Here is a 144,179-nt window from a genome sequence, read left to right on the forward strand (position 1 = left end):
TAGATTTAACGCCAGCACAGGGTGGCGCACCCTACCTCTTTCCACCTTCACGCACCAGCCAGGAGGCGACGCGTGTGCGCGCTCCTCCCCTAGGCGGGAGCGCGGCCCAAGCGCCTGCAGACTGCGCCTGCGCAGCCCCTCTCACACCCACCGCCCCCCCCCCCCCGCACCTCCTTCCCCCTTCGCCCCGCCCCGTTCCCACTTCTGCTGCCGCTAGGGGTAGCGACGGCGGCTGCTGCTTCCCGGGAGCGTGGTTTCTTTGAGGGCTCGGGAACCCTACAGCGTGGGGACGTGGGGAGGCTAGAGGGTGAGAAAGCCGGCGGGAGAGGAGGGCGGCGCTGGAGGAGGGCGGCGCGTGGCTGACTCATCCCTCTTGAAGATCATACTGGCAGAGACACACACTCGCCCGCCCCGCCCGCCCGCGCCGCTCCACCTTAGCCGGGAGGCGCCCGCCCGCACCGCCCGCCCGCCCTCTGCGGGCGCTGTCCGGGCCCCGCTGTCTCAGAGAAAGTTTTTGCCATCGGAGGGGCCGGAGCCGCAGCGGGCCTTTTGGAAGGGAAGGGGGACGGAACAGAAGGCGAGAGCCGCTCGGGCCCGCGGAGTGCATGGTGCCCGGCGCCTCGGCTGCCTGGCAGGAGGACCTCGGGGCGGGGTCGAGCTGAGCCCAGCTCCTTCTTCTCCCCTCAGCCGCCCCAGAAACCGCCCTCTCGGACGGCCGCGGGGGTTCCCGCTCCTCAGCTCGCCATGTCTCGGCTGCTGCCGCTGCTGAGGAGCCGGACCGCGCGCAGCCTGAGGCCGGGCCCGGCCGCTGCCGCCGCCGCCGCCGCCGCCGCTGCCGCCGCCGCGCCCCGCCCGCCGTCCTGGTGCTGCTGCGGGCGGGGGCTGCTAGGGCTCGCGTCCCCCGGAGGCTTCCCGGGCGGCCCCCGGCGGCTGGGCACGCACCCCAAGAAGGAGCCCATGGAGGCGCTGAACACGGCGCAGGGCGCGCGCGACTTCATCTACAGCCTGCACTCCACGGAGAGGAGCTGCCTGCTCAAAGAGCTGCACCGCTTCGAGTCCATTGCCATTGCCCAAGGTAAGGGGGGACCGGTGGTGGGGAGCCCGGAGACTCTGGCGCCCTCCTCTTCCCGCCAGCCTACCTGGAGCCCTCCCCGGCTCAGGATCTTGGACCCCCGCTGCCGCCCCCCTTCCGCCCCCCTCGCTTGTCTGGCCCCACGCCTGGGACGGCTGGGGGCGGGGAGACTTTCCGCCGCCCGAATTTCCCCCAGGCAGGTAGGACGGGCGCGGGTCGTGCCAGGCAGCCGAGGCCAGCGCCTGGCTACTTCCTCCCCAGCCTCAGAGTCCGGAGCTTCGGCCTAAAATGCCAGTTAACACTGTTGGGATTGTGTTTTGATTTGCCCTGTGCCTCCCCTCCCCAACCCTCCTGTCCCTTAGCCCTTGCTGCTTTCTTGCGAGCGTGCACCTGCATGCTGTGCCTGCTCCCAGAAAGTGCTACAAACCCGCCTGGCAGGAAGAAACTTTTTGAACGGTTATGAAATGAAGATGTATGGGTGGGTAGCCAAAAGAAGGCGTGTAGCTTCAAAAGTCAGGGATGCTCTCAGCTGCTTGTTTCCGCACACCTCTGGTTGCGTTCATTTCAGCAGCCAAAGGAAACATTTTCCCCAGAAATGGAAAGATAGATTCAAGTTAAACTCCAGTTTTGGTTTTTCCCAGAGGTTGAAAGAATGAAATAAGGAGGTGTATTTTTTGGAAATCTGCGGCTCTGCAGTAGAAGTCAGACTTGTGCTCAAAAATAATTTGGAACGATGAAAGCAAAACAATTTTTAAGCTGGCATGTTAAAATAGGGTATTTCTAAAAGAAGTCCAGAATGGGGTAGGTCAGAATTTGAGTCTAGGTGAAAAGCCTAAAAGTTCAGAAAATAAAAAGGATGAAAGGAGCAGACGACTAAAGTGGATGTCTTAAAATATTTCTGCCACTTAAATACAGTTATGTAAACAAAACACATTGCTTCAGTTTGTATTACATTCTGATGTGTTTGAAAGTTTTAAAAAAGTTTACTTCCCCCTCTAAACTTGGTAGGTACATAAACATCTCATAGATTCCAAAGTGTAGAGCACATTGATTTAGATCCTGGCATTTGATTTGCCAGACTTGAAAGTATATCTTTAGCTGATGTGCAGGAATGGAGGAAAGAATTATCTACCTCATGTAAGCATGACGTTATCTGTACTACTTCAGAAACTTGTTTTAGTTGTGGGTTTTAATCACATTTTTTCCCTCTCGGTTCAGGGAATTGTGGACCAATTTACAGTGGTCGATTGATTCCAGACATTGTTTACCCACAGTGCTTTTACAGGAAAATGTAACATCAGATTAATTCCATTATTCAATATGTAATCATGATGTTATATGGAATCATAAACACTAGCACATTTATAATCTATGTGTGCGCTCAGTATGCAGTTCAAAAATAGTCAATTCTGAAAATATGCTTTGAAAATCATATAGTCGGTCATGTACTAGAACATTAACTTTTGAACCTTTCTCCACTGGCACGACTATTTGAACACACATTTTACCTTTTCCAAGTAATTTCTTGGAAATTCTACATTGTCAACAAGTTACAAGATTGGAAGGCCCTATGAGTATAGTTTCATGGCAGTTCTTGAAAATCATGTCCTGCAAGGTGACTGAAGAATTTTTTTCTCATACATTATTATTTTTGTACATGCCAGCAGTATTGCAGTAGCAATGCTACATTTCCTAATAAAGATAATATTTTTAAATTTAACATGGTTTTAAGTATTCTGAAAAGGACCTAAACACTTTAGTCAATGGAGATCGTTAGCATCAATTAAAGTTAGTTATGTTACTAATATGAGAGAGAAATTAGTAATTTAAATTGTTTTCTTTGCTCAGGAGAAACAGTCAATGATATTTGAAACAATGGTTAGTCAGATGCTTATCTCTCTTGTTTATAAGCTAAAGAACATCAAAGTTTAAATCAGCTATTTTTGCTGATGTTGATGACAAAATGATTGTCCTATGAATCAAATGACACAGATGCTGCTGCTTTGTTAGTATAGTCTTGGTGTTCACTTATTTTCAGTATCAATACATGGAGTTATTATGGAGATAACTAGGATCATCACTTAGGAAATTACCTTATTCATTAATCATTTAAGGTAAAAGGGATTTTATTATGTTGGGAATGCATACAGCTCATTCCATTGCTGAAATCAACATTTTTTTTTTCCAGTCAGATAAATGGAAAACTCCCGTGTTTTCTCTTATTGTTGCTTTTCAAATAATGTTTTCAAGTACTCAACCAATGTATTAAATTTGTATGAACTAAGTGCACTTTCTAACAAAATTAATTCCATTAAAAGAGCTATTTCTTGCCATACGAAATCTTATGTGTCTTTAGAAAAGGTGCTTGTATAAACTAATGAAGTGTTTTGGATTTGGTATGGAAATGTTACTGAAAAAATATCATCCATGCTTTGATATGGCAGTGGAATGTGCTGTTGAAATTTGGCACATTTGCCCTTATCTTTCTTATATGTTTATCAGTAGGCATGTGATATAATCTGTGATGAGGTAAAGCTTTGGAATCAGTTTGTAATAGATAAGGCAGACCTTGTGGGATGTCTTATCATAGTTAAATAGAATATTGTGATTTTTAAAATTACAAACTGATTCTTCCCCAATTTTAAAAAAAGTTGAGGTTGCGCCTTGAATTTACCTGCTCAGCCTGATCGCTTTTCTTCCAGAAACAGACCATATTCTGCTGATAGAGCATTATTCATGTTTTTACAAGCAGTACTGGCAAGCTGACATTATTACAGTTGCCTTTCAATGTTAGCCAAAAATTTTAAAACAAATTTTCTTCCCAATTTTTGTAATTAATATTTCCATTTATAATTATTTTTGAAAGCTTTTAAAATATCGCAATTTGGTATTGAAAGATTGACAGTGCTCATTGTATTAGTTATCCATTGTGGTATAACAAATTATCCTAAAACACAGTGGCTTAAAACAAGCATGTATTAGCTCCTAATTTCTGAGGCTCACAAATCCTGTAGCATCTTAGTTGAGTATTTCTGGCCCAGGATCTTATGAAGTTGAAATGAAGCTCTCAGCTGGGGTGGCATCATCTGAAGTCTTGACTGGGGCTGGAGGATCCATTTCCAAGAAGTCTCACTCACATGGCTGTTGACTGGATGTCTCAATTCCCTCCCCTGTGGTCCTTCACAGGGCTGCCTGAGTATTCTCAGAGTTTCCTCTAGAGCAAGTGATGAGAGAGCAAGAGAGAGCGAGTGTGTTTGCAAGACAGCACCTGTGAGCACCTAAGCTGGAAGCCACAGACTTTTATAACGCAGTCTTAAAAGTGATAGTCCATCTCTTTTGTCCTGACACATTGTGGGAGAGTACTACACAAGATGTGAATACGAGGGAGTGGGAATCATTGGGGGTACATCTTGGAGGCTGGCTTCCACACTTTAAGGTGGTGTAATTAACGCTCATCAGAGAGTTACACAGGGAGACAAGAACTGGTGTTGGAGAGGTACAATGAGAGATATGTTTTGAAAAAAAGAGCCTCTTAGGGAATATTTTTGTTATAATATGTATACTTAAGATATTTTAAAAATGAGATTCTTTTTACATATAGCAAATAAAATATGTATTGTGGTGAACAGAGCAGTTTTTCTATCAATGTTATATCTTAATTAGCTTGCATTTTTTGGTTCCTCTGTATGAGTGGTAATTGTGTGCTTTTGACATTTTTTACCATTTAGCTACATCTGTATACATTAACCAAATAATTCTAAACTTTAATCTTGTAGTCCCCCAGTTTTTGTGATTGTTTAAGGTAGGGTGAAGAGCTTTGTTTTGAGAACTTGCCATATAGCATAAGAGGACTTTGACAAAATGAAAGACTGGAAGATAAAGAGCTTATACTAAATTGAATATCTAGAACACTTAAAAATAAATTAGGATTTCTTATGGAATCCCTGTTCACTAGAGATCTTGGACCTTTAACAAGATTATCCTCATTTTTTTTCAGCCCATTGCTCAGGATTATGTGAGAAAATAGAAATTCTTTATTTTTTATTTTTTTATTTTTTGAGACAGAGTCTCACTCTGTTGCCCAGGGTGGAGTGCAGTGGTGCAATCTCGGCCCAGTGCACCTGCGTCTCCCGGGTTCAAGCTGGGATTGCAGACGTGCACCACTGCGCCTGGCTAAGTTTTGTATTATTAGTGGAGGTGAGGTTTCACCATCTTGGCCAGGTTCGTCTTGAACTCCTGACCTCAGGTGACTCGCTCAGCTTAGCCTTCCAAAGTGCCGGGATTACAGTCGTGAGCACCGTGCCTCGCCGAAAATATAAATTATTTTAAGCTGTTAGCCTCTGGAATGGATTGAGAATAGTTTGCTTTTGTCCAATAAGAAAAAGGGCGAGAAAAACATTTTATACTCCAAATTAAGATACGTGAATAAAGATATTTCAGTGCCTTTGTTGAGATAGTAAAAAGGAAAAAGGGAAGTATAGCTCCACCTAGGCCCGGCAAGAGGGGAAGAACAAGGACGTGGATAAGAAGTATGAATTGAGGCAAGAGGAGTGAGAGATCTCTGATGAGCCATGGGCTTCTATAAGTTGAGTTAGGCTCAGTTAAATGAAGCTTTGCTACAATCAGTTATTTGACCAGTATGGAAAGAACCTAATTACAGTAGTATATTCCAGCAAACTTAATTCTGAGTTCTTTAGAGTTACTGGGTATGTTGGATTGGTCTTATTACCAGGGATTACTGCCAGTAGAAGACGGATAATCAAGTAAAGTTTTTTTTTTTTCCATTATAAAAGGCATATATGCTATTTAACAATGTTTAATCATCACTTACATATAACTGATGTCCAGAGTTATATGTGACTTCAAATAACAACCCTTCTATTATATCTCATGATTTTGTGGATCAAGAATATAGGCAGTTGCAGGTAGAGAGTTCATAGGGAATAAAAAAAATAAAAGAAAAAAGGATATAGGCAGGGCTCAGCTGGATGCTGTTTCTTATGGCCTTTATGGAGGTCATTACATAAAGTTTGGCTGGCTGATGGTCTGGTCAGAAGGTCCAACATCGGTTTATTTACATGTCTGGCACTTTGGTAGAGATGACTGGAGGGCTGGACTCAACTGGAACTGTTGACCCAAGGAGATGGATATGGCCTCATCAGCATGACAGTATTAGCATGGTTGTAATACTTAGGTCAGGGCTCCTAGAGAAAATGTTCCAAGGGGGCTGGGTCGAAGCTGTAAGACTTTGTATTCGTTTTCTTTCTTTTTTTTGAGACGGAGTCTCGTGCTGTCACTCAGTCTGGAGTGCAGTGGTGTGATCTCGGTCCACTGCAACCTCTGCCTCCTGGGTTCAAGTGATTCTTTTGCTTCAGCCTCCCGAGTAGCTGGGACTACAGGTGCACGCCACCATGCTTGGCTAATTTTTGTATTTTTAGTAGAGATGGGGTTTCGCCATGTTGGCCAGGCTGGTCTAGAACTCCTGACCTCAGGTAATCTGCCCGCCTTGGCCTCCCAAAGTGCTAGGATTACAGGCGTGAGTCACCACGCCCGGCGTGTATTAGTTTTCTATTGCTGCTGTAACACCACAAATACAGTGGCATAAAACAACGTACTCTTGTAGAGTTCTCCAAGTTCAAAGTCCAAAATAAGTCTTAAGGGACTAAAATCAAAGTGTCAGCGAGGTTCTGTCCTTCTAGAGAGTCCAGGGGAGAGTATGCTCTTTGCTTCTTTCATCTTTTGGGATTCCTTAGTTCCTGGACACATCACTAAAACCTCTGCTCCCTCATTGACCTTTTTGCCTCCCTATTATAAGAACCCTCATGATTATATTTAGGTTTTACCTGGATAATCCAGGATAATCTCACTCTCTCAAAATCCTTAATTTAATTACATTTGCAAAATTCTTTTTGCCATATAATGTAACATATTTACAGGTTAGGGAATTAGAATGTGGGTATCTTTGGGGGCCATTATTCATCCTACCACAGACTTGTTATGACCCAGCTTTCGAAGTTCCAGAACATTATTTCTGCTGCATGTAATTGGTCAAGCAAATCACTAAAACCAGTTCAGATTCAAGGGAAGGGAAATTAAAAGGAGGACAGAAAGGCGATTCCTTATGCATCAGACTCTTCACCTCTCTATTAAATAAACTTTTGGGTAATTGTTTTCCTTGATTGTGTTGTCTCTTCACTTCTCAGTTCTTGACTAAATTCTAAATATTAGAAATTTGGGAAATACGGCTTCCAGGTAAGTCAAACACTTATATCTATAGTTTAATTTACCAGTATTAATTTGCTGTTTTTCACCTTAATAGTCATTTATTGCCTATTTTTTGTGACAAAAAATTTGTGGATAGGAAAATTGAAGTAATATAAAGTCAGCAATTTATAGGGTCACCCAGAGGGTCAGGTGGAACTACAGATCATGATCTTGAAAGTTTGGGATGATGTGATATTTTGCCATTATTAGTGGAGATTGTTTTCATTTTTCTAAAAATAGTGATGAGATTGCATAACCACACTCTTGTCTGGTTTCCTTTGGTGTGTTTGGGTATAAAATAACTTGAACAAATAGGGACTAAATCCTTGAGTGTAGATTTTATTAGCATCTTACCCAAGTCATCTGAATTAGTTAGTATGTAGCTTTATAGGACTCTAGCCTTACCTTTGACTCACAGGTTTATGTCTGCTTTAAGTAAAGGAAAACACATAAAAACAAGTAGTTATATATTAAAATTACCTCAGACAGACAATAAGAGGTAAGAGTAAATAAGAGGTTCTTGTAGATAAAAGACTGTAGGTAACAAAATCATTTCTCCTAAGCTCTGAGACATTTACTTTGATTGCTTTTGATGATAAAATATTTGAACATGTTGCATTTTTTATCTGCCTTAGTAAAAATATAATGAGCATAATTTAGCTTCTACCAGATGTCGGAGTCCTTATATACTATATTTTAATACAATAAGTTTCTTTGGGGCTACTTCTATTTGTAGACATGCTAGTCATTACACCAAATGCCTCCAGAACACTGCTGTTTCAGTTGGCATGCTTTGTAGACTGCGTCACAGTGGTAGTGAAATGTGTTGGGCTTAGTCTGCCCCTCCCTCCTCCTCAGTGCTCTCAGACTTTTCTACTCTGTTCTCATTCATTCCTTGTAGTTATGGTAAACTCTTTACTGCTGTGTAAGGAGGTCTGCTTTCATGGCATCCTGTTATTGTTTCTAAAGTCTGCTTTTACTTCTACCAATTGTCACTCTTCCATTGTGTTTAATTTTCTTCTTTTTCTTTTCTGTCTCTTTTTGCTTCCTCCCTCTGCTTTTCAGTAGGGTTTAATCCTGAGAGACATTTTAAGGATCACTGTTCTCTTTGTGTTTTCAGCTAACTAGTTGCATCTATCACATTATTCTTGATTTTTGACTCTTTAGCTCTTGCACTAAAGATCTTTCTTTTGATAATATCCCTCATAATAGGTTTTATAGTAGATTCTACTGCAAAGGCTATGGTTGCACAACAAAATCCTTTAAATTTTCTTACTAAAGTTGTACTAGATAATAGAATTGCTTTAGATTACCTACTGGCTAAATGGGGAAGAATCTGTGCAGTTGTTGACACTTCTTGTTGTATGTGGATGAATATATCAGTTATTATGGAGATTCAGTTGTAGGGGATTAATGAACAGGCTGCTTGGCTGAAAATGCACCAGAATTAAGCAGTTAACTGTGGAAATGACTTAAAATTGTCATGGTTAAAGACACAGTTGACAAGAAAATTTGGTTATTTCTGTGACTTACAATAATTAATTTAAATAATCACCATAATTAGGACTGATAACATACCAAGACACTCCAGAATTTTAGGAGGCTCATGCAATTTTGGAATATGTATTAGTAACATATCCATAAACTATAACTCAAAGAATGTTAAACATCATTTCTTATTTGACAATGACTCCCATGTAATTTAACTTACCAGATAAGCTTGTTTATTATCTCTCTTTTGGATGCTGCAAGGACCCTCTGTGTAACGTACCAGAGTTAGTTTGAGGTCAAAAGACTTAACTTTGAATTTGAAATTTGATTTTGGAAGTGCATCAAATTTGTCAAAGATTTAAAGCACTTAATCAAAATAGGATCAAAGATCACTGTAAAATAATTGTCATACTTTTAGCCAAAGTGGTAATTAAAAGGTTTTTAAAAGCAAAACCCTTTATTCTTTGATAGAGGAGGGACTCCGTTTTCCACACAATCAGAAATCCTAGGAAAGATAGCATGAGATGGAATCTGTTTCTCCTCTCCCCTCTTTCTTTTTTTGCAGTTTACTTAAAAGTAAACAAGCATATTTGCTCCCTCTTCTTAATACTACACAAAATTCTTGTTCAAAAGAGAAAACCAAATTTTACTACTTTTTTTTTTTTATACTTTAAGTTCTAGGATACATGTGCACAACATACAGATTTGTTACATATGTATACATGTGCCATGTTGGTGTGCTGCACCCATTAACTCGTCATTTACATTAGGTATATCTCCTAATGCTATCCCTTCCCCCTCCCCCCACCCCACGACAGGCCCTGGTGTATGATGTTCCCCATCCTGTGTCCAAGTGTTCTTACTGTTCAGTTCCCACCTATGAGTGAGAACATGCTGTGTTTGGTTTTCTGTCCTTGTGATAGTTTGCTCAGAATGATGGTTTCCAGTTTCATCCATGTCCCTACAAAGGACATGAACTCTTCCTTTTTTATGGCTGCATAGCATTCCATGGTGTATATATGCCACATTTTCTTAATCCAGTCTATCGTTGATGGGCATTTGGGTTGGTTCCAAGTCTTTGCTATTGTGAATAGTGCCGCAGTAAACATGTGTGCGTGTGTCTTTATAGCAGCATGATTTATAGTCCTTTGGGTATATCCCCAGTAATGGGATGGCTAGGTCAAATGGTAGTTCTAGTTCTAGATCCTTGAGGAATCGCCACACTGTCTTCCACAATGGTTGAACTACTTTACAGTCCCACCAACAGTGTAAAAGTGTTCCTATTTTTCTGCATCCTCTCCAGCATTTGTTTCCTGACTTTTTAATGATCGCCATTCTAACTGGTGTGAGATGGTATCTCATTGTGGCTTTGATTTGCATTTCTCTGATGACCAGTGATGATGAGCCTTTTTTCGTGTGTCTGTTGGCTGCATAAATGTCTTCTTTTGAGAAATGTCTGTTCATATCCTTTGCCCACTTTTTGATGGGTTTGTTTGATTTTTAAGTTCTTTGTAGATTCTGGATATTAGACCTTGGTCAGATGAGTAGATTGCAAAAACTTTCTCCCGTTCTGTAGGTTGCCTCTTCACTCTGATGATAATTTCTTTTGCTGTGCAGAAGCTCTTTAGTTTAATTAGATCCCATTTCTCAATTTTGGCTTTGCCCTTGCTTTTGGTGTTTTAGACATGAAGTCCTTGCCCATGCCTATGTCCTGAATGATATTGCCTAGGTTTTGTTCTAGGGTTTTTATGGCTTTCGGTCTAACATTTAAGTCTTTAATCCATCTTGAGTTAATTTTTGTATAAGGTCTAAGGAAGGGATCCAGTTTCAGCTTTCTACATATGGCTAGCCAGTTTTCCTAGCACCATTAAATAGGGAATCCTTTCCCCATTTCTTGTTTTTGTCAGGTTTGTCAAAGATCAGATGGTTGTAGATGTGTGGTATTATTTCTGACGGCTCTCTTCTGTTCCATTGGTCTATATCTCTGTTTTGGTACCAGTACCATGCTGTTTTTATTACTGTAGTCTTATAGTATAGTTTGAAGTCAGGTAGGGCGACACCTCCAGCTTTGTTCTTTTGGCTTAGGATTGTCTTGGCAATGCAACCTCTTTTTTGGTTCCATATGAACTTTAAAGTAGTTTTTTTCCAATTCCATGAAAAAAGTCATTGGTAGCTTGATGGGGTGGCATTGAATCTATAAATTACCTTGGACAGTGTGGCCATTTTCATGATATTGATTCTTCCTGTCCATGAGCGTGGAATATTCTTCCATTTGTTTGTGTCCTCTTTCATTTCGTTGAGCAGTGGTTTGTAGTTCTCCTTGAAGAGGTCCTTCACATCCCTTGTAAGTTGGATTCCTAGGTATTTTATTCTCTTTGAAGCAATTGTGAATGGGAGTTCACTCATGACTTGGCTCTCTGTTTGTCTGTTATTGGTGTATAGGAATGCTTGTGATTTTTGCACATTGATTTTGTATCCTGAGACTTTGCTGAAGTTGCTTATCAGCTTAAGGAAATTTTGTGCTGAGACGATGGGGTTTTCTAGATATATAATCATGTCATCTGCAAATAGGGACAATTTGACTTCCTCTTTTCCTAATTGAATACCCTTTATTTCTTTCTCCTGCCTGATTGCCCTGGCCAGAACTTCCAACACTGTGTTGAATAGGAGGGTTGAGAGAGGGCATCCCTGTCTTGTGCCAGTTTTCAAAGGGAATGCTTCCAGTTTTTGCCCATTCAGTCTGATATTGGCTGTGGGTTTGTCATAAATAGCTGTTATTATTTTGAGGTATGTCCCATCAATACCTAATTTATTGAGAGTTTTTAGCATGAAAAGTTGTTGAATTTTGTCGAACGCCTTTTCTGCATCTATTGAGATAATCAAGTGGTATTTCTCTTTGGTTCTGTTTATATGCTGGATTGCGTTTATTGATTTGCGTATGTTGAACCAGCCTTGCATCCCAGGATGAAGCCCACTTGATCATAGTGGATAAACTTTTTGATGTACTGCTGGATTCAGTTTGCCAGTATTTTATTGAGGATTTTTGCATCGATGTTCATCAGGGATGATGGTCTAAAATTCTCTTTTTTTGTTGTGTCTCTGCCAGGCTTTGGTATCAGGATGATGCTGGCCTCATAAAATGAGTTAGGAAGGATTCCCTCTTTTTCTATTGATTGGAATAGTTTCAGAAGGAATGGTACCAGCTCCTTTTTGTACCTCTGGGGTACAATTTGACTGTGAATCCATCTGTTCCTGGACTTTTTTTGGTTGATAGGCTATTAATTTTTGCCTCAATTTCAGAGTCTGTTATTGGTCTATTCAGGGATTCAACTTCTTCCTAGTTTAGTCTTGGGAGGGTGTATGTGTCCAGGAATTTATACATTTCTTCTGGATTTTCTAGTTTATTTGCATAGAGATGTTTATAGTATTCTTTGATGGTAGTTTGTATATCTGTGGGATCGGTGGTGATACCCCCTTTATCATTTTTGATTGTGTCTATTTCATTCTTCTCTCTTTTCTTCTTTATTAGCCTTGCTAACCAGCTCCTGGATTTGTTGATGTTTTGAAGGTTTTTTTGTGTCTCTATCTCCTTCAGTTCTGCTCTGATCTTAGTTATTTCTTGCCTTCTGCTAGCTTTTGAATGTGTTTGTTCCTGCTTCTCTAGTTCTTTTAATTGTGATGTTAGGGTGTCAATTTTAGATCTTTCCTGCTTTCTTTTCTGGACATTTAGTGCTATAAATTTCCCTCTACACACTGCTTTAAATGTGCCCCAGAGATTCTGGTATGTTGTATCTTTGTTCTCATTGGTTTCAAAGAACATCTCTATTTCTGCCTTCATTTCGTTATGTACCCAGTACTTATTCAGGAGCAGGTTGTTCAGTTTCCATGTAGTTGAGCGGTTTTGAGTGAGTTTGTTAATCCTGAGTTCTAGTTTGATTGCACTGTGGTCTGAGAGACAGTTTGTTATATTATAATTTCTGTTCTTGTACATTTGCTGAGGAATGCTTTACTTCCAATTATGTGGTCAATTTTGGAATAAGTGCAATGTGATGCTGAGAAGAATGTATATTCTATTGATTTGGGGTGGAGAGTTCTGTAGATGTCTATTAGGTCTGCTTGGTGCAGAGCTGAGTTCAATTCCTGGATATCCTTGTTAACTTTCTGTCTCGTGGATCTGTCTGATGTTGACAGTGGGGTGTTAAAGTCTCCCATTATTATTCTGTGGGAGTCTAAGTCTTTTTGTAAATCTCTAAGGACTTGCTTTATGAATCTGGGTGCTCCTGTATTGGGTGCATATATATTTAGGATAGTTAGCTCTTCTTGTTGAATTGATCCATTTATCATTATGTAATGGTCTTCTTTGTCTCTTCTGATCTTTGTTGATTTAAAGTCTGTTTTATCAAAGACTAGGATTGCAACCCCTGCTTTTTTTTTTTGTTTTCCATTTTCTTGGTAGATCTTCCTCCATCCCTTTATTTTGAGCCTGTGTGCATCTCTGCATGTGAGATGGGTCTCCTGAATACAGCACACTGATGGGTCTTGACTCTTTATCCAGTTTGCCAGTCTGTGTCTTTTAATTGGAGCATTTAGCCCATTTACATTTCAGGTTAATATTGTTATGTGTGAATTCGATCCTGTCATTATGATGTTAGCTGGTTATTTTGCTCGTTAGTTGAGGCAGTTTCTTCCTAGCACTGATGGTCTTTACATTTTGGTATGTTTTTGCAGTGGCTGGTACTGGTTGTTCCTTTCCATGTTTAGTGCTTCCTTCAGGAGCTCTTGTAAGGCAGGCCTGGTGGTGACAAACTCTTAGCATTTGCTTGTCTATAAAGGATTTTATTTCTCCTTCACTTATGAAGCTTAGTTTGGCTGGGTGTGAAATTCTGGGTTGAAAATTCTTTTCTTTAAGAATGTTGAATATTGGCCCCCACTCTCTTCTGGCTTGTAGAGTTTCTGCCGAGAGATCTGTTGTTACTCTGATGAGCTTCCTTTTGTGGGTAACCCGACCTTTCTCTCTGGCTGCCCTTAACAATTTTTCCATCATTTCAACTTTGGTGAATCTGACAGTTATGTGTCTTGGAGTTGCTTTTCTCAAGGAGTATCTTTGTGGCATTCTCTGTATTTCCTGAATTTGAATGTTGGCCTGCCTTGCTAGGTTGTGGAGGTTCTCCTGGATAATACCCTGAAGAATGTTTTCCAACTTGGTTCCATTCTCCCTGTCACTTTCAGGTACACCCATCAGATGTAGATTTGATCTTTTCGCATAATCCCATATTTCTTGGAAGCTTTGTTCTTTCTTTTTACTCTTTTTTCTATAAACTTCTGGCTTCATTTCATTCATTTGATCTTCAACCACTGATACCCTTTCTTCCAGTTGATCAAATCGGCTACTGAAGCTTGTGCATGCATCATGTAGTTCTCATGCCATGGTTTTCAGCTCCATCAGGTCATTTAAGGACTTCTCTATGGTGTTTATTCTAGTTGGCCATTCATCTAATCTTTTTTCAAGGTTTTTAGCTTCTTTGTGATGAGTTTGAACATTCTCCTTTAGCTCGGAGAAGTTTGTTATTACTGATTGTCTGAAGCCTTCTTCTCTCCACTTGTCAAAGTCTTTCTCCATCCAGCTTTGTTCCATTGCTGGCGAGGAGCTATGTTCCTTTGGAGGAGAAGAGGCGCTCTGATTTTTGGAATTTTCAGCTTTTCTCCTCTGGTTTCTCCCCATCTTTGTGGTTTTATCTACCTTTGGTCTTTGATGATGATGACTTACAGATGGGGTTTTGGTGTGGATGTCCTTTCTGTTTGTTAGTTTTCCTTCTAACAGTCAGGACCCTCAGCTGCAGGTCTGTTGGAGTTTGCTGGAGGTCCACTTCAGACCGTGTTTGCCTGGGTATCACCAGCCGAGGCTGCAGACCAGCAAATATTGCAGAATGGCAAATGTTGCTGCCTGATCGTTCCTCTGGAGGGTTCATCTCAGAGGGGCCCCTGGCCGTATGAGGTGTTAGTTGGCCCCTCCTGGGAGGTGCCTGCCAGTTAGGCTACTCCGGCATCAGGGACCCACTTGAGGAGGCAGTCTGTCCGTTCTCAGATCTCAAACTCTGTGCTGGGAGAACCACTACTCTCTTCAAAGCTGTCAGACAGGGACATTTAAGTCTGTAGAAGTTTCTGTTGCCTTTTGTTCAGCTATGCCCTGGCCCCAGAGTTGGAGTCTACAGAGGCAGGACGGCCTCCTTGAACTGAGGTGGGCTCCACCCAGTTCAAGCTTCCTGGCTGCTTTGTTTAGGTACTCAAGCCTCAGCAATGGTGGGCACCCCTCCCTCAGCCTCGCTGTTGCCTTGCAGTTTGATCTCAGATTGCTGTGCTAGCAATGAGCAAGGCTCTGTGGGCATGGGACCCTCCGAGCCAGGCGCAGTATATAATCTACTGGTGTGCCATTTGCTAAGACTGTTGGAAAAGTGCAGTATTAGGGTGGGAGTGATCCAATTTTCCAGGTGCCGTCTGTCACAGCTTCCCTTGGCTAGGAAAGGGAATTCTCTGACCCCTTGAGCTTCTGGTTGAGGCGATGCCTCGCCCTGCTTCGGCTTACACTCCGTGGGCTGCACCCACTGTTCTGTGCCCACTGTCCAACAAGCCCCAGTGAGATGAACCCAGTACCTTAGCTGGAAATGCAAAAATCACCCATCTTCTGCGTTGCTCATGCTGGGAGCTGTAGACTGGAGCTGTTCCTATTCAGTCATCTTGGAACCTCACTCCAAATTTTGCTTTTGTATTAGTGTATTACCAATTCTAAAACTAAAGCTAATTTTAATAAAAGCTTATAAACAAATTGGATTTTCATAAACCTTTTATAATCTCTTAGCATTTTTTCCTTCTTTTTTTTTTTTTTTTTTTTAAGACAAGAGTCTTGCACTATCACCAAGGCTCGAGTGCAATGGCATGATCTTGGCTCACTGCAACCTCCGCCTCCTGGGCTCAAGCGATTCTCATGACTAAGCCTCCTGAGTTGCTGGTACTACAGGCATACACTACCACGCCTGGCTGATTTTTGTATTTTTAGTAGAGACAGGGTTTCACTATGTTGGCCTGGCTGGTCTTGAGCTCCTGACCTCAAGTGATCCACCCATTTCTGCCTCCCAAAGTGCTGAGATTACAGGCATGAGCCACTGCACCCAGCCAATGTTTTCTATTTTTCTTTTTCCAGTTTGCTATATTAATTTAATTTTATCTATATCTTAAAAAAAATTCCTTCATTTTGAAACAACCGTTAAATATCTTCTAAGCTAGATAGATGAAATTATTTTTTCTCAGCAAATACACATTTTCATGCTTTTTACAACTTTCCTTATCAAAAACATATCTTGACCTGGTGCTGTGGCTCACGCCTGTAATCCCAACAGTTTGGGAGGCCAAGGCGGGTGGATCACCTGAGGTCAGGAGTTTGAGACCAGCCTGGACAACATGGTGAAACCCTATCTCTACTAAAAGTACAAAAAATTAGCTGAGCATGGTGGCAGATGCCTGTAATCCTAGCTGCTTGGGAAGCTGAGGCAGGAGAATCACTTGAACCAGGGAGGCAGAGGTTGCAGTGAGCCGATATCCTGCCATTTCACTCCAGCCTGGTCAACAAGAGCGAAACTCCATCTGAAAAAAACCCTCCAAAAAACCAACCAAAAAAAATCTTGCTTTTTTAAATTTCTTGTTTTTTATTTTTTTGAGACAGAGTCTTGCTCTGTTGCCCAGGCTGGAGTGCAGTGGTGCAACCTCTGCTCACTGCAACCTCTGCCTCCTAGGTTCAAGCAATTCTCCTGCCTTAGCCTCCTGAGTAGCTGGGATTACAGGTGCATGCCACCATGCCTGGCTAATTTTTGTATTTTTTTTAGTAGAGATGGGGTTTCACTTTGTTGGCCAGACTGGTCTCGAACTCCTGACTTCAAGTGGTTCGCCTGCCTCTGCCTCCCAAAGTGCTGGGACTACAGGCATGAGCCACTGTGCCCAGCCTACAGTTTTAACTCTTAGTAGCCTTAATGTCTAGCGAAAACCTGTGAAGTAATCTTGAACTGTTTCATATCAGTATTTGTAAATGAAAACCATTTTGCATTTTTTTAGAAAGATGTTTTCTCAATTTTTTTGTTTATTAACAGATCTAAGTATATTTAGCCTTTCTGTGCCGTATAAATGAATTATATATAACTGACAATTCGGAAGCCAATCCTATTTAATTTTACTCACAATTTAAAAACTAGTTTTATTTATCAAATATTAACACATCTACAGACACACAGACAGAAGCAGATCTTACAGCTTTCATAAATCTCATTTGTTGGCTTTTAAATAATTTTTTTCCCCCATTCTACTACCAGTCTTCCAATTATCTGTTTCATTGCCCTACTCAGTTGTTAGCTGGGCAACCCTCAATTCGCATTTTTAAAGGGATGGCTCTTAGATGAAACAAGGTAGAAAATTTATATCTCAAAGCACAGAGCTGAGATTTCAGGCCTAAATAATTAATTGTGTAATCATTTGCCCAAACCAAGGAAGGAAGTTGTTGGTAAAGGCCCGGCTAAGGCAAGATAGCCAGGAAGAGCACCTTAAACAAAGGTTAGATTTGTTTTGTAAATTCAAACCAATGGTAAGAGTTTCTAGTGACTCGGTTCTCCCTCTCTTCCTGGTGCACCGAGGCAGACGACACCCTTACAAATGGATATATATGTATTTTTTCTTTGAGACAAAGTCTCCCTCTGTCACCCAGGCTGGAGTGCAGTGGTGAGATCTCGGCTCACCGCAACCTTGCCTCCTGGGTTCAAGCGATTCTCCTACCTCAGCATCCTGAGTAGCTGGGACTACAGGCGCGCACCACCATGCCCGGCTAATATTTTGTATTTTTAGTGGAGACTGAGTTTCACCATGTTAACCAGGATGGTCTTGATCTCCTTACCTCATGATCTGCCTGCCTCGGCCTCCCAAAGTGCTGGGATTACAGGTGTGAGCCACCGCGCCTGGCCGAGATTTTTTTTTATAGATGTAAATTTATTTTACAAAAGAGTTTCAAAATAGCCAGCTAAATGCCAGAAACGTATGTCTTGAAGACTTATTTAGTTGAATAGGCAGTCTTTTTAACTTAACTACTGTTTCCTAGCTAAAATTATTGAGTTCAGGTTGAAGGCCATTAAGGAAAAGGACAAAAAAAGCATTCTTGGTGCCTAGACTCAGTATGATAGCTCTGAAAAAGAAGCAAGGCTACTTTACCTGAGGTCCTAACTTTTATAAACACTTTATCCAGGATAGCTTTCTTTTAGCCTTTAGTGTAGTATAATAACTAAGCCAAAAGGTTAGCAGATTTAATTTTTACCAATTTGTTGTTTAAGCTTTTTATTTGCCTTTTATAGTCTTTTTCCTTTCCTGTTTTTTTTTTTTTTTTTTGAAACAGAGTCTCGCTCTGTTGTCCAGACTGTAGTGCAGTGGTGTGATCTCAGCTCACTGCAGCTTCTGCCTCCTAGGTTCAAGCCTCCCTCGTGCTTCAGCCTTTCGAGTAGCTGGGATCACAGGCATGCACTACCATGCCTGGCTAATTTTTATATTTTTAGTATAGATCAGGGTTCACCATGTTGGCCAGGCTGGTCTTGAATTTCTGGCTTCAAGGGATCTGCCCACCATGGTCTCCCAGTGTGCTGGCATTACAGGCATGAGACACCATGCCTACTCTCTTTTTATAGTCTTTAAAAAGAGGCAGTAAAAATGTTGAAATCTTTTTTAGAAAGTTCTGCACATCAGTAGGCATCCTTAGATGAGACTAATTGAGGAGTCCTCACTTTCAAATGTATGGAATTACTTTTAGTAAGATTTTGCTATCTCTTTAAGTGTTTGCTGCTTCCAGGGCTTAATATTTATACATGTAGAGGTAGGCATAGCCAGAAGGTGGAGTACTCAGTTCTTCAGAAATTAAGGATCTCATCTATTTGGCTTTGGCTCTTAGATCACCTCGATCAGTTTAACCAATGATTTTTCCCTACCTCAGGGTGAAAGAAAAGGAAACAAATGGGGTAGAACACAAAAATTCCTGTGGATTTCCAAAAGCCAAAGCTTGCATCCCCGGCAGTATTGCCATTTACTACTAGTTTCTGTCTGACCCAGTCAGACGTCTGAGGCCTCTCTAACTGAATCCAGACCAGTTAATGATTAGATCCAATTCTGTCCTGGACCCAGTCTAGTTTCTGTCACAACTTCCAAATTCAGTTCAGATAAAAAAAAATTGCTGAAACTCAAATATCTCAAAACATACATCCATGGAGCTTTGGAACCCTAGAGAGAACTTACGCATAATCCCCATTCACTGAGAGAGAGCAGTAGACACAATGGATCTTGTGGATACCTCACTAGTAAATAAATGAATATGTATGTATTTATATATATATACTCTATATTATTTATAGTTCTGTGTGACTCTCTCTATATAAAGATTCTTTACAATTTCTTCAATACTAAGCTAATACCACAGGGCATGTTCTAGTTTTCTCACTTTCTGTATTTCTAACTCCATTCTCTGATGGAGAAATGCCTAGCTCCTATTATTTTTAATATATTTATTTATTTTTCATCGCTGCTCCTGTCACCAAAATCTCATCACCACTACTGCCCACATATTCCTATACAGATGCCCTCCTCACACCAACTTTGGCCCTGACACCCTGAGCCATAGTCCCTTCCCCTTCCATGTGGGAAGCCTTTCTCAACCAACTGGGTTCTTTTTTTTTTTTTTTTTCTCCTTTCTTTTTCTTTCTTTTTTTTTTTTTTGAGACAGAGTCTCCCTCTGTCACCCAGGCTGGAGTACAATGGCATGGTCTCAGCTCACTGCAACCTCTGCTCTCTGGGTTCAAGCAACTCTCCTGCCTCATCTTCCCTAGTAGCTGGGATTACAGGTGTGCACTACCATGCCTAGCTAATTTTTGTATTTTTAATAGAGACGGGGTTTTGCCATATTGGCCAGGCTGGTCTCAAACTCCTGACCTCAAATGATCTGCCCGTCTTGGCCTCTTAAAATGTTGGGATTACAGGCGTGAGCCACTGCACCAGGCCCAACTGGGTTCTGACACCTTGTACCAGACCGACCTCCCTGTGTGGATACACCTCATACTGCTTGAGCTCTAAAAGCCTGTTCTAGGCTACTGTGGCTTCCCCTGCCTCCTACACAGATGCCTGCCTCACTCATTTCTTCCTCATGGCTTTTGGACAGAACTTTTTGGGAAAGGAAAGAGAAATCCCACCTCCCTCACTTACTTAAATCCTGCAATACTGTAAGGCCAAATCCTACCTCTTCTTGGAGTCTGTCTCCCACTTCTTAGGGAAATAATTTCTCCATTCTGGAAACTTACACTGTATTTTTATTTTATTTTATTATTATTTATTATTATTATTATTTTTGAGATGAAGTCTTGCTCTTGTTGCCCTGGCTGGAGTGCAATGGCAAGATCTCGGCTCACTACAAGCTCCACCTCCCAGGTTCAAGCCATTTTCTTACCTCCCGAGTAGCTGGGACTACAGGCACCTGCCACCACGCCTGGCTAAGTTTTGTATCTTTTTTTTAGTAGAGGTGGGGTTTCACAATGTTGGCCAGGCTGGTGTCAAACTCCTGACCGCAGGCCATCCGCCCGCCTCGGCCTCCCAAAGTGCTGGGGTTACAGGCGTGAGTCACCACGCCCAGCCGACTTACACTCTATTTTTTTGTTCTCTAATCATCTCATGTCTGTTTGTACCTTCTGCTGACTCCATGTCATACTTTGCGATCAGGGGCTATTTTCTGTAATTTTTTTTCCCTTTAATAACTTTTAAAAGTTTTTTTAAGTGATAAATGCAAAGGCAGATACAAAAAACCCTACTAGTTGAAATATGATGGGTTTTTTGTTTCTAAATACAAAATTTAATCATTGAACTCTCCTTTATTATAGATTAGCTACTCTTTGATAGTCGAATGATAGTACAAGGAATTTAAAACATTTGACTTCTAAGAAAGAGAATCTTGTTCCTTCGATTTTACATTCATTTGTATAGGCAGAAAAAATGTATATTAAATTGTAATGCCCTATTATTTCTCTGGATTTATGCAAATTTCATTAAATAATTCATGTTTTATTATTATAGGCAATCCCTACTTAATATAATTTCTATATGCATGAATCTCAGTAACCATGTTTTAGTCAAATAACACCAGTTCCCAACAACTGAGTTCAAATTTCATTTAGTACAGTATAACTTCCAGTAATTGCATAAAGTATAAACTTTGCTGCTAGCTCCTCAGTCCATAAACCACTCTGTAAAAACATATGTACATCATGATCATGATCAATCACATTGCTATTTTTAATAGTCTGTTGGTGATTGGTTACTATATATCTGTCATTCAGTTCACACACAGACAGCAAAGCATGTAGGTGTGTTTCCTCCTTGTCTCCTAGTGATAACGTGATGTTTTACAAAGATGGATAATCAAAAGGAAATTGACCAAAAAAAGATGGAAGTGCAGCCAAGAAACAAAAGTGAAAATGCTCAAGTGAAATTCCAGTGAAGTGTAAGTGGAGTATAGAAGAAATAGCTGACTGTGGGAATGTTGACACTACTATTGAACTGCTGCCATTTAAGAGACTCCAGATGTACATCCAGAGGAGGTTAGGGAGGGTGAACTTATAGATATAAATGAAGAAAGTGAGGAGGTTGTGGTAAAAAGATGAATCCCCTTTCAGGGGAAGTGATCCTGGCAGAAAGTTCACATTAAAGGAACCCTTGGAGATATTTCATGACGTTGAAAATATAAAGGATAAAATGTTATAAACTAATCCAGATTTAGAAAAGTATGTACAGTTTATCAAGGTATAGAAAGATGCTCGCTGCATATTGTAAGTTATATGATGAGAAGTTATATGAGAAGACTAGTACTGTTAAGCCTACTTCTCATAAGTTTTTTTCAAAGAAAGAACACACTTTATCAGTGTTTCTAATGTTTTAAAGTATACTAAATAAACATTAGTTTTACTATTTTCAAAATTGTCCTTTACATTTATACCTGTCAATAGGAGAGTTTTTCATGTTTTGACAAAAAAATTTGAAAGGTCACAGAGTAATTACAACTTTTCCCATTGGTTACTAAGACTGCTTTGCACAGCTTAAGCTTGCATTATCAGTTACATGACCCCACATTACTGTGCAAAGCAAAGACTGCCTGTATCCTAGCATGTGGCACTTCTAAGTTTTATATATATTTTAAAGTTTATATATATTATTTATTTTGTTGCTTGAATATATTTTGATTTTAAAATACTTTTAGCATGCAGATATCCCAAACCTGAGATTGCCATTGTGAAGCGTGCGAAGGAAGTATCCTCAGCAGAGACCCCTGATAGTTTTGGTATAGTACAATCTTACAGTGTTGATTGCAAGTAGTGAAGCATCTATTTGGTGGAACTTCTTGCTTGTTTGAAATAGAATGCCTAATTTTTCTGTTTTTGCATTAGTGTTTTTGAGTGTCTGTATGATGGCACAATAACTGCATGCTCAACTAACTGAAGGATTAAATTTATAACTTTAACAAAAGGCAAAATGTTTATATTTAATTATATTTAAATAAAATATTTAAAAATTGTTGAAATAACCATAGCAGGTAAAACATAAGCAGCAAAGTCTGTGAATTTCTTTAGGACGAATGAGTAGGAAAAAAGGGCCACACACAGGGAAACCTTCAGAATATATTGCAAAGAGAGACTATATTTTAGATTCAGCCACCATTCAGCTTGATCTCTAACTCAGGTTACATGCTACGGTGATGGTGGAAGTGTGTGTGTGTGTGTGTGTGTGTGTGTGAGAGAGAGAGAGAGGGAGAGAGAGAGTGTGTAGGGGTATGTTATGAAAGAGGGAGTGGTGAGAGAGAGAGAAAGATTAAAACAAATATCTCTCTGTTCCTGTTTTATTTATTTCTGATTACTATTTGATTTAGATACTTTGCCTACGAAGTATAACACAGTGTATGAAAGGGAGTCTGAAATATTTTGTGGACCAATTGAAATTTTGTAGGGAGAAGAGTTAAATAAAACTCAGACTGTGTATAGGATGTCAGGCAAAAACAGCAAAAACTAAGCTGTAAGAACTTTAGAGAAATATAGGCGCATAGTGTGTTTACACACACACACACACACACACACACACACAGACATTGATGTATTAGTATGTTGTCTGCAAAAATACCCCAGTATACTCTTACTTTGCCACCTCCAATATTAAAAATTTTAAATCTGAGTTTGCATGTAGAAGTTAAACATTTAATGCAAATATATTTTGAAGAATAAAATGTTAATTTTGAAATATTCTGAAGATATTTTAATTAGCCCTCAAATACTTATTTGATACTTATTCAAATTTATTCAAATAAAACTCTTATTCTATTAAGAATAAGATACTTGTAGATTATGGCACACAGTATCACTAGGAGATCAGGTGCTGCTGAACAATAACTGATAGTAGGACTTACCTGTCAGTGCTCTTGCCTTTTGAAACTCAGTATTTGGTTATATCCCTACTTAGAGTAGTATGCTTCTTTATGAATGTTTAGGTGGTACCTCTCATGAAAGGATCACGAGGACCTGAACTCATTTTTTGTAACATAAAACTAAGACCCCGAAGGCTTGTAACCTGCTGAAGATTTAGTGACTAATTATGTATCAGAGTAGGTATTTGTGTTAGGGCTTTTGGGTTTTTAGTTCAGTTCTGTTTTTCACTCTAATACATTTCTTCAGTGTTAGCAGTGAATTAGCCCTAGTCTATGGTATCCAGTTGCTTTGGAACCATGTAATAGTTTCCAGTGGTTCTGAAACCATCCAGCAGAAACCACCTAATACTTCCATTCAAAAAACATTTTATTTGGTAACTATAATGTATCATTTGATTTTCTCCTGTTTAACTTCATGGTTTTTTTTTTAAATGTATCTGAAGGGAATTACATTTTATGAGAGGGGAAAAAAGCAGTTTGGAAAGGATATTAGTATTTTAGCTAATTGTAGTTTTATTGCAAGTACTAATGAATAACCAGTGTTTTGACGATGTTTTATATATGCACATACGATTGATTCTTGGTTCTTCCGTGTTTTTCTATTGAGAATTTATTAACTGAATGAGAAGTAGAATGGGAAAATGAGAATCTGAGTTCTGGACCTAGCTGTGTGTCTTTGAGTAAGTCACTTAACGTCTCTGGGCCTAAGTGGCTACATCTTCAAAGTGGAGAATGAAGTCAGTATTTCACAGTGAGTGTGCTTCTGGTATTTGGGCTGGCTAATTCTTCATTATGAAGGACTCTGTTGCGCATTGTAGGAAGTTTAGAATCCTTAATGCTGGTGGTAACATTTCCCAGTCATTATCATATCCCAAACAACCCTGCATATGTAAACCTCTTCTGGGGGGAGGGACCACTTCATATTGAGAACTACTGGCAAGTGGTCTCTAAGAATTCTTTCAGCTTCAACATTCTGTGAAAGAATTCTTATTTGGGGCATGATTGAAAGGGAAGAAGGTAATATATCATACAACAAAAAACCTCTGCTGCTTCTTAGATATGAAACGATTTTATTTTAAAAGGAATATATTTTGCATATCTGTGTAGCCCTCCTCACAGATCTACCATTTATGATGTTCCAAAATAAATTATTTTATTCCAGCTTACCCTAGGCTTTTTCTCTACAGTATTATCCATAGCTATATGATTTTTTAAACTAAAAGTTGTATAGTACCATCTCTATATCTAATAAGTAAAAGCAACAAGATTATTTTTTAAGTTGTACTATTGTTTTAACATCTTAGCCTTTAAAAAAGGAATATCATTGTATATAGTAATTATTTTCTTTATCTTTCATAGGCATAAAAGAAGGGAAGGAATATAATTTCTGTGTTTAGAAATATATATAGTTGTTGAAGTACGCAAGTTATTTGTGTAAAACCACAGATCAGTAGTATATCTGATTATCCTAAAAAAAAAAAAAAAAAAAAAAAACTACCAGGAAATGCAATAAGAAAAATAAATTATTGGCCAGGCACAGTGGCTCGTGCCTGTAATCCCAGCACTTTGGGAGGCCAAGGTGGGTGGATCACCTAAGGTCAGGAGTTTTAGACCAGCCTGACCAACACGGATAAACCCCGTCTCTACTAAAAATACAAAATTAGCCAGGTGTGGTGGCGCATGCCTCTAATCCCAGCTACTTGGGAGGCTGAGGCAGGAGAATCGCTTGAACCCGGGAGGTGGAGGTTTCGGTGAGCCAAGATCACGCCATTGCACTCTAGCCTGGGCAACAAGAGTGAAACTCCATCTCAAAAAAAAAAAAGAAAAATTATTGTACCTCTAGTACTTACTATTACTTTAGTCAGAGTTAAATAGTTAATAGGGATGGTGCATTAATATGGTTGATAAAGGTGATGATTGAGTACTATAGTTATCTTCGTGATTGCTTATGGCCAACTCCTGTCCTCAACTGTTATACCACTGGCCTCCACCAGTCTGAAATTCATTAGTTACTTCTAGGTAACAGGTTGCAGTGAAGTCCCAGGTCGCATGGTAAGTTCCCTGGAAGGTTAACAACGTGACAGTTTTAGTTCTTTTATTTACTTATTGATTTAATTAAAAATATCAATAGTCTTTGGGGGTGCAAGTAGTTTGTAGTTACCTGGATGAATTGTGTAGTGATGAGGTCTGGGCTTTTGGTGTACCTATCACCTGAACAGTGTATGTTGTACCCAATAGGTAGTTTTTTGTCTCTCCCCTTTCTCTTGCCTCTTCCATACTAAGTCTCCAATTTCCATTACAGTATTAGTTTTTATAAGACATAAGTAGAAATTTCTTTTCTACGTAATGTATATGTTGCAGTAATTACTTTTAAATGCTAAATAAAATTACAAGATTACACTCAAATGCCTTTATGGGTTTTATGTAAGACATATATATGTAGAAATAATTAAAAAGTCCTTTTACAATTAAAATTTCTGTTTAAAGAGACAGGTTAATTAAAATCTACTAAATTAAAAGTTAAGCTTTGCTATTTCTGAAGAGCTTAACTTTAGAAAGCTTAACATTCATTTTTCAATTTTGAATGTCAGGTTTTGTAAGTATATAACTTGACCATATTAATTTGTTTCTTTTTTAAAAAAAAAACACTGCCGTGTTGCTTTATAAACCGCTTTTGGTGCATGTTAGACTTGTTGGCATTTGATTTGCTTAAATTATTTTGCTTACAGCATGGTTTGCATTTTAAGTTTGTATTCTTTAATATGTTGTATTTTTATTGTAAATTTTACCTTACCCATTTGAACTTTTGGTTCTATTAAAGGACTAAGCAGTTATTCATAATGTTCAGAATTATGGGTAACTGAGACTCTTGGTCCCCAAATTGTTGCTGAAACTCACTAGTTTAATATCTATTATTTTCATAAATCTTCTAATTAGGCCAGACTGTGATTTGTGTTGCCATGTCTACTTCCTGTACTTTTTTGGGAAAGATATTGGGGTGAGTTTGGAATAAATATTAGGTGGTCAAAGATCAGAAACTGCATAATTAGACACTTAAAGAATACTGAGTTATTTGTAATAAAGGAATAGTATATGCATTAAACCGTTCCTTTTCTGTCATCTCAGGGTGAAGCTGCTTTGATACTTTTCTTATTAAGTTTATTATAAATGATTTGGATTTTTCCTTTCATTTATGATTTTATATTGCTTTTTACATACATGATAATAGGCTGAAATATCACATTAAGAATCATGATTTCCATGAAAGCATAATAAAAAAAAAATAGACTAGGAAATAAGACTGTTTGTTTTTCAGATTTTCTTTTATTTCAAGTATGGATTTACGCACCTTTTAAAGTGTGTGCTATAGTTTGGCTCTGTGTCCTCACCCAAATCTTATCTCACATTGTAATCCCCACGTGTCGAGGGAGGGACCTGGTAGGAAGTGATTGGATCATGGGGGCGGTTTCCCCCATGCTGTTCTCATAATAGTGAGGAAGTTCTCACGAGATCTGATGGTTTTAAAAGTGGCAGTTTTCCCTGCATGCCATGTCTCTCCTGCTGCCATGTAAGATATGCCTTGCGTTCATCTTCTGCCATGATTGTAAGTTTCCTGAAGGCTTCCCAGCCATGCGGAGCTGCGAGTCAATTAAACCTCCTTTCTTGACAGGGCACGGTAGCTCATGCCTGTAATCTCCAGCACTGTGGGAGGCTGAGGTAGGTGGATCACCAGGTCAGGAGTTCCAGACCAGCCTGACCAACATGGTGAAACCCCATTTCTGCTAAAAAATGTACAAAAATTAGCTAGGCGTGGTGGCATGCGCCTGTAATCCCAACTACTCAGGAGGCTGAGGCAGGAGAATCACTTAAACCCGGGAGGTGGAGGTTGCAGTGAGCCGAGATTGCACCATTGCACTCCAGCCCAGGTGACAGAGCAAGACTCTGTCTCAAAATAAATAAATAAATAAATAACCTCCTGTCTTTATAAATTACCTAGTCTCTGGTAGTAGCTTCATAGCAGTGTAACAATGGATTAATACAGTAATTAAATTTAATGGAACATTCAACATGAAAATGACAAATTATAGTTTCTATTAAATAATAGAACTCACTCTATATGCCATTAGCCCTGTTTCTGTGTTTCAGCATCACCATTGTTGTAAACATGTTTTGTAATTTTATGATGGAGGCTAAAATGTAGAAACTATAGGTGTTGCACATTTCTTTTACTAAAGTCTATTGATTTTCAATTTAGGATGTACCTCTTAGTAGTGTTAAAAGATAATCTTTAGAGAAATTAAAGTTAGCAGAATTCATTTGAACAAAGAGACAACTCATGAGTTGGGCAGCTCCCTGAACCGTTACTGGTGACAAACCGGCACAGGTTTAGAGAGTTCCTCCCAGCAACACATGGGCAGGCAGTATTTATAGACAGATGGAAGTGCTATGCAGAAACAGCTTTTTGTTTACAAGTTGGTGTTTTCATTATTTGGACATGTCTGAGCAGTATGCAGCCTGTCATTGGCTGAAAGGTCAGCTCCTATGATAGGCCAAAGCTCAGCTACTTGTTACAAGAAGATACTCTTGAGATAGATTGCAGTTTGTTTACATATGAAATTAGATTGCAGTTTGCTACATATAGAGGCAGCTCTAGGCCAAATTTAATTTAACAATTTCCCCCTTTTGATCAGTGTCTCAATTTCGAGAGTTGACCAAAAGTTTGGGCATTGACACCATTCTTTGTCACCATCATAACAGACTTGTTTGGTCTCTATGGAATTCACAATTGTTAGTGTCAGGTAAGCTGAACGTTTATGTTCTTTTCATGTTTTTATTATTCTAACCATAGCGAGGCCATTTGACGTGCATTGGATGGCTATGCATGAGCATTTAATACTCTTGAGAGGATATGGTGCACCAGGGAGACTATTATCATGGCTATCAGGAGGGTAATACTGAGAGACTGAAGTATACTTCTTAACAGGAGCTCCTGTCAGTTGAACCAATCAAAATCAAATATACTTGTTTTAGCAAAGTAGCTTACTTACTGATTTCTGGCAACTGAGTTTCTATCATACCAGATGTATTTATGCAAGTGCAGCAGGAGGTGTTAGCTATTGCATACAGTCTTCTTTGTTCAGACAGCAGAGTCCAAAGCAATGATACTGTCTGAAGCAATTTTAGCAAGATAATTTGAAGAAGTTTGCTGGGCAGCTATAGCCCTTGCAGTAGAATCAGCTGCATGAGCTAATGTTTGAGACAAATTTCTAATCATAACCTCATTTACATTTATGCCAAGCCAGGGAAGGAGTATTTTACCAACAAATAAAAATAAAAATGTCCGTTTAGAGTGATTTGCACCTGCTGACAAATTCCCCTTTATTTTATAGTGCAAATTAAGAGGTATAGACCAGTGTTCACTTTCCAGTTTGTTATGGAGTGACACTGATACCATTAGAATCCGTAAACCACATTGGTTCCTTATTTTCCACTTATTGATACATGTAGTTATGTACATATATGATTGATCATAAAATCCTCCACAGATAAAAATATATCTTGGAGGTGCTCAACAGGCAGTCCCTTATGGAATGCTTTGTACATTAGAGGTCACTATTAGAGAAGCACTAGCAATATTTGTCTAAGGCTCCATTATTGAATCATTGCAAGGTTGGAGGCTACTGACAAGGAATTAGGGTTACACATTTGCCTACGAACTGTCAAATCGTCTTCCTTTGGTTTTCTTATACAATTTCTGGCCTAATTTAACTGCAAAACCCTCACTATAGGTTTTGCCTACTGTTAGTAGCATGACATATCTGACATTCAATTGCAGAAGCTGTTGGCTATGAAATCTTAATCATCACATTATCTTGCCACTATATAAACAGAAAAGGAACGGAGGCCAAAGAGGAAAAAAGGCACAGGTTTCATAGTGACAGAGAAGTCTTGATCTGTAATCTTCGGAAAGCTGTTCACATCCAAGATGCCATCTGCTTCTGGGTAAAATAAAAAGCTTTCCTGGTCAGCCTTACCTTGAGGTCTCTGATTGGTATACAGTCTCAAGAGTCTACAGAGGCCCTCTTAAGTTCAGAGATGTGGATCAAAGACTCGAGACCCTGAAATTTTACTACGGAGAACAACTTGGTATTGTTTCTTCCAACAGAATTCAGGGGTATTCTTTCTATGGTGTCTTTTTCAAAAGACCTAAGCTCCTGGTTGTAGATAGTGAAAGGTCTGATTGTCATCAGTTGGTGGGTCATGGAGGGCTTCTTTTACCTGATGATAATATACTTTGGCATCTTGCATTTAAACCTTTCAATATTGAATCATGTCAATATTATAAGAGTGGTAGATACATGAGGTTCTAATATAAGAGTTTAATAATATAAGAGTGGTAGATACATGAAGTTCTATTATCAGGGACATAGGCCTTCCAGTAACTGTTGTATAAGGTATCAGTCTATGTTTTCTAGTGGAGTGGATCTGATTGCCATCAATTGGTAATACCTTTGACCAAGGCCATCAAGTCAATTCAGTTAGCTTTGTTTAATGCCATTGTGTTTGTAATACCTTATTCAATTGTTTTACAACTTGTCCGTTGAAATGAGCTTTATTTAATGCCATTGTGTTTGTAATACCTTATTGTTTTACAACTTGTCCATTGAAATGAGTACCTGTATTACTGGAGATTTCTCCAGAAATACCCTATAAAGGAAACATATTTTCTAATAACCTTTTAGTTGCTCTTATAGCATTGGCCTTATGTATAATCAGAGAGCTTCTATATAATCATAAAACCTATGTTAAATGTGGTAATTGAATGAAATTCATCTGTAAGTGTTCAAATGATTCATTAGGTGCTAGAAATGTATTACCTGAGGGTTTTTATTATCTTACCAGAATTATGGGTTTGCCAAACCAAACATTAGTTATAAACCACTTTAGCAATCTTAGAACAGTCACTCAAACAGTTTTTCCCCATAATTTGGATCGTTTTATCTCTTCTATGATGAGTCATGGAGTACAGAGCTTTTAATAATGGAAGCTTTCAGGAGTCAGGAATGACCAGGCAGCTGTCCAGGCTTTCCATGAGCCCATGCTTAACATCGGATTTATATCCTTTTAAATAATAATTTTATTTCTCTAATTCAGGTGCATAGCACTTGTTTATTATATAAGTTATCATAGGTAGTTTGACTTGGAATATTATCTCATAGAGTTCATTCAAATTGCATATCTTTACAATTTCAGTACTGGCTGACCTACTGTGAAAATCTGCCAAGGCATTTCCTTAGTATTTAATTAATTCTTGTTCTACTTTATGTTAGGTTAGCAGCTTTATGAACCAATGAGTTTCTTCCTTAGAGTTCTTGGACTCAGTTCAATGGTATGATCTTAAAGTTATCAGAAGCTTGTACTTCTCAGAGTTCTTTACATGAATCTCCTTGAAGACGTAACCCTTTAGGCTTATGGTTGCTCAGGAAAGTACAAGAGTAAATAATTAACCAAATATGAATGATAAAACTTAAAATGGCCATGATTAAATATTTGATGAGAGTTCATTACAGTGATGATGCAGTTGACAGGAAAATTTAATGATTTCTGTTGCATATAGCATTTGAATATAATAACTAGGATGATGACTGATTGCTTTATACCAGAACTATCAGATTGCTATGAATTTCATACAGTTTCTGAAACACATCAATACAAAAGAAACTAAAAGTTTAGCATTACTTATTTGGCAATACTTTTCATATAATTTAATATGTCAAATAAGCCCAGTTAGTTTAATATCTGTCTTTTTATATGAGGAAAAACATTTTTTTTAATGCTTCTCCTTATATAGGAGACGTTTCAAGGGCTTGCCCGGAAAATCAAAGATGAGGTCAAGAAAAATACTAAGAATCTAATTTTGGGAAATGTGTCAAAAATATCAAATGTTTAAAATACGTGATTAAAATAGTGTCACAGGTCACTGTGAACAGTAGTCATTCATTTAACAAAAGTGAAAATTACAAGACTTCAAAGGTAAATACAGAAAGTTACATAGTTGTAGAGAGAACCCTTAGCTCTAAATTTTAATAGAGAAGATTTTGTTTTCTTAAGTGGTCAGACACCTAATAAAAGCAACATGGACCGCAGGAAATTACTTTGGTAAAACACAGAATCTTTGTTTCCTGGATCAATTACCTAAATGGTAAAGAAAAACTTTTCACAATTTCCTATTAAAAGTAGACCAGTAGTCCAAGAAATTCTTACTGTTTTAATATAGGGGACCAAATTCTAGTTTTGTATTAGTATACTTTTGATATTAATGCTCAGTTTTTAGAAAAACTTGTAAATAATTCCCTTCTAATCTTAGCTGGCTTTGTCACACATAAAATTCTTTTTCCAAGATTCATCCTTTGCAAACCTACAACTTTCTTCTGCATTTAGATTTTGTTTTATACTTTTCCTGTTTTCATCTTGGGACGACCATTCATTCTACTTTCAAACAAAAATTACGTTTTCCCTTAATGAAGCAAAACATCCTCATACTTTATAGCTTTTGCTTACCAAAATCATGTATTATTCTTTTATACTTTATATAAAATTATTTCTCTTATTTCTAGTAATTTTAGTAATTTATGTATTAATTAGAATTCTGAACTCTTAATGACCTTAATTTCCAAAGGACACTAGGAAGCAAGTAATTGTGAACTATTTGTCACGCCAGCCATCTGAAGATTTGCAAATCTATGAATCATAATATCTGGAAGCATGTACTTTCTCATAGCACAGTTTGTCAGTGTGGGGCAGAGCATGTTTACTAATGGCCCCAAGTATCTTTAGTCTCTGTAATAAGAAACTGTAGAAGCAGCAAAATGTTATCTATATTCTTTGGATTTTTGGCTAGGCCTATTGTTTGTGCACATTATTCTCAGCCTCAAGTTTCCATTCTTGATGATAAGAATGTTAAAACCTTCTGGTACAGGGAAGGCATCGTTCACATGGGACTTTTATCTTACCTCTATTTAACTCACTCGTTTTTAATAATTATTCTTGGATTGCTTAGCAAGATGGGACATCAAACAGCTAGTCATCATCTTAAATTACTTTTCTTGCTGATGAATTTTGTAATGTAGAGATAACATAAGTTTATTTTACCAGTAAACCTAGGTAGGAAAAGTCATGTATCTGTGTTAATTTTAATGTTAACAACTGTGAAGATATGTCTGTTTTAATCAAACCAATAATATTCTTATTTGCCAAAGATTACCCAAGTTATGTGAACTTCAAAAATCATTTGGGTCATTTCCTATTTTTCTGAGCAAATACTTCATTTATATAAGTGCTTATTTTTCTTCAAGTCAATTAAATAGCATTCTTATACAATTTGACGATATAAGAAAGTAGAAAATATCACACATATGTAAATATACATCATAGATGCAGACATACATAAACATATAAACAGAAACAGATCTTACACCTTTCATTTAAAACTTTTAGCCATGTTCCACGTACAATAATACAACAATCATGAATGATTATTAAAGAATACCTGGATCCAAATTGTTTTTCTGGCCAGCGGAGTAATATTTCCTGCCCAGATAGCTACAGCTTTTGAATGATATTTGTGAAAAAGACTTTAAGATGTTTTTACTTGCCTTCTGTAAAGAACCTTTTAAAGAGGACATCTTTGATTTATCTTTTAAATGCCTCTGCTTGCCAGTTAAAGAATGCATCCCATTGCTTTTGTGACATTGGGATCCTTTCTTTTCTGGTACACCTCACAAGTGAGCAATTTAATCTAGGTTATAACTTCCCTATTGCGGTCACTGTAATTCTAAGTTGTCCTCAGTAAGATTAAGGACTTTTTTTTGTTTGTTTGTTTGTTTTTTCCAAAAACACACAGGTTCTGGCCTGTAATTCTTTATAAAGTTAGCCAGTGTCCCAGAAGGTGGAGTCCCAGACTCTTTAGATTTAGGGGAAACTACTTTGAAAAGGTACCTACCTGAGTCCAACAACTGGATCCAATCCAGTCCAATCCTGAACCCCATCTAGTAAAAAATGCTCAAATAAAGTCAGCAAGCTCAAAACTCAAATTCATGCTGCTCTAATCAGAGGGATCAATGTGCACAATGGGCTCTGGTTCTTTGCATGGACACTTGGTGCTCCTGGAGGTATACTTCAGATCTCACTTTTGATGCCAAACTGCTGAAAGAAAAACATTAGACAGATTAATTAGAGCAAAGTTTATTTGAGCAAAGAAATAACTCATGAATTGGGCAGCACTCTGAACCTTAAACGGTTCAGAGAGCTTCATCCAGCAATGTGGGCATACAGTATTTATAAATAGAAAAAGGAAATTATATACAGAAATAGCTTTTTTGCTTACACCTTGTATCTGCCTTATTTGGACATGTGTGAGCAGTTTGCACCCTGTAATTGGCTCAAAGCTCAGCTGCTATGATTGGCCAAGATTCATCTACTTGTTGCAAGAATGAATATATATGTATGTGTGTGTGTGTGTATATATATGTATATATGTGTGTGTGTATATATATACACACACATACATATACGTGTGTGTATATATACACATATGTATACTTATAATTTTTTTTTTTGAGATGGAGTCTTGCTCTGTTGCCCAGGCTGGAGTGCAGTGGCGCGATCTCGGCTCACTGCTGCAAGCTCTGCCTCCGAGGTTCAAGTGATTCTCCTGCCTCAGCCTCCTGAGTAGCTGGGACTACAGGCGCCCGCCACTATGCCCAGATAATTTTTGTATTTTTAGTGGGCATGGGGTTTCACCATATTGGCCAGGCTGGTCTGGAACTCCTGACCTCGTGATCTGCCCACCTTGGCCTCCAAAAGTGCTGGGATTACAGGAGTGAGCTGCTGGGCCTGGCCAAGAATATATTCTTAAGGTGGGTTGCAGTTGGTTTACATACTGTATCAGCTTACAGTTCACTATGTACTCAGGCAGCTTTAGGCCAAATTTAATTTAACAGTAGCATAACTTATTTAAAAAAGAAATGTATCAGGTGTAGTTTATCCTAAAAAGTATTTTAGATGCATTTGTTAATATTGGACTGAAGGTTTTTTAATAAAGAAGTTATTTTTAAAGGGAAGTGTAATAAAGAGGAAATATATAGGTTAAATCTTATAATGAACATTCAAACTTGTCCTGTTTTATGTATTGGAATCTTGTTGTCAATTAAAATAAGTTTGAAATCATTGCTTGGAACTTTCTTTTAAGGATTTTGTCTCAATGACATTTTGCCTGCGTTCTGAAAACATGAAAATGTGAGTGTAACATTAAAAAAATAAAAATGCAGTGAGATGGGGGTAACTTGACATACTTTTTCTGTGATGAGTTTTGCAGAAATTAAAAAAAAAGCCCTTACATATATTCTCTCTTGCTGTTGCTCTTTCTCGCTCTCTTTGGTTCAGTAATGCCACTTATAAGAATCTATTCTAAGGAATTTTCAGAGGAGTGCAAAATGATTTAGGTACAAGTTACTGTTATTTGAAAGTATGAAAAATAGCAAATATCTAACAATAGGCTATTAATGAAATGACTATATCATGATGAAATAAGTGTTCACAAATAAAATTATTTTCTTAAAAAATTTAAAGATGTGGGAAATATTCATTATTTAATGCTTTGTGGAAAAGGCAGAATACAGTTTTGTGTATGTATCTTTAAACGAAAAAGATCAAAGGGCAATACATCAAAACATTTATTTCTGATAAACTGTGGATGCTTTTAAGTTTCTTTTCGCTTTTCTGAATCTCATTAACCATATATAATTATATAACCTTTATAATTAAAAATAAACCAAATAAATTTACTGTTTTAGATGTTATTTTCTAATTTTTACCTCAAAATTCCTTTTAATAAAAAACTCAATATCCTCATCCTTTTAATATATGCAACTATGAATATGAGTATGTAATACTTTTATATAAAAATGGCTTATTTAATGTAAAATATTTGCAGTCAAACCCTTATTATAACAATCAGTTTTGACTAAAAAGCGGAGTCAAAGGAAAAGGCTTTGTTGACTTCTTAAAACTCTACTTCCTCATGAACAGATTGGAGACTCTCATTTCAAACAATTTTCATTTGACTTACAACAACATAAATCAGCAGTTTATAGTAACTGTCTTATCTTATTTAACCTTTAGCAAAGACTTTAAAATGTGAAACCTAAAGGAAAGAAATTTATATGTAAATATTATCTCATGGATTCTTGTAGATAATTTTTCTATCCTATTTATTTCTACACATGGAATCCTATTAAGAGCAACTTTTCCTTCATTGGGAGGTGTCTAAGAAAGGGGACATGTAAGGAAGTTTGGATGTTGGTTATTTTTGCCACTGTTATGAATAAACTCTTATACTTAGGAAAGCAGAATATTTATTATGCCATTAAAGGCTTTTTGTTCTGTGTTCATGAGGAATAGTCATCTGGTTTTCTCTTCTTTGTAAATGTCTTGTTTAGGCTTTGTTTTTAATGTTATTCTGTCCTTATTAAATGAGTTGAAAGTATTTCCTCATCTGTTTTTTGGAAGAGCTTTTGAGTTTGTAGGATTGATGTTTTTTCTTTAAATGTTTTAACAGAATTCATCAATGCAACTATCTAGGTTTGGAAGGGGTGTGTGTGTGTGTGTGTTTATGTATAAAGTTTTTTGGTAACAAATCAGTTTTGTTACAGCTAGTCAGATTTTTGTTTGCTTAGTCTGCTAGTTTGGATAGGTTGCATTTTTCAAGGAATCTGTCCATTTCACCTATGTTGTTGAATTTTGGGTATAATGTTTTTCATAAATCTCCTATCTTTTTAATATCTGTGGGATCTGTAATGATGCCCCCTATTTCATTCCTGATATGAGTAATTCTTATTCTCTTTTTGCCTATCAGTATAGCTAGGGTCTTATTAATTTTGTTGATCTTTTCAAAGAACCAATTTTGACTCTTTCCTTTATTGTTTGTTTTCTGTTTCATTGCTTCTTTCTACTACTTAGTTTATGTTTACTTTGTAGCTTCTTAAGATAGAACTGTAGATTATTTATTTTAGACATTTATTCTTTTTAATGTAAGTATTTCAAACTGTAAATTTCCCCTCAAGCATTCATTTAGCTGCATTCTACAAATTTTTATATATTGCATTTTCATTGTTACTCAGTTTGAAATATTTTCTAATTTCCTTTTTGATTTCCTCTTTGGTCCATGTATTTAGAAGATGTTTAATTTCCAAATTTGTTTTTTCATATATCTTATTGTTACTGATTCCATTATAGTGAGAGAACATATTTATGATTTTAATCAAATTTATTAACACGTTTTGTGGATCAGCATATGTCCTATTTTGAGGAATGTGCTAACTGCACTTGAAAGTCATAAGTGTTCTACAGTTGTTAGGTATTGTTTTGTATAAATATCAATTAGATTAACGTAGTTGGTAGTGTTCAAGTTTATATCTTACTGATATTTTTGCCTAGTTTTCTGTCAATTACTAAGAAAAAGGCTTTTATATCTCCAAGTGTGATTATGGAAGTGCTTGTTTTGCCCTTTAATTCTGTTAGATTCAGCATTGCGCATTATGAAATTCTGTTATTAGGCATAAACATGCAGTTGTTATGCCTTCTGATACATTGACCCTTTTGTCATTTTGAAATGTCCCTGTTTTATTTCTGGTAATACTCTTTGTCGTTAAGTCTACCTCATCTGATATTAATACAACCGCTCCAGCCTTTATAAGCCTACTGTTTGTGTAGCATATTTTTTGCCATCCATTTACTTTTGACCTATAAAACTGTAATCCTTGGGATATCATATAGTTGGGCCTCACTTTTTTTATTTGTTTTTATAGTCTCTGCATTTAGTTGGAGTGTTTAGTCCATTAAAATTGAATGTAATTATTGATTTGGTTGGATATAAGTTTACTATTTTACTATTTGTTTTCTGTTTGACCCTCTGCTTTTTGTTTCTGTTTTTCTTTCCTGCATTCTTTTTGCTTTATTGAACATTCCTTCAAATTCTCCTTCAAGTTATTTAGTAGGTTCTTAACTATGTTCTGTTTGTATTTTGTCTGTATGTGTAGTTACTCTAGGGATTACACCATGTATTCTTAACTTTTTGCCGACTCTTATAGCTAATATTGGACCATTTTATTTTCATCATATAAATGTTGCAACTAAAGTACCAAATCAGTCCATTTACTGCCCCGTTCATCCTTAATGTTATGATGTTGTATGTATTCATCTACATATTTTATAAACACTGTAAGACAGTGTTATAATTTTAGCATTAGATAGGCATGTCTATTTAAATTAAATTACTAGGAAAAAGTAATCTTTTATATTTACCCAGACATTTACCATTTCTGATGCTCTTTATTCCTTCCTCAAGAATTTACTTTTCAACTGCTATTTCCCTTCAGACTAAAGAATTTCTCTTGTACTTTCTGTATTGCAGGTTGACTGTTAACACATTCTTATAGCTTCAGTTATCTGAAATGCATTTTGCCTTCATTCTTAAATGGTACATTTTTGGATGTAGAATACTGGACTGACACCCATTTTCTTTCTGCATACTTAAGTCATTGTTTTTTTTGTGTTTAACATGTCATTTATTTCTCACTGCTTTCAAGATTTTTTCCTTTATGATTGTTTTCCCTCATATTTATTCCACTAGAAGTTCACTGAACTTCTTGAATGTTTTGAAACTTTTGTCTTGCACTAAATTTGGGAAATTTGTAGCCATTATTTATTCAAAGAGTTTTTGTTCCTAGTTTCTCTACTTGCCTTCTAATTATAATTATACATATATTAGCATATATTAGCCCTTTTAATATTTAGCCCTCTGTCCCTGAGACTCAGGTTTATTATTTTTTCAATCCTTTTAGTCTCTGTTGTTCAGACTGACTCATTTTTATTGATCTGACATCATTTTCACTAACTCTTCTGTCACCTTGATTCTGCTTGTAAGCCTATCCAGGTTAATTTTTTTTAAATCTTTAATTCTTTTTTTTTTTTTTGAGACGGAGTCTTGCTGTGTTGCCTAGGCTAAAGTGTAGTGGCGTGATCTTGACTCACTGCAACCTCCACCTCCTGGGTTCAAGCAATTCTCCTGCCTCAGCCTCCTGAGTAGCTGGGATTACAGGTGCCCCCCACCATGCCTGGCTAATTTTTGTATTTTTAGTAGAGACGGGGTTTCACCACGTTGGTCAGGCTGGTCTCAAACTCCTGACCTTGTGATCCACCCACCTCGGCCTCCTGAAGTGCTGGGATTACAGGCATGAACCACCGTGCCTGGCCCCAGTTAATTTTATAATTTCAAATAATGTATTTTTCAGTTCTAGAACTTCTTATTGGTTCTTTTTTTGATATTTTCTTCTGTTTCTCTGATGAGATTTCTTGTCTTATTCATTTAAGTGTATTTCTATTTACATCTTTGAATACAATTTTAATTGCTCCTTTAAAGTTTTTGTCTGCTAATTCTAACATTTGAGTGACTTTGGGATTGGTCTCTATTGTCGTCTGAAAATGAGTCACATTTTTCTTTTTCCTTGTTTGTGAAGTAATTTTGTATGTATCCTAGTTATTGCTGTAATTACTACATTGTAGAGACTCTGGATTCCGTTTTATTCATCTGAAAAGCATTGATTTTTGTTTGTTTTAGCAGGCATTTAATGGTTAGGTTCAAACTGCAAACTCTCGTGGGCTGCCCTCAAATCTTTACTTATTTTGCCCTTAGCTGGTATTTTTGGAGTTTTCCCTGCACATATGTGGTTCCACAAGTCAGCTGTAGACTTGAACTGAATGTATGCACAGAATTTAGGACTCTTCCTTTCTGACTCTATCCTTTCCAGGATTCCTCCCTCACTTTCTAGTTGTTTGGTTACCTGGCACCTCATCATCTGGTTCTTCAGACAGATAGACTGAGGAATTTTCATCAGAGCTTTAGTTGCTCTGCATGTTGTGGCTGGAGCCTGCCCACAGGCTGAAAGCTGCAGCAAACACGTAACTAACTCACTTAGTGTCATCTCTTTTTCTGTGTTGATTCCCCTCTAGGATCAACCTGGTTTTGATAATCTTCCAGTGCTTTCAGGTAGTTAATTTGTTGTACTTTTGTTTGTAGCTTGTAGTTGTTTCATGCAGGAGAATTCCTCTGATAAGAGGTTACTCAGCCATTATGGAAAGTAATGTGGCAAATGTGGTATGTTGAAGTACAAGCTTAATAGTTATCTTATTGTTTTAAAATATCCAGAAAAGGAAGAGAGTATGATGTATATAATACACACAGACACACACACACACACACACACACACACACACACACACACGGAAAGAACTGTTTTAACTCCATAGTTCACTTAATAAAACATTGGAGCAGAACACATTTCCAATGTAAGTGTAGATAGTTTATTATATGTCAAAAGAAAATTCTTAAGTTTGTAAAAAACATATGTATATGGAAATAAACCTGGGATTTATTGTGACTATTTTCAGGGATGTTATACTAGCAGTAATTACATTTTAAAACCTAATCAGATGACTGAAATCTTGGACTGATTTACAAGTTCTGTTGTGTATTTTATAGGTAATTTTTTTTTTTTTTTTTTTTTTTTTTTGCTTCTGATGTATGTTTTGATTTGATTCAGTTACCATAAGACAGAATAATTTCTGATTTTAAAAAAATTTGGGCTGGGCATGGTGGCTCATGCCTGTAATCCTAGCACTTTGGGAGGCCCACGTGGTTGGATCACCTGAGGTCAGCTCGAGACCAGCCTGGCCAACATGGTGAAACCTCATCTCTACTAAAAATACAAAATTAGCCGGGTGTGGTGGCGCACACCTGTAGTCCCAGCTACTCGGGAGGCTGAAACAGGAGAATCGCTTGAATCCGGGAGGTGGAGACTGCAGTGAGCTGAGATCGTGTCACTGCACTTCAGTGTGGGCAAGACAGAGGGAGACTCTGTCTCAAAAAATAATAATAATAAAATAATTTGATGGATACTCCTAATAAGATTGTCGCTTTCTAGGAAATCTTTTCATGATTCCTCTTGTACTCCATAGGTTCTTTGTGAAGCAGGAGGCAGAATCTGTGTTTTGATTTTACTTTCCCCTCTGTGCCAGTAGTTTTCCTCCCTGCTGTATCTCCTTTATATTTCTTTCTCTTAACCTTTTTTTATTGCCTCTAGTTTTTAATTTTTTATGTGTAGTAGGAAAGAAAGATTAGGAATATTGATTACATTATTTGATTTTTTTTTTTATTACTACACATTTTTTACTTCCCTAGCCCTTTTCTTTGCTGTTGTAGAATATTTTTAATGTTTTACTCAATGAGTTGGGAATTTGAAGAAGTAAAAGCAAGGACTCCGTATACTCTCATTCTACTGTGGAGGTCCTGCTTGTTGAATTTTTAGGTATTTCAAGATGTTCCAGTCAACTGACAAGGGCTTCTCACAGTGTCAGCACTGTAATCATGATGAGACTAATGCAACTAACAATAGTTCTGGTATGTGAATAACCACTTTTGCATGTTAACTTCACCAGAAAATTCTCTGGAGTATAGCAGTATCCTGTATTCTTAGTTAGAAATTTGGCAAACCGCTTGGATGCTTTCAAAGGAGATTTTGAGTTAATCATGCTAATCAAAGAAGAAGAATATGTTTTAATCAGATGTGAAATTCTATAAGATTAGTATATATCTTCATTTCTTAATTCTTCTAAAAAAGGAAAAGTAAAGCTTAAGTTTGCTTTCTCAGAACCTTCTAAATAATATGAAAGTTAATTAAACTTGAGGTTTTAGTGTATTTCTTACTGTAAAGCTATTGTGGAACTTGTAAAATACCAGTCACTAATGTAGACCACATTTCCTTTTGTGTAGGTTATCAGTGGAGATTTATTTGATTTTTACTTTTTTATACTAAATTCCTTAGTTCTTTTGTTGTCATAAAATATAAATAAATATTTTTGAAGATGTATATCTAGTTTGTAATGTGTTTGTTTGGATAATCTGGTTGTACTAAATCTTTAGAGCGATCCACTATATGGGTTCTTCTCTATATGATAACAATTAATTCTGTCCAGTTGGTTGATCATAAAGAAGGTAGAATTTTCTACCCTTTTACCTTAGTTTACTTTTAAACAAATGGTGAGATGGTTATTGTTATGAGACTAGTTAGGCTGCTTCTTGTAATAATTGTTAATTTTTACATATAATGATGACACGTAAAGATACTCTCTGGCTTATACTTGGAAAAACTTTGTTACTTGTGATTCTGAATAACACCCTACTTTTAAAAGTTTTTTTTAATGTATAGAATACCCTATTATCCAGTGTATAGGTTCCAAAGTTAAAATATTCAGTTATATTATATATTAGTAAATATATTATATATTAATGTATAATACTATTAACATATTATAAAAGTTAAAATATTCAGTTATATCAACAGAGATTAAGGAACAGAATACAATTCACTGAAGTCATTGTTTTCATTCATTGCTTTAAAAATATTTTCTTCATTTTAAAGATGTCTAGATCTATTTGAATATTCATGTTTTCCACTATCAATGATGCTTGTTTGTGTATTTCTTAAGTCATCTAGGGTTGCCATCTTAAAGAAGAGTAGCTTTATTTCCAAAGTGTTTTTCTAGTGTAATTAATGCAAACAGACTCATTATCTAGATGCAAGGACTTTAAAGAAATCTGAAAAACAAAAAACAATGAACTTACCCAGGGCTAGAGTCCATGTTAGGCTTGTAACTAAGCTCAGTTTCATTTGCTGGCCTTTTGATTTAATCCATACCGATTAATATTTTCTGTATGGACAAGTTTGGTCCATTAACCTAAAGATAATTTATGAATAAACTCTGATGTTCTCCCACATTGTAAATCTGGTATTTTCTTCATTGTAATAAAAAATATCATGCTGTAGTAACTAATTCTTGCCCCATACCCTTTTTCTCCCCTTTAGAAAAATTGGAAGCTCAACCACCCACCCCAGGACAGCTGAGATATGGTAATGGTTCTATACTTGTTAAATATATGTTCATCTATCTTTTGGCCTTGAAATAACTGTATCATTCATTGATAGCACAGAAGAGTCAGTAAATTAAATCTTTCCAGATAGAATGGATTATCCTGTTCATTATACAAAGCACGAAGTTTATAAACTTGGCTAAGGATGTAACACAATATTGTAAAATGTCTAATATTGTTAAAAATATCTAATATTATTAAAATATTGTTGCCATTTAGAAATAGAATTATTTTTATGATAAAAGTTTTCTTAATTTCCAGGAAAAATGATGTATTTACTTTAGTTTGAATTTAAGTTGGGTAAATGCAGAACTAGAATTTGTAGACCCAAGGCTAGATAGAACTGTTCTCTGGTGGAGAAAATGCTTCTGGCTGGTTGTTTGTAAGAATGAAAAAAGTAAAGTTTATTTAAAACTGCCTGAAGAAGGACCTTATTACAATGCTGCTAGTGTTCTTTCTTTTCTCTATTGTGATAGGAATAAATATTCAAGAATAAATAAATGTTCAAGAATATACCAAAATAATGTAAAACAAGTTTGGATGTTATTATAAAGATGGAAGAAGTGAATTATTTAACAGTATAGTGAATTAGAGTAGGTTGTAAATTAAAGCTAAATATGAAACGTGATTTGCTAACAGCTGCCAATTTATAGAATAGTGTTTCTGAGAGTAAATTTGAAGAAGCCACAAATTGGTAGGAGATCATTCCATACTAGAGAGCAAATTTATATAATTTTTTAGAAAGCCTAATGGCCAGTTATTTTTTCTCTGACAGGTAGAATGTAATTTATATTAGAAATTAGTAACTTTCCTCAAATACCAAAACAATTTAAGAATTCTTTAAGACTTCTCTTCCCGGTTAATTTGTTATGGTTCTCCCACCTTAGATTCATACAATCTATAGTTTCTAATACTATATACTATTATCATTTTTTTGTAGGTGATATTGAAATTTACTGTTTATATGGCTGTGTTATCATACCTAAACCCCTTTAGGGCTGGGAACCAAGTCTTATTTATCTTTGTATCTCAGGTGCCCAGTGGAGTGCCCTGTACATGTTTATTGAACTTTTTGAAAAACTTTATTTTTTCCTTTTAGTTAAAATAAAATTTAATTTTTAGGACATAGTTATATAGGTATAAACACTAAAAACATATATCTTATAGTTCAAAGTGATTATTATAACAGAGTGCCTTGGTTTTACTGACCAAGTAAAAATTGCTAAGATAGCAATTACTGTAATCTTAATTTAATGGCCTTATCACCTAATTTTAAGATATTTGTAACTGGCCAATTTTAGAGATGCTGTTAAGTGAATCCCAAAATGCTAATTAATCCTAACCAGTTTCATCATTATTTTTCTGTACTTAAGTAGCTTTCTCTTCACTGTAAATGTTTTATTTAGTGAATTTTTAGAATTTCATTATACTCTTTTAACCTGTTAAATTTGTAATCTGTATTGGTTCTGGAAGCCGCTTTTCATAAAATTTTGAGTGTGCAGTAAATAACCAGATTTAGGCAATAAGTTAAAAAACTAAGGCTAGACTCTTTAATTGAAAAAAAAAAAAATCCCATTTTGTTAATGTTCCACTTGATTTTTACCACTTTTAGTAACTTAAGTAATATTCTTTGTAATTAAAAATGTCCTTGATCTTGGACATTCTTAAAAACAAGAAGAAATTTTAAATGACCTATTTTATACCTATTATTTACTGGTTTATATAATATAGTATAGCTATAATAATATTGAATATAATAGTATTCTTATACTGTATATAGTATTGTCCCGTGGTCTTGGTCATTTATAGAGGTTGAGGGTACAAGTGCTTTTTTTTGAGTGCTTATTAGCCTTCTCTGCTAGGTACAGAGCTCTATATAGTAATATCAAATTTTTATAACTTCTGGATTATATTTCAATTATACTTTCTGTGGCAATAACTGCATTAAAAGAAAAAAAGACTCTAAAAATTAGTAAACACATATAACCAGTTGGTTTAAGGGATTTTTTTTTGGATGTAGTATAAAACTCAGCATTTTAATGTTTGTTGAAAAAAGGTCTCAGTTGAACAGATATTCAGTATACCTTGGCAATTTTATAGCTTAATTAGAATAAAGTCTTTTACCTATTCCCAGCTTTTAATCTGTTTCACAGTCTGCCTTCAATTCTCTCAATCTGGAATTCTCTTCCTTTCCAGGTTAGTGGTCTTCAGCTTAATGAAATAATATTTTTTGAGCATCCACCATGCCCTTGATATTCTGCTGAAGATGTAAATATGAAAGAAATGAGAATAAATGTATAAGAATATGTAGGTATTAGTTCTTCCTACTTTTTTTTTTTTTTTTTTTAGATGGAGTCTTGCTCTGTCGCCAGGCTGGAGTGCAGTGGCACAATCTCGACTCACTGCGACCTCTGTTGCCTGGGTTCAGGTGATTCTCCTGCCTCAGCCTCCCAAGTAGCTGGGACTACAGGCATGCGCCACCACACTCAGCTAATTTTTGTATTTTTAGTAGTGATGGGGTTTCACCATGTTGGCCAGGATGGTCTTGATCTCTTGACCTCATGATCCGCCTGCCTCGGCCTCCCAAAATGCTGGGATTACTGGCGTGACCTAGTTACACTTCCAATATCTCAGATCATTGAATTTATATACCCAATAGATGAAGTAAGGTGTGTTTTTGGTAGAAAGAGGTGAAGTTACAGTTTGATTTAAATCAAATATTGATTGTTTATAATTTGCAATGGCATTTAGGAATATTGATGAATTTTGAGGGGAGAAAAAGACTTCACATAGATGAGGTAATAAAGATGAGATAATCACCTTTTTCTAACATTTCTTTAAAAAAATTAGCGAGTAAAAGCACCCAGATAGCTTTTCTGACATTTGATTTAGAACATTTTCATTATTTCTAATACAGAAATCAATTTTATAGTATCAGACTTTAGTCATAAGAGAAAAAGAGATTGATGTCAGTAGCAATCAGGTAAAACGTGGTACTCATATATGTTTACTAATTTGTTCTCTTAATTGTATGTATATATTTGTGTGTGTGTGTGTGTGTGTTACCAGCAAGAAAACACAAAAGCCTAACACAGTTATTTTTACATGTTTTATGTTTTTTCTGGTTTGTTTTGTTTTTTCCCAATATAGTTTCTACTTGTAGCAGTAGCAGCGTCTATTGGCTCTGGAAAATGAGAATCAAATTCTAGAGATTATCAAGTCTGTTTAGGATACTTTGATCATATCATCTGTTTTTGTTATTCTAAGTTAATAGAAATCTTAAAATATATTTTTCTGTTTTTGATGTTTTTCAGTATTCATCCACAATGCGATACCTTTCATAGGGTTTGGCTTTTTGGATAATGCAATTATGATTGTTGCTGTAAGTTCTTTCTCTCACTGCTTCTATTTTGAGTTCATAAATTAATGTGGTCTACATTTTCCTAATAATTTCTCTATTGTGGTTATAAAGTTTTAATATAATGAACAAGAATATTTTTTACTATATCTCATATTAGACTATAGCTCAATTTTAAGGCATTATATTTATTAATCATTAAGACTTTAGGTAAAGCATTTAGACAAATAGACTTGGTAGAGCATTTAGACAGAACATTTAAGGCCTATATTATCCTATTCTAATTTCAACATTCTTAATAAAGAAAAATAATATGTAAAATGTTCTGATGTTCTTTAGTGGTATTGGCAATTATCATCACATATATAGGTAACTATTTGATTTAGTTCCTTGTTCAATTTTCCAATGTGAAAATGTTTTAAAGCATGTTTTGATACATAGTCTAGCCTTCAGTCTAGCCATTGTTTAAAGTTTCAATTCCGTTAAGTGACTATATCTCCCTTTTGCCTTGTTCCATTGTAGTGTTAAAAAAAATTCCCCTTTGCTGTGTTATTTTAATGCAAGGGTGCTCCTTAAAAATGTTTAATCTCAGAGATGGCTGACTTACCTTCCTTACTACTATATAAGGCCTTTTGTTAATGGATATCAATATTGGGTTCATATTCTACAGTCAGAAATAGATCCATGATTAAAATGCAAGTCTTCAAAAACTGCCCAGTGCTCTGTTTTCAAGAACATACCAAGTATTAGCTACAGCTTATGAATTTGTCATAATGGGATTTTCATTACAATTAGATTTGATGTACATTAATTGTTTGAATAATCTAGCCAACTCAGATTTTAGTAGTTTCCAAGAAGGCAGTGTGGTTCTAAATAGTTGAATAAGTCTCTCACATTCACAGATACATAAATTGGCCAATTTTATTCTTATATAAGTATTATGAAAATGCCATAATCAGTCAAAAAACTATTCATTTTCTTATTTTGTCCAAGTAAAATAGATTGATCACAGTCCAGTTAATATGTCAGTTATCAACTTCTAATACATATTTTTAGAATACCTTATGTGAAATCATTCTTTTCAGATATTAGCATTAGATTGAAGGTAATAGATCTTCAATACATTTAGTGGGAGGAGAAAAAAATATCATGTACTTTGAATACCAGTTTATGAATTCCCAGTTGGGGTCTTTATTTAAACTCGTTTGAGAAAATCAAAGTGCCTCACAACTAGAAACTTTTCTCATTTAGGACTTAGAGAGTTTGCTGTCAGCTTCACTGACTCTAACTTTTAAAAACATTTTGTAAATGATAGCTAAAGTGTAGGAGACTATGAAAAAGTAGAATGACCTTAGGATTGTTGAATGTGAGGCAAATACATATGAGAGATGCAGGTTTTCTTTTTGGTGTTTTGGAGATCACGTGTACTACAAATGGACATAAATAGAAGATTTAGTTTCAAAGTAGGAATTTTAAAAGTAATTTATGTTGTATAGATTATAACATTTATGTAAACATGGTTTATTCAAGAATGGTTTTGTTTGCTATGTAGTCTAGCCTTATGTCCAGATTGATGGGAATCAGCTACCAAACCAAACACCCACATTCTAGAGTCAAATTATTGTAGTAATTTGTAGTTCACTATTTGGTGTTCCCCAGGTGTGTGCCTCATTATTAGTATAACTAAGAGTACACTATTTTTCCAGGCCTGAGTTGGCTGACTCCAAATTAGTAATACTTGTTATTCTGTTTATATTGAAATCCAGTTTCAGGGGCTTATCAACCATTTTGTTTATTTTTTCTTAATTTTTTTCCCCAGCACATCTAGAACACAGAAAATCAGTTTTTTATTTAAATAATACTGAAATAAATGTTTAAGCCACTGACTTCAGTACCTGGTTAAGAGTAGTAGGTATGGCAAAAATATTATCCTGTGATAGTTGCAAACTAATTCAGAGACAATAAAATTTTCCAGTGAGGCTTTGTAATATAGAATGCTGAGACTAAAACATATAAATAATGTAACTGTAGAATCTATGAAAGGTGAAATAAGTGATTATTATCTTAAGAATGTTTTTCATCTTTTAATTAAAAAATACTGATCAACCCCTCTCATTGTGGGATAGCTATAACTGTTTTAAAATAGTAAGTTGAGATAGTTGATTCTTCTTTTTTTTCACACCATAGACGTTTGATGTTTTCCTCCTTCCTGTTAGGTGTACTGTCCCACCCTAGTTGTACTCGTAAAAACAAATTCCTCTGTAAACTCTTGTAATAGAGTTTATCTTGGTTGGTATTCATATTAAGCCTTTTGTTTCATAGTTTAAAAAATATTTTTATGTTATTGGATTGCTTTTTATAACATACTTTAGGGTTAGTTTTGGGTTACTTTACTAGCAGTTTAATTGGATAGAATTTGTTAGAATTCTAGAGTAGATTCATTGTATTAAGGATAATGAACCAGGTATAACTTTAAGACGACCATTAGTATTCGGTTTATTTATAATTTCTACCTCACCTATTAACACAAAATTTGATGTTACTATGGGACACAGTAAAGAAGTGGATAGTCCATTGCCCCCAAAGCACCTGTGACTTCATATGGGGCTTTTCCTGCTGTTAGAAGGATCTTAGCTGTATTACATTCAACCAAATGATTAAGCACTTAACTATTTTTTAAATATATGTATTGCAAAGAGATTCTTCTTTGGCCACTGCCAGCGATTCATTGCTGTTAAAGATGCCATATTTATTTATTAGACTGTTGTTATCAGGTGCCTCTCTTCTATATTGGTGCTCCAGTTTTTTTGCATTCAGATAGGATGATACACATCTTTATTCTTTTTCTCTGCCTATTTTTACCTTTTCTTTTCTTCCTCTTTATTTCTTCTTCGAAATCTGTTTCTTGGGGTATATTTACAACCTTGTAATTTGAACTTTGTGCATCAGGACAAAAGACTTTTGAACTTGAATGCATCATCAGGCTGTTGAGTCCATATTCAGCAAGAATGATATCTTAAAGTGATGCAACCAAAAGCTCTAGGGGAAAGAAACTTGAGGAAAACTCTTTTCAGTTTTGTAAATAATTGATGAGTAATGCATTATTTCTACATAAAATATAGGGCATTTTTTCCCTCCACAAATATCATTGAGATTTGAAACATTTTTTAGAAATGTTCATGCATCAGTGTTCAAGAGAACTCTTGAAAATTAAGTCTTCTAATGGCAGCATTGCTCAGGGATTAGAATTGAATTAGCACAATAGATCCTAGGATTTCTTCTTTATTCTATTATAATAGTTTAATCGTCTTCACTTCAGTTCCTACTCTCTAAAATGAAAGTAAAATGTGAGCCCCTCTTTTCTTCAAAGGAATGATGATATACATATAGAAAGTCTTAAACTCTGTCATTAAATTCAGTGGCGATACGATGGGGCTTTGTTTTGAGTGTAGATCTATTGTACTAAATGCCGTTGCTGCTTATAAATGATTGTACAGTTTCACTATTTAATGATTAAAGAGCTAAGTGTTATAAGGATAATTTTATAAACCCCAATTTCCCTAGAAACTGGTTTAGTCTCTTTTTAATCTTTTGATAGAGTAAATAACAGTAGTATAGATGTATAGTTCAGAATTTAAAATTAATGTGAGTTGGTCTTGTTTTCAAAGAGCTTTAAAGCATTTTTCTCTGTGGTAGAAAAATAGAAATTCTAGATTTTTAATGATGAACTATATTTCTACATGTGTTGCTAATTTTATTTTTATAAACCTAATTTGAATGAATGAAATGTTATTTCTGTATGAATGCATATATTTAATAATTTAATGAATTACTACATTATATGTGCATATATGATGTATGTAATTTTGCAGCACTAACATGTTGGTTTAACTATTGTATCTGTTTTTATTAATGCTTTGCTATTCTTTTATAGTCACTTCAGCTTTAATTTTTAAGATTAATTTTTTATCACATTTCAGGGAACCCATATTGAAATGTCTATTGGAATTATTTTGGGAATTTCAACTATGGCAGGTATTTAACAATAGTAAATGTTATTATTTCATTGTCTGTACATTTATAAAACATTTCAGTAGATTAAGTTTCGAAGAGGGTAATTTATTTGAATGAGTTTACTCATTGAGATATCTGTTTTCTTCATCGTATTCTTCTGATTCCTAGTTTTGTATATGTAGTACTTTTTCTGAAAATTTTAGGTACTTTATATTATTAGTTATTGGATAACAATACTCTGCTATATTGATTTCATTAAGACAAGATTTTCTGGCAATTCAGTGTTACCCCTAAACATTTCTACCCTTATTTATTTATTTACAGAGTCTCACTCTGCCACCCAGGCTGGAGTGCAGTGGTGCGATCTCAGCTCACTGCAACCTCCACCTCCCAGGTTCAAGTGATTCTCCTGCATCAGCCTCATGAGTAGCTGGGACTGCAGGCGCCCACCATCATGCCTGGCTAATTTTTGTATTTTTAGTAGAGACGGGGTTTCACCATGTTGGCCAGGATGGTCTTGAATGCCTGACCTTGTGATCCGCCCACGTCAGCCTCCCAAAGTGCTGGGATTACAGGTGTGAGCCACGGTGCCCAGCCTATTATTTATTTATTATTTATTTATTTTTGAGTTGGGTAGATTTTTTTTTTTTTCTTGAGTTGGGTAGAAAAAAATCAAAGAAGGAAATACAGGATTTAACATATGTCTTCTCTGTCCCATTTACCACTCTGTTTTTCATGGAGGTAAAATTTGGGAAGAGTTCTATGTTGTATTTATTGTAGAAAGCATTAGGTAAATGAGTTAATGAAAGAAATATTTTTTTTCTCCTTGACTTTCTTGAATTTATTTTTTTTTTTTTTGAGACAGAGTCTTTCTCTGTCGCCCAGGCTGGGGTGCAGTGGCCGGATCTCAGCTCACTGCAAGCTCCGCCTCCCGGGTTTAGACCATTCTCCTGCCTCAGCCTCCCGAGTAGCTGGGACTACAGGCGCCCGCCACCTCGCCCGGCTAGTTTTTTGTATTTTTTAGTAGAGACGGGGTTTCACCGTGTTAGCCAGGATGGTCTCGATCTCCTGACCTCGTGATCCGCCCGTCTCGGCCTCCCAAAGTGCTGGGATTACAGGCTTGAGCCACCGCGCCCGGCCTGACTTTCTTGAATTTCATAGCTGTACATGCAGCTTTACCAATTCCTTTAAATATTATATGAAAGATACTACAAAATATTGTACAATTAATATTGAAACCAAATGGAAATTGGCTGCCATAACAGAAAAAAACCTACTACTTAATGGAGGTAGAATATTATAATTTCAAAATTGTGTTCTATTCAAAACCTTGAGAGTAAGAGCTGTCCAATGAGTTACTTTGAATATAGTTGCTTTAGTTTGAGAAATGTGAGAACTCTTCCAAGATCAGTGCTTTGTTGATTACAGAGTGACATAATTATTCTTCTTTTATGTAACAGTTCATTTGTTTATTTTTCAAATTTTTAGCTGCTGCTTTGGGAAATCTTGTGTCAGATCTAGCTGGACTTGGGTAGGTTCATTCACTTATTCATTTGTATATTCTGTACTTGCTGTCTTTCTGTTCCCCACTCTTCTTTAATTGAGAAGCATAACAAAGGGATATTTAATTTTTCTTTGTTTTCTAGAATTAAAATTTTGAATTTACTTCTTCTAAACTAATAGTACTAAATCTTTGGTATCCATCAAATATAGATGCCTGGGTGATATCCTAGTTATACATTATTAGTATCTCTGGAGAGGGAACCCTGGCATTTGTGTTTAGTAATTTTCATGAGTGGTTCTGATGTATGCAAAAGTTTATTCTAAATCTACCATAATGTAAGCAAAATGGAATTTGTGTTTACGGAAGTATTTATATGTATTTTGTAGACATCTCTAAGGGTAAGGCAGGATTAAAAGCAAGAACCTCTCTCATTATTCCACTTCACCCTACTCCCACAAAACCCAAAGAGAAAGGATATGGCTCAAATTTAAGGATACTGATGACTATACATGTTTTTTTAGAGGGGGGAGCTTTCAAAGGAAATAATGGCCAAAGCATATATGGGTTTGGCTATTTTTTGCTTTCTTTACTTTATGTGGCAGGAATAATGAAACAAACTAAGGACATCTATTTAGAAAAGGCCAACTTTCTCTCTCTCTTCACATTCTTGTTCCCAGTGGCAGATGGCCTGAGCTGCTTCCTGAGCTTGGGGAAGGCTGGGGGAGTATAAATTAGACTAAGTGGACATTATTATGATAAATATGTTCTCTCTTGCTGTGTCTTTGACTTTGTCTCTTCTTTCCTTGGCTCATTTGAGTGTTACAGTTTCAGATTTGAATTTTTTCTTAGAAGTTTACATAGCCCTGTAATCTAGGCAAAGCAGCTTTATAAGTGATCTAACCTTAACCTTCTATGTTAGACTTCTGCACCAGAGTCTGGGGCCAAAGCCACCGTTAAAAAAAAAAAAAAGTTTCTTTGCTTTAGAGCCATGGCAAGAATTTTATATTCTTGGAATTCCTGGCATAAATGCATCATGATATCATCTCTTAAACATTCTATTCCCAGTTTCCAACATTAAAGTAAATAATGAGAATATTACAGTCATTGTATAGCTTTCGGATATATTTAATAGAACCAAATGATCTAAGAGATTTTAAAGCCATTTAGCTATATATTGTATCATAAAACAATTATTTTTGTTTAGAGATGAAGATTTTTCTTGAAGTCTTTGTATTTAAAAACTATTTCTCTTCTCTCTTTTTTTGGAGGCGTATCATTAAACAACAAATACCACATTTTATGCATTCTCAGATGCATTTTTACATATCTGATATCAGGATCCATCTTATTGTTGGTAGTATACACAGTTTAATTAGCAATGTTTTTCTTACAGTTCATAAAGTAAGAGTATATCCAATAAATGATGGCAACTTAGAATTGATAAAATACTTGAAATTGGCCTGAAAGTTTAGGGTTTTTGTTAGTTTACCAGTCTGAGGAATTGTATTTGTTAGTTTACCAGTCTTTGGAAACTTTTGCTGTCTGATAAGTTACTAATTTGTATCATATGTTAAAGTGCTTTGCTTTGAGCTTGGAATAATTGCAGAAATTCTAATTATCTATACAAATTGTTATATACCTTGAATTGTTTTTAAAAATAATAATAGAGAATAATTGCTCTAAGTCAATTAATTTTCCTTTGTGTTAAATATGTTAATAAGAAAATATTTTTAAACAATATATTTATATACAATAAAAATTAAAAGTTGTAAAGAATGTTTATGCCATTTCTAGAGTACCAAGTGCAAATGTAAAATTATCTTGCTTCTCCTTGTGGTAATTAGTTTACTATATGAGGACATTTGCATGTCTTTTTAAAAACTTACATTTTGTCCTCATTGTCTTTTGTTTTGTTTTGTTTTGTTTGCTTTTGTAAAGGCTTTATTGAAACATAACTTATATATCATATTGTCTTGTTTCTTCAAAGACTTGCAGGCTATGTTGAAGCATTGGCTTCCAGGTTAGGTCTGTCAATTCCTGATCTCACACCAAAGCAAGTTGACATGTGGCAAACACGTCTTAGTACACATTTGGTAAGTAATTTACATGGTTTATGACAATGAATTAGGTAGCCAGAACAAGATACTGTATAGTTCAGGATCTTGAGAAATTTGAGACTAAAATGGGTTTGAATGGAGTTTTTAACAAAAATTGTCCAGACCTTGGCAGTTTTCAGAAGAACAGTAATTTGTGTTATTAACTCCTTATTTTTTGTAGGTATACTGAATTTTTAAAAAATATTTGTGCAATTCACTTAGAATTAGGGGGTATCTCTTACAGGTTGGGGTCCAAAGAACATAAATGAATAATAAACTGTGGTTATCCTTGAGGAACTTGTTTAGGTGAAAACCAAACATGTAAACAAATTATAATTTAGTATGACATATGCAGTAATGAATTATGTACAAGATAAAACAATGATACAGGTAAGGGAATTAACACTGTGGGCAGTAACTTCTTTTGGTGGGGAGATTTCTTGGTGATTATTAGATCTAAGCTGATTTTTGAATTATTGATGAGACATTTACTAGATGAATAAGAGGAATTCCAAGAATACTGGCCAGCAATTAGAAGAGGATGATAAAAAAGGGTATATTTAGGTAAATACATGAACCTATTTTAGGAATATAATATGTAGTAGCTATAGGTACAAGCAGCAGCAGAAGACAACATTGGAGAAGTCAGCGTGGATCAGACAGGAAAGGTATTGTATGTGAATGCTAAGGAGCTTCAGCCTCTTACCTAAGTGTTGGAGAGCCAGGGGAGTTTTAAATAAAAAGGAAACTGGATGGATCATGATGCCATCAATAAAATCAAGAAAAAGAGGAGGAGGAATAAGCTTGTAAGGGAAGATAATGAGTTCTATTTTGGACACACTGAATTTGAGATACTAGTAGGACATTCAAGTGGTGACACCTAGTAGGCATTTGGGTTAAAGTCAAGAGTTAGATAGGTCCGAGTTAGTGATAATGGGTATTGTCACTCATTCATTCAACAAATACTTATTGTTCACATATTATATGCCAAGTAGATATACAGGAGTTTTGAATACATTGGTTAACAAAATAAGATCTTATTTCTGATAGATCTTGCATTCAAGCAGTGGGGAGACAGACAATAAACAATCTGATAAATAAAAATATTTAGCATATTAGAAGTTTATATGTGTTACGAGAATAAGGGAAAACAGAGCGAAGTAGAAGAGGCTGGGAGTGCTAGGATAGAAGCAGACTGCAATATTCAATAGGAGAGTCACTGTAGGCCTCACTGAAAAGGTAGGTGATTGTTAAAACCATGGGAGAAGATGAACTTTCATAGGAGAGTGGTTCTCAAAATGTGGTGCCAGCATCAGCAGGATCAACATTAACTGGTAACTTCTTAGAAATGCAAACACACAGTCTTCATCTTAGACCTATCTATTATTGTGTAAAAAATTATTGCAGCTGGATGGGGTTGCTCATGCCTGTAATCCCTGCACTTTGGAAGGCTGAGGCAGGTGGATCACCTGAGGTCAGGAGTTCGAGACCAGTCTGACCAAGGTAGTGAAACCCTATCTCTACTGAAAATACAAAAATTAGCTGGGCGTGGTGGCCAGGTGTCTGTAATCCCAGCTTACTTGGGAGGCTGAAGCAGGAGAATTGCTTGAATTTGGGAGGCAGAGGTTGCAGTGAGCTGAGATCAAGCCATTGCACTCCAGCCTGGGTGACAGAGTGAGACTCCATCTCACCAAAAAAACAAAACAAAACAAAAAAAAAACATACAAATTCAGCAGCTTAAAACAACATATATTTGTTATCTCTCATTTTCTGTGGGTCAGATCAGGAATAGCTTAAATGGGTCCTTTGGAAGACTGCAATCATGTCCAGCTAGGACTTGGTTCCTGTCTAGAAGCTCAACTGGTGATGAATCCACTTCCAGGCTCACCCAGGTCTTTGGCAAAATTAATTTTTTTGTGGCTGTGAGGGACCCAACCTCTGTTTTGCTGTTGCACTCTCATGTCCTAGAGGCCTCCCTCCATCTAGAGCAGGCTTGTGCAGCCTGCTTTTGGTAATCCAAAAGTTTACCAAAAATTGGTAAACTTTCTTAAAACATAATGAGATTTTTTTCTGTGATTTTTTTTTAAGCTATCGTTAGTGTTAGTGTATTTTATGTGTGGCCCAAGAAAATTCTTCTTCCAATGTGGCCCAGGGAAGCCAAAAAATTGGACACCCCGATCTACGGGTCACCTGCAGTTCCTTGCCATGGGGCCCTCTCAGTAGACCCTCTCACAACATGGCAGCCTGCATCTTCAGAGCCAGCAAGGGAGAAAGAAAATGAGTCTGCTGGCAGGATGGCAAGATGGAGCCTTATGTAATGTAATGTAATCGCAGGAGTAACACCCCATCACCTTTCCTATTATTCAAAGCAAGTTAGAGCATCCTGCCCATGCTCAAGGGGAGGAGACTATGCAAAGACTTAAATATCAGAAGGAAGATATCATGAAGGCCACCTTAAAATCTGCCTGCTACAGATTCACAAAATGAAAAATTCTGGAGACAGAACCCAGCAATTTGTGTTTTAATTCTGCTGTACATTAAAATTTGAGAAGTGTTGTTCCAGAGAAAATGTGCAAAATTAAAGAACCCTAGAAAATACCTAAGAGCTCATGGTCTTATGGGAGCTTTCAAGGAAGAAGTTTTAAGAAGCAGTGAATGATAATTAATTCAGTTAATTCCTCTTGATATAAAGAAATCAAGTAAAATTTCTGAAAATTTTTTTTTGTTTTTTGTTTTTGGATTTGGTATGTAGTTGCTCATTGATAATCATTTCTGAGCAATTTCTATGGACTAATGGAAGAAGAAAAATCAAATGACAATGGATTGAAACACTAATGGGAGCTGAAGAAGAGTAAAATACAAAATTAATGTTAAATTAGATGGAATTTATTTTAATGAAGATATTAAATGTTTTGGAAGTAAACAGAATTTTTACCTGCAAAATATTCATACAGAGTATAAAAACATACACATAGGTAAAAATTAAATTCATCACTAATCACTTTAAATCACTTTAAATCTGCAATAATTACTACCCTTTAAAATATGAGTAGTAGAAGGATCACAAGTATAGCAGGGAAGTGTTTGGTTTTCAATCAAAATGTAGGAAGAGTGTGGAGAAACAAAATGACCTATTTGCTTGTTGTAATTTTTACTTTATAAAGGTTGAAAAGTCTTTTAAGAAAGTGGAATGTTAATTTTGGGCTTTTCCTTTTAGTTTACATGTGTCCATATCTTACAATTTGTAAGTAAAGTGAGACTAGCCCCTGATACCAGCTGGAGTTTTGAGGGAATAAGGATTTTCTAACATTCTAGCAATTTGTCTTAAAAATTTTAGCATTAAAGTTGGGATCAGAAGTTTATTTTTCTGGGGCATAATAATTGTTTTCTTTCCATATTAAAAGTAGGTTCATTTTCTCTTCTCTATGACAAAAACATCTAAATTACTAAACTAGTGTTAATATATTGAGTGTGTGTGTGTCTGTGTGTGTATTGCGGTAAAACCCCTCACTGGTTTATGGCAACAGTGATTCTGTTCCTTAGTTGTTGACTCTGCTTGTTTTATGTTAGAATCGAATCTTCTACTCTGTAACATAACATTTTGATTCTATACAGCCTGAAGTATTTGAAGTTAGTGATCAGCCTTCTACTCATGACAAAAGCTAACTCTGAAATTTACCCGTGATAGAATAAATACAAATACACCTGCAGGTTCCAGTTGACATAAGTGTATTTTAAAACGGCACTTGTAATTTGGTTGTTTGAAATTCAAAAAATATTTTCTTATAAAACAGTATTACAGATGGGACTCAAGTTCTACGATTAGCCCCAATGTGGTTAACTGTGGGGCCTAGAGTATTGTAAGACATAATAATAATGTGTAAATAAATGTTTTCACAATGAAAAAATTTGCTTCAGGTCCTGGATCAGGGAGTAAGAAAAGTGTATCACTTTTTTCTTCCTCACCACCCTATTGACGTTATATCTCTTGAGATAATTGGGTCAGAGATCACTGACTGGTATTCCTAAACTGAAGGGTGAGGAAAGCCTTGGCTGCAACAGGAATTCTAACAGAATGGGTGGGAAGTGAAAGTGGGGCCAAATTACAAGTGAGGTTTTAAAATACACCTATGTCAACTGGAACCTGCATGTGTATTTGTATTTATTCTATCACGGATAAATTTCAGAGTTAGCTTTTGTCATGTTATCTTCTGTATATGGGAAAGTCAGGAGTCTGAAATAGGATATAATGATTTCTCTGTGAATATATTCAAATGAGTAAATATGTTAAAGTAAAAAAACAAGAAGCTAAGGATTAAATTTATCAGCATGTGGAATGAAGAAAGTTTCTGCTTGTTAAAACTCCGCATGAGTGATACCTTTTAAAGTTTTGGCATAATGAAAATAACAGTTTTGACTATTAATATCAAGTATTGGTCATACTACTAATACCACTACCACCACCAAAACCCTCAAAATAACAAAGTTGAAAATTTTTACGCAAGCTATTGTCAAAATATTAATGTCTACTATCAAATTTGGTAGAAAAACTGTAGGATGTGGGCCTGGCGCAGTGGCTCACGCCTGTAATCCAAGCACTTTGGGAGGCCGAGAAGGGGGTGGATCACAAGGTCAGGAGATCGAGACTATCCTGGCTAACACGGTGAAACCCTGTCTCTATAGACTAAAAATACAAAAAACTAGCCAGGCGTGGTGGCAGGCGCCTGTGGTCTCAGCTACTCGGGAGGCTGAGGCAGGAGAATGACATAAACCTGGGAGGCAGAGCTTGCAGTGAGCCAAGATAGCGCCCCTGCACTCCAGCCTGGGCGACAGAGCCAGACTCGTCTCAAAAACAAAAACAAAAACAAAACCCGAAAAACTGTGGGATGTGATAGCTAAACAGACAATGTATAAGAGAAGACATTTCATTCAAGAACAAAGATTACGTAGCTATCATAGTATCTGTAATGTTTGATAGAACTTATTTTGTCTTTACCTGTGTACCTAACTAGAAGTTCCTGGAGGAGAGAGACAGACGACGTAAGATTAGTCCATCTCCATGGTACACTCAAGTAGAGAGTTTGACACATAGTAGCTTCTCTTAATTGAAAAGTATATAAACTTGATAGTCATCATAGGAATGCAAATTTTGAAAACCATTTACAAAAATAAAAATTTTAAATTTTTATAATGATCTGGGTGTGGTGGCTCCCAGAGCCTGTAATCCCATTTGGGAGGCAAAGGTGGGAAGATCTCTTGAAGCCAGGAGTTCAAGATCAGCCTGAGCAACATAGGGAGACCCTAGCTCTACAAAATAATAATAATAATAATAATAATAAAAGTAACAAAATTATTTAGGCATAGTGGCATGTGTCTGTAGTTCTAGTTACTGGGGAGACTAAGTCAGGAGGCTCGCTTGAGCCAAAGAGTTCAGGAAGAGATCAGGAAGATGGCTTGAGCTAAGACTGCAGTGGGCTATGATCATGCCACTGCACTCCATCCTAGGTGACAGAGGGAGACCCTGTCTCTAAAATAAATAAATAAATTAATTAAAATGAAATAAAATTTGTATAATGTAGGTGAGGTTGCAGGAAAATTGGTATGTATGTCTACATTTGTGTATACTGAACTTGGTATGTAAGTATATGCAGCTTTGTCAAGGATGGACAGCATGACAATCCTTCATGAAGATGCACAAATATTAATTCTGTTTGATTTTTAAATAAAACATTGGCGAAGAACTATACACGGAAATGCTCGTTGTTATTTCACTTATAATGTTGGAGAAGTACCAGTGGCTGTTGTGTAGATTTAAGTAGATTTAAGTAGAGATTTAAGTAGAATATGGACCCGTTAATTCAGTTGAACTTTAAGTTTAGCAGTTTGGAAAAGAGTTTGTAAGAAAATGTGTGGCTATGCAGGGGTATGGATTGAGGAAGAAAACAAAGCTATGTTTACGTAATGATTATATCTACATATAAGGTATACACAGGGATAAATATTGAAGAATATATATGAAGGGTAGCAAATCCAAATATATTGAGAAGAGCTGGTGAGATTTTTTTCCTGCCTTCTTGTTATCAGAGATAAAGTAACTTTTTAAAAATGTTCTCTTTTGTTTCCTTAGGGCAAAGCTGTTGGGGTGACTATTGGCTGCATTCTAGGAATGTTTCCTTTAATTTTCTTTGGAGGAGGTGAAGAAGATGAAAAACTGGAAACGAAAAGTTAATCCTCTAAGAATACCTATAAAAAGATGTAAACTAATGTACCTCAGTAATTAAATCTGCTGTCACAACATTTAGGAATTAAGACAGTAACAGTATAGATATGGGATCAAATAATTTAGCATGTATTATGGAAAACACTAACTTATTGTGGCTTGATCTTCTTAGGACATCTTTTTTAAAAAGCTGTTTAGTATCATTTTGTGTAAATTGTTGAAATGCTCTTTCATCAGTAGCAGTCAACATTTTATCTTTTCTTTCTTTTATATTCATAATGTTATTTAAGTGTCATTGATGTACTGTATTGACTTGGGGTTTGCTTATTTGTTACTTAACATGTGTACATGCATGAAAGCATTTTTCGTTGTTCCCTGATAATTACATTTCAACCTGGGGATTTTTCCAAATTACTGAAGATGTTTAATATCAGTTAAAGATTTTTTTACCCTCTTTTTGGGAACATCAATTTTGTACAGTTACACAGTAAACATTTATAATCATATAATTTCAGTCATTTTCTTAACTCGCACATCTATTGAAAATGGATATAGATACAGATTTTAAGTATTGTAAGTATATATTACTTATTTTAATTTTCTGACTTTACTATTTTAAGGGCCAGAGGTTAATCAAAAAGAGGAATTATGTGGTCTCCCTGCTACGTAAAACCATATATACTAACAAGCATACTATTTTTAGTTGATTTTTTTTTAACCTTTAGTTTCTCAGTTTTGAATAATTACATGGTGGATTCCAACTTTTGAGGGGAAGAAGATGAGTATTTTAAAGTCTTTGAAATGGGGATTGTGGAATTAGATTGAACTAAGGGATTTAATATGATGCTTGGAAATTAAGAGGCTAAAGCTTTTTTTGAAAAAAGATAGAAAATAGGAACTGTCAAGAAGGTTTATGGTATAAATGGTGAAGTTGAAGTGATGTTTGAAAGGTTAATGAGATACAAATCGTATTATTTGGTAAGGTTTTTTTTTTTGTTTCCTCCAAAGATGTCATCTTCTCATCTGAATGGAATAAGTCTGAATACTCCGTACTCATACTCCTAATCTCATTATATCTTATTTAGTGAATTTTATTTATGAATAATTTTTTGAAGTGAAAACTAGATATTTAATATTTTGCTTTTTTGCTACATAGTCCACTCAAAAATTACATGAGGAGAAATCCTTTTTCCCTTTGTTTTTCTTTTTTCTTCTTTTGTGGTATTTAAAGCGTATTTTAGGTTGAAGTTACTTATTTATAGTCTTGTATATCTGACTTAAGTATAACCATGTAAGAATTATAAATTTTAGTTTTCTGAACCCTTAAACTTTTTTAGCATGTGGTCTGTTACACATACTAAAAAATTACTCTTACTTGTAACAGCGTAATTAAATACATCATGGAGGAGAGAAACTTAAATTAAAATTAAAATAATATTTTGGCTATTGAAGTTATTTGTGTTGCTAAATAGATGCAGAGGATTTACAGCAATTTTATTTTAAGGTTTTATTTATACATAATTACTTTGAACTCTTCAGAGGAGATATTGTTTCGCAAGGCAATTTGTCATAAATTCTCTCATGCACTTCAGAATGAATAAGTGCCATCCTTTAATCATAGACTTTGAGGGGAGAAAGCATAAAAATGTAGCGTATAATCTAAAACTAAACATATAACATGCACAAATAATATGACATTCTTACTGAATCAAATCATGATTCTAGAACTTGAGATCTTAAATCGAATTTCGGTTTGTATCTTCCATATAATATCCACACACAGATAACCACACAAAAAATCCTTTGTAAAATTTCAGATTGATAGGATTAGAGTGCTTAAATTTTTGGGGGGGAAAGGGTGGGAGGTAAAGTGTAAGTGCTTTCTTTTGTCCCTAACTTGTGTATTGATGGCAGTCCATTCTATTTTCTAAAAATGTATTTTATTGTGGTGCTTAACTTCTTATTAATTAAATCCCAAATCAGAAACCTTGCCTGTGAGTTTAGAAAGGGCTTTTGATTATTGTTTTTTCTTTTTGCTCTTGAAAGTAATCCAGTCCCAGGGAATTATTGGTTTAACTGAACATCTCCAGAATTATTTAAGGTGTCAAATATATATAACCTTTACATTGAAAGATAATTTTAATTTATGGGCATAATAAAAATTTGAATCATTCAGGTAATTAATTTTCAAAAAATGGAGACCATTTGTCTTTAACTGAAGGTATATGTTTTTTAAGATCATAGTCTACACTAGTATGGTGCTTTGCACAAAGTGATTTCTGAAGAATGGTTCTTTTTAAGATAATGACTTCATGTGATCATTGTTTCATGTTACTTGCCACACAGAACTTTAATTCAGGTTGAAACTGGAACTGTTTGTTTCTCATATTAGCTACTTCTCTATTAGGAGCACAAGAACTATAGTTAAATGCAACATGAGCTACTTTAGTACTGTTTGTTTGAAATTTGTGTTGTCCATGTATTATGATTTATTAACTTGTTGATGCATGTAAATTGGGTGCATTTTGTTGCCATGTATGTTAAATGGTGACCAATGTTTTTACAAAGGAATTGAACAAAGAAAAGTATCTTTTAAGAAATTTGGAATGTGGTTTTGATTTTGAAATTTGATTTCTTACTAGAGGACCTTGGTATATTCTATTACTAAAACAAACAGGATTAATGAATACGGATTTGTTATAAGGTGGCAGCAATGTCACTAAGACAGTGAATGGAACAATTTACCACCTCCCTGGAATCTGCACCTGAGATACAACATTACAGAGTGTGAGTGAAGAGTGAGCCCGTAGAAAAGCTTTAGATAGACTCACATAAGTCACACTGATGGGTATTTACAGCAGAGATATCTAAGCTGTTTATGTAATAATGTCTCATTTATGCTTTTTCTCTAGAACATAAATTTTGAAGGTAATGGAAGTTTATCTTTTATACCAAAAGTTTGTATGAGCCATTTTGAAGTAATCTTTCTAATTTTAGAATTATATTTTCTCGCCATCTTAAGACAGTATATTAAATATAATATATAAGCATTATCTTTACGTACATTATTATTGTGTGGTAATGCAGTACCTTGAGAATCTAGTTTTTATAGTTTTCATTTTTCTCCTGATCTTGCTTCTGGCAACTTTTATCTCTCTAATCTGCTTTTTTTTTCTCAGTTGTCTGGACTTAGAAACTAGTTAGCCTATCTTACCATAAATTATTTGTGAAATACTAAAAAATTGGCTTTGGATCCTGACTGAGATGATGATGATGATAGTAGTAGTAATAAGAATAATAGTTCCCTTTTATTAAATGCTTATTCCTTTATGCACTAGTAATTTACACACATGATTGCATTTAATCACCTTAATGACAACATGAAGTTGGGGCTATTACCATTATCATCTCTATTTTCTCATAGCTAAATTGAGGCATGAAGAGAGTTTGCCACCACGAATAAGTGGACTGGAATCCTATTTTGTCCAAGTATGAAGCCTGTCTTCTTAACTGCTGGGTAGTAGGGACATCAGTTGCATGGGCTTTGTAATGTCTGCTCTCTGCCTAGGTTCCTTTTTACCTCCAGGTTCATGGAGTCATTTTCTTATCTATAATTTAAGAGTATTGTGCTTACAATCTCAAGATTCATTTAAGAAATCTTGTGTTCTTTATTGCGTACTATGTGCTAGGAACTGTTCAAGGCACTGAGTGAACAACCAGAACATCTGTACCGAAGCTTATTCTTTTGGGGTGCGGGGGAGGGTAGTAATAGGGGAAGAGAACCCAGAAAAGCAAATACACTTTTTTTTTTTTTTTGAGATGGAGTCTTGCTGTCACCCAGGCTGGAGTACAGTGTTATGATCTTGGCTCACTGCAACCTCTGCTTCCTGTGTTCAAGTGATTCTCCTGCCTCAGCCTCCTGAGTAGCTGGGATTTCAGGCACATGCCACTGAGCCTAATTTGTTTGTATTTTTAATAGAGATGGGGTTTCACCATGTTGGCCAGGCCTCAGACTCCTGACCTCAGGTGATCCACCCGTCTCGGCCTCCCAAAGTGCTGGGATTACGGGCATGAGCCCCTGAACCCAGCCTGCAGATATACACTTAAATATTGTTTATGTCAGATGGTGGTAAGTTCTATAGAGATAAATGAAACAAGATAAAGAGGATAGAAAGTACCAGTGGTCACAAGTGAAGATGGTCAGTGAAGACCTGAAAGAAGCAAAGGCACAAACAGTGCAGATAGTCTGTGAAGAGAAAGTATCATGCTAGGTACTAGAAAGTTAGTGTTAAGAAAATCTCAGATACATTAAATATGTTCCACTTTGGAATGCATTGTAAAATGTTTTCTTTTTGTTTCATATGACTAATGTCTGGATTAAGCCTAAAGAGTAACAGTTAAATATTAAGATTAATACTTCTTGCATGTTTACTGACAGCAGTAGGTGGAAATGGCACAGAAGCATGGGGAAGCAACCCTAGAATTCACAAAAGTCTGTGGATACTCCCATCAGCAAAACATTTATAGTTGACCCTTGAACAATGCAGGGATTAGGGACACCAACCCCTGTGCAGTTGAAAATCTGAATACAACTTTTGACTCTTTCCAAATTTTACTTATAGCCTACTATTGGCTGGAAGCCTTTCTGATAACATAAACAGTAGATTAACACATATTTTGTCTATTACATGTATCATATATTGTATTAAGGTAGAAGAAAGAAAATGCTATTAAAATCATCAGGAAGAGAAAATACATTTACTCTTCATTAAGTGGAAGTGGATCATGATAAAAGTCTTCATCCTCCTTGTCTTCATGTTGAGTAGGCTGAGGTGGAGGAGGAAAAGGAAGGATTGGTCTTGCTCTTAGCGGTAGCAGAGGTGGAAGGGGATGCAGGAAAGGCAGGCACACTAGTTGTAATTATGAAAATGCATTGTAACTTCTGTCTGATGTTTTGCTTTTTTTCATTTCTCTAAAAATGTTTCTAAATGGTACTAATCCTTCTTCCACCATTTGCTTTAGTTTTAGTGCTTGTGTGGTAGAAGGGTCCATGTTGTAAAATCAGTCTTGAATAATCAACACAGATTGTCTAATGTTGATTTGTTTACTGGCACTGCTTCTAAATGTCTTCCTCCTCATTGTGTGGCACTGATTCAGAGGCACTCATCTCCAAAAGCTAAGCTTTTGAATTGCTTAGCTTTTGACTCACTCCAGGATTCAGATCTTGAAACGTTTTACCCTCTACCATTTTATTTATTTATTTGTTATTTATTTATTTATTTATTTATTTAACATATCTACAACCTCTTTCACGATTTTCTTGATTGGCTCTGTTGTAAATTCTGTGAAGTCACACACAACATCTGGTTGTTTTCCTCAGCAGTAACTTATTATTTTGGGCTTGATGGCTTTCATGGCTTCTTCTGTAGTAACAATGGCATCATCAGTGGTGGAATCCTTCCAGACTTTGATGATGTTCTCTTTGTTAGAGTTTTCTTGGATGGCACTGATGGTTCTTTGCATAGAGTACTGTGGGTAATGAGCCGTGAAGGTCCTTATGACCCCCTGGTCTAGAAACTAAATTAAAGACATTATGTTTGGGGGCAAATAGATCACTTCGATGCCTTTAGCATTGAACTCATGCAGTTCTGGGTGGGTGGCCGGGGCATTGTCCAGTATCAAAAGAACTTTAAAAGGCAGTCCTTTACTGGCAAGGTACTTCCTGACTTCAAAGACAAAACATCAATGGAGCCAATCCAGAAAAAGGGTTCTTGTTGTCCAGGCCTTCTTGTTATCCTGCCAGAAGACTGGCAGCCTGTGTTTAACTTTTCCCTTCAAGATTTAAGAGTTAACAGCTTTATAGATAAGTGCAGTCTTGACCATAAACTCAAAAGCATTAGCAAAAACCTATAGCATTAGCCTGTCCCTTTCTGCCTTAAATCCTGGTGCTCACTTCTCTTCTTTACTAATAAATGTACTTTGTGGCATATAGATGTATATTTTTTCCAGAATAGGGCACTTTTGTCTGCCTTAAGAACCTGTTCTGGTAGATATCCTTTCTCCTCAGTGATTTTCTTAATGGCATCTGGGAACTCATCTGCTGCCTCTTGGTCATCAGGAGCTGCCTCTTCTGTTATCTTAACATTTTTAAAGCCAAACGTCTTTCTAATATTATCAAACCATCCTTTGCTGGCATTAAATTCTCTAGATTTAGATCCTTCACCTTCCTTTTGCCTTAAATTGTCATATAATGACCACCTTTTCTCCAGTCATGTTAGAGCCTATAGGTATGTCTTTCTTATAGCAATACTGCGCCCACATAAAAGTTGCATTTTCAATATGAGATAAAAAGGTATATCATAAAAAGTACAAGGTTTGCTGGTATAGATGCAGTAAAGGCTTCATAAATTTTCTTAATTTTATTAACAGTGGTCCTTATGCTAGATTCATTTGTCTTGAAGGATGAGCATCTACAGCTGCAGACCAGTACCCATCAAGCAATTTAACTTTTTCTTGTAATGTCATGACTTTGCTCCTTGGGAGCCCTTCCAGCGTCACCAGTGGGACTAGTGTTGTATGGGTCCCATGGTATTATTGCAAGGTTTATGGTTGTGCTAAACATGATGAAAAATAACTGAGAACCATGAGAGATCACTTTTTACTACGATAAACGATTTACTGGAGAGAGGAACTGCCCATGTGGAGATGATAAACATCACATGGCATTTTAAGTGAATACAGCACTTGAGCTCACAGCAATAGCAACAGGAGGTAGCTCTGAAATTATAGTAGTAGTGCAGTATGTACTATAGTTAATCTTTTTCAGTTGTAATTTAGTACTACATCTTTGTTTGTCTCAACTGTAAATGGCTCCAATGTAGTCTGTGTATGCATAAGTTTTGATAAATTTTAACTTTTTTTTGGTTTTTTTTGAGATGGAGTCTCGCTCTGTTGTCCAGGCTGGAGTGGTACAGTGGCACCATCCCGGCTCACGGCAACCACTGTCTTCCGGGTTCAAGTGATTCTCCTGCCTCAGCCTCCCACGTAGTTGGGATTACAGGCATGCATCACCATGCCCAGCTAAGTTTTGTATTTTTAGTAGAAACGGGGTTTCACTGTGTTGGCCAGGCTGCTCTTGAACTCCTGACCTCAGGTGATCTGCCCGCCTCGGCCTCCCAAAGTGTTGGGATTACAGGCATGAGCCACTGCGCCCAGCCAGTTTTAACTTTTTATAATAGATTTGTATATATTTATGGTAGTAAATGATAAAATAGACTAGTGTCTACATATATTTTATGCATTAATGACACATCATTTTCTTAGTTTTTCAATATTTCTAAGCTACATGGTGCATCTGTAAGTTTTTTAAATTATTGTAAATCTCCAAAAAATTTTTCAATATATTTATCAAGAAAATGCACATAAGCGGACCTATGCAGTTCAAACCCGTGTTCAAGAATCAGCTCTACGACTTCCAGTGTCATTTTGCACCGTTTCTGCAGTTTATCACATTTTGCTTCAGGCAGATTTGGTAAATCTTCAATGATAGTTCTCTAGGCCACTGTTCTGTAACATGAGCAAATGCTTAATGGGAAATACAATATGTATATACATTCCCTGTCTACCAATTATCAAAGAAACAAATACTCCTCAGTTTGACTTGACTTCATAAATAAACTTGTGTTGGGTTAATGGAGTTAATGGTTACTTTACTTTCTGCTGAATCTGTTCTCTAACCTTTTGCCCTAAGGATAATTAATATTAAGTATATTAATCTACAGTTTTTAGAATCTGTCTGCCCCCTTTCTTCTTAACATGATATTGTTTACTGAACTCTGGGCTTAATACTTTTACTGTTCTCATATTTTATAAACAGAACAGTTTTGTGGTTATACTTCAAATTCTTTCAATATCATAAATCAATTATTTTAAACGTTTTGTCCTTAAGATCTTAACATTTAAGAACTTAGCACTCAAGAACTTAATGCTCTGGAAAAATATTGATGTCCCCAAAGGGTGTTTTCTTTTTCTTGCTTTTAAAAAAGTTCGTATAAATTTAAGGGGTACAAGTGCAGTTTTGTTATGTGAGTATATTGCAATAGTGGTGAAGCCCGGGCTTTTAGTGTAACCATTACCTGATTAGTCTACATTGTACTCATCAAGTAATTTCTCATCCCTTATATGCCTGCCTCCCACCATCCCACCCTTCCGAGTCTCCAGTGTTCATTATAGGTGTACACTCTATGTCCGTGTGTACACCTTAGTTAGCTCCCACTTACAAGTGAGGACATACGGTTTTGACTTTCTGTTTCTGAGATGTTTCACTTAAGATAATGACCTCCAGCTCCATCCATGTTGCTGCAAAAGGCATGATTTTATTATCTTTTATGGCTGAATAGTATATCATATATATATATATATAAATGATCACACACACACTACATTTTCTTTATGCCGCTTCAGTTTGTGGACACTTAAGTCAATTCCCTATCTTTGCCATTGTGAATAGTGCTCCAATAGACATAAAAGTGTAGGTCTCTTTTTGATGTAATGATTTATTTTCCTTTGGGTATATACCCGTTACTGGGATTGCTGGATCAGATGGTAGTTCTGTTTTTTTTCCCAATTAACTTTTGTTTATGAAGGTTTATATTGACTATATCAGAAATGAAAACTGACAAATGTTAAAAATATATTTGCTAATCTATTTTAAACCAATTTCATGCTAACATTTTATGATAAGTATTTTTCAAAAATAATTTAGCGAGAAGAGCAGCATTGTTAATAACATTTTGCAAATCTTTTCAATGTCTGGCTTAATAGAAGACAGCTGGATTATCATACCTGTTTCTCCATTCAGTCTGATACGTTGTTTTGTTTGAAGTAAATGAAGAAATTCATCCTCATGCAGGTATTAAGTTGTAGACAGGAGGAATATTTTAATAGCCTAGGGTATAGATTTATTCTTGGACACTATACCAAAACTGAACAAGGGGTAGTAGCTAAAAGATTATTTACAATGTAGAATCTGAAGTCATATAAATGAGGCTTTGCATTGAATTTCATTAGACTCCAGTGGTCTACCTTGCACTTTGAGTGAAACTTTTTCCCACGAATAATTTTGTAAAATCATACATTTGGCCCATGGAAACTATTGATTCACTGAGTTATGCACATCTTCCAAATGTTAATATTTTGCCATATAAAATGTTTAAAAATCATGTTCACTATGACCAGCAATCTCATTTTAAAAAGCCTCTTAAATACTGAAAGGCCATCAAATTCAGATGGCAGATACACATTTTCCAAAATAATTTTCACTTAAAAGCTTAAAATTTATCATTGGCAACAAATACTGTTAGTTTTTCTTGAAGTGACAGTTCACTTTGTTCATGTTTGAGGAAATGTCTGTCAAATACCCACATCTGAATTGCCTCCAGACTCACGACTCAAAACACCCTCACAAGTAGTTTTCCTCAAGACAACCATCATATTTTGGTATCCCCAGAAGTACTTCACATACACTTCTCATTTCTTCATACAGAAAATTTAAAAGACTTAAGAGTAAAGATTTAAAATAAGTAATTTTTACCGCTTTATTAAGGACGTTGGATGAAACCACCCCTTCCCCCAGCCCCCACCTACAGCTGCATGGCAACGAAGAATACAGTGACTACTAGTGCCTCGTTTCAAAGATGCTGGTGCTTTTACCCACAATTGTTTTTGCGCCATTGGTGAATGTGTCACCATAGTTAAAAGGACTTAAAATGTCTTAGTATACTTTGAAAATGTTTTGATTTCACAAACTCCCTACAAAAAATTCAGAAGTCTGCAGACCATACCAACACACTGAGAACTGCTGTCCTGAACTTTCCTAATTTTATGAGGCTTAGTTGCAAGTAACAAAACCCCAAAATAACAGCCACTGAAATAAGATAGAAATGAATCTCCTACGGAAAATTATTGTTGCATGTTGTCCAGGGCTGGTATAAGGGTTTTATGCTCTGGAAAGTGGTGGTCAGAGGCCCAGCTTTTCATCCTTCTGTTTCATCATGTACTGTTTTCACTGTCAACGTTACTTCGTGATCTAAAATGGCTGCTTTAGTCCCAGCCATCTTATCTACCTTCTGCCCAGCGGGGAAGAAACTGAAAAGAAAGAGAAAAAGGCCTTGCGCCAACTTTTTTCGTATTTCAAAAATTTATTTCAAACTGTGCATAATGGAGTAAAAACATAAGTTGAAAATGTACCTGTTATAAGGATATTATATATCCATGTATAGTTCAAATATATACATGGATTCTCGGCAGACTGATTCAAATACTACAGAGCCGAATATTTTAAAATACAATTACAAAAAACAAAGGGGGAAAACTTAAAATACCACAATATATTTACAGAAATATTACAAACCATAGGAAAATATTTCGAAAGCAGTAGTTTCATGTGTTTTTAATCTGAACAAAATGGAAAGTTGGGATTGAACAAAAGCTATTATAAATTACCAACGATGTAAGTTTTGCACTTTTGCCCTTTTAGACGAGACCACAGAGATGGTTTGCCAGTACTTAGTTTTTTCCTTTCGTACAATTTTTAAACAATTAAAATGTCGAAATTTGAATAATTTTCTTCTTTCCAGGTTTGCAATTGTGCTAAATTTCAGCTACAGCATCAAAATGCAGCAAGAAGCTTCTTCTTGAAAAAATACTGGCAAATTCTCAGCTTATAAACAGTAGACATTTTGATTGCCATGTTTATCTCGATAAATACTGGACAAAAGTTCCTTGCAAATATTGAAACATTTTTTCATCGCCTGGAGACTAGCTCTAAATATTATTGGTAAAGACTTGCAAACTTCCTGCAAAGCTCCTACTGTACCACTAGAACTTTTTAAAAAAGTTTTTCGTAACTTTCTTTCCTCCAAATCTGCACAAGATCCATTCCTCCGCCCTCCCTACCCCCCTGTTTTTCTCTGTACAAAAACAGTCCCCCAAAAGGAAGTCCAGGATCCCTCTCATAAAAGTTTTCTTGTCGGCATGGCGGTTTTTGCGTGAGTGTGAATGGGATTGGTGTTCTCTTTGGCAGCTGTCATTTGCTGTGGGTGATGGGATATATATATATATTTTTTAGCGTATCGGGTTTTCTCCATGCTGTTTCTTACTCTCTTCTTTTGCACCCCTCCCATTTCCTTCGTTTTTCTTTGAAAATTTCATACCCCTCCAGTTCGCTGTCCGGCCGTTACATGCGCGAGAGCAGTGTGCCGTTAATGGCAGTGCCGGGCACCGGGCCGCTCCTGTAGTGCTGAGACATGTAAAGTCCGCTGGGGCGGCGGGTTCCGGCACCTCGGCGCCGGGAGGTACGTGCTGATCACATCCCGGAGGTCCCTGGCCTGGCAGGGCGCCCTGGAGTGGGAGGAAGAGGTAACCGCAGCAGGGCTGGAGCTGGCCTGGGACTTGAGCACCGAACCCATGGAGCCAGGAGTGCGCTACTGCGAGTAGGACGTGCTGTAGGTGGGAGAGCCGTTCTTGCAGGTCTGCGAGCTGGTCACGGAGTTGTACTGCGGGGCGCTCACGTCGTAGCGGTGTATGGGCTGTATCTGCGCGGGACCGTCCGCGTGGAGGCCCGGGTGCCACGCGTAACCCAGCTGGTCCTGCATCAGGCTGTAGCTGCCATTGCTCCAGCCGTTCAGGTGCGCGGAACTGTGCATCCGCTGCTTCACGCCCGCGCCCAGACCGGTGCCCACCCCGACCCCGTTGAGCCAACTTTTAGGTTGCCACATGACACATCTTCTCCATCAGATCTATGTCACATGATCACACTGAGCTGAAAGAGAAACTTTAAATGTCTTCATTCTGTGTGTCCAATTGTATACCAAAAACTGGAAGAAGGGAAGGACATCTTGGGGGACAACTGGCTCTCTATCACAATCCACCACTTTGAATACCAAGTATTCATGCCTAATTTTTTTTCCCCAGTGTGGAAGATACCCATCCACAAGAGAGTGGGCTGAAGTTTCCACAAAGTGACTGCATTTACCTCGAAATGTGCCATACTCTCTATAAGGTCTTAAATTAGCTCCTTGCTCTAATCTGTAAATGAAAAGAGTATCTTCCCCTACGTACCCAGAGTGTAGTGACAATTTCCATTCAGAAAGAGGAAGAATGGGCAACACAACTCTCACTAATTCCTAGCAACTATTAAATCCACCACGACTATCCCCCAGCAGAAAAGCTGGATAAAATACGGGTCTCATCTATTTGAAGGCAGTAGAAATCTGCCCAAGCAGGGCTCTGAAGAGGAGTGAACTTTTCTGAGGTGAACTGACCTGTGGCTGCTTTTAGTCTGGGAGCACTTGTCCATTCTGGTTTCAGACAGGAGACTGGTAATTTTGATTTTGTATTTTTTTAAAGTTTGCTTCCAGGGGACGGCAACCAAGAGAGCTTTTGGTAGAGATATGGAACAGCCTCAAACATGGGCAATTTCAACTCAGAAAATTTGCAGTTGTGGTGCTGTTTAGGAGAGAGAACAAAAGTAGGCAGAAAGCTTCATAAAACAAAGATTAAAAATCAGGACTTGCCAGAAGAAGGGATCTGAAGAATATTCTAGGTGATCATTAGAAAACTCTGAGGCTAGGGGCACATCAAAGGTAGAATGAGCCTTATGCCAAGATTTGTAACTCTGCCTTGATTTATCATGATTCTTGGTTGGATTAAGTTCTAGCAGAAGACAGGTTTAACCTCATTGAAGAAAGACATCACCCAAAGCCTGTAACATTAAAACATCTGGAAATCAATGGAAAATTACAAAACATGCCAAAACCACATGGACCACATGATCAAAAACTAAGAGAGAAAACATGACACAAGAAACCAAGCCACAGACGATTCACATATTGGAGTTCACTGGCAAGAACTCTAAGATAACTATGACTAATATGTTTGAGACAATTATGGATAAGATAATAGGCAAAGACTTTTATCAAAAAAGTAATCTATGAAAATCAAATGGACATTCTAGAACTGAATACAGCATCTGGAGTTGAGAACACAGTGGGTGGATGTATTAGTGGATTTGTGTAACAAAAGATAGGATTAGTGAACTACAAGACAGGTCGATAGAAAATAGTACATACTGAAGCATGTATTGGAAGCATGTAAACACAATGCAAAGCCTTTAAAAAGATAATAGGAGCCTTAGAATAGAATGGGGCCAAAGTAACATTTGACCAAGCTCAGAAAACTAAAGCAGAACAAAGAAAAATAGAACCACACTTACGCCCATCAAAGTAAACCAACTAAAAAGTAAAGACAGAAAACATCTTAAAGACAGCCATCTCCCACAGAAACAATGGAAACCAAAAAGACTGGAATAATACTTTTAAAGTGCTTACAGAAAGTAACTGCTGATCTAGAAATTCATACCCAGCAAAAAACATCCTTCAAAAATGAAGGTGAAATGTGGCTGGGTGCAGTGGCTCACACCTGTAATTCCAGCACCATGCCTGGCTAATTTTTTTGATTTTTTAGTAGAAATGAGGGTTGCTCAGGGTGGTCTTGAATTCCTGAGCTAAAAATATCCTCCTGCCTCCCAAAATACTGAGATGACAGCTGTGAGCCACTGTGCCTGTTTTGTTTTTGGTTTGTTTTTTAATTTCACTCTTTTAGTTGATTTTTGTGGGAGCATTGATCTATAGCAAGTTACTACATCAGTAGTTTCCAACCTCGAGATGATTGTGTCCCCTCCCCAGGGGACCTTCGGCAACATCTGGAGAAATTTTTGATTGTCATAGCTTGGGGTCAGCGAAGATACTACTGGCATCTAGTGATTCAAGACAAGGGATACTGGTTAACAACTGTAACAGGATAGCCCTCTATAACAAAGAATTACCTTTCCCCAAATGTCAATAGTACCAAGATTGAGAAATCCTGCATTATAAAGTTTTGGTTTTAGTATTTTTTTTAAAAAGCTCTCTGATTTCAGATATTTTTCTGATTTTACATTTAAAAGACCTTAAATGGTAGAAGTTCAAGCTGATGAACATTGAATTCAATGTAAGTTAATTGAAGAGAATAGCCATTGGATTCTTATGTCACCTTTATTTATCTCTCTAGAGATATATGGAGGATAACTTGGTAGACAAAATACAGTTAGAAGCTGAGAATATTGGTCTCAATTTCAGCTGAGAATTTGGGATGAAACATATATGCTTGGAAGTCATTTATACACAGCTGTTAGTTGAAGCAGTTGCAATATATAGGTCTTCTAATTTGTAAAGCACAAGAGAGCAGGGCCAAGGACAGAACTCTTAAGGGCAGGGGAAGGAGGGAAGATCATTGGTGTTTAAGGACTCCATTCCTCCATATGATCAACTCAATAGATGCAAAAAAAAATAAATAAATTGACAAAATATAACAAAATAAACATCCATACATGATGGAAACTTCCAGCAAACTAGAACTAGAAGGGAACTTTCATAGTCTAATAATGTGCATTTGTGAAAACTTACAGCAAGCATCATACTTAAAGTGAAAGACTGAAGTGCTTTCTCTCTAAGATCAGAAACAAGGCAAGGGTGTATGCTGTTACCACTTCTAGCCAGTGGAATAAGGCTAAATAAATAAATGAGTAATTTCCAGATTAGCAAGGAAGAGATGAAACTGTCTTAATTTGCAGATGACATAATTATCTATGTAGAAAATCCTAATTAATCTACCAAAAAGCTACCAGTACCAGTAAATGTTTCTCAAGGTGGCAGAATATAAGATCAATTTACCAAGATGAATTGTGTATCTATATAGAAGGAGTGAGCAATCAGAAATTGAAATTTCAAAAATAACATCAAAAATAAGATATACTTAAGGATAACCTGCCAAAAGACATGTGAGACCTGTTCACTGAAAGCCAGTAAACATTGCTGGGATAAATAAAATCTAAATAAATGGAGAGACACATTGTATTTATAAATTAGAAGATTAAACATTGTTAAGATATCATTTATTCTCAAATTCGACTATATATATTCAATACAATTTCAATCAAAGTCATCAGATTTTTTAAAGAAATTACCAAATTTATATGAAAATGCAGAGAACCTAGAATAGCCAAAACAATGCTGAAAAAAAGCTAAAGGGAGGATTTACACTACCTGATTTCAAGATCTGTTGAAAAGCTACAGTAATCACAGTAGAAAGAAGGGTAAACAGATATAGACAAATGGAATAAAATTTGTCCAGAAATAGACCTACAGAATTGATTTTTAACAAAAGTGCCAGGGCAATTCAATGGGAAAATGATAATCTTAACAATAAATGGTGCTGGAGCAAATGGATATCCATATAAACAAACAAATATCAACAATGAAAACAAAGAGCGACAACAAAAAACAAATGAACCTCAATCCTTCTTTCATAGCAGTGTTCAAAAAGTATTTCAAGATAAATCATAGTCCTAAATATAAGAGGTAAGGTATAAAACTTCTTGAAGAAAACACAGGAGAAAATCTCAGTGACCTTGGCTTGGCACATGTTTCTTAAACTGGACACAAAAAGCAAGAATTATTAAAGAAAAATAAAATGGACATCATCAAAATAAAAAATGTTTGCCTTTCCAAAGATACTGTTATGAAAATGAAAATATAAACCACAAAATGGGAACAGTAGTTGGAAAACATATATCCAAGAAGAAACTTCTACCTAGAATACATAAAACTCCAATAATAATAAATATTTATAATGATAACTGTAATAATATAAAAAGTATACAGAAGATTTGAAAAGTCACTTCAATAAAGAAGATATATGAATGGCAAATTAGCATATATAAAAAGATGCTCAACATAAGTAGTCATGAAAATACGAATTAAAACCATACCCACTAGAATGGCTAAAACTGAATAGCTAAAATTGAAAAAACTTATACCAAGAATTGACAAAGATGTGGGACAACTGGAACGTATACTGCTGGTAGGGGATGTAAAATGGTAAAACTACTTTGGAAAACAATTTACCAGTTTCATAAAAAGTTAAACATGCACTTATAACTGAGCCATTCCACTTCAAGGTATTTATGCAAGTTATATTTCATAATACTTTGAAATGAAATGAATATATATGTCCACACAAAGACTTGTGCACTAAAGTTCATAGCAACTTTATTGCCCCCTAATAGACTACAAAACCCGAAAGGCCATCAACAGGAATATGGATAAACAAATCATGGTCTATCTATACAACATAATACAAGTTAGCAATAGAAAGAAACTGTTGATACACACAACTTGAATGGATCTAAAACTAATTCTGCTGACAGAAGCCAGACAAAAAGAGTACACATTGTATGGTTCCATGTATATAAAATTCTAGAAAATGCAAACTAGTCTATAGTGCTAGAAAACATATCTAGTTGTCTCAGGATGGTGAAAGAGCAAGGAGGGCATAAAGGCAGGGATTATAAAGGGGCCATAAGGAAAGTTTTGGGGGTGAGGAATGCATTTATTATCTTTTTTTTTTTTTTTTTTGAGACAGAGTCTTGCTCTGTTGCCCACGCTGAAGTACACTGGTGCAATCTCGGCTCATTGTAGCCTTTGCTTCCTGGTTTTAAAGTGATTGTCCTGCCTCAGCATCCTGAGTAGCTGGGAATACAGATGCCTGCCACCAGGTCTGGCTAAGTTTTTTGTACTTTTTAGTAGAGATGGGGTTTCACCATGTTGGCCAGGCTGGTCTGAATGCCTGACCTCAGGTGATCCACCCACCTCGGCCTCCCAAAGTGCTAGGATTACAGGTGTGAGCCACCATGCCTGGCCGCATTTATTTTTATTTATTTATTTATTTTTTTAGAGACTGAGTCTCGCTCTGTCGCCCAGGCTGGAGTGCAGTGGCCTGATTTCGGCTCAGTGCAACCTCTGCCTCCTGGGTTCTAGCAATTCTCGTGCCTCAGCCTCCCGAGTAGCTGGGACTACAGGTGTCTACTACCATGCCCGGCTAAGTTTTTGAATTTTAGTAGAGATGGGGTTTCACTGTATTGCCCAGGCTGATCTCGAACTCCTGAGCTCAGCTAATCCACCCACTTTGGCCTCCCAAAGTGCTAGGATTATAGGCGTGAGCCACTGTGCCCGGCCTTACTGCATTTATTATCTTGATTGTGATAACATTTTCACAGGTGTTTACATATGCCACAACTTGCCAAATTTTAGCAGTTTAAATATTTGCAATTAAACTATATAAAAATACCCCTAAAAAAAAAAAAAAGAAAAAGGAAAAACATTAAAAACCATTACTGCTGTAAGATTTTCTTTATTACCATCACCACACATCCTCTGGGTAGGAAATAATTTCTAACTCTTCTTTATCCCCAAATCACTTTTTACTTTCATTATAGTACTTATCAGATGTCTCAGTTATTCATTATCCCAAAAGTTAGTGACTGAAAACAGTAATTTGCTATTTCTCACATTTTTGTGGGTTGGTTGGGCAATTTCTCTGCTGGTCTAGCCTGAGCTCACTCAGGTGGCTGCAGCCAGCTGGTGAGTTGGCAGAAGCTGGTGGGTTTAAGATGGCTTTGGCATAGATGGCTTGAAGGTGGTGACTCTCACTACGTGGTCTTTCATCATTTTGTAGTCTAAATGAATATATTTTTTCAGTGTCCATAAATAAAGTTTTATTGGAATACAACTGCATCCATTTATTTACTTTTTTAGTGAGATATGATTGTCAGACCAAAAAAAGCTATATATATTCAATGTATACATCTTGATGCATTGGAAGATAAGATTACACCTGTGAAGCCATCACTATATGCAGTGCCCTAAACTTAACCATCACCTCTTAGGGGACTTTTGTATTAGGGTTCTCTATAGGGGCAAAACTTATAGGATATATGTATATATGAAAGGAAGTTTATTAAGGAGAATTGCCTCACATGATCACAAGGTGAAGTCCCACGATAGGCCATTTTGCAAGTTGAGGACCAAGGAAGCCAGTAGTGACTAAGTCTGAGTCCCAAAACCTCAAAAGTAGGGAAGCTGACAGTGCAGCCTTCAGTCTGTGGCTGAAGGCCCGAGAGGCCCTGGCAAACCACTGTTGTAAGTCCAAGAATCCAAAGGCTGAAGAACTTGGAGTCTGATGTTCGGGGGCAGGAAGTATCCAGCATGGGAGAAAGATGAAGACTGGAAGATTCAGCAAGTCAGCTTGTTCCACCTTCTTCTGCCTGCTTTTTCTAGCCACGCTGGCAGCCAACTGGATGGTGCCCACTCACATTGTGGGTGGGTCTTCCTGAGGGTGGGTCGTCCTCTCCCAGTCCACTGACTCAAATGTTAATCTGTTCTGGCAATACCCAGCAGCAACCAGATACTCCCAGAAACAATACTTTGCATCCTTCAATCCAATCAAGTTGACAATATTAACCATCACACCTTGTACACCATTGGTGGGAATGTAAATTGGTACAGCCACTATGGAAAACAGTATGGAGGTTCCTCAAAAGATGAAAAGTAGAACTACCAAATCATCCAACAAACCTGCTTCTGGGTATATACCCCCAAAAATTGAAATCAGGATTTCCAAGCGATGTCTGCATTCCCGTGTTCATTGCCCCATTATTCACAATAGCAAAGACATGGAAAGAACCTGAATGTCCAGATGAATGGATAAAGAAAATATGCATACAATGAAATACTATTTAGCTTTAAAAGAGATGAGAATCCTGCCATTTGCTATGTCATGGATGAATGTGGAAGACATGCTAAATGAAATAAGCCAGGCCAGGTGCGGTGGCTCATGTCTGTAATCCCAGCACTTTGGGAGGCCAAGGTAGGATCACTTGAGGTCAGGAGTTCAAGACCAGCCTGGCCAACATGGTGAAGCCCCGCCTTTACTAAAAATACAAAAAATTAGCTGGGTGTGGTGGCAGGTGCCTGAAATCCCAGTTACTCGGGAGGCTGAGGCAGGACAATTGCTTGAACCCAGGAGGCAGAGGTTACAGTGAGCCAAGATTGCACCACTGCACTCCAGCCTGGGTGACAGAGCTAGACTCTGTCTCCAAAGGAGGGAAAATAAAAGTCAAACATGGAAGAACAAGCACTATATTATTCCATTTAGGAATCTAAAATAATCAAACTCACAGAAGCAGAAGCAGAGACTTGAATGGTGATTACCAAGGTTTGGGGGAGGGTGAATCAGAGAGATGTTGATCCAAGGGTACATAGTTTCACTTATGCAAGGCGAATACATCCTAGAGATCTACCGTACAACATAGTGCATAACAACTCTGTATTGTGTACTTAACTGAATCTTCATGTGGCAGTCGGGTACCTAATGGATAAATGCAGAAGCCATGAGGTCTCATGGGTTGCCTGGGCCTTAGATATTGCACTGTCACTCCTGCCACCTTTGACCCTTTGTCAAAACAAGTTTTAAAAAATAGCCCAAATCCAAGGGGATGGAGGAGTTGATGCCACCTTTCTGATGTGAGAAATGACTATGCCGTATTGCAAAGGGATGCGGACATGGGAGGCATCGTTTGTTGGAGATCATTATTATAATGATTTGCTCTTCCAGGTTATGCCTTATGGGCATTTTTGGTACCTGTATCACTTCTATTAAATCATCAGTTCCTCGAAGGCAGGAATTAGATCTTACTTACCTTTGCATTTCCCTTTGCAATGATCACACACATTGCACACTATGTAATAAGTGTTGAATTTTTCCTGGATGACAAGATAAGTAAAAGGTAAGGGCAAAAAAAAACCAGGGTTGAAGACGCATCATTGTAGAGGTAGGGGAGAAAAGATATATTCCAAAGAATTTAAAATCATGATCTCCAAAGCAGGCAAAAGCAAAGGGCAAATATTGATGAGCTATCAGAATATCTTTATTATTATTATTATTATTATTATTATTATTATTATTATTATTTGAGATGGAGTCTCACTCTGTTGCCTAGGCTGGAGTGCAGTGACGCAATCTTGGCTCACTGCAACCTCTGCCTCCCAGGTTCAAGCAATTCTCCTGTCTCAGCCTCCCAAGGAGCTAGGATTACAGGTGCCCGCCACCATGACTGGCTAATTTTGTATTTTTAGTAGAGATGGGGTTTCAACATGTTGGCCAGGCTGGTCTTGAACTCCTGACCTCAAGTGATTTGCCCGCCTCAGCTTCCCAAAGTGCTGGGATTACAGGCATGAGCCGCCATGCCCAGCCCAGAATATCTTAATAATAACATTTTTATAGCCAAATACGTAAGGGCAACAGATGAGAAGAGTTGAGTAGCTGCTTAAGTAGCTAGTGCTCTATTTAAATACAGCTTTTCTGATTCCAAATTCTAGGCTTTTTTTTCCCCCTTCTTCAAATTTTGCAACTCTGGGGTGGTATTATGTTAGGCAATTGAAGAGAGGGGTGGATAATTTAGGGGTTTTAAATTCACAGAGTAAACATTCTGGTGGTTGGTACCATGCTTTTAGTATTTATATTTCCCGGTGTATGAAATAAAAGATTTTAGGAGGACAATGCTGAAGGTGCCTAAAATAAACTTTCCTTATTTATTTCCAAGCCTTTCTAAGGAGTTAGATTCCAAGAGACAAAGTATGTTGTAGAGCTGTTCTGTTTAGTCTTTCCTCCTGAAACTGCAGCCAGTGTTTTGCCTGTCTGCTATTAACACATTACCCTTTGCATGCCATCTGATATTTGGCATGTTTTATAAACAGGCTGAAAGCTCTAAGCTGAATCCTGGCTACATCAGGTTTTGTAATTATATCCTCCTGCAATATTCATCCCACTCAGACAGCTAATAAATAGTTTGAGATTCAGCTTTTCTCTTTGCCTCTGCCAAATTTAGAAACTCAAAATGCAATTCAAAATAAGTATTTTCTGCATGCACTTTTCCCATGACGTATTTGGTGTCCAACAATGAACCAAATTATGAGGAAGGTGAGTCAACAGAATCATGAGATCCAATTCCTTCTCTCGAGGCTCTTATGATATCGGAGAGATTTGCAGTCTATTTATTGTTTGTTTGTTTGTTTGTTTATTTATTGGACCAGGGTCTCACTTTTGTTGCGCAGGCTGGAGTGCAGTGACGCAATCACTGCAACCTCTGCTTCCTGGGTTCAAGCGATTCTCCTGCCTCAGCCTCCATAGTAGCTGGGATTACAGGTGCCCGCCACCATGCCTGCTAATTTTTTGTATTTTTAGTAGAAACAGGGTTTCACCATGTTGGCCAGGCTGGTCTCAAACTCCTCACCTCAAGTGATCCATCTTCCTCAGCCTCCCAAAGTTCTGGGATTACAGGCGTGAGCCACCGCCTGACCAGACTTGCAGTCTTTTGGGTACTCTGCAAGCTCCAGGATTCTGGGATTCGGAGTGACCCAGAGTGTTGCTGCCAAGTTCTAGTAATGCATTATGTTATACTTTTTCGTTTTTACATAATTCAGCATATTGGGCAATAAGTCACTTTGCTACTATTCATATTAGTTATCTTTACTCTGCAGTAAGACTTAATGTAAATGCAACCTTTTAAAATGAAAACATTGAATTATTCCAGTTTAGGAAAAGTACAAGTTGAAACGTAGCAATCTTAGAGGGCAAGACATCAGTTGGGTTTAAATTAGTGAATTAAATTCTGCATGATTTGATGGCTCCCTGTGGATACCATGAACACTCTGTTTTGCCTCAGTTGTGCCATGCCTCGACACTGAGCTCCTAAAATGCAAAGGCTATTTCTAATTCATTTGTTGTGCCTTTGGTATTTATCATAATGCCATACTATAGATTATTCCTCTTTCTATATGGTTTAAAAATTAGGATCAGTATCCATTTTGAACTTCCGAAGTCTTGATGAGAGAGTTGTAAACTCATTAAAGATAAATGAGTAGATTTAAGCTATTCACCCATCTTCAGAGTTCTTTTTGTGCCTTGAGCCTCTGAGAGGAATGGTTGCTGCTGATAAGCCTAGCTGCCATCACATAGGAAGATATTAATATACAGCAATTTCACAGCTGAAGGCTTTGGCTTTTCCACAGCTATGTTAATAGTATTTGTCATTTGGAATCAAACAAGTCCAGGTTAATCAATTCCTGGGGGTGGGAACTTACACAACAGAATTAACTTCTCTGAGCTCTTCAAGTGCCCCTGTTTATAAAATGGGGACAATAAAATTTATAAAATGGTGACCTCTATTATAGGGTTATAAAGATTGAAGTTCTATGTGTTTAGTGCCTGGTAAAATCCTTGACATGTAGAAGGTGCTCAGTAAATTATTGTAGTAAAAATACAAGTTTTTTGGGGGCCAGGCACGGTGGCTCACACCTGTAATTCCAGCACTTTGGGAGGCCAAGGTGGGTGGATCACTTGAGGTCAGGAGTTCAAGACCAGCCTGGCCAACATGGTGAAACACCATCACCACTAAAAATACAAAAATTAGCTGGGTGTGGTGGTGCGTGCCTGTAATCCCAGCTACTCTGGAGGCTGAGGCAGGAGAATAACTTGAACTCAGGATGCAGAAGTTGCAGTGAGCTGAAATCACGCCACTGCACTCTAGCCTGGGTCACTGAGTGAGACTCCATCTCAGAAAAAGAAAAAAAAAAAAAAAAGACATTGGTTTTTAAGAGTCTTTCTCCTCCCTTCAATTTGGTTGTAAAATATTTGAGGAAAAAATTGGAATCTGTCACATGTTTTGATCTGAAAAATAGTGGGAAAGTGAAAACATTCCATTTTCTCTTTCAGCATTTATTGTGTCACTTAATTATTTTAAGTATTGAATTTTCAGTCTGTCAGACACATTTCTGATGAAAGTTAAGTGCGATCAGGGATCACTGCAACCTCAAATTCCTGGGCTCAAGCGATCGTCCTGCCTCAGCCTCTCCAGCAGTTGGGACTACAGGGATGTACCACTGTGCCTAGCACTTTTTTTTTTTGGTAGTGATGAAGTCTCACTATGTTGCCCAGGCTGGCCTCAAACTCTTGGCCTCAAGCGATCCTCCCACCTCAACCTCCCAAAATGTTGGGATTATAGGTGTGAGCCACCACGCCCAGCTGAAACACAAATTTTGAAGTTATTTGTGCCACTGCTACTCCTAAAATAAATATACTGAAATGCAATGATTTGGATCCTCCCAATGTTTTCTTGTGTTATGAGAAGCTGATAAAGTCTTATGAAACTCCTGTGGGATTATTGAAATAATATCTAAATCTAAGTCTTAGGTCTTGTGAGATCCTAGGCAAGTCATTTAGCTCATATGAAAAATGAGTACTACACATTATTATGATCTCAGATTTGCTTTAAGGTTGAACGAAATTTTGCATGGGAAGTGGCTTTGTCATTGGGACAGCTGTTATCTTAAATTATAATAACACTAAACAGGCCAGGTGCATGGCTCACACCTGTAATTCCAGCACTTTGGGAGGTTGAGGCAGGCGAATCACTTAAGTCCAGGAGTTCGAGACCAGCCTGGCCAACATGGCAAAAACCGGCCTCCACTGAAAATACAAAAAACTAGTTAGGCACACACCTGTGGTCCCTGCTACTTGGGAGGTTGAATCAGGAGAATCATGTGAACCCAGGAGGTGGAGGTTGCAGTGAGCTGAGATCACACCACTGCACTCCAGCCCGGGTGACAGAGTGAGACTCTACCTCAAAACAAACAAATAAATAAATAAATAAATACATTACAATAACACTAAACATCCATAGGGTAAAAATGGGGGCTTTCATTTGATGGAAAACTTCAGACACAGCTCTTTTCTCATGTGAAGCAGGACTGACTAAAGTCTGCTGGCTTCCTCAGAATTGGTTAAGAGGAGATACTTGATATCCCAGCACCTTTTTCTGCTAGGCTGTCAACTGTAGCCTTAGCCTCTCTCTATCCCTGGCCTGACTCCTCCCCTTCCCTGCGTTGTATGTATCTACCACATTTTATTTATGATGTTTGGGTTGTGAGGTGAGGTGGGAAACTTGGTATAGGCTAGGTCTCCTTTGCAGTCAGCCTCCCTACAGAGAAATTGGCCATTAATAATTGTATTAGGAAACATTTTGTCCTTGCAGAGGGAGACCCAGGCTTTACAAAAGATTCCTGCGATTTGGTAGCTTGGTCTAGTTCTGGGGTGCAAAATTAGGAAGCCCATCATTGCGGCACACTTCAGCCATATTTCCACCCCTACCTTTATCAGCGGTAAGGCTGTTATTTTTATCTTCAACTATCTGGCTTATTTATTTTCTCAAAAAGTTCAGAACTCAAATGGGAAAAAGTGGTATTCTATATTACCCCACTGAAAAGTAAGGGCTAATTTATCCAAGTCTGGTTCCTCACCGGCTGGCCCCTGAAACACTCCACAGAAACCAGCCACTGCTGTGAGTTTAAGACAATCAACCCAACTTATGGCAGAATTCTGAAGTGGCGGTTTGGTTGGATTGGTGCTCTCCCAAGCTAAAATTCTGAGTTAGTAGATGGTAGACCTGGGCTGCATATGGAGGTTCTACATTATTATGCAGCTGCAGCCCCCAAAGCTTGACCCCAGCCTTTTGATTTTGCCAACTGCTAAGTGCTGAGGTGATGACCCAAAAATGGAGGCCAACGTTCTGCCACGTCATATTGCTGGGACCATGGGTTTGGACCCCAGCCCTTGATCACACTGTGGGAGCAGCTTGTACTCTCTCAATCATGCAATTTTTTTTTAAAGCCCTACAGCCAAAAGACTGAGGTTTCTCTTCCAATATTTGACGTTTGGCCCTGCTGGATTCTTCCGTGCTGTTCGAATGCAATGGGCAACAGGGCTCACATACCTGTGATGGGTCTTGTCTCTGAATTTCTCCCCGATGTTCCAGAAGGGCCTGCTGTGTGTGTGTGCCATGCTTGACCCTTCACCTCTGGTACTGTCACCCCTAACCCTCAGCATCTGTTCAGAAACAGTGATCATAATTCATCCAGAGGTCTCTGATTGACAAAGAAATTTCATATAGATTATCCCGTTTGACCATTACGACAACCTTGAAGATACAGGTATCTCTCCCATTTCTTAGGCAAGGAGCTTGAATTCTGAGAACTTCAAGATCACAATGAATGACAGAGATGGTTCTTTAACACTGAGGTCTTTTGTCTCTAGATTTTATGTTCTTTGCTTGGGAGTTGGTACTTCTTTAAACATCTAATGGGTCACACAGAAATGCCTGATGCCCTTGTTGCTATGGGAATAGTTAAATGCTTTGTCTTCCAAAAGTCTTTTTATTAATCCCAGACAGCAGTTCCAGTGATGGATTTCACTGTAAATAAGAATAGCCCATTTTTCTCTGCCCTATAGAGTTCATTTTTTTCAGCAGATTTTTCAAAATTATACTGAAGCTGAAGTAAAAAGAATATATATCAAAATTGATAGCACCCAGATGCTGCAGAAGTGGCGCTGCAGGTGAAAGATACCAGGCTGAGACGAATCTGGAAAAACGGGACTCTAGTAGTCGGAGCTCCAAGGAAAGACTGGATAATAGAGAAGGAAAGATGGAAAAGTCAGAAAGAAGGAGACGTTATAAGAAAGAAAAGTATACACCACACACACACACAGAGAGAGAGAGAGAGAGAGAGAAAGAGAGGAGAGAGAGGAGGGTAGGGGAGGAGGGAGAGATCAAATTGGCTGAAAATAACAGCTGACCCCAGGCCCAGCTTTCCTGTAGCTAAATGCAGCCACAAGAGTGACTACTGTAAAGACCAGCAGAAGAACTGCTCAGTTGAGCCCCAAACCAGATTCCAGAACTGTGAGAGAATGGAATGATTGTCATTTTAAGCCACTAAATTTGGGGGCGGTTTGTTACGCAGCAATAGCTAACCAAATAGAAGTTAGCACTCGGATGTGATTTCTTCTGTAACAAGAACACAAAGCTGGTGGCCATGGCTTTTGGCCTGGGTGGTGAGCAGAAGCTGGAGGAGGCTCCAGGAGACTGTTAGGGAAGGCTGAAAGGGCAGTGAGCAGTTGGTATTAGAGTCTGGGGAAAAGACAATCTGTGTCATGTAGTGGTTGAAAGTTTGGCAACATGTTGACTATAAAAGATAGCAAATGTGTCTAAAGAACTTGGGGATCTGACTAAGAGACTATTTCCAGACAGAACGTTGAAAGTGCTAACTGTCTTCTTTTAGCTGTGCCTGATAAGGCACAAATAGAGAAGGATAAAAAATAAAAGTGTCAACACAGGAAAACTTTCCAACCCAGGACTTACTGAGTTGGAAAATAAAACTCTTTCTCATTGCAGCTTTTCCAGTCTGCAAAAGGTTCCCAACTGGCCTATGGGAAAAGATCAAATCTAAGGTACTACTAGTAAAATGGAACATGTGGGTCAAGATCAAGTCACAGGCCAGGCACGGTGGCTCACGCCTATAATACCAGCATTTTGGGAGGCCAAGGCGGGTGGATCATGAAGTCAGGAGTTCAAGACCAACCTGGCCAAGATGGTGAAATCCCGTCTCTACTAAAAATGCAAAAAAATTAGCTGGGCGTGGTGGTGGGTGCCTGTAGTCCCAGCAACTCAGGAGGCTGAGGCAGAGAATTGCTTGAACCTGGGAGGTGGAGGTTACAGTGGGCTGATATCTCGCCACTGCACTCCAGCCTAGGTGACAGAGCGAGACTCCATCTCAATAAAAAAAAAAAAAGATCAAGTTACAAGTGTGGCTATAAGACCCTTTGTTAAGACCCCAGAAAGGTTAGCAGTAGAACCTCCTAGAACCTCAGTGCTAGATAAAAGTGTTTCTAAGAATGTAAAGGACATCTTCTCATAGTACTCTGACCCCAAGTATAGAGAGGTCTGTCACAAAGAGATTTGCGAGTATAGCTCTTATCTATTGGAATGAAACCTATTAAGACTTATAGGAATCCTACATAGTTTTGAACAGAACTATATTAGCAGAAACACAAAGAGTTGTACTAAAAGAAACAGCTCTGCAGCTGTAAAAAAGAATGAAGTCATGTTCTTTGCAGAGACATGGATGAAGCTGGAAGCCATCATTCTCAGCATACTAACACAGGAACAGAAAACCAAACACCACATGTTCTCACTCATAAGTGAGAGTTGAACAATGAGAATACATGGACACAGGGAGGGGAACCTCACATATTGAGGCCTATCGGGGGTGGGGGGCAATGGGAGGGAGAGCATTAGGACAAATAGGTAATGCTTATGGGGCTTAAAACCTAGAAGATGGGTTGATAGGTGCAGCAAACCACCATGGAACATGTATACCTGTGTAACAAATCTGCACGTTCTGCACATGTATCCCAGAACTTAAAGGAAACTAAATTTTTAAAAAAAGGAAAGGAAAGAAACACCTCGACTTGAAAAGAGGCCTCTGGACTCTCTCCTTCTAGAGGCAGGAAAGAGGATGAGAAAGCTATTCACCCACAGACACTGGCCATCCCTTATGGGAAAAGAAGGAATAGTCAGAGCCGGGCGCGGTGGCTCAAGCCTGTAATCCCAGCACTTTGGGAGGCCGAGATGGGCGGATCACGAGGTCAGGAAAACGAGACCATCCTGGCTAACACGGTGAAACCCCATCTCTACTAAAAAAATACAAAAAACTAGCCGGGCAAGGTGGCCGGTGCCTGTAGTCCCAGCTACTCGGGAGGCTGAGGCAGGAGAATGGCGTGAACCCGGGAGGCGGAGCTTGCAGTGAGCTGAGATCGCGCCACTGCACTCCAGCCTGGGCGACAGAGCGAGACTCTGTCTCAAAAAAAAAAAAAAAAAAAAAAAAAAAAAGAAGGAATAGTCAGAAAGCAGAGTAAGGAACCATGAAGAACCACTCCTTAGGAACATAACTGTCCCTGGAGCAGGGGGAATTGGTGACATATGCCTGTCTGGACTTCAGAATTGCTGTGGACTGGCGTGTCCTGCATTCCTTCCATTCTCCTTCATTTAAATGAGAGTCTATTTTATGCTGGTCCCACCGGTATATAGGGCGAAACAATTTGTCTTCAGATCTAGAAGAAATATACCCGAGGAGTCTCATCTACACCTGGACTTGGTTTAGATGACAAGATCTTGAACCTTGAGCCTGAGACTGCTGCCGTAATGGGATAAGACTCTTAGGGGTCTTGGGAGAGAGTTGAGAGTATTTTGCACGTGGGGGGGGGGGGGGGGGGCTGTGAGCCATTAGAAACCAGAGAGCAAGCTGTTGCAGTTTGTTTTATTGGCCCCAATAAGCTATGCCTCTTGGTATTCACGCCCTTGTGTAATCCCCTTCCTATGAATATGGTCCAGGGTTATGCCTTGCTTTAACTCATCAAATGCAGCAGAAGTGACACTGTGCCAGTTCTGAGCCTTAAGAAGTACTGGAAGCTTCTGCTTTGGTGCTCTTGGATGCTCTGATCTGCTAAATAGAAAGTCTAACTACCTTGCTAGATGGGCTATATAAAGAGGACTTAGAAAAACTCTGCCATCTCAGCATCTCAGCTGAACCCAGCCCTCAGCCAACCCACACTGAATTCAGCTAATTAGGTGACCACCATCAAGATCAGCAGAAACTTTATCCAGCTAAGCCCAGTCTGAATATCAGAGAGTGAGCAAATACAAAGGTTGTGTTTTAAGCCATTAAGTGTTGGGATGGTTTGTTACATAGCAATAGATGAGTGAAATGGACCCAATTAAAATAGCTGATCCATAAGCATATAACAAAAATCGTTATAACAATACCTCAAAAGCATAAGAAGGAAAATCTTTATGGAAAATAAACCTTTGGTTTCACTGAAGTTAATTGACTAAATTAACTCAACCACAATGTGAGCATAAATCACAATTGAGAAGACTGACTCGGCGGCAGAGTAAATGGAACAGGCTCAAAGAACCGACTATATTTAGCATCTACTTGGGTTTGGTGTGGGATGCAAGTGAGTTTTAAAATCAGGAAAAGGAAAAAAACCATCAAGTCAGAGTAGAGCCTAGAGATGTGTTTATGCTTTTTAATGCCAGAAACTTGAGATTGCTTTCCTTCTTTGAGGAAGAAAAGTATGATTTGTAATCTTGCACAGCTGAGAAGAAACGTTTCCACTACCCCTCCAAACCTCACTCCTTGCCTTCCAGCCATGTAAAGAACCAATGCAGCTCCTCAAATGAGCCTCTCTGCTTTGTTCACGTTACTCTTCCTGCTTGTGTGCTGTTTCCCCATCCATCCATTAACTGCTCAATTTCACCCACTTGACCCTTTTGGAAAATGAGGTGAAGCTTCCCACTTGGGGACAATCTTTCTGACAACTGTCTCTCTGTGTCCTCAAGCAGGCTCATCACCCCGGCCTTGGGACACCACTGTTCTTTGTTTTCACCTGTATTCTTTGGCTGTACAATTATTAGGATGGTTTGTTTGCTTGTCCTTTACTCCTCCTTGACCATAGATTTCCATTAGAGACAGGGAGAAATCCTACTGAGATGATATGTATATGCGGCATTTATTGCATGCTTATAATGTGGCCTAACATCAGTGGTTTTCAAGGTTTTGGTTGTATCAAGGGTGCCTATTTAAAAATGCATATTTTTAGCCAGGTGTGGTGACTTACGCCTGTAATCCCAGCTCTTTGGGAGGCCGAGGGGGTGTGGATCACCTGAGGTCAGGAGTTCAAGATCAGCCCGACCAACCAGGTGAAACTCCGTCTCCACTAAAAATACAAAAATTAGCCAGGCGTGGTGGCAGGCACCTGTAATCCCAGCTACTCAGGAGGCTAAGGCAAGAGAATGGTTTGAACCCGGGAGGTGGAGGTTGCAGTGAGCCGAGATTGTACCATTGCCCTCCAGCCTGGGCGACAGAGCGAGGCTCCGTCTCAAAAAAAAAAAAAAAAAAAAAAAAAAAAAAAAAAAAAAGCATGTTTTCAACCTCCAGCCCCAGATAGCCTCATTCACTTGGGGCTGGGAGATCTGTATTTTAATAGGCACCTAGATCACTGTGATACAATTGGTCAGGCAACTCTGTCTTACAAAATATGGGCCTTAGGACCTCCTGTCTTCTCTTGCCTCTCTCTGGCTGACTAACCTGGGCTATCTCCCTACAGTAAAGGGAAAACCAGGGAAGATAACTGGGTGAAACTCAAATCAGGTAAACATGCTTTTTAAATTCTGACCTGGAAGTTGAAGGCGCAGGCTGAAATAATAATTATTCATCAATGGTATTTATTCCCATTTTTCCTGACTTCCTTTTCCGCCACTAGTCAAGAACCGGCCATATTTAAAGTTATGCTGGTTGATTTTTTCTCAAGGCACCCTTTGAATAGCCCTTCAAAGCTAGAAAAATGTAAGTGTTTGGAAATTAAATTGTGATGAGCTTATCTGTCAGCTGCATGATGTTTCCCCAGTCATTCTATTCTGGGTGATAAATCCATAATCACTGAAGTCAAGAGCTGTTCATTACATATATTCACATAACCTGGTCCGAAGGCCCAGCCTATCTGAATTGGCAGTAGCAACACCAGCTACTATTTACTTACCTCTTGGTTTGTGCTGCGGCTGGGATCAGTGTTTTACATCATTTTGTTCTTTAATCCTTATCAAACCTTTGAGATAGGTTTTATAGGTAAGAAAGGTGGGGCTCAGAGAAATTTAAAATAACTTGTCCAAAGGGCAAGATGAGGTAGGATGAAAAGATACGTCTGTTTCCCTCAGCACCTGGGATTCTGTACTACACCGTGGGCCAGCTTCTTAGGGCCTGCCTGGGCCCACGGCCAGGTGGTATCAGGGCAAAACTTAAGACCCACAATTCCTGGTCCCCGGCATAATTTTTTTTATGACCTCACACATGGGGCAAAAGGAAAGCTGAAAACATTAATAATTAATTCCGGTAAAAAGAGAGGGTGGTGATATGGTTTGGCTATGTCCCTTCCCAAATCTCATCGTGAATTGTAGTTTCCATAATCCCCACATGTCCTGGGAGGGACCAGGTGGAGACAACTGAATCATGGGGTAGTTTCCCCCATTTTGCCATCCTGTTCTCGTGATAGTGAGCGAGTTCTCACAAGGGCTGATGGTTTTTATAAGGGGCCTTCCCTGCCCAGTGCCCCCGCCCCACCGCCTTCGCTCTGCATTTTTTTCCTGCCATCATGTGAAGAAGGACTTCCCCTTCTGCCATGACTGTAAGTTTCCTGAGGCTTCCCCAGACATGCGGAACTGTGAATTAATTAAACATCTTTCCTCTATAAGTTACCCAGTCTCGGGCAGTTCTTTATAGCATCGTGAGAATGGACTAATAATACAGGTGGGTTGAGGGAGAGGCCCCTGATTTTCCTTTACTTGTTTGGATCATTGGGAAATTTTTGATTACCAAAAGGCTAAATTATGATGTCATTTGTGGCCTTGGAACAGATTATCTGGGCCTTGCCCTGTTTCCACTAACTGCTATTTCTCTAAGTTTGTGGAAAATGTTAAGACAGTTACCAATTCTTCTTGGTCCATTTTGGAGATTTGCTAAACCTCTAAAAGCCTTGTGAGACCCCTTCAGCCACTGCGGAGCTTTTTAATGGAGAATAGGAAAGGATCGTAACTAGGCCACAGGGGGGTATTTTAGTCTGAGAGCAGGCTGGTTTTATGAAAGTCCAGGCTCCCAGCAGCTTTTGTGAATATTAACGTATAAACCAGGGCAGAAAGTGGCGTCAGCAATGCCCTGAGCAGCGAAGACTGTGACTTGATGTAGCAGAGGCACGTCCAGGTCAGCAGCAGGGACCTGAATTCCAGCACTCTCAGCGCTGCCTGGATCTCGTGAGAACTTGGGTCAAAGCTCTCAATCCGTGTGGGCCTGGTTTTTTGTTTTAAATTCTTCTGATACTACCTCTCCTGTTGGTGGAGGAGGGAAATGGATATGAATGTCTGTGAAAGAACTTGCAGGTAAACTGTTCTGAGTGGAGCTCCATCTGCCATCTTGACTGGCTGTTTGTAGTTTTCCAACAAAACATCATAGCTGATGTGGTTAAGCAGTGTCGTGTTCACAGCGGGAAGGCAACCAGCATTTGGTGGAATTGTACTGCTAAATATTTATAACTGAAAACCTCAAAGAAGAGTCCACCTCACAGATGTCACCCTTATTGCTTGCGTTCCAACTGTTTAAGAGCTAACCCGTTGTGCTAGTTTCAGATGACTGTTGTTTTAAGCGTGGAGTGCATTTCACTGCGATAAGCAGGATGCTTTGAGATGTCATGTAGACAAACATTTTTATTAATAATTAGGTATTTTTCACTGTGCATTTAAACAAGGTTCATTTGGGAAAGTCAAAATGGACTCAACTAAAATGGATGAAGCAAGTATTAATACAGGTGTTAGAAGGATATGACAAAATCATGCAGGTGATACGTGAATGAGTACGGTTTAGGATATACTGCTAGAATGTAAGCCCATAACTTGTTAAGCAAAACTCATGGGGCCAGATGAGTTTCATAATTCAGAATATCTCATGCAGTATTTGACACCCCCAGAGGTAACTGAGACAACACTCTCAAGTCAAACACGTTATTATTTCTGCAGTAAAACTTATGAATATTCATCATAAGTGGGATAAAGTCTATAAATGGACTCATCAATTCAGGACAAGTCTTGCAGCCAAATGAATTACAGAAAATATTGTTTCTCAGATGTTTTTGCATTTTGGAATTGTAGATAAGAGGGTTTTTGTTGTCGTTGTTTTGGTTTTTGAGACAAGGTCTGGCTCTGTCACCCAGGCTGGAGTGCAATGGTGCCATCTCAGCTCACTGCAACCTCCGCCTCCTGGGCTCAAGATATCCTCCCACCTCAGCCTCCCAAGTAGCTGGGACTACAGGTGTGCACCACCACACTCGGCTAATTTTTGTATTTTTTTGTAGAACAGGTTTTCACCATGTTGCCCAGGCTGATCTCAAACTCGAGTTCTCAAGTGATCCACTCCCAAAGTGCTGGGATTACAGGTGTGAGCCACTGCACCTGACCAGATAAGAGATTTTTAACCTGTAGTAAAATAGGCCAAGAGGAAAAAGAAGCAAATTCAAGAACCTTAGGCCTGAGCCATACCTTATAGGATGGCTATACTCCCCAGACATTCTCCCTCTCATCATCTGATTTGTGAGGTAGGTCCTCCCATATCACAGATGAGGAATCTGAGGCTTAGAGAGGGTAGGTGACTTAGCCAAGATCACACCGCTGGTAACCAACAGGGCCAGAATTAGGATCCAAGATTAGAATCCAAGTCCTGTGCCTCCAGATATTTGATCTTTTTATACTGTAATCCATACATCATATAAGCCCTGAAGAGGCAGAGGCTGAATTTTTGAACATGTTCCCTGAGTGCAGAAATGTTTTCCTCCAGGAAGGTATCTTACCTGATCCAGTCATTTCCACTGAGGGGGGCTCTGGAGGGGAAGGATGGGAGTGTAAGACATAACCTTGGCCTTTTAATGTTGAGCTACAGATGTATTCAAGGTGCTTGGATCAATCTCTTCAGATAGTGCATGAAACCCAGCTCAAATGCTTGTGACAGTCCAGCTGTATTTCAGATAACCATAGCCTGCTACTTCCAGAAATTCTAATAAGAGTGGACATTTAGTGAGCACCAGGTATATGCCAGACATTCCTTCCTCTAACAGTTTAGAGGGTGTTCTTACCATTTCCCTCCCCCAGATAGAGAAATGGGAGTTCAGAGACCCAGCCAAGATTACATTGCTGGTAAGTGACAAGTAAGAGTCAGGCCAGGTTTGATTCTGTCCAAGGACCACACTCTTACCCACTACCCTCAAAGAGCAGTGGCAGAGCCTTGATTTCTGATCCACCTGTAGGAGGTATGCCTTTTCCCCTGTCACCAGGGTACAGCCAGTTTCTGCATTTTGCCTGCTTGTGTTCCAGAAATTCAAGTGCAAGTTGATGCAGCCTCCTAAGTTTGATGGCATGGCCCTTAGCATTAGGGAAGTATGCAGGAGCTGGCTGTATTCAGGAAGCCACCATAGTTGCATATGGCTGGAATATTAAGTGAGGGCGGGGTTTGGGAAAGAGCTGGGGGCAATTGTTAAATCAGAAAGAGCCTTGTTGTTCTTGCTTAGGCAACATCAATTTTGTTCTCTAGGCAATGGAGAATCACCAAGTAATTTTGCATGGGGCAATGACGTGGTTATATTTCCATGGGTGATGTCTTATTTGGCTTGAAAATCAGGCGCTGCTTCCTGGAGGAGGTATCAGTTAATCTAGGACTGAAAGGATGGATTGGATGTCACCCAGGGATGAAGCGACTGTGACAAGATACAAGCACAGGTGTGTTCAAGATTCACAATCACATGAATCGAAACAAACCACTTTCCTATACTGAGCAGCTACTGTGTGCACTGGCACAGGTACATAGATTATTTCCTTTAATCATGCAGAGCCCTGCAGGGCAAGTCATAGCTCCTAAGATACAGAAATGGGATTCAGCCCCATTCCTGTCAGACCTCAAAGCTCATTTTCTTTCCATCTCACAAGTTGTCTCTCCCTACAGATTTCAGTCTGGGCTCAGAGCACAGAGGAAAAACTGGAGGCTTGGACAGCCTCACCCTTAGAACAGAGGAATCAGATCTTTTTTTTTTTACACAGAATCTCACTCTGTTGCCCAGGCTGGAGTGCAATGGTGCCATCTCGGCTCACTGCAAACTCTGCCTTCTGGGTTCAAGCAATTCTCCTGCTTCAGCCTCCTGAGTAGCTGGGATTACAGGCACACACTACCACGTCCAGCTAATTTTTGTATTTTTAGTAGAGACAGGGTTTCGTCATGTTGGCCAGGCTGATCTAGAACTCCTGGCCTCAAGTGATCTGCCCACCGCAGCCTCCCAAAGTGCTGGGATTACAGGCATGAGCCACCATGCCTGGCCAGGAATCAGATTTTTAAAGAGCCTTGACAGCTTACTGGCTGCTGAAACTTGGTCTTTCCAGATACTTTCAGACAGTGCCGTAGCCCTAAGGGGTCTATGCCAATCAAAGTGAGATGATTGCCTGGAGAAGAGGGGCTTGGGTGCTGCTCCTGTGTCTTTGAGTTTCTCTCTTCATTTTTCTGAGCCCATGTCCTCTAGGTGAAATCAGAAGTCAGGAGAAAGAGTTCTGGGAGCAGGCCACACTGAGACAGGGCTGTTCAGAAGGCAATGAGGACCCAGAGAAATTTCAGACAGTTGGCCAGGGTTTGGTGACTGGGGCTGCAACCTGGGCTAGGCCTGTGTAAGACAGCACCAACCACCCCAAGCCTCTTGACAGATGCACCTTCCTGGAGTCCCGGTGCTGACTGTCCCTGACTAATAGGCCCAGTTGAGGGGTAGCATGGAGGGGGACCGTTAAAGCATCATTGGAAATCCATTGATAGCATCAGGTCCTCAACACCCCAGGATTTACCTGGGGGCTTCGGTGGGAGTGGTTAGAACTAAATATCCCAAGGGATAGATTTATTATTAGGCAGGTGCAAAAGTAATTGCAGTCTTTGGCATTACTTTTAATGGCATCATATCAATTAAAGTGAGACCAGGTGGGGACGGAGATGAGCACTCAAAGAACCAGGAGTAGCCTGAGTGTGGTTTCCCTTGGCCCAGGCTCAGACCAGGTGTGACCAGGATCAAAACAACCATGGAGACTTAAAAAACAAAACAAAATAAACCAAAAAACAAAACAGAGGCCGGGCTCAGTGGCTCACGCCTGTAATCCCAACACTTTGGGAGGCCGAGGCAGGCGGATCACTTGAGGTCAGGAGTTCGAGACCAGCCTGGCCAACATGGTGAAACCCCAGTCTCTACCAAAAATAGAAAAATTAGCCGGGCATGGTGGTGGGTGCCTGTAATCCCAGCTACCTGGGAGGCTGAGGCAGGAGAATTGCTTGAACCCAGGAGGCGGAGGTGGCAGTGAGCCAACATCTCACCACTGTACTCCAGCCTGAGTGATAGAGCAAGACTCCATCTCAAAAAAACAAACAAACAAACAAAAAAAACCCAAAAAAACCCAGATATTGTCAGATCCAAAGAATGTAACTTATTTCAAAATGAACAATATGGCCAGGCATGGTGGCTCACACCTGTAGTCGCAGCAATTTTGGAAGATGAGGTGGGAAGATTGCTTGAGTCCAGGAGTTGGAGGTCATCCTGGGGAATATAGTGGGACCCCATCTCTACAAAAAAATTAAAAAATTAGCCAGGTCTGATAGCACATGCCTATAGTCCAAGTTACTCTGCAGGCTGAGGTGGGAGGATCACTTGAGCCTGGGGGGTCAAGTCTGCAGTCAGCTGTGATTGTGTCACTGCACTATAGCCTGGGCAGCAAAGCGATACCCTGTCTCTTGAAAAACACAAAATAAAATAAACAATGTTTTGCATATGTGTTCTACTGATTTCCATGAAATGACCAGGGCCCCTCAATTCTCAGTGTACCTTTGATCCTCTTTGCTCTACATGAATATTTCTTTGTCTTTTAGTGTATGTCTTTCTGCCATTGAGTCCCTACCATTGAGAGGTACAGTTCCTCCTGGTCTGACTCCTGGGCTCTCTCTTGCTGTCTTTCCAAAGGCTCTAGACCCTCGCCCCATAGATGCTACCTTTCCCCACTCTGGCCTTACCGATCAAGAGATTTATTTTCTTGCTGCCTCTAAAGACAAGCAGATGGACTCCTCTTGTTTGAAGATTTTTTATTCTCAGCTTGTCACAGTGGGGACACAGACAGCTGAGAGACAAAAATAACAAGCACAGGGAGGTTATGAAGTTTTGGAAGCCTTATATAATCCGTGCTGCCACATACCCTTTCCTGCGGGCGCCGACAGCCGAGCCGAATGGGAAGTATAAGATGGATCCGAGTCCAAATCCTGCTCGAGCCACTTCCTAGCTGAGTGATCTTGGGTGAATTAACAGCTTAACCCTGCTAGCCTCAGTCTTCCCTCTGGAAAATGGGGATAATAATGCCACTGACCCCTTTGTGTTATCTGAAGATCAAATGAGATTACACATACCCAGTGGCCAGCCTAGTGTCAACATGTAACAGGTGCTACATAAATAGCTGCGTCCACAGCTTTGTGTTTACAGCTCAGATAGTGTTGGAAAGGTCTGTGGACTCCACCTCTCTGTTCCTGAAGGTAAGGGTTATTCCTTTTCCGTGCCAACCACTTTCAAGCTTGGGGCTGCAGATGGAATGGGTGGCGCCACTGCATCTCCAGCTGCCTTACCTGTTTACCGAGATGGACTCACAGTTCTGAGGCTGCAGGAGGGGCTGGCGGCCTCTTCGTTGGGCCCTGGATGCCTATGGGTAAAGTGTTCCCTTGGAATGCCTTGTACGTTTCATTTCTCACTGAAAAGTAAAAGCTGGCCAGGCAGGGTGGCTCACGCCTATAATTCCAGCACTTTGGGAGGCCGAGGCAGGTGGATCACCTGAGGTCAGGAGTTCAAAACCAGCCCGGCCAACATGGTGAAACCCTGTCTCTACTAAAAATACAAAAAATTAGCCGGGCATGGTGGTGCACACCTATAATCCCAGCTACTCAGGAGGCTGAGGCAGGAGAGTCGCTTGAACCTGGGAGGTGGAAGTTGCAGTGAGCCGAGATTGCACCATTTTATTCCAGCCTGGGCAACAAGAGTCAAACTCTGTCTCACAAAAAAAGAAAACAAAGAAAAGTAAAAGCCAACAATTCTATTTTCTTTTCACATTCTCTCCTCCATCTCAGGGTAGCGAACATAAGGCCTGATTATTGCTCTCCAGGGCAGGAGGCAAAGATAGCCAACAGCCTTGGAACATGCTTTATATCAAAGCAGACTTTCTGTTGGATTCTCGAGCATCTCTGCAGCTCTGAGTTAGAGGTTTTGTTGGAATGCAATCTGACCAGAGCTTTCGCATTAGCTGGGAGAGTAAATCACTGTCCCTGCCGTAGTGGGTAGTGACGGGTTAGTCCAGCAAGGCGTCAACACTGCTGTCTCTGAGAATCCACATCCAAGGCACACCTGCCGCTCCAGGTCTCCCTCACACACAGTCGCCACACTTTGATTCTTAGTTAGGATTTGACATTGAGTTGGGGTTTGAATGCCTCCAATTACTCAACAAAAGCTCTCCTGGGGACGTCTGCACCTGTCCCCTTTTCCCTATGATAATGCTATGGGATATGAAGAGTGTCTTAGTCCATTTGAGCTGCTATAACAAATACCTTAGACTGGGTAATTTACAAACAACAGAGCTTGATTGCTCATACTTCTGGCAGCTGGAAAGTCCAAGATCGAGGCACCAGTAGATTTGGAGTCTGGTGAGGGCTCGCTCCTCCCAGATGGCACCTTCTGTGTCCTCGCACAGCGGAAGGGATGAGCAGCCTCCCCCAGGCCTCTTTAATAAGGGCACTAATCCCATCCACAAGGGTGGAGCTCTTAGGACCTATTTACCTCCCAAAGGCCTCACTTCTTAATAGCACCAACTTGGGGATTAAGTTTCAATGTATGAATTCTGAGAGGGGACACAGATGTTTAGATCATAGCACAAAGGTACTAAACATGCTTTATTACTCCTGGAAAAGGAAACCAACACTTATAGACCATCTAATCGTGCCAAGCATGAGTGTGGGAACATTGCAGGCATTGTCTCACACTCTTTTTCACACCAGCTCTTTAAAAGTAGGAAAGAGGCCAGGCACAGTGGCTCACACCTGTAATCTCAGCACTTTGGGAGGCCAAATTGGGTGAATTGCTTGAGGTCAGGAGTTCAAGACTAGCCTGGCCAACATGGTGAAACCCTGTCTCTACTAAAAATACAAAAATTAGCCGGGCCTGGTGGTGGGCACCTGTAATCCCAGCTACTTGGGAGGCTGAGGCAGGAGAATCACTTGAACCTGGAAGGCGGAGGTTGCTGTGAGCTGAGGTCATGCCACTGTGCTCCAGCCTGGGCAACAGAGTGAGACTCAGTCTCAAAAGCCAAACCAAACCAAAACAAAAAAAAAGCAGGAAAGACACTGAACCAGGGTGGAAGCCTAATGTTTCCCTGAAAGCCAGAGGAAAAGTTTCCCTTTGGGAATCAAATTGGGAAAACCCACACCTGGAGGTTAGGAGTGAACCAAGCAATCATCTGTGGATGAGGCGCTAGAGGGCTTGGCGCCACAGAACTTGTACTCAGGCACGACTGGGAGGAATCCCGAGGGGACAAAGCAGGACTCTTTGGAATCTATTCACTTGTACTTTATAGTGTAGTGAAGGAGTATATGGATCAAAAGTGAGAGACAGCCTGGGAAACAGAAGCAAAAAACATGGAAGTGCCAGGAGCAGGTTGAGCCTTTCAGATTCCATCCTGCAGCATGTCTATTGACTGCCCCATAGATGCCACTGTCCCTATTCTTGGGTTGGTATATCCTGTTATGTATCTACCTATAAGCACTCCAACTTGGCATCCCCACTCACCAAGCAAGCTCTGGTTGTAATTTTGATGTCTAGGTATTTGGTGTACACGGAAAGAAGGTTGACATTTTTTACCCCATTTTACCCCATTTTTACCCCTATGGATGTTTAGTGTTGTTATCTATGTGTTTATTTTGAGGTAGAGTCTTGCTCTGTCACCCAGGCTGGAGGGCAGCTGGTTGACAGTTCTACTTCTCTCCTCAAACTAATAAACAGACCTCATGACCTATAGATCAGTCCTAGGAAGTGGTGCGTGCCCTGTAGGCACCGAGGAAGGTTCTTGCCTCTGACACCCCCCGATCTCCACCCCGGCAGTATGATCATGCACAGGCTAATCTATGGAAGGTCTAAGGAACAAGACAATCATTGCTATTAAATCAATCAATAAATCTGTAGGTACTTTATGGAAGGTCTAAGGAACAAGACAATCATTGCTACTAAATCAATCAATAAATCTGTAGGTACTTTATGGAAGGTCTAAGGAACAAGACAATCATTGTTACTAAATCAATCAATAAATCTGTAGGTACTTTATGGAAGGTCTAAGGAACAAGACAATCATTGTTACTAAATCAATCAGTAAATCTGTAGGTACTTATTGGTTCCTAATGAAAAGTGGCAATCTGGGGAGAACAAAGTCATTAAGTGGAAACAATGAAAGGGGCAAGATTATAAGTATTATAAGGTGATGCTCATACATGGACAGAAAGGAGGAACATCAAAATCTCAAGTAGCACCGAATCCCTTCCATTCCCAGAGACAACTGTATAAATCAGGTCGTTTTATCCCTACCGTGGAGTTTACCAATCCAGAGTGGACGTGATCTGATCCAAGGAGCTGCAATATTTATCTAATATTCACCAGAGTCTTTTTCTTTCCTTGTTGACTTTTACTGTTTTTCTCTTTGAAGGGAAACACTTCACTTAGAAATGCCAGTGAATCAGTAATATTTATAAAGGGCATTTTAGTTGCTCAGCATGAGGCCGGGAGGGTAATGAATTGTACAAGATGTGCTTTCTGCCAGGGCCGCTTCGTACAGCTGTGCAGATTGTGCACTGCACAGCCCTAGTGTGTGCTCTTCACATTGTGTTCCGTGCCCTTGTCCCCTACCCCTAGGGTTGCTCAGTGCAAATGTGTGGGATATGGGGGACCTGTGCACACCCAGGAGGCTGATGATGAGGAGTTTGGATGTGAAGATTACAGCTACATTGTGGAGCCCGCCACAGTGCCTCTGATGTGAAACACGTTACTCAGTGTGGGAACCGGGACTGGAAACTGTGAATTCCTTTTGTGGGAGGCTTGGTGCCTCTTTATGAGAGGCAAGTTCCTATGAAGTGACTGGAAATGAAGGTGTGGAAGGCTCCTGGCCATGGGAAGAAGCTGGGATGCGAATAAGCAGAAAGTGCTCCTGTCTTACCTTTAGGGGTCAGGAGTCTTTTCAGGGAAAATAATGGACCAGAAGGAAAGGGTCCTCTGCAGAGGTGTAGCTCTTCCCTCCCTGCCACTGTTGAGTGGCCCCTTGAATGTAGCTGTCTGGTAATGGAATCTCTAAAGCCACCATAAAATGAGTCAGCATCGTTTATCTCAACTCGTGAGTTGATGTCATAGATGAGTCTGGATGTTGGGAAAAATAAATAGACTGTCTTAGTCATGGGGGCTGCCATGATGGAATATCACAGACTGGGTGGCTTAAACAACAGAACTTAATTTTCTTATAGTTCTGGAGACTGGAAAACCAAAGTCAAGGTGTTGGCAGGTTTGCTATCTCCTGAGGCCTCTCCCCTCGGCGTCTCCCTGTGTCCTCTCATGATCTCTGGGCACATGCCTCCCTGGTATCTCTCTGTGCCCAAATTTTCTTTTCTTATAAGGACACCAGTGAAATGGAATTAGGGCCCACCCTAATGGCCTCATTTTAACTTAATCACATCTTTCAGGGCGAGGTACTGGGCGTTAGGGCTTCAGCATATGAATTTGGGGAGATATAATTCAGCCTGTAACATAGACCACCAGAAGTATAGTAGGGGAAAGGAAGCTTGTGCACTAAGGGAGGAGGAAAAACACAGGGTCCATATTGAAACTGCAAGGCTGCTGGTCCCAGAGGGCTGTGATTCTAAGGCAGCACCAGTTCCAGAGGCCACATACGTGGTAATATCCGAATACAGTATGCACCATCTTTAGTGGCGTAGAGAGTTAAATTGAGGTGATATGTTTAGCCAGCGATAAATGTTTAAACTGAGTTTGTTGTAATCTTCCTGCTTCTCTCTGGTTCTTCTCATGTGTGTAAAAGCAACAGTAGTAATGAATGATTATTACATTGATTTATTAAGTGCTAGAACTGTGCTAGAAGTTTATACAGCACACATTGCCTTCTTCAATCTGTATAACCCTTTCGGGTGGATCTCAATTGAAATCCAGGACCCAAAGGCAAACTGAAAGTAGGTGTCGGCTCCAGGAATTGGATCTCGCCTGGCTCACTCCACGGCCTGTGCATGTAACCACTGGGCTGTGGTATCGGCAGAAAGGCTTGGAAAGCAGTGCTGGGGTTGAAATCTCAGCTTAGCTAGTAGCCAGGAAGCCCATCCTTCCCTCTGGCTGTTCACTTCCATGTTAGAGAAGGGACTCTGGTGGATACGGATCCCAAGGAAGCTGTGTAGGGAGCTATACAGCTCCCTAAACTCCCTAAGGAAGGATTGTATTTGAAAGAGTTTAAGTGTATCTCTGCCTCTAGACAGCACTGGGTGGTAGTGTTGGTGGGAGGGAGATTAATTGGTGCCTCTTCTCTGATTCTATATTCAATTTCCTTGTCCAGAAAAATTGGATTACTCAAGAGGTTGAGAAAGAGAACATTGGTAATAAAGTTCAAGGAGATGCATTGCACTCGGATGTTTAATCTTTTAAATACCAGGCAATTGATTATATTCTGCCTCTTTGACAGTGAGGGAGGGCTGAGGAACTGAGAATTTCAGCCCTGTTCCCAAAGGATGGCTTTTCATGTGTCTAAAAAAACCCAAGACTGATTAGTAATTAACCTCTTTCTTTAGAGTCTGCCAAGAGGCCAACTATGGTGGCTTTCTAGAGCCCAAAATCATAGTCTGGAAATGCTGGTGACCCTCTATGAGAGGAAAGCTCCATCCTTAGGACTGTTGATTTCCACTTCAGAGAAGCTCAGAAACATAACATGAAGGGTAGTTTCTGGCCTCTGGTAGGAGGTGCTATTTTACGTATTTTTAAAAATGAAGATCAAATAAATGTATCTAGTAATGAGACTGATGACTCTTTGAAGACTCAAGGAATTGCGTTGCCTTGATGATTTGTAACTCACATATTTAATAGCAAAAATCAGTTGAAACATGCTAAGCACTTTCACCTAGTATATTAGGGAAATAACTGATCTTCTGACCAGGAGACCTAGCTCCAACTCTACTCTTTCCTGATCTGTTTATCTCAGTGCAGAGCAGGCAGTCAGCAGACATGTGTGGCCTGAATGGATAATCCAATGGGCTAGGGGCAAGACCTTGAGTAAGTCATTGTATTAATCTGCCTCAGTTTTCTCAGGTCAAACTCTGATAAACCTTGACCTCTGGGCCTCTCAGGAATGTGATGAGGATCAAATGGGGACATAGATAATCAGGAGTGGCTGACATGTGTCAGCACTTACAACATGACAATCCCTGTTCTAAGTGTTTATAGAGATCTCTTTTACTCCAAATAATGATTTTCTAGATCTACAGCAAAAGTCCTCCCAAATGTGTTTAACTATCTCTAATTCTTCTCTTTCTAGTCTCATTTGAACCCCTTTCAGTCAGGCTTTTACTGAAGAGTGCTTATCAAGGTGGCCAAGGATGTCCACATGACTAAACCTATTGTCCTGCTCTGCTTATATTTTTGAATTCTGTCTTTAGCCTGTGCCCCAGTTGGTCACTCCCTGAGAGCCGACTGCTGCTACCACGACCCCATAACTTCCTCACACCCCACCCTACTACCATTCCCCTCCTCGCCCCCAGTTTTCCAGGATTCTTAATTGGGGGGACCTTCCCTGGCTCTGGGGTGGACTTAACGTCCATCCCACTTCACCTCTTCAGGGACTTCACTGTCAGTAGTAGCATGCCTTCCTCCCCCAGCATGTCAGAGTTTTAGGGAAATGGAAAGTCACACACTTACTGTCTAGCTCAACTCCCCTTGGGCGACAGGTGAGAAACTAGAGCCCCAAAGTCACACAGATACCTAAGGGAAGGGCCGGGAGAAAGCCCCAGCCCCTTGCCTGCTGCACCAGGGCTCCAATGCTCCAGAAAACAACATCTCCTATGGAAAACAATAGGAAGACTGTAACAATTCACAAATCAAGGCTACAAATCTTTGCTTCCACATTTGCACTCCAACTTGCAACGAATTCAGAATTCAAAATAAGGTTTGCAAAGTGTCTATCGTTTCACATTTTCTATCGTTAATGAAAAATTTAACTTTCATGATGGGTCTTGTCATCACTCATACCCTATGTCTGTTGGGGACCACAGGGGACCCCAGAGGATACTGTCCAAGGGCAACAGAAGAGTTAGAATAATCCAGGTCAAATGCAGGCAGGGTACGCTACTTATAAGCTTTCTTCACAGATATTCTTAGACCTGCTTTCGAATATATTGTATCATTTATGGAACATCTACTATGTTTCTAGCATCCACTGGTTATGTTTACACATTATGATATTCAACACTCTCAAAACCTTAGGAAGTAATAGTAACTACTATTTATCAGTCACCTACTATTTGCCATGACTTCAGCATTCATTACTGCCAGTCCTCACAAGGCCCCTCTCTTCCTCAGGATCAGAAACCCTAGTCAGAGTTGACTATTTACCACTGGTCCTCAGCGTAAACATGATCCCAATTCCAACTTTACACACGAGAAACTGAGGTCTGAAGAGATTCAGCGACTTGTCTCCCAGTTTGACCTGGAAGGAAGAACTTACTGGGGTCATGGCAGTTAGCGGAGTAGGAAGTGAATAGGCTGGGCTCCTCTGGGGTCAATGCACAACTTCCGTGTGTTCTTGGACAAGTTTCCAAGTGTCCAAGTTTCTGTAGCAGATGGCAGGTCAGCAAGTCCCAGTCTTTCTGGGGTGGCCCCAAGCACTTCTGAGGAGGGGCCAGTGCTGACCCAGGTTGTTGAGTAAGCTTAGGGAGCTGGGATCACATGTGTCTTCCTTTGGGTCCAGCTCTAGTACATCGTCCCTGGAAAATCACTTTCCAAACAGTGGGAAAAGCATTACTCTAATTACAGGAGCCCTTTGAAAGCCTCTCAAGAAATTGTCAAAAAGCCCCGAATGGTGTTTGTTTGTTTGTTTGTTTTCTGAGATGGAGTTTCACTTCATCCCCCAGGCTGGAATACAGTGGCCAGATCTTGGCTCACTGCAACCTCTGCCTCCTGGGTTCAAGCGATTCTCCTGCCTCAGCCTCCTGAATTGCTGGAGTTACAGGCATATGCCACCATACCAGACTAATTTTTGTATTTTTAGTAGAGACAGGGTTTCATCACGTTGGCCAGGCTGGTCTTGAACTCCTGGACTCAGGTGATCCATCTGCCTTGGCCTCCCAAAATGCTGGGATTATAGGTGTGAACCACTGCACCCGGCCTCCAAATGGTTTTTTAAAGTAAACAAAATTAGAAAAAGGAAAATGAAGGTGGCCCTGTACCAGAGAAGAAAAATATAATTCACAAGAACAACAAAGGGAACAGAGAACAAAGCTGATTTTTATTTTTGTTGTTCTGTTTTACTAAATGATTCTTCTCTGTCAGTGCTGTGCTATAAGTATAGGCTAATTTCCATTTCCTCCTGCAAGCATTGGACAGATTTTACCTTGGTCTTGTCATGATTCAGACAGGAAGGATATTTACTATGTTCTGACTGTGTGAAATAGTCAGCTGGAGTGTTAGAGTCACCTGACTAGGTCGTCCTCCCAGAATCCAGCATTATTTCCACTCTCCTCTCACTCACTGGCTGAACTGAATTAGAAGGCAGAGGAGCATGGATAGCACAGAGCTCAGCGGCCAGCCTCCTTGGGCATGGAGGAGGTGGAGAGGGTGCAGAGGGAATCTAGAGGCTGGGTCTGCATGGGCAGATGGAGACTGTCTACCACAGCCCCCATGCTGAGAGCTGGGAGGGGCGCGATGATCAGGGCCATTCAACAAGATGCTTAACCTGGCTTTGAACTTGGCTCATTGCTCCTGCAGATGAAGACTGGGGCTCCTCAGCAAGCCTGGGTCCTCCCATAGAATGTCCTCAGGATCTTTCCAAGGCTGAAAAGTTACACCAGTGGGAGAAGGCGTCTGATAGAGTGGCATCTAGTGGACTGACTAGGAGCCAGGAGACCTGGGATCCAGTGCAGATTCTGCCATGCGGAGTGTGTGACTGTGGGCAGGCCCCCTTTCTGGGCCTGATTCCTCTTCCATGAATTTGTAGATTTAACCTAATCCAGGGGCCTCAGCCCTCCTTGTGTGTCTGAATCTCCCAGGAAACTTTAAAAACCATCAGCCTGCCCGAGCCTCACCTCCAGAGCTGCCATTTCTCTTGGCCGAGAGTGAGCCTGGGCACTGGTATTTTTAGAAACACACCCAGGTGAGTCTCATGTTGGGCTGGGATAGTGAATCTGGACTACACCACCACATCCAGTTCTGGAATTCCACTTCCAGGTTAAGTTTTCCTCTTTTTTTTTTTTTTTGACAAGATCTTGCTTTCTCACCCAGGCTGGAGCTCAGTGGTGTGATCATGGCTCACTGTACCCTCGACCTCCTGAGCTCAGGTGATCCTCCCACCTCAGCCTCCCTGTAGCTGGGACTACAGGCATGTGCCACAATGCCTGATTAATTTTTTGTGGAGACCGATTCTCGCCATGTAGCCCAGGATGGTCTCAAACTCCTGGACTCAACTGATCTGCCCACCTTGGCCTCCCGAAGTTCTGGGATTACAGGTGCGAGCCACTGTGACCAGCCCAGCTCTTTACTTCTCCATGGCAGTAGCACAGAAGGAAATAAGTGCTCTGTTGAGGCTCAGCTGGCACATTTGTGAGAATCATTTAGTCCTCACAATAGTTTCTAGGTTGGCATCGTTATCACACCCATTTTTATAGTTGAAGTAATTGAGGTCAGAAAGTTTTACCATCTTTTCATCAATATTTACTGAGCTCTACTGCATGTCAGATACCATTGTAGGTGCTGGGGATACGTGATGAACAAAACAGACCCACTCCCTGCTCTCCAGGAGCCACGTCCTAGCCTGGAGATGGATAATTAGTGACAGTAGGTGGTTTTCCTGGGATTATTAACCCTACCTGTTAACTATTCTTAGCATGCCCTTTCATTCCCAAAATGTCCTAATTTGGGCAATAAATTATATTTTTATTCCATAAATCATAAAAATATGAACATGGCTGGGTACAGTGGCATGTGCCTGTAGTCCCAGCTACTCAGGAGGCTGAGGTGGGAGGAGCGAGTTGGAGGATTGAGTTCTGGAGTTAGGGCTGTAATGAGCTGTGATCATGCCTGCGAACAGCCACTGCACTCCAGCCTGGGCAACATGGTGAGACCCCATCTCTAAAAAAACAGAACAAAAAAGAGTCAAAGAATGAACATCATAGATGATGATAAAGACATTGACGAAAATGACCACAACATTGTCTTCTTAAAAAAATCCTATGACTTATGTATTTCTTAAAGTCTTTAACATCAAGACACTTAGTTAGGAGAGTGGCTGCTGGGATTGGGTGATCACAGAATGCCTCCCTGACGAGGTGACACATGAATTGAGGTGTGAATGGTAAGGAGTTGCTGGCCAGGCAGAAACCCGGGAGTGGGGTGTAGGTGATGGGAACAGCAAGTGCAAAGGCCCTGAGGTAGGAATAAGCTTGTTTGTTTTATCTGAGGGATTAAAGATGGTCACTGTGGCCAATACCTAGTGAGTGCCTGGGAGGTGGAAGGAGATGAGGTCTAAGAAGTTTCGAGGGGCCAGGCGTGGTGGCTCACGCCTGTAATCCCAGCACTTTGGGAGGCCACAGCAGGCGGATCATGAGCTCAGGAGATTGAGACCATCTGGGCTAATGCGGTGAAACCCCGTCTCTACTAAAAATACAAAAAATTAGCCGGGCGTGGTGGTGGGCGCCTGTGGTCCCAGCTACTCGGGAGGCTGAGGCAGGAGAATGGTGTGAACCCGGGAGGCGGAGCTTGCAGTGAGCCGAGATCATGCCACTGCACTCCAGCCTGGGTGGCAGAGTGAGACTCCACCTCCAAAAAAAAAAAAAAAAGAAGTTTCGAGCAGTTTGTCAGCTATGAGAAGGTTTGTATATTATCCTCGGGGCAATGGGAGGCTTAAGCTGGGGAGAGCTATGATTAAATTTAGTGATTCTCAACCAGGGGTGACTTTGCCCCCAGGGAACATTTGGCAATGCCTGGAGACATTTTTGGCAGTCACAATTAGGAAGGGGGAAGTTGCCACTGGAATCCAGTGGGTAGAGGACAGTGATGCTACTAAACAACAAACACGTATTGAGCCCAAAATGTCAACAGTGCTGAAGTCTTTCTTTAAAAGTTTACTCTGCACTGTTGGTGGGGATGTAAAATGGCACAGCGGGCACGGTGGCTCACACCGGTAATCCCAGCACTTTGGGAGGCTAAGGCAGGTGGATCACCTGAAGTCAGGAGTTCGGGACCAGCTTGGCCAACAAGGACAAAGCTCGTCTCTACTAAAAATACAAAAATTAGCCAGGCCTGGTGGTGGGTGCCTATAATTCCAGCTACTCGGGAGGCTGAGACAGGAGAATTGCTTGACCCTGGGGGCGGAGGTTGCAGCGAGCCAAGATCACGTCACTGTACTCCCAGCCTGGGCGCAAGAGCGAAACTCCATCTCAAAGAAAAGAAAAAAGGAAAAAAAAAAAAAAAAAAAGGAAGACAAACAGTATGGCAGTTCCTCAAAAATTTTAAAATAGAATTTACTTATGATCCAGCAATATCACCTCTGGGGATATATCCAAAAGCATTGAAAGCGAGGTCTCAGAGAGAGATTTGTCCGCCCATATTCACAGTGGCATTACTCACAATAGCCAAAAGGTGGAAACCACTGGAAGAAAGAATAAACAGAATGTGATATACACACTATGGGCAGCTATTCAGCCTTAAAAAGGAAGGAAATTCTGACACATTCTACAACATGGATGAGTACATTATGCTACGTGATATAGGGACAAACACTGTATCAATACACTTACATGAGGTTCCTAGAGTACTCAACTTTATAGAAACAGAAAATAGAATAGTAGTTGCTAGTGGCTGGGGGAAGGGAGAAATGAGGAGTTGCTGGATGGGTACAGAGTTTCAGTTTTATAAGACGAAAAAGTTCTGGCCAGGCATAGTGGCTCACGCTTGTAATCCCAGCACTTTGGGAGGCTGAGGCGGGCAGACCATGAGGTAAGGAGCTCGAGACCAGCCTGGCCAACATAGTGAAACCCCAACTGTACTAAAAATACAAAAATTAGCCGGGCATGGTGGTGCGCGCCTGTAGTACCAGCTACTGGGGAGGCTGAGGCGAGAGAATTGCTTGAACCCATGAGGTGGAGGTTGCAGTGAGCTGAGATCATGCCACTGTACTCCAGCCTGGGTGACAGAGTGAGACTCTGTCTTAAAAAAAAAAAAAAAAAAAAATTCTGAGATTGGTTGCACAATAAAATGAATATACTTACCATTACTGAACTGTACACTTAAAATGGTTAAGATGGTACATTTTTCACTATTTGTATTTTATCACAATGGAAGAAAAAAGATCTTTGGCTACTAGGTGGAGAACAGACTGTTGAGTGGGTACTATGGAAGCAAGGAAACTAGTTAGCAGGTTATTGCAATGATCCAGACTAGAGATGATGGCTTGGATGTGGTGGGTAGCCATGAGATACCTGGACAGATTTAGGGTATCTTATCTGCTACTGGTCAGGCCGTGGGAATTAGATGATATGCTTAATTCCCTAATACGCCTACTACCTAAGGGGTATTAGGATTAGGTCACTCATCTGATAAATGGCAGAGCTGGGGCTTGAATGCTTGGCTGCTTCTTAAGCTCACACTGTCACTTCCTTTCCAAACATCCACCCTTCCAACATCGTCTCTCAGGACGAGACATCTCACTGGGACAGCATTTGCTGCCGCTTTAGTCTGTTTCATGCTATTGGGCAAATGGTAATGACGTCACAAGAGTGACTTCTAAAAATGGCATGACATATATTTCTCAAAGCCATCAGCTTTAAAATACAGGTTTTATTTCAGATTATTACATACTGAGCTAAGGTTTCTGCCAGCGGTTCACAGTTACACCATATCCTTTGCAGTTGTGCTTTTGCGTGGCTTTAATTGTCATGGAGGCATACAGGAATGTGGTTTTATTTACACCCTGTGGGTGGGATCGCAGAGCTTATTTGAGCTGCCAGCTGAGACCCTTCCACTGCTGCAGAAATTCTTCCCGATACCTGGCCAGGGGGCAGCCAGCAGGTTTGTTTACACCTCTGTTCCTTAATGTTCAGGTTGCTAGGAAACCAGACAAACATCACCAAAAAGGCTGTCTGAGGTCACCGGAGGCCCAGCCTGTGTTGATAGCCACAAATTGCAATCAAGCTTCCCTGGTTGCCAAGGTCTCCTGAAGAGGCTGAGAGTGCACCGGTTGCATTGTGTGGCCAGTTTGTTCTCTCTCTCTCGGGCTTTTCCTTACCTGGCCCAAGAAAAGGCTCTCATGGAGGCAATCAAGGGAGGCTGGTGAAATCTCAGTCTGCTGATCTCAGTCATTATTCAGGGTGTGACTGGATCTCAATAAAGCAGGAAGCCTCTGCTATCTCTGAAGAATACATATGTGCAACAAATGATGGTGTCAGCAGTGTGTGTGTGAGTGTTGGATAGGGAGGGCGAGTGGGGGAAACTTAACCACCTCTTCAAGAGGTATTTTTAAGGACTTCCCCTCCCTTTTTCTTAATGGCTGAGTCATAGTAATTGATGCTGCTGCTATGACGCAGGTGTTCTCAAACTGTGGTCCTCAGATCGGTAGCATCAGCATCACCTGGGAACTTGTTAAGAATGCAGATTCTCAGGCTGGGTGCGGTGGCTCGCGCCTGTAATCCCAGCACTTTGGGAGGCCGAGGCGGGTGGATCACGAGGTCAGGAGATCGAGACCATCCTGGCTAACACGGTGAAACCCTGTCTCTACTGAAAATACAAAAAATTAGCCGGGCGAGGTGGTGGGCGCCTATAGCCCCAGCTACTGGGGAGGCTGAGGCAGGAGAATGGTGTGAACCCGGAAGGCGGAGCTTGCAGTGAGCCGAGGTCGTGCGCCACTGCATTCCAGCCTGGGTGACAGAGGGAAACTCTGTCTCAAAAAAAAAAAAAAAAAAAAAAAAAAAGAATGCAGATTCTCAGGCAGCACCCCAGACATGGTGAATCAGTCACTCTGGAGGTGGGGCCAGCAATCTGTTTCAACAAGACCGCAGAGGATTCTGATATGTGCTCAAGGTGGAGAGCCCCGGAAAACTCTGGTCTCTGGAATCTAGCATTTACCAACTGAGTGACCTTGGGCAGTTTATTTCTAGTCCATGAGCCTCAGCCTACCGTGATGAGATATTACATGCCCAGAGCCTGGCATATGTCAGACATGCTGAATTGATCCTTTGCCAATAAAACAAGCTTCACGGTGGCCTATGATTTGTTAGCTAGTAGTTGCAGGTAAAATATGTGTTCAAAGAGAAGCTGCTTGTGGGAAAACTGAAGATTACTGTTTTGATGTGTCCTTTCTTATCTCAAAATCTGAATCACTGCACGTCTTCTATGATTCAGACTCTCCGCTTCTCAGAAAAGAGGAAGCTGGGCCAGAGCATCTGTTCTTCCTGTTGCTCACGGTGCCTAACTGAACTCGTAGTGACTCTGCACACAGAAGGTCAAGAAGACAGAAGGGTCCTCCCCTTCCTCATAGCCCCTCAGGTCTCGGAAACCCCTGGATCCATCGTCAGATGCCCTCCCCTAGGAAACTGATCATTCCTAAAATGTCTAGGAACCCAGACACATCCCCCAAGGGCAGCTACTCCTCCACCACCCAGAGACACTGCCCCTTACCTTGGGGGACAATCTTTAAAGGCCGCTCTGTAACTAGGCTGAGGTTTACAAGTTGTCTTGTGCCCCACCCAAACTCTGAGGCAAAGGTGATTGGTGGCAAGCAAGAGAAAAGAGAAATTATACGTAACTCCTCCCAGGCCACCAAGCACTGTTCACTCTTCACCTCTTAACTCAGGATGGAATACTGAGATTCCGGAAATAATGACTACCAGTCTATCATTATGTTCCAGCCAGATGCTAAGTGCCTTCTATATATCACCTTATTTAATTTTTACAACGACTCCCAAAGAGAGGACTGTATCTCCATTTTACAGATGAGGAAATGGAGGCATAGAAATATTCAGCACTCTGTGGATGCCTATGGTCTCATAACTAGAATTATAATGGAGGCAGGATTCATATGCTTGGGGGCAGAGCCAAGGATGCCACCTCTCAGGCTATGTGATGCTGACTGCTGTGGAGTTGTTGTTTGTATTTCCTTCCTTCCTTCCTTCCTTCCTTCCTTCCTTCCTTCCTTCCTTCCTTCCTTCCTTCCTTCCTTCCTTCTTTCTCTTTCTCTCTCTCTCTCTCTTTCCCTTCTTTCCTCTCTTCTCTTCTCTTCTCTTCTCTTCTCTTCTCTTCTCTTCTCTTCTCTTCTCTTCTCTTCTCTTCTCTTCTCTTCTCTTCTCTTCTCTTCTCTTCTCTTCTCTTTTCTTTCATGGAGTTTCACCCTTGTTGCCCAGGCTGGAGTACAATGGTGCCAGGAGGTTGCTCACTGCAACCTCCTCCTCCTGGGTTCAAGTGAATCTCCTGCCTTCCTGCTTCAACCTCCCAAGTAGTTGGGATTACAGGCATGCAACACCACACTGGGCTAATTTTGTATTTTTTAGTAGAGATGGAGTTTCATCATGTTGGTCAGGCTGGTCTCAAACTCCCGACCTGAAGTAATCCACCCACCTCGGCCTCCCAAAGTGCTGGAATTACAGGTGTGAGCCACTGTGCCCGGCCTGTTTTTATTATTTTTCTTTTGTCTTTTTTTTTTTTTTTTTTCCTTTTTGTGGAGAACGGGGTCTCGCTATATTACCCAGGCAGGTCTCGAACTCCTGGGCTCAAGCTATCCTCCCGCCTCTGCCTCCCTGAGAGCTGGGATTACAGGCGTGAGCCACCGCGCCCGGCCAAGGGGAGTTGCGCTTATTTTTTTTTTTGTCTTTTTTTTTTTATTATTATTTTTCTTAATGCACGGCACGAAATTTAAAAATATGGACTTCACGAATTTGCATGTCATCCTTGAGCAGGGGCCATGTGACTCTTCTTTGTATCATTTCAGTTTTAGTATATGTGCTGCTAAAGCAAGCACTGCTGTTGAGTTTTGATGGTTCGACATCCTTGTACAACCTGGGCTTCAGGGGACAATTGAAGTGGCTGTGGTCTTAACCTGGGTTACACATGGGAATTGCCCAGGGAATTTAAAAAAAAATCACATCTGGGTCCTCCCCAGAGTTCCTGATGTCATTGCATTGGGTTGAGGATTGGACTCTGGGAGTTTTGAAAGCTCTTCTGATGATTCCAACAGCAGCCAGAATGAAGATACTCTGCCACAGACCTGAATGAGGCTTCAGAGGCATGCAGGCCCCTGGGCGTGTGCAGGTGGGTGGCCGCCCTGTTGATGGAGACTTGGCCTTTATTTTTAGGCCCTTTCTGATGTAATCTCCTTTTCACAAACAAACAAAGAAACAAACAAACACAACAATAAACCTCATCCAGTCCCCCAAGCTTTCCACCAATGTGGAAGCTGGCATTTCTACAAGCCTGAAAGGAGAGGGAAACTTTGCGCCTTTCAGAAGAAAGTCTGACTTTGAGGAACGCGTTTGACCAGCGTCTCATTCAAGTCTGTCTTCCTGGATATTAACAGCCCCTTTTTCCCCAAAGATAGAAATAATACATTCTAAATACATCAACCTGTTTTCTACAAAAGCTTCTTATGTATTAGAAGATAAAAAGTACCTTGATTTGGTAATAAATAAGTAGCATGATTTTATTTTTTAAATAAACACCCCCAGAGTTTATAAAAACAAGAGAGTATTTTGCTCCTCAAATACATCTATTTGAGAATCTATGAGAGGGACCTGTTTTAAGGATGTGATCATTCAACACTCAATGGGATTTTTCTTCCAGAATTGCCTTAGAACTGCGTTAATAATAGACATCCCAAGGTGATTTTAATCATTGCTCTGCTGTTTGATCAAACTGGATTTACTTCATTCTTTGATGACTTTATTTCCCCAATGTGGCTCTGGATAAAGTCTGATAATTTCTGATATTCAAATTATCCTAAGAGAATTAATGCAGGAACTTAAAACCAAATACCACACGTTCTCACTTGTAAGTGGGAGCTAAATGTTGAGTACAGATGGATATAAAGATGGGAGTAACAGACATGAGGAACTACTAGAGCGGGGAGGCTGGGAGGGGGCAAGGGTTGAAAAACTACCTATTGGATCCTATACCTGGGTGATGGGATCATTTGTACACCAAACCTCAGCAACACACAACTTACCCAAGTAACAAACATGCACATGTACCCCCTGAGACTAATATAAAAGTTGAACAAAAAAATTGGAAATGTTTCTAAAAAGAACATTTCTCTAGATTTTTCTAGAGAGAGATCCTGAGGACTCGTCGTTCAGTGAGTTGTCCTAAATCCTTTTTTGGAATGGTGTTGGTGGGTGGGGAAGGACAGGTAAGTAGAATGACAGCTGGTTACATTGATGGTGCTGGTCTTTGGAGTTAATCTGGAGGTAAAGTTCCAGCCCCATTAAATAATCAAGTAACCTGGCATCATTACCGAACCTCCTGTGCTTCAGTTTCATCAGCTGTGATATGGGGACAAGAACATCTCGTGATTGTTTCATGGTTATTTCCAGAACGTCTGTGAAGCACATGGCACACAGTAGATACTTTAAATGGTAAACTATTATGATTTAATGAAGACATTGCCTGATGAACTTTTTCCTGAATACCTGTTAAATACAGAACAGATACAAACCAAGTAAAATCTTGGCCTCTGACGTTTGAAACTCACATTCATTTATGCAAAGAGCCAACGAATGTTTATTGAGCTCCTACTGTATTCTGGGCCCTTCTAGGTCCACGTGCTAGGAGGGTTAAGAGCAGAGGAATCCCATTGCAGATACCCATACATTTGCATCTGGAGTTCACAAAGTCACCCAGGTGGGGTGGCTACAGCAGGCATAGACCAGTAGAGGGGATAAGGCCCTTCAGGTGAGCCCACTGAGGAACAGACCTTCTGGGGGTCACTAAAAGACCTCCTCAGCCAGGCCACCACCCTACCACTCACTTCAGTCCCTCAAGTTAGGGAGAAGGAGGCTGGAAGCTGCCACCTGTTGCTAGCAGGTAAGCCTGACAAGTGGATATGGGCCTTTTCTTTTCCCTTTTTTTTTTTTTTTTTTTTGAGACAGAGTCTCTCTCTGTTGCCCAGGCTAGAGTGCAGTGGTGTGTCTTGGCTCACTGCAACCTCCACCCCCCAGCCGGGTTCAAGCGATCCTCCTGCCTCAGCCTCCAGAGGATCTGGGACTACAGGCATGCACCACTGTGCCCAGCTTTTTAAAATATTTTTAGTAGAGATGGGGTTTCACCATTTTGGCCAGCCTGGTCTCGAACTTCTGACCTAAAGTGATCCTCCTGCCTTGGCCTCCCAAAGTACTAGGATTACAGGTGTGAGCCACTGTGCCTGGCCAATGTAGGCCTTTTCTAAATTGAGATTTGGAGTGCAGTAAGTTGTTTGCCTTCATCGGAGGGTGGCAAGTGCAGTCGAAGGGAGCCCTGGTTCTGTGCCAGCCTCTTTTTAATTTAATTTTATTTTATTTACTTATTTATTTTGGAGAGAAGTTTTGCTCTTTTTGCCCAGGCTGGAGTGCAACGGCATGATCTCAGCTCACTGCAACCTCTGCCTCCTGAGTTCAAGTGATTCTCCTGCCTCAGCCTCCCAAGTAGCTGGGATTACAGGTGTCTGCCACCACGCCTGGCTAGTTTTTGTATTTTTAGTAGAGACAGAGTTTCACCATGTTGGCCAGGCTGGTCTCAAACTGCAGACCTCAGGTGATCTGCCCACCTCGGGCTCCCAAAATGCTGGGATTATAGGCGCAAGCCACCATGCCCAGCCTGCCATCCTCTTTTTTAAACCGTTATTAAGTTCTCTCTTTTCTGGCAGGTGTCTGCTGGGGTTCTGATAGGTATTTCCTCTGAGCCATATGATGAATTGTGTCCAAGGGTGATAGATCAAGGAGGAAAACAAACCCCCAAACCAACGAAAGGAAAGAAACGTCTTATATTTGATCAGATTTAAAGGTGTCTCAGTTGTGTCTCATGGCTATGTTTTCCTTGGTTTTCACAGGGATCCCATAAGCTTGGCAGGAGTGTGTGATCTCACTTCATAGGTGCAGGCACAGCACTAATGGAAGCTGAGCACCGATGACAGAACTGGAGACAAGCTACTGGGAACCCAGGTCCCTGGGAGGTGGCCCCGGCCTCTGAGGTGAGTCTGTATTTCTCTCTGTATCAGAAGCTCCTCCTTGGAAATGTGGCCGTTGCGATGCTGTTTGCCTTTTTGGTTCCAATTCTCTGGTTACTCTTCATAACTGCCCTATGCTGCGATGTCTGGCTGTCTCAGCTCTGCTTTCAGGAAAGAAGAGAAGGGCTTGTTCGCCCAATTTGGGCCAGAGTTTTAAGGGAAAGGAGGATGACTCTGGGATATAATATTGGGGCCACAAGAAGCTGAGTAGGATGAAGATAAGACCCAGGAGAACAGCAAGGGGACTCGGGTATTAGGAGAGCACCCTTCTGCACATCTTAGCTGGGCCTGTGTGTGTGACAGAAGTGACAAGTTGCTTTCTTTCCTCTGTTCTTAAAACGACTAATTTGGGCAAAGAAGAAAAAAAATCCAAGTCTCTAAAAGTTGAAAGAGTGCTTGCCCAGTCTTCTTCCTGGAGGAGCAAATGGGAGAAGTGAGGTATTGCCACCCATCTGCTGGGTTGAATGAGAACCTTGGCAGCCTGCCATGCCTTAAATGTCCCTTGGGCCCTAGTGACTGAGCCTTATCAGGGTAAGCGTAGAAGAGAGGGGCTCAGGACGGTCACTATATTTGTAGCTTGTAACAGTCCTAACTGGAGGGTTGACTTAAGTTGAAACTATATAATCTTATTCATAAAATGGGGATACTTAAGCTGCATAATTTCTGAGATCCTTTTAGTTTGACTTAGTTTAGTTAAATTGTTTGATTTTAAGAGGAGAATGAGAAATTCAAATTTTACCCAGGTATTTCTGATCCATTTGGTCTTATATCCATAAGATAGACATACAGACTTTGAAGAACTTAAAAAAAAAAAAATACAGGTTTCTACATTATCTACTTGGAAGGGATAATCTAATATAGTTCCATAATGCACAACCTCAATTATTATATAAACACTCACTGAGAATATATATGACTACCAGTGTCTAGACGGGGTCCTGCTCTTTTCCTGTTTGCAATAAAGCTGGGGGAAATTCATATACATCGGAAAAAGAACACATGGAAAATTGATTAAAGGCCAAAGTAGAAGTAAAAAATGTTACAGGACCTCTAGAGGAATGAACGGAAGCATTTGGCTTGCAAGAATGAGGAAGCTGACTCAGAAGACGGGCCTTAGAGAATGGCAATTATTTCTGTTCTATTAGAGAGAATGGAGGAGGTGATTCCAGGCAGAGGGGGCAAGCGAGCAAAAACAGGGAGGCCTGGAAACACGTGACGTGTTCAGGTCCCAGTGAGGCATAAGCAGAAGGAAGGGGGTGAGTGACGAAAATATTGGCAAGGAGTTAAACTTGAATCAGATTATGGAGACCTTGAAGGTCAGATAAATACAGACACATAGGCGATAGGGGAATTATTTGTTTAGATCTGTATTTAATTATAAATGATTATTACCAAGTTGCATTATTATCAAGAGGAATTGATTTGGGTGAGACTGGAGGCAGAGGCCAGTCCGAGAGATCTGTTGTTTCGGGAGATTTATACTGTGGGCCCAAGCTGGGGGAGGCTCGAGCATGTGCAGGGAGCTTCGGAGTCTGCTACACCTTCCCATACAGCCGCTGCTGTCATAGCTGGTACACCAAGTCATGCTGGTAGAAATGTAGTATAAGTAATTCCATTTACAATGAGGAAAATGAGACTGAAAGTGGTTAAATGACTTTTCCAAGGTCACCCAAGAACTTGATCCATCATCAAGTGTATTGTCCACCAAGCAATGGAAAGCAGGGGAAGTGACGTCTGCACCTCCGCCAGCATCATCCAATCCTTCTCTGTGTCTGACCTGACTGGCAACGATAGTCTCCCAGAGGGGTCTTCTCATGTACACTCTGCCCGTCTTCCATCTCCACTCCAGCCCCTGCCCATCAGAGCCTCACCCATGAGATAGGACACACTTTTCAAAACGTTTAGACCCATTACCCTCTTGCTTAATCTCTTCAGCGGTTTGCCATTGCTCCTAGATAAAAGCAAACTTCACTGTCCCTCCAAGACCCTGCATGGCTGGGCCCTGTCTAACTCTTCAGCCTTATCCCTCTTTTGACTTTCATCCCACCAGTTACTTTGAGTGTTCCTTCTTCCTTCCACCACTGGGCCTTTGCAGAGCCCCTCTGTCCAGAATGCTCCTTCCTTCCTTTGGCCAGGGGACCCCTTACTCACCTTCCAGATCTCAAGCCAAGCATCAACTTCTCAAAGAGGCTTTCAGCTGGCTGGCCCCGCCAATGAGATCAAACACTTATGACAGGTTCTCATAGAAGCCTTTGCTTCTCTTCCCTGGCAGTTGACATGTTGTAATTTTGCAGTGGGATGTGTGTGTATGTTTGTGTGTGTGTGTATTTGTGTGTGTATGTGTGTGTGGCGTGTGTGGGTATGTGTAGGTGTGTGGGTGTGTGTGTGTGGGTGTGGGTATGTGTGGGTGTGTGTGGGTGTGGGTGTATGTGTGGGTATGTGTGTGTGGGTGTGTGTATGTGTCTTTATGTGTGTGTGTACGTGTGTCTGTGGGTGTGTGGGTGTCTGTATGTGTGTGTGTGTGTGTGGGTGTATGTCTGTGTGTGTGTCTGTGTGTATGTATGTGTGTGTGTGGGGGGTGTGGGTGTGTGGGTGTATGTGTATGTGGGTGTATGTGGGTGTGTGTGTGTCTGTGTGTGGGGGTGTGTGTGTATGTGGGTGTGTGTGTCTGTGTGTGGGTGTGTGTCTATGTGTGTGTGGGTGTGTGTGTGGGTGTGTGTGTGGGTGTGTGTCTGTGTCTATGTGTATGCGGGTGGATGTGTGGGTGTGTGTCTGTGTCTATGTGTATGTGGGTGGGTGTGTGTGTGTCTGTGGGTGTCTATGTATCTGTATGTGGGTGGGTGTGTGGGTGTGTATGTGTATATGGGTGTGTGTCTGTGTGTGGGTGTGTGTGTGGGTGTGTGTCTATGTGTATGTGGGTGGGTGTGTGTGGGGGTGTGTGTGTGTATGTGGAGGTGTGTGTGTGGGGGTGTGTGTGTATGTGTATGTGGGGGTGTGTGTGTGGGTGGGTGTGTGTGTCTGTGTGTGGGTGTGTGTGTGTATGTGTATGTGGGTAGCTGTGTGTGGGTGTGTGTTTCTGTGTGTGAGTGTGTGTGTGTCTGTGTGTGTGGGTGTGTATGTGGGTGGATGTGTGTGTGTCTGTGTCTGTGTGTGGGTATGTGTATGTGGGTGGGTATGTGTGTGTCTGTGTGTGGGTGTGTGTGGGTGTGTGTCTGTGTATATGTGTATGTGGGGGGGTGTGTCTGTGTGTGGGTGTGTGTGTGTGGGGGGGTATATGTGTGTGTGTGTGTCTGTGTGGGTGTCTGTGTGGGTGTGTGTCTGTGTGTGTGTGTGTCTGTGTGTGGGTATGTGTCTGTGTGTGTGTCTGTGTGTGGGTGTCTGTATGTGTATGTGGGTGGGTGTGTGTGGGTGTGTCTGTGTATGTGGGTGTGTGTGTCTGTGTGTGGGTGTGTGTGTCTGTGGGTGTATGTGTATGTGGGTGTGTGTCTGTGTGGGTGTGTGTGTCTGTGTGTGGGTGTGTGTCTGTGTGTATGTGGGTGGGTGTGTGTGTTTGTGTGTGGGTGTGTGAGTGTGTGGGGACAGTGTGTGTCTGTATGTGTATGTGGGTGGGTGTGTGTTTGTGTATGGGTATGTGGGTGGGTGTGTGTGTCTGTGTGGGTGTATGTAGGGGTGTGTGTGGGTGCGTGTATGTGTATGTGTGTGTGTCTGTGTGTGTAGGTGTGTGTGTATATGTGGGTGTGTGTGTCTGTGTGTGTGTGTGTGTGGTGTGTGTGTGTAGGGGGTATATGTGTGTGTGTCTGTGTGTGTAGGTGTGTGTGTATATGTGGGTGTGTGTGTCTGTGTGTGTGTTGTGTGTGTCTGTGTGTAGGGGGTATATGTGTGTGTGTCTGTGTGTGTAGGTGTGTGTGTATATGTGGGTGTGTGTGTCTGTGTGTGTGTGTGGTGTGTGTCTGTGTGTAGGGGGTGTATATGTGTGTGTGTCTGTGTGTGTAGGTGTGTGTGTATATGTGGGTGTGTGTGTCTGTGTGTGGGTGTGTGTGGTGTGTGTCTGTGTGTAGGGGGGTATATATGTATGTGTGTCTGTGTGTGTAGGTGTGTGTATATGTGGGTGTGTGTGTCTGTGTGTGTGTGTGGTGTGTGTGTGTGTAGGGGGGTGTATATGTGTGTGTGTCTGTGTGTGTAGGTGTGTGTGTATATGTGGGTACGTGTATGTGTATGTGGGGGGGGTGTGTGTGTGGGTGTATGTGGGGGTGTGTGTATATGTGGGTGTGTGTGTCTGTGGGGGTGTGTGTGTGTGGTGTGTGTCTGTGTGTAGGGGGGTGTATGTGTGTGTGTCTGTGTGTGTAGGTGTATGTGTGTCTGTGTGTGTAGGGGTGTGTGTGTGTGTGTGTGTGTGTGTGGTGAATGCTTATTTTCCCCACGAGGACTATAAAGCTCTCAAGTTTCCAGATCTTGAATACTGACTGGCACAGAGTGGGCACATACCGTTTGTTAAATAAATGAACCAATAATGGAAGAGACTTTATTTGTTTTTATTATCTACTATAACCCCCCAGGGACTCGTTTGGTGCTTGGTTACAGTAGCGACCAGCTTAAGGAATGAAGAGGTGATAAAGGGAAGGGAGGGAGCTAGAGAAGAAAAGGAAAAGAGAAAAGATGGGGAAGGGAGGCAAAGGGAGGGGAGGAGAGGAGAAGAGAAAGATTTTCAAGGCTGAAGGGGCTGTGGAAAAGGGAAAGTTATTTTTGCCAAGAGGTAGGGTTAGGGTGACCAAATCATTCTGGTTTGCCTGGGACTTCCTGTTTCTAAAAGTCCTGCATCCCTGGAAACCCCTCAAGCTTGCCTTGCATGTGAGAGCAGACAGAGCAGAACTGGGTGCAGAGCATGGAGCCACTGCAGGCCCCACCTGAAGTCTGAACCTCATGGAATCGGCCCACAGATGCGGATCAGCCTGGACATTTCACCTTGCTTTTACTTCTAGGTCCTGGTGAACCAGTGTCCCCAAGAACCAGGGAAAGAGATGATGGATACAACAAGAAATGGGTCCCTTGCTACTTGCTTGGGAAATCTGGAAATGGGTTATTTAATTGAGGGAAAGGGTAGGACTGCATAGGAAGTTGTGTCTGGGGGAATGATATGATCTCCTCATTAATATATCCTCCAGAACTGCAGTTTAAAAGGGTACATGGAGCTGTGTGAGATCTTGGATAGCTACTGTACCCAATTGCCTATCATATAAAGTTATTGTGATGATCAAATGAGACGATGCAGGTACCAGTCAGAGTCTGGGACTTTCTGATGGCCTGGGTAAGTGGTAGATGTGTTGTTACTATTACTACATGGTGGCAATCGAGAGGCACCCTTACCTAGAGGTTCAGAATATGGACTACGGAGTCAGCATATGAGGATTAAACCCTGGCTCTGCCCCTCTCAAGCTGCACGACCTTAGGGAGTTACTCTTTTTTTTTTTGAGACAGAGTCTGTGGTGCCCAGGCTGGAGTGCAGTAATCTCTGCTCACTGCAACCTCTGCTTCCCAGGTTCAAGCGATTCTCCTGCCTCAGCCTCCCAAGTAGCTGGGATTACAGGTGCACACCACCATGCCCAGCTAATTTTTGTATTTTTAGAAGAGATGGGGTTTCACCATGTTGGCCAGGCAGGTCTTGAACTCCTGACCTCAGGTGATCTGCCCACCTTGGCCTCCCAAAGTGCTGAGATTACAGGTGTGAGCCACCGCACCCGGCCAGGGAGTTACTCTGTAGCTTGCTTTCCTCACCAGTGAAATGGAGATAATACTAGGGACGCACCTCAGAAGGTCCTTGTGAGGATTAAACGAGTGAGTGGATGCAAAGCCTTTGGACCAGTGCATTGCAAGTGCTCCCATGTACCCATTATTATGCCTAGTGGTAAACCCTCAGGCTCTGCAGACAGATTGCCTGGGTTCCAGTTCCGGGTCTATGTGATCTTAAGTTAATTTGCCTTTTTGTGTTTAAATTTCCCAGCCATAAAATGGGTATTAGAATAGTACGGACTTCATCGGGTAGTTCCTAAGATTGAATGATATGACGGATGTAACACCATAAATATTAGGCATTATTGTTACTGTTTTCCACTGATAGATCATCTCCCATGCAGATGACCAGAGCCAGCCTTGGGTACAATCCTGACCCTGGGATAGTGGGTTTCCCAACCCACGGTGCCCTTTTCTACCACTTGTGGGGCCCCTTTGCATCTCAGCAAATGCTTTCTGATGGACGTGTCCACCTTGGCAGGAACTAAGTCCCCGTAGTGTGGTGTGTGCTTCCTGTAGGCAGGGGCACTCTGCCCCTTTGAGGACAGAGAATGCAGAGCAGGAAGGGAAAGCAGTGCAGCGTCCCTGAACCCGGCGCTGGTGCAGGCTGATCTGACAGATTCTCTCTGTACAAACCCAGCTCAGAAAATACTTGTGAAGGGAGTCAATCAAGTTCATTGTCGGTGGGGCTGGAGGGGACTTCTCATCTGCTTTTTAAGGATTGCCTGCCATGCTACCAGTTTTCTTTTCCCTCTTCCTGCTCGCATCTGACTTTTGGTGTCTTCTTACTGCTCTTTGGGTGCCCTTTGGCCTCTGCTGGATGCTCTTGCTGGCCTGAACTTGTCTAGCAGTGTTTTGAGATGGAGGTGAAAACCAGATTTCCCAGGGTTCCCAGGGAGAATTTCTGACCTCTCAGGCTCAACCTTTCTACAGCCACAGCTTATGTGAGGCAGAATTTTCAAGGCAGCTCAGATTCCAGATAGACCTTTTGTCTGCATGAGTGCTTGACACATGCCTTGATTTGGGGTTCAGAAAATAAGATTCTGTAATTACAGATGGTCTGATTGCTTATCTTATAGATAGGTACTGATGCGTTTCCCAGGAAACTCTTGCCTTTAATAGGTACCTCTGAGGTACCTGGAAGCAGACACCTCATGCAAAAGAGGGTAGGATTTTCTTTTCTTTCTTCTCTCTCTCTCTTTTTTTTTTTTTTTTTTTTTTTTTCTGAGACAGAGTCTTGCTCTGTCACCAGCCTGGAGTGCAATGGTGCGATCTCAGCTCACTGCAACCTCCGCTTCCTGGGTTCAAGTGATTCTCCTGCCTCAGCCTCCCAAGTAGCTGGGATTACAGGCACCCACCACCAACTCAGCTAATTTTTATATTCTTAGTAGAGATGGGGTTTCACCATGTTGGTCAGGCTAGTCTTGAACTCCTGACCTTAGGTGATCCACCTGCCTCAGCCTCCCAAAGTGCTGGGATTACAGGTGTGAGTCACCGGGCCAGGCCAGGATTTTCAAACATAGTGTAGCCTATTGGTTGAAGTAGATTCTGGATTTTGGTGACCTTTAAACTCACAACACTGGTTGAAACATTCTTCAAAAACAGTTGGGCTACCTTTCTTTATGTGGACCAGGCCATTGTAGCCTCAACCAGCTCCACCCTTATGCTGCTGTTTATACCTCTCTTAGGCTCTTTTAATTTTATCCCTCCTGTTCTAGCTACTGATGTATTTATCTTTTGATCTTCCCCACTGCATATAAGGTGTTTGAGGGCTTGATGAGATTGTAGTTCTTTTTACATACGATCATCCACCTGTCTATCAATTTTTATGGCATCACATCATCTTAGACTGTGAGGAACCATAAAGATAATCCATTCCAATGATGCCATTAGACATCATAACCATAGCTGAATGATATGTGTGTATGTATGTATGTATGTATGAATGGGTTAGTGTGGAGATGGATGAATGAGTGGCTAGATAGATTGATGGATTGGAAGATGAATGAATGGGTAGGTGAATAGGATGGATGGATGGGTGAGTAGTTGGATTGATTGATACATTGATGGTTTGGAAGATGAATAGACAATTGTGTGGGTGGGTGAGTGGGTGGGCAAGCGAATAAATGGATTGTTGAATTTGAAGATGAGTAGATGGTGGATGAAGGGAGAGATGGATGAATAAGTGAGTGGGTAGCTGGACAGAATGATGGAAGGATGGATTATGGATAGATAGGTAGCTGAATGGTTAGGTGGCGTGATCTCCCCGACGAAGGGAGAGAAAAAGTGTTCACAGAGAGGCTTTTGGGCTGTCTGCCCCTATTGTATCACCCACACCACTGCCCCAACAACTTGTTAATGAAGGGAAGTCCTAGAGGGGATTGAGTGATAAGAGCATGATCTCTGAAATTAGACTGCCTGAGTTAAGTGCTGACTCTGTTTAACCTCTCTCAGGCTCAGTTTTCTCATGTGTGAGGGGTGAGGCTTTTTCACTGGACAATGTGTATGCTAGCTCTGGGCAGATTTTTGCTTTTTCAGATACAATACAGTGAACTTATTCCAGGGGTAGATGTTCTGGTTTTGGTCTGGCCCTTCTGAATGTTTATGACATTGAGCCCTGTCCCAGCTACAAGGCCCAACACCCAAGTTGATTCATTTATTTCTGTATTAGGAAGCATTGATTCATTTATTTCTGTATCACGAAGCAAAGCGCCACAGAATATACACATTTTGCCAACACAATGTCATTTTTCATACAAGGAAGTCTTTAGGGATGTTTGAGCCATTGAGTTAAATAAGAAAGTGAATTAGAGATGGGGCTGAATGAGTGGGAAAATCATTTCCACTGTTGTTCTCAAATATAAGGCAAAAACACTGTTGACTTTGCCATAGCACTGCCATCCCCAGGCTCGGTCTCCTTTTCTTTGAGTGGATTACTTGGTGTTAAGTGATTGTGGGAACCGAGACTCTCTGCTTCCTCTTACCTACAATGTGCCTTTGAGCCTGACCTTGAAGAAGCTTATTTCTCTTAGTGCTGATCGTTATCTGCATTAGTGTAAATGCTGCATGATGTGTACAAGTCAGGTCTTGTACTAAATGCTTTGTATGCATTTAGCCATTTGATGTACTATATATTTTATGTAGATATTTGTTACCTTTCTGCACTCACCAAAAGGATGAAGATTTTTAAGTCTGTTTTGTTCACTGCTGTAATCCCAGAAGCTAGAACAGTGCTGACTGTTCTAGCTGGATACCTCCATAGGTATCCAGTAAATATTTAGTAGGTAATTACGTGAGTTTTCTATTTCTCAGGAGGAAACTGTGAGCTGAATATTATCCTTCCTACCTCACAGACGGGGAAACTAAGACTCAGATCTTAGATAATTTTGAGGATATTTTCGTTTGTGGAGCCACCATCTGAGGCTCATAGGTAGAGAAATATGCTGAAATGAATCATTTCACAAGGAAAATATGAAGAAAATAAAATTGATTTAGTTCAGTTTTGCTTTTGGGAGGCAGTTATATGAGGTCTCTATCATGGACTTGCTTCTCTGAATGGTATGCGTAGTCCTCATTTCCCATTTGCATTTGTGTTAGGGAGAAATTATCCTTATGGGCCATGAGGCATGGGTGGGAGGGAGCAGACCATGAGGACACACTTACCAGGAACCAGGTCTTTATGCAAATGTTTTCTCAGTTCCTCCTCACGCTAACCTGGTTATCATCCCATCTCTCAGGTGAAAACACCAAGTCTGAGGCCAAGAGTAGAGCTGGCATTTCCCCAGGCCACATGACGAAGGCGAAGCTGCCTATCTTTTTTTCTTTTTTCTTTTTCTTTTTCTTTTTTTTTTTTTTTGAGACAGTCTCACTCTATTGCCCAGGCTGGAGTGCAGTGGTGCAATCTTAGCTCACTGCAACCTGTGCCCCTGGGTTCAAGTGATTCTCGTGCCTCCGCTTCCCAAGTGGCTGGGACTACAGGCACATGCCACCATGGCTAATTTTTTTTTTTTTTTTGAAATGGAGTCTTGCTCTGTCACCCAGGCTGGAGTGCAATGGTGCGGTCTCCGCTTACTGCAACCTCTGCCTCCTGGATTCAAGTGATTCTTCTGTCTCAGCCTCCCAAGTGGCTAGGATTAAAGGTGCGTGGCTAATTTTTGTATTTTTAGTAGAGACGTGGTTTCGCCACGTTGGCCAGGCTGTTCTCAAACTCTGGTTTCAAGTGATTCACCTGCCTCAGTCCCCCAAAGTGCTGGGATTACAGGTGTGAGCCACCTCACCTGGCCTGCTTCCCCTTTCTGCTCTGCTCCCCTTCCCTTCCCTGCCCTGCCCTCCCCTCCCTCTCCTCGTCCTCTCCCCCTTCCCATCCTCTCACCTTCCCCTCCCCTTCCCCCTCCCCTTCCCCCTCCCCTTCCCCCTCCCCTTCCCCCTCCCCTTCCCCCTCCCCTTCCCCCTCCCCTTCCCCCTCCCCTTCCCCCTCCCCTTCCCCCTCCCCTTCCCCCTCCCCTCCCCTCCCCTCCCCTCCCCTTCCCTCCCCTCCCCTCCCCTCCCCTCCCCTCCCCTCCCCTCCCCTCCCCTCCCCTCCCCTCCCCTCCCCTTCCCTTCCCTTCCCTTCCCTTCCCTTCCCTTTTCCTCTTCCTCTTCCTCTTCCTCTTCCTCTTCCTCTTCTGTTCTCTTTCATTTTGAGATGGAGTCTCGCTCTTTCGCCAGCCTGGAGTGCAGTGGTGCTATCTCAACTCACTGCAACCTCTGCCTCCCGGGTTCAAGTGATTCTCCTACCTCAGCTTCCCAAGTAGCTGGGATTACAGGTCCATACCACCATGCCCGGGTACCCATTTCTTTATGAGGTTACTCACATGCTCAGCTCTTTGGTAGAAAAGCCTTTGTCACTGTTGTATCTCCAGTGCGCAGCAGAGCATCAGGTATTCAGTGGGTACTTAACAAATGTCAGCTGAGTTGATGAAATTTCCTCAAAGCAAATTCAGAGGCACATCCTATTTTAAAACACTCTCAGCTCCTTGTTCCCGCCTTTCGGTTGAGACTTCATTGTGCAATCTGACTAGGCAGGAAGTGAAATGGGGATTGTTGTGGGTTTTGTCTGCTGACAGCAAGGCACAGACGGTGACTAATTGGCCATTATTTATTTTGCTCATATGCAGCATTTTCGGTTTTCTGTCCCCCTTTGATTGATTGGGTGGCTCCTGGCTACAGGTGGGTCCATTTTATGCTTGGTTGGTGAGTCCTACAAAGGCCCATTAAATCAATTAAGTTGGCGGGTGTGAGAAAATCTGGGAGGGGGCAGGGAATCTGCCTGACTTTGCTAGTCAGACAAATCCTCCTGGGTCATGCCACGGGAGGGGCTTCCACCCCACCATCTCCTGTCCTGGGTGCTGTGGGGAGATGAGTCTGGATCCTACCTGGATTCTGCCTCCAAGGTGAGCAGCATCAAGTGGAGATGGGACCTCTACACATCACTGAGAACCAGGGACAAGGTGTGAAGTGCTGCGGGAGCAGTGCCGAGGAAACACTCTGACAGTTTAGAGAAGGGAGAGGAGGCACCTGTTGGGGCTTGGGGTGCAGTGGTGATGAGCACAGGGTGATAAGGAAGGTTTTCTGGAAGAGATGGTGTTTGACCTAGAAGGTTGGCGGGATTGGATATGCAAAGAAGGTGGGAAAAGCACTCCAGGAAGCAGGTGTTTCCTAAGCCAGGGCAGAGTTTGGAAAGTGTAGAGAGTGTATGTTAAAGAGTAAGTGGCCCCTCCTGGCTGAAGAAAAAGGCACATGGAAGGAAAAAACTTAGATGTGAAGTGAAATCTTTGGAGTAGGTTCTAGGAAGCCCACGTACTAGGCTGGGAAGAACGTAGGTGCAGTGGCAGAGAGTCCTGGCTTTGGAGTCTGACCTTCTGGATTCGATATGTGGCTTGCTAGCTGAGGGACCCTGGGCAGCTGCGTTGCTAGGCGTCAAAGCACATAGAACTTGCCTTCTTTTTGATCCTATTGTGAAGCTGCAACAAGAATTCAAATAATCCATGGAAAGCACTTTGCACAGGTGCCTGGTAAGGATTTCATAGATGGTAACAACTGTATTGTAATTTTTGTTATTATTAGACAGTGAAATTTCCTGAAAGGTTACCTTGAAATATTTTGGAAAGGACGGTGGATGGAAAAAGAATCTAAGATTCTACTTTGGAATTATCCCAAAAGATCTGAGATCTTTTTTTCACCTCTCTTGTGAGCATCTTTTTATCTTCTTTTTTTTTTGAAACAGAATCTTGCTCTGTCACCCTGGCTGGAGTGCAGTGGCAGAATCATAGCTCACTGTAGCCTCAAACCCCCCAGGCTCAAGAGATCCTCCTACCTCAGTTTCCCAAGTAGCTGAAACTACAGGTGGTGCCACTGCACCCAGCTAATGTTGCTCACTATGTTGCCCAGGTTGGCCTTGAACTCCTGGCCTCAAGTGATCCTTGGCCTCCCAAAATGCTGGGATTACAAGCATGTGCCACTGCACCTGGCTATGTGCATCTTTTATTAATGATGAGTTGTTTATTTTGGCTGCTTCAAGGGCATAACACCATTTATCCCAAGTCATAGTCAACCATTGTGTGGGAGGTCATATTGAATTTGACTTTTAAACAACTAGAGAGTTTAGGTAGGAAGAACAGCTCAGTTCCAAGTTCACTTTAAGATTTATTGAGCATTGGATGGCAAGATGGCTAAATAGGAAGAGCTCCAGTCTGCAGCTCCCAGCAAGACCAGCACAGAAGGCGGGTGATTTCTGCATTTCCAACTGAGGTACCAGGTTCATCTCATTGGGACTGGTTAGACAGGGTGTGCAGCCCATGGAGGGCAAGCAGAAGCAGAGTGGGGTATCGCCTCACCCAGGAAGTGCAAGGGGTTGAGGAACTCCCTCTCCTAGCCAAGGGAATCCATGAGGGACTGTGCTGTGAGGGACCATGCTATCTGGCCCAGATACTATGCTTTTCCCATGGTCTTTGCAACCCACAGACCAGGAGATTACCTTGGACGCCTACACCACCAGGGCCCTGGGTTTCAAGCACAAAACTGGGTGGCCGTTTGGGCAGACACTGAGCTAGCTGCAGGAGTTTTTTTTTTTTAATACTCCAATGGCACCTGGAACACCAGTGAGACAGAACCATGTTGTGGGAAGTCAGGGACCCTGAATGGAGGGACTAGCTGGAGCCAAGGCAGAAGAACATAAATTGTAAAGATTTCATGGATATTTATCAGTTCCCCAAATTAATACCTTTATAATTTCTTTTGCCTGTCTTTACTGCAATCTCTGAACATAAATTGTAAACATTTCAAGAACATTTATCACTTCCCTAATAATACTCTTATAATTTCTTGTGCCTGTCTTTAATCTCTTAATCCTGTTATCTCGTAAGCTGAGAATGTACATCACCTCAGGACCACTATTGTACAAACTGACTGTAAAATATGTATGTTTGAACAATATGAAATCAGTGCACCCTGAGAAAGAACAGAATAACGTGATTATTCTGCGGGATCAGGCACAATAGAGCCATGTTTTTCTTCTTGCAGAAAGCCTATAGATGGACGTGTGAGTAGGAGAAATATCATTGAGTTATTTTCCCAGCAAGGAATATTAATAATTGATAACCCTGGGGAAGGAATGCATTCCTGGGGGTAGATCTATAGACGGCCACTCTGGAAGTGTCTGTCTTATGTAGTTGAGATAAGGACTGAAATCCGTCTTGGTCTGCTGCAGTACCCTCAGGCTTACTAGGATTGGGAAATTCCGGCCTGGTAAATTCTAGTCAGACCGGTTGTCTGCTCTTGAACCCTGTTTCCTGTTAAGATGTTTATCAAGACAATGCATGCACAGTGGGACATAGACCCTCATCAGTAATTCTAATTTTGCCTCGCCTTGTGATCTTTATGGCCCTTTGAAGCATGTGATCCTTGTGACTTACTCCCTGTTCATACAGCCCCTGGGCCCTATTAAAATCCCTAATAAACACTTGCTGGTTTTGTGGCTCAGGGTCGTCATCACGGTCCTACCAATATGTGATGACACCTCTGGAGGCCCAGCTGTAAAATTTCTCTCTTTGTACTCTTTCTCTTTATTTCTCAGACCAGCCAACACTTAGGGAAACTAGAAAATAACTTATGTCAAAATATTGGGGACTGGTTCCCCTGATAGAACCGTTCACTACCCTGAAAAGGGGGCTGAAGCAAGGGAGCTGACTGGTCTTGCTCAGCAGATCCCACCCCCACGGAACCCAACAAACTGAGATCCACTGGCTTGAAATTCTCACTGCCAGCACAACAGTCTGAAGTTGACCTGGGACACATGAGCTTGCTGGGGGATGGGGCATTCGCCATTACTGAGGCTTGAGTAGGTGGTTTTCCCCTCACAGTGTAAACAAAGCCACTGGGAGTTCGAACTGGGTGCAGAACCAACCCACCATAGCGCAGCAAAGCTGCTGTATCCACACTGCCTCTCTAGATTCCTCCTCTCTGGGCAGGGCATCACTGAAAGAAAGGCAGCAGCCCCAGTCAGGGGCTTATAGATAAAATTCCTGTCTCCCTGGGACAGAGCACGTGGGGGAAGGGGCAGCTCTGGGCACAGCTTCAGCAGTCTTAAATGTCCCTGCCTGTCGGCTCTGAAGAGAGCCACAGATCTCCCAGAACAGCCCTTGACCTCTGCTAAGGGACCAATTGCCTCCTCAAATGGGTCCTGACACCTGTGGCTCCGGACTGGGAGGCACATCCCAGCAGGGGTCGACAGATACCTCATACAAAAGAGCTCTGGCTGGTGTCTGGTGGGTGCCTCTCTGGGATGAAGCTTCCAGAGGAGGGAGCAGGCAGCAATATCTGCTGTTCTGCAGCCTCTGCTGGTGATATCCAGGCAAACGGGGCCTGGAGTAGAGCTCCAACAAACTCTAGCAGACCTGAAGAAGAGGAGCCTGACTGTTAGAAGAAAAACTAACAAACAGAAAGCATCAACAAAAAGGATGCCCATGCCAAAACCCAACCTCAAAGGCCAAAGGTAGATAAATCCACGAAGATGAGGAAAAACCAGTGCAAAAAGGCAGAAAATTCCAAAAACCAGAATGCCTCTTCTCCTCCAAAGGATCACAACTCCTCGCCAGCAAGGAAACAAAACTGGATGGAGAATGAGTTTCGTGAATTGACAGAAGTAGGCTTCAGAAGGTGGTAATAACAAACTCCTCTGAGCTAAAGGAGCATGTTCTAACCCAAGGCAAGGAAGCTAAGAACCTTGATAAAAGGTTACAGGAACTGCTAACTAGAATAACCAGCTCAGAGAAGAACATAAATGACCTCATGGAGCTGAAAAACACAGCATGAGAAGTTTGTGAAGTATACACAAGTATCAATAGCTGAATCGATCAAGCAGAAGAAAGGATATCAGAGACTGAAGACCAACTTAATGAAATAAAGTGTAAAGACAAGATTAGAGAAAAAAGAATGAAAAGGAATGAACAAAGCCTCCAAGAAATATGGGACTATGTGAAAAGGCCAAACCTATATTTGGTTGGTGTACCTTACAGCGATGAGAAGAATGGAATAAAGTTGGAAAACACACTTCAGGATATTATCCAGGAAAACTTCCCCAACCTAGAAAGACAGGCCAACCTTCAAATTCAGGAAATAAAAAGAACACCACAAAGATAATCCTCGAGAAGAGCAACCCCAAGATACATAATCATTGGATTCATTAAGGTTGAAATGAAGGAAAAAATGTTAAGGGCAGTCAGAGAGAAAGGTCTGGTTACCTACAAAGGGAAGCCTATCAGACTGACAGCAGATCTCTCGGCAGAAACTCTACAAGCCAGAAGAGAGTGGAGGCCCTTATTCAACATTCTTAAAGAAAAGAATTTTCAACCCAGAATTTCATATCCAGTCAAACTAAGCTTCATAAACAAAAGAGAAATAAAATCCTTTACAGACAAGCAAATGCTGAGGGATTTTGTCACCATCAAGCCTGTCTTACAAGAGCTCCTGAAGGAAGCACTAAATATGGAAAGGAAAAACTGGTACCAGCCACTGCAAAAACATACCAAAATGTAAAGATCATCGACACTATGAAGAAACTACATCAACTAATGGGTAAAATAACCAGCTAGCATCATAATGACAGGATTAAATTCACACATAACAATATTAACCTTAAATGTAAATGGGCTAAATGCCCCAATGAAAAGACACAGACTGGTAAATTGGATAGAGTCAAGACCCATTGGTGTGCTGTATTCAGGAGACCCATCTCACGTGCAGACACACATAGGCTCAAAATAAAGGGATGGAGACATATTTACCAAACAAATGGAAAGAAAAAAAAAATCAGGGGTTGCAATACTAGTCTCTGATAAAACAGACTTTAAACCAACAAAGATCAAAAAAGACAAAGAAAGAGATTATATAATGGTAAAGGGATCAACGCAACAAGAAGAGCTAATACACTAAATATATATGGACCCAATACAGGAGAACCCAGATTCATAAAGCAAGTTCTTAGAGACTACAAAGAGACTTAGACTCCTGTACAATAATACTGGGAGACATTAACACCCCACTGTCAATATTAGACAGATCAACGAGACAGGAAATTAACAACAATATTCAGGACTTGAACTCAGCTCTGGACCAAGCAGACCTAACAGACATCTACAAAACTCTTCACCCCATATCAACAGAATATACATTCTTCTCAGCACCACATAACACTTATGCTAAAATTGACCACATAATCGGAAGTAAAACACTCCTCAGCAAATGCAAAAGAACAGAAATCGTAACAGTCTCTCAGACCACAGTGCACTCAAATTAGGACCCAGGATTAAGAAACTCACTCAAAACCACACAACTACATGGAAACTGAACAACCTGTTCCTGAATGACTACTGGGTAAATAACGAAATTAAGGCAGAAATAAATAAGTTCTTTGAAACCAATGAGAACAAAGACACAATGTACCAGAATCTCTGGGACACAGCTAAAAAAGTGTTTAGAGGGAAATTTATAGCACTAAATGCCCACAAAAGAAAGCAGGAAAGATCTCAAATCGACACCCTAATATCACAGTTAAAAGAACTAGAGAAGCAAGAGCAAACAAATTCATAAGCTAGCAAAAGACAAGAAATAACTAAGATCAGAGGAGAACTGAAGGAGATAGAGACATGTGAAACGCTTCAAAAAATCCGTGAATCCAGGAGCTGGTTTTTTGAAAAGATTAACAAAATAGACCACTAGGCAGACTAATAAAGAAGAGAAGAGAGAAGAATCAATATAGACACAAGAAAAAATGATAAAGGGGGTATCACCACTGATCCCACAGAAATACAAACTACCATGAGAGAATACTATAAACACCTCTATGCAAATAAACTAGAAAATCTAGAAGAAATGGATAAATTACTGGTCACATACACCCTCCCAAGTCTAAGCCAGGAAGAAATCGAATCCCTGAATAGACCAATAACAAGTTCTGAAATTGAGGCAGTGATTAACAGCCTACCAACCAAAAAAAGCCCAGGACCAGATGGATTCACAGCCGAATTCTACCAGAGGTACAAAGACGAGCTGGTACCATTCCTTCTGAAATTATTCCAAACAATAGAAAAAGAGGGACTCCTCCCTAACTCATTTTATGCGGCCAGGATCATCCTGACATCAAAACTTGGCAGAGACACAACAAAAAAAAGAGAAAATTTCAGGCCAATATCACTGATGAACATTGGTACAAAAATCCTCAGTGAAATACTGGCAAACCGAATCCAGCAGCACATTAAAAAGCTTATCCACCACTCTCAGGTTGGCTTTATCCCTGGGATGCAACACTGGTTCAACACACTCAAATAAATAAATAAATGTAATCCATCACACAAACAGAACCAATGACAAAAACCACATGATTATATCAATAGATTCAGAAAAGGCCTTCGATAAAATTCAACACCCCTTGGTGCTAAAAACACTCAATAAACTAGATATTGATGGGGAACGTATCTTAATAAGAGCTATTTATGACAAATCCACAGCCAATATCATACTTAATGGGCAAAAGCTGGAAGCATTCCTTTTGAAAACTGGCACAAGGCAAGGATGCCCTCTCTCCCACTCCTATTCAACATAGTATTGGAAGTTCTGGCCAGGGTAAACAGGCAAGAGAAAGAAATAAAATTTATTCAAATAGGAAGAGAGGAAGTCAAATTGTCTTTGTTTGCAGATGACATGATTGTATAGTTAGAAAGCCCCATCGTCTCAGCTTCAAATCTCCTTAAGCTGATAAGCAACTTCAGCAAAGTCTCAGGATACAAAATCAATGTGTAAAAATCACAAGCACTCCTATACGTCAATAGTAGACAAATAGAGAGCCAAATCATGAGTGAACTCCCATTCAGGATTGCTACAAAGAGAATAAAATATCAAGGAATACAACTTACAAGGGACATGACGGACCTCTTCAAGGAGAACTACAAACCATTGCTCAAGGAAATAAGAGAGGACAGAAACAAATGGAAAAACATTCCACACTTGTGGATAGGAACAATCAGTGTTGTGAAAATGGCCATACTGCCCAAAGTAATTTACAAATTCCATGCTATTCCCATCAAGCTACCATTGACTTTCATCACAGAATTAGAAGAAACTACTTTAAATTTCATATTTTAAATTTCAAAAAAGAGCCTGTATAGCCAAGACAATCCTAGGCAAAAAGAACAAAGTTGGAGGCATCACACTATCTGACTTCAAACTATACTGCAAAGCTACAGTAACCAAAACAGCATGGTAGCAAAACAGATATGTAGGTGGATGGAACAGAACAGAGGCCTCAGAAATAACACCACACATCTACAACCATCTGATCTTTGACAAACCTGACAAAAACAAGCAATGGGGAAAGGATTTCCTATTTAATAAATGGTGTTGGGAAAACTAACTAGCCATATGCAGAAAACTGAAACTGGACCCCTTCCTTACACCTTATACAAAAATTAACTCAAGATGGATTAAAGATTTAAATTTAAGACCTAAAACCATAAAAACTCTAGAAGAAAACCTAGGCAATACCATTCAGGGCATAGGCATGGGCAAAGACTTCATGACTAAAACACCAAAAGCAATTGCAACAAAAGCCAAAATTGACAAATGGGATCTAATTAAACTAAAGAGCTTCTGCACAGCAAAAGAAAGTATCATCAGAGTGAACAGGCAACCTACAGAATGGGAGAAAATTTTTGCAATGTATCCATCTGACAAAGGGCTAATATCTACAATCTAAAATGAACTTAAATTTATAAGAAAAAAACAAACAACCCCATCAAAAAGTGGGTGAAGGATATGAACAGACACTTCTCAAAAGAAGACATTTATGCAGCCAACAAACATGAAAAAAAGATCATCACTAGTCATTAGAGAAATGCAAATCAAAACCACAATGAGATACCATCTCACACCAGTTAGAATGGCGATCATTAAAAGGTGAGGAAGCAACAGATGCTGGAGAGGATGTGGACAAATAGGAACATTTTTACACTGTTGGTGGGAGTGTAAATTAGTTCAACCATTGTGGAAGACAGTGTGGCAATTCCTCAGGGATCTAGAACCAGAAATACCATTTGACCCAGCAATTCCATTACTGGGTATATATCCAAAGGATTATAAATCATTCTATAAAGAAACATGCACACATATGTTTATTGCAGCACTATTTACAATAGCAAAGACTTGAAACCAAACCAAATAACCATCAATGATAGGCTGGATAAAGAAAATGTGGCACATATACACCATGGAATACTATGCAGTCATAAAAAAGAATGAGTTCATGTCCTTTGCAGGGACATTGATGAAGCTGGAAACCATCATTCTCCGCAAACTAATACAGGAACAGAAAACAAAACACCGCATGTTCTCATTCATAAGTGGGAGTTGAACAATGAGAACTTATGGGCACAGGGAGGGGAACATCACATACTGGGGCCTGTCAGGGGATGTGCGGCAAGGGGAGGGATAGCATTAGGAGAAATACCTAATGTAGATGACGGGTTGCTGGGTACAGCAAACCACCATGGCACATGTATCCATATGTAACAAACCTCTATGTTCTGCACATGTATCCCAGAACTTAAATTATGTATATAAAAAAGGATTTATTGAGCATTGCATATGTGCCAAATAGTAACTCAAGCAGTGACAGTACAAAGATCAGTGGTTCATGGTCTCTGCCCCCAAGAATCTTAACTGGGTAGAGAACACTGACATGAAAATAAACAGAAAACATGGTAGCTTTGGTAAAATAAATTTGTATAGGTTCACAATTTTGGAAATAACTCTAGATAAAAATACCACTACCTGGTGACAGCATACCTAGGTCCACATTTGTAAAAGTAAAACATACCCCTTTCATAGTTAAGTCAGTAATTCAAAAATGTGGAGTTATGGCAATGAAAGCAATAGAATTATAAATGGTTTTGTTTTGTTTTGTTTTGTTTTGTTGAGACAGAGTTTAACTCTGTTACCCAGGCTGGAATGCAGTGGTGCAATCTCGGCTCACTGCAACTTCTGCCTCCTGGGTTCAAGCCATTCTCCTTCCTCACCCTCCTGAGTAGCTGGGATTACAGGCACCCACCACCATGCCCAGCTAATTTTTGTATTTTTAGTAGAGACAGGGTTTCACCATGTTAGCCAGGATGGTCCTGATCTCTTGACCTCGTTATCTGCCCTCCTCAGCCTCCCAAAGTGCTGGGATTACAGGCATGAGCTACTGTGCCCGGCCCGAACTATAAATCTTATAGAGCAAGACACCATTGAGTTTTGTTCTGTCCTGAGCAACTAATGTTCAATTCTAGGAATTCTGGAGACACTTGAGACACCATGGGGTGGACAGGTTGACAAGCAATTGAATACTCCCTGCACATTCACACACAATGATTCACTTAGAGAGGGAAGGAGCAGACATTGTCTTATTGCTTCCTCTGAGCCTGGCACTGTATGTGCACCGCATTGTACATAGGCCATCTCCTTTGACATTCAACAATAACCCTATGGAATGGAAATTATTATCCTCATTTTATAGACAAAGTAACAGAACCAGGGGAGCTAAGCCATTTTCCCAAGGTCACGGAGCTGATAAGTGGCAGAACCAGGGTTGGGACACAGGTGTGTTCAAAGTCCTTTCTGCTTTTGCATTCCAGACTCTCCAATACACATGCTTTCAGTTGGCAAGGAACAATTTCTAATCAGTCTAACGACGATGCATTGCACTCTCACGAAGAAATGTTCCCTTTGAGATGAGTCATTGATCATCCACTATACGTGAGGAGGGAAGGTGGAGGTGGCAGTTGCTTCTCTCCTGCTGTGTGGGGTGGCGATGCCTTTCCCACAGAGTCTGTCTCAATGTATCCCCTGTGTCTGACTGCCCAGCACCCCAATTAGGCCCCTTCTCTAATCCTGGCTGCTTCTGGGATAGTCTCCCTCGCAGCAGTACGGAGATGCAAGGGCTTCAGTTCCATGGCAGAGCTGCTCCCCGTCCCTGGGCCAGCCAGCATCTGCCATACCTCTGGAGAGACGTCTGACCCAGCACAGGGCAGAGGCTGACTGGCTCCGTGCTGAGCAGTCCATCAGTTCCCCCTCTCCTGAGATCCACGCAAGTCGGAATTGACTAAAAACTGGATGTGGCAGTAAGAAAAATAAAGTCAATCGTGCTGCACACTTCCATTATTGGATAGCTTAGAGCGAGCTTTCTCATGCCTTCGTAAGGGTAACCAGGCACTGTATTAATCCTCACAACAGCGCTACAAGGTAAGTACTCTTATCATTCCTATTTTACTGAAGATGTAACTGAAGCACAGAAAGACTACGGGGTTTACCCAAGGTCACGAAGATGAAAAGTGGCAAAACAAGGACTCAAATGCAGCCTGGCTCCAAAAGTCAACACAATCATTAAAGGACACTACTCTTTCTTGGGTCAGATAGTATCACGTGGACCCTTCTAGTTCCGCTTGCCTGTGACTTCGTTGATCTGTGAAGTTCTCCATCAGGTTAGACGTGTCTATAAACACTGGAAACTGACTGGGTAGTTACAGGAAGGGAGAGGGCACAGCAAGAACGGACAGCTTTGGATCTGGAGTGGGAGTGAAATGAAGTAAGGGAAAGCTCTGTCCTCTCGGATGGAGAGCCAAGGTGATGTGAGTGGGCCATAGTAGGCATTTCCAGTTGTCAAATGGGTCGAGTGGGCACAGGACATTCTTTCAACCAAATGCAAATGAAAAATATTTTTAAAGATGAAGCAAAGGAAATTACATTTCCTATAGACTCATAGCCTGCTCACTCACAGGCCTCTTTGTAGGTTTATGGGTATTACTTGCATGGATAGTAAGAGGCCAGAAGAAAAGGCACAAGTTAAACTTCTTTTCTCCACATGTGAGTTGAGATCCTTTAAATTCATTTCTCCCTCCTTGAGTCATGAACTGAATGCTATGCACCTGGCACGCTTGCTGGTGGGTATAAATAGCCTAGTGGGGTGGGGGTGGGGTGCTCTGCTAAATTAGTGTCTCCCAACCTTTCTGCTGAGGACACTCCAAACCACACCTCTCCATCAGCTTTACCCCAGCCTCTCTCAAAGGCATTCTATTCAGCTATTTGAAACTTTTCCTAATCCTGTAGTTCATGAACAATCATAGAGTGAACGTTTAGTGAATGTTTAGCGCGGTTCTGTGACGATGCATACAATTGTAAGACTTACTGCACATCCCCCGGAAGCTTACCATTTGGTGGAGATAAATACATAGGACAATTTGTAAATGCGACACCCATGAACTTCTGCTCTCACCAAGGATAATGTCCTTACCTTAGCTTTCTTTTTGATAATGCTTACTCCAGCACTTTTCTCTTTGGGCCTTCATAAGATTGTCATATTCTGGTTTTCCTCTTCTTTCTCTTTTTCTCCTATCTCTCATTCCTCCTCCCCAAATTAGGTTTCCAAGTGCCAGTTCTTATCTATCTGTTTATTTTCTTGTGTCAGGTTTCTAGTTCCAATGGAGTAATTTGAATTGTACTAACCTGCCCCACATAATGATGAGCCTATTTTTTTTTTTTTTTTTCCTTGAGATGGAGTTTTGCCCTGTTGCCCAGGCTGGAGTGCAGTGGTGGGATCTTGACTCACCGCAACCTCTGCCTCCCAGGTTCAAGCGGTTCTCCTGCCTCAGCATCCTGAGTAGTTGGGATTATAGGCATGCGCCACCATGCCTGGCTAATTTTTGTATTTTTAGTAAAGATGGGATTTCACCATATTGGCCAGCCTTGGTCTTGAACTCCTGACCTCAGGTGATCCACCCATCTTGGCCTCCCAAAGTGCTGGGATTACAGGCATGAGCCATTGCGCCAAGTGAGACTGAATATTTAAAAACACATTTGAAAGCTTTGGAGAACAATCAACACAGTCAGGAAGCCGAGGAGCTGTGATCCTTGAGAGATGGGCAGCAAATCAAATGAGCTCCACATCTGCCACATGTGATTACGACCTGAGGATGTTTTTTCATTCTCAGCAAGGGGACTAAAGCCCAGGCGGAAAGCATCACCCCCCTGTGCTAAGTACACAGAGGTCTCCTCAGTGTTGGGGACTGCCAGAGAGGAGAGAACCACAGAGAAGTGAGTCCCCAAATATGCAGAAGGATTCCCTGAAGCCATCAGATGATTTCTCAGTTGCACATGTGCTGAGTGAGATTCCAAGATTTCCAGAAGAATATAGCAGCAGGGAGGCTGAAGAAGTGAGCAGAGATTTCAGTCATGAATGGTGCTGAGGAGATAGCATTGTCTTACCAAGATGGATGAGGCTTGGTAAACAACACCTTGAGATGTCAGTTAAGACCTCAGGAGGCCCGAGGCATAGGAGCAAGGGCTGTACCCTAGAGCAGTTCTCTCAGAGTAATCACTGTGCTCTAAGAGTAAGAGAAAAATAGAAATAGATCAGCAGTAACAAAGCCTAAAATGGAACCTGGACAGGCTCAATGTGATCTACTGGCTCTTTATCTGCTTGAAGAAAAGAAAAACAATGTCATCTAGAGCCTCTACAAGTTTTGTTCATAATGTCAGGCACCCAATCAAAAATTATAAGTCATCTAAAAACTGAACCACATGTCCAAACCCCAAGAGAAAAAGATAACAGAAGTAGACATACAGAAGATTCAGTTAATGATCAGGTAGAGCTTTCAAATAACTATATTTTTGATGATTCTGCTTTGGAAAAATCACACCAACAAATATTTCCCTAAGAACATACAAATTATAACTAGTTAATAGCTGTGCCTAAAGTCTGTCTGCTTCTCATGTAGACTGTAAGGCACAGAAACCATATTTGTCATTAATCTAGAAGCAAACTGCCATGTTGCATATGAAATATATAGTAAATTGCAGAGGGATCTATAAAATGGGATGAACAGAGAAAGTCCTTTAGAAAATGAGATGGGACACACTCCAGATCTAATCAGATGCAACTGTACACAAAGTATCCATAAATGGACAAGAAGTGGGGCTCGCCAATTTAGAGAAGACTTGAAATATAGGAGAAAAATCTCTGCTGGCTCTTTTTTTAAAACAATCTTGAGAAGGCTCATCTTGTCTCTAGTCTTTAATCATGACTTTGAGGTAGGTAGTTCCCAACTCTTTACCATTTCCAGAAATTCAGGCCTGATTTTCCAGCTTTCTGATGTGCATGTGCACCTGTGTGGCCCCTTGAAGTCTTGTACTCAATGTGTCCTACACTGAGCTAATCATCGTCTCTCACAGACTTGCTTGCCCTTCTTTCTGTTAAGGGCACCACCATTTTCCCTCATTTCTAGGCTTAAAGCCGTAATCGTATTTGGCTCCTTCTTCTTCCCCAAAATCTCCTATAATTAATTTTTCTCCTCCTTATTCCCAATCCTAGGTAGGTCTTGGTGTGCCTTTTACCTGGGCCGTAGACATTGTCTCTTTTTAAAAATTGAGACATAATTTACACACCATATTTAAAGATTACAATTCAGTAGCTTTAGTATATTCATAAAGATGAATGATTATCACCATTATATATTTCTATATGTGACCTCTGTAGGGAGGCTGAGATGTGGGGAAAAGCAAAGTTACCAGGATAATAAGGTGGGTGAGGGGAGTTGAGGACCCTTCACAGTTGGATCTCCAAAAAGGGAGAGCCAGGACACAAAAGCCCCAGCATCCTGTTGTATTGTTGAGCTTACATCTTGGTGGCACTTTTCATCTTTTTAAATTGAAGACTCATGGCACACTGTGAAGCAGACAAGTCAAGTGTTATTACACCCACTTGAAAGAAGAAGAAACAGGGTCCCACTGAGAGGTGCCAAGATTTGTCCAACGTTACATGACTGGTTCTTGCAGCTCTGGTCTGGGCTTCGGCCCAAGCTCTCTCCAATGGGCCACATCTTTTCCAGAGTAAAGAGATGATGTTTCACTCTATCTTGGGTGATGTAAATACATAAATTAGAAAGGATCTGGATATGAAGTTGGCTCATTTCTTTTAAACTGTTTCTCAAGCATGGACTAAACACTGAACTTGGACTTGGCTATTTGAGTTCTAGTTCCGCCATTTGTCAGTTATGTGATCTTGAGGATGTCATTGAACATTTCGGAGACTCAGTTTTCTCACCTGTAAAACTGAAATGATAATACTTATCTCCCAAATTTGCTGTGAGGATTAAATCAGATAACACATACTAAATGCTATGAAAACTGTTAAGTATTAGACGAATGGAGGTTGTTATGCTTTTTCTTTGACAGTAATGGATGCTGCAGATGGGGTTACAGGACTGTTCTTATGCAAAGGCTGTCTCAAGCTACTGAAAACATTTATTCACTTGCTCATTTATCTCTTCAACAAATAATTATCCAGGGCAAATTATATGCTGTTCTAGAGGGATGAACAAGATGGGAAATAAATCAGATAAAATCCCTGCTGTCACTGAGCTTATATTCTTAGGAGAAGACAAATCTAAACTGGTAGACAAATAATTTCAAACAGTGGTAAGTGCTATGAAGGAACTAAACGTGGGAATGTAACAGTGACAGCAGGGGGCGGGTCCTTCGGACAGGCTGGTTGGGGCAACAAAACCAGCTAAGACCCTGAGTTTTTTTCTATCCCCTGGCAGTTTCTCACCTAGATTAATTCCTGGAAAATTCTGCAGAATGAGTTTTACAGATTTTGTGTAATCGTAAAGATTGCTGTTCTGTTCTTCACTTCCCTGGCTCTCCAGCCAGAATCAGCACAGAATACTTTGCTCTGATGAGTCTGTAGAATTTGGGGGAAGGGGCAGAGTGAGACTCAGGTAAAGTGAGCTGATCCAGCCTGTGGTAAATTGATTTCTCTCTCAATATTCACTCACATCATCTCCTTCTGCATTCCAGTGCACACTGGATTTCACAAACTGGGACTAGTTCTGAAACATCGCATTTTACCCCTCTGAGGTCTATGAACGCCTCTTGACGAGGCTTCTGAACTGAACTCCAGGGCAGCCCTTGGAGTATGGCAGACTGGGAGGGCAGGAGATAGGCCTTTGGACGTCTCTTTTAATTTTGAAGCTGTTTGATAAAGTTAGAAGTTTGTGGTATGATGGAAGTTCATGTTTGTTCACATTTTTGAGGCTTTCCTGTGCAAATATAAGCATCCCTCTGGTGGCTCTTGGCCCCAGTGAATGAAACATTGGGCCCACGTGCACTGTGTCCAGACTGCCTGCTCAGTGCTCACAACAAAGGCTGCAGCAAGGTCAGCACCATCCTGACCCTGCCTGAAGAGGGCAGATTACATGGCCTCACTTAGTATGTCTGCCCTCAGTGGTGCAATGGGACCTCGTAGCTGGTGGGAGCTCAGATTCAAAGTGCTGTTTGGGGGTTGTTTTCCTTCAGTTCAATCAATCGGTTTTGTTGTTGTTGTTGTTGTTGTTGTTGTTGTTGTTGAGTTGGAGTTTTGCTCTTGTTGCCAAGACTGGAGTGCAATGGCGCGATCTCGGCTCACCGCAACCTCTGCTTCCTGGGTTTAAGAGATTCTCCTGCCTCAGCCTCCCGAGTAGCTGGGATAGAGGCTTGTGCCACCACACCCAGCTAATTTTGTATTTTTGGTAGAGACGGGGTTTCTCCATGTTGGTCAGGCTGGCCTCAAACTCCCGACCTCAGGTGATCTGTCCACCTCGGCCTCCCAAAGTGTGGGATTACAGGCATGAGCCACTGCGCCCAGCCAATCAATCAGTTTTTAATTCAACATTAATCGTATGCTCTGATGATCCTAAGAATTAGGGAGGGAGATGAAATTTAAAACTATGTTTTTGTGAAAAAGAATTTTTTTTTTTTTTTTGAGACGGAGTTTCGCTCTTGTTGCCCAGGCCAGAGTGCAATGGCACGATCTTAGCTCACCACAACCTCCGCCTGCTGGGTTCAAGCGATTCTCCTGCCTCAGCCTCCTGAGTAGCTGGGATTACATGCATGTGCCACTATGCCAGGCTAATTTTTGTATTTTTAGTAGGGATGGGGTTTCTCCATGTTGGTCAGGATGGTCTCAAACTCCTGACCTCAGTTGATCCACCAGCCTCGGCCTCCCAAAGTGCTGGGATTACAGACATGAGCCACCGTGGCCGGCCAAGGTTGATATTTTGATAGGAATTGCATTGAATCTGTAGATTGCTTTGGGCACTATGGTCATTTTCAGGATATTGATTCTTCCAATCCATGATTCTTCCATCCATTCTTCCAAATGGATGTTTTTCCATTTGTTTGTGTCATCTATAATTTCTTTCATCAGTGTTTTGTAGTTCTCCTTGTAGAGATCTTTAACTTCCTTGGTTAAGTATATTCCTAGGTATTTTATTATTATTTTTTTGTAGCTATTGTAGAAGTGATTGAGTTTTTGATTTGATTCTCAGCGTGGTCATTGTTGATATATAACAGTGCTAGTGATCTATGTAAGTTGATTTTGTAACCTGAAACTTTACTGAATTCAGTTATCGAATATAAGAGTCTTTTGGAGGAGTCTTTAGGGTTTTCTAGGCATAAGATCATATCATTGGCAAACAGAGATAATTTGATTTCCTCTTTTCCAATTTTGATGCCCTTTATTTGTTTCTCTTGCCTGATTGTTCTGGCTAGGACTTCTAGTACTGTGTTGAATAGATGTGGTGAAAGTGGGCATTCTTGTCTTGTTCCAGTTCTTAAAGGGAATGCTTTCAACTTTCCCCTGTTCAAATTGATGTTGGCTGTGGGTTTTTCATAGATGACTTTTATTATTCAGAGGTATATTCCTTCTATGCCTAGTTTGTTGAGGGTTTTTATCATAAAAGGATGCTGTCACTTTCACAGAATTAGAAAAAACAGCTCTAATATTAGTATGGAAACAAAAAAGAGCCTGACTAGCCAAAACAATTGTAAACAAAAAGAACAAATCTAGAGGCATCACATCACCTGATTTCAAATTATACTATAAGGCTATAGTAACCAAAACAGCAGGGTATTGATATAAAAGTGGACACATAGACCAGTGGAGCAAAACAGAGAACCCAGAAATAAAGCCAAATACTTAGAACCAGCTGATCTTTAACAAAGCAGACAAAAACTTACACTGGGGATAGGACACCATATTCAATAAATGGTGCTGAGAAAACTGGCAAGCCACATGTAGAAGAATGAAACTGGATCTCTCTCTCTCACCATATACAAAAATCAACCCAAGATGGATCAAAGTCTTAAATTTAAGACCTGAAGCCATACAAATTTTAAAAGAAAACCTA

At 40.2% G+C, this 144,179-nt stretch overlaps 1 protein-coding gene and 1 non-coding gene across 3 annotated transcripts; one reads left to right on the plus strand and one right to left on the minus strand.

The window, feature by feature from the left end:
* Window positions 1–212: 212 nt before the first annotated feature.
* LOC105468478 (transmembrane protein 65) lies at window positions 213–74,650 on the plus strand. Of its 2 annotated transcripts, XM_011718676.2 has the most exons (8): window positions 213–1,075; window positions 22,140–22,220; window positions 42,338–42,382; window positions 45,717–45,784; window positions 49,741–49,795; window positions 51,263–51,305; window positions 53,266–53,371; window positions 59,502–74,650. In XM_011718676.2, the coding sequence occupies exons 1-8, from the start codon at window positions 745–747 to the stop codon at window positions 59,601–59,603; spliced, it is 831 nt and encodes a 276-aa protein (XP_011716978.2). In that variant the 5' UTR covers window positions 213–744; the 3' UTR covers window positions 59,604–74,650. The 2 variants fall into 2 exon arrangements, with proteins under 2 accessions (XP_011716978.2, XP_011716979.2); XM_011718677.3 differs by lacking the exon at window positions 22,140–22,220 and having other exon boundaries at window positions 216–1,075.
* Window positions 74,651–112,264: 37,614 nt separating this feature from the next.
* Window positions 112,265–112,368, minus strand: LOC112424413 (U6 spliceosomal RNA). The gene has a single exon (XR_003015159.1). It is a non-coding gene; the product is annotated as a U6 spliceosomal RNA (small nuclear RNA).
* Between the last annotated feature and the right edge of the window lie 31,811 nt (window positions 112,369–144,179).

The sequence above is a fragment of the Macaca nemestrina genome, chromosome 8 (assembly GCF_043159975.1).
Source record: "Macaca nemestrina isolate mMacNem1 chromosome 8, mMacNem.hap1, whole genome shotgun sequence".
Lineage (NCBI taxonomy): Eukaryota > Metazoa > Chordata > Mammalia > Primates > Cercopithecidae > Macaca > Macaca nemestrina.

Coding starts and splice junctions, on each gene's coding strand:
- LOC105468478 (XM_011718676.2), top strand. CDS start 745: ATGTCTCGGCTGCTGCCGCTGCTGAGGAGCCGGACCGCGCGCAGCCTG. Junction 51,306..53,265: donor TCAGATCTAGCTGGACTTGG/GTAGGTTCATTC, acceptor GTTTCTTCAAAG/ACTTGCAGGCTATGTTGAAG. Junction 53,372..59,501: donor CACGTCTTAGTACACATTTG/GTAAGTAATTTA, acceptor TTGTTTCCTTAG/GGCAAAGCTGTTGGGGTGAC.